This window comes from Numenius arquata, chromosome 17, assembly GCF_964106895.1.
Source record: "Numenius arquata chromosome 17, bNumArq3.hap1.1, whole genome shotgun sequence".
Lineage (NCBI taxonomy): Eukaryota > Metazoa > Chordata > Aves > Charadriiformes > Scolopacidae > Numenius > Numenius arquata.
Genome location: NC_133592.1, coordinates 8039560 through 8175096, shown reverse-complemented (window position 1 = coordinate 8175096; position 135537 = coordinate 8039560). Strand labels below are relative to the sequence as shown.

Genomic DNA, 135537 nt, shown 5'->3' with positions numbered 1-135537 from the left:
GTTGGTCCAGCTGAGTTAGCTTTAGTTTAGCTGTGTGTTGATGCATTGCCACCTTTTTCTGTCACATCTTCTGCTCGGAGTATAACAGCAGCAGGGAGAATATTCTCCTCAGCATCTAGCCATGGTCAAGCTGGGACTCCTGAGCTATTCATGTGCCACATGTCCTAACAGAGAGACAAGTTATAGCTTGTTTTCCAGGATGCTAAAGGAAGTAGTTCCAGAAAGAAATACATGGATGGGAAGCTGAGAGCTGCTACCTCATGTAATGGGATGCTGCTGTGTATCAGAGTGTGGTTCTTGGTTCTGTGCAGAGCAGCAGCTCCAGCTCTCTAGCAGGCTGGAGAGGTGGAGAACTGGATGTTCAGGGGGCACAGGGACCTGAGGAAGCACAGGCTGCTAGCTGATGTTTGGAGAGGGTTAGGGGAGCCCATTAGGAGCAGGGGAAGGGGGAAGCTTTACAGCTGCCTCCAGGCTTAACTGCAGTTCCTGCTTGGAAATTTCTGCTAGTTCTAAATGAACTCAAGCTAGGATGTCTCTGCTTCTTGCCACATCTCCTCTAGCCATTGCCTTGTGCCCTCTCCACTTGCAAGCTCAGCACGCTCAGAGCTTCTTGGGCCTTGATTCTCTCTCCTTGGCCAAAGAGGTGGTCTGAGGTTTTTGTGTGGTGTTTTTTTTTTTTTTTTTCCCTTGGAGAAACCAAATGTTTCCCATGTCCTTCCCAGAATGGTGGTGTCAGCACTGTTGTTTCAAAGTCTTGACATGTTGTTATGCAGTAGGCATCTGTGGTAGGAGCTGATTCAAAAGGTAGCGTAGGATTTTTTAAATTTTTATATTGGTCATATAACAAAATGTGGCCATATCCATGACACACAACCCGTTTCCTTTTTAATTGTGGCTGTTTGTCCCATCAGCTATAGAGGGATCCTGCTGTGTAAAGACAGCTTGAGGAAAAATGCCTCTCTGCAGCATGTTTTCAATTTATTAAAGCTTGAAGTCAGTGTAATTGTAACAGACCTGGTAACTTGGGCTGACGTGTAGTACTTCAGAGCTGTGTATGAGATGACCCACAATCCAAGTATTGTAAGTCTTTTTCTCCCCATCTGCAGCCAGGCCTTAGGGACCATCTACTGCCAGATGCTCCCTGCTCTCTGCCAGTGCTGTTCTCATGCAGAAGCAGCTGTCACTTGCTCCAAAAGCCAGGCCTGGCCCAACATGGGGCACTTACACAGCACAGAGCTGTTCCAGGTGGGATGGCTTTGCTCAGGTTCTTAGGAAGGTTCTATGGGCTGTGCAGTTCATTTCAAGGACCAGTAAATTGCTGCTGCCATGAGGGGAAGCTTTTCTTTGCCTTGAAAAGTGGGTTTGAAATGATGTGGAATGAGGTGTCTTGCTAAATACAACCTCCTTAGCAGGGGAAGGAAGTTAGATTCTGCCTTTCCTCTGTGATCTCCACTCCATTTGTGGCCTTGGAGGGACTCCTGCCTGCTCTCCTGTGTAGCTGTCTGTGGCTGCTCTGTGTTAATATCTGCTTTGTTCTCAAAGGGATGGTGGTCTCTAACCTGTCTTTTTGCACTTTGCATTTCTTTTTCTCTCTCCTCCCTCCCCTTTTCTCTCTGCTCTGCCTAATCTTTGTAGTTCTTGGGGACACATACAATATTCCTTTAGATCCCAGAGGTAAGCAGACTTACCCACATGTACCTGTTCATATTGCCTTGGGCTCTGGTGATGTATGTTAATTCTTTATCCCTCAGGAGTGGTAAATAAATTAACACATAGTTGAAAAGGGGAAAAAGGGGAGGGTAAGTAACTCACGCCAGTGGGCTGGAGAGAATAGGGAGGGCTTGTCACCAGCAGACAATGGGGGATGCCATATGAGCTGAAACAGGCTAAAGACGCTCTCATGGCACTGAATCTCTTTGGCATGGGCAGCAAGTTGGCCCAGCTGGTATCATGCTTTATCCCGTGTGCACTCAGCTCCTTATTGTCCAACTCCCAGCAACAGGAGCCTCGAGGCCTTTCCCATGGGGTGCCTGTGAACTCGGACCCCCCCGAGCTAGGCCCAGCTGCCAAACTCTGGTGGGGGGAGGAGGAGATAGCTACCCCACGTGTCCTGTGGGACCCATGCCCATGAGGCCTCGAGGGCAGAAAGCCATCTCTCTTGTGCATAGACAGAGGAATATGTGCCAGCCCAGAGTCATTGCTTGCAAGGCAGGCTCCCGTGCTGGAGCAGTCCCTCATACAGAGCCAAGTGGGTCCTCTCAGCAACCATGGGGATGGCTGAAACTTTCCAGAGCCTTTCTGCTGCTTTTAATTACTGTTGTGTGCCTGCTGGTAACAGCTTCAGCTCATTTGTTCTCTGATTGCAAATTTCTAGTGCTTACAAACCCTTTTCGGGTGGTGGGGGAAGGATGGGGAGAATGTTTTTAATGACTCAATATCTGGTCAAGTGGATGTCCTCAGCACTAGGAAGGAAAGGAGAGATTTCTGCCAGGGTGCTCAGCACTTGATGCAGATAAAATGATTGCGGGGTGCAGAGCTTTTCTACTCTCACCCTGGATAAGCTGCTGACTATCGGCACTGAAGCAGGGAGCTAATTTCACTGTCGATGGGAGCTCCGCACTAATTCCATAGCAACGGGGATGAGGCTTGTTTGAATAGAGGCAGGCTGACCACACATACCCCCCCCTTCCCCGTGGCTTGTTAACTGGCCTAAGATTCTTTTCTTTTCAGAGACCAGCTCTTCGGCTAGTAGTTACAGTTCGGAGTTCAGCAGGCGGCTGCTGAGCACCTACATCTGTGAGTACTCTGTGCGCCTTCCCCTTGCTGCCCCACCAGCTGTCCTTCACTTGGCTCGTTCTTAGGTGAAGAGCGCAGGTTGTGTCTTTTACTCCATGTGATCTTTCCACGTTTGAGCTGGAGTCTGATGGGAGGGATAGATAAAAGGGTCAAACTGGGAATTTGGCTGTTGCACTTGGACAAGACAAAGCACAGTGCAGCAGGTCGCTGTGCTGCAGAGCTTTTGCCATCAGCTGCCTTGAACTGTTCTCACCCAGTGCTCTGCACCTTCAGCCCCATGAAGACTTTCAGCTGCAAAAGGGGCTCCGTAAAATCTTGAGGCTGCATTTACCAGTTGGACAGTGAGATGAGTTCATGGAACTACCTTGTGATGGTCTCTTACAATGGGGATCAGGTCCACCAGCTTCTTTCAGATCTGAGGCGGTGTCATGGTCAGGAGTTCTTGGTGACTTTCTGAGGAAAGGCCTGCCAAAAGCTTGTAGGATTAAGTACACATGGTTGTACCCTTGTCTGTACGTGCAGTTGGGGCTGTGCTGTTCACTTTGCTGTGGGCCCACAAAGACAGTACAGAACGCTCAGTTTGGACTGTCAATAATGAGACGTTTCAGTGCAAAACTTTTTGTCCTCTGTTTTTCCTTCTTTAAGGCAAAGTGCTGGGCAACTTGCAGCTTAACCTTCTTAGTAAATCCAAGGTTTATGAAGACCCAGCTTTGAGTGCCATTTTTCTGCACAACAACTACAACTACATTCTGAAATCTCTGGAGAAGTAAGTGTGTATCTGGGTAGATCTCCCTGAAGTCCAGGCTGATTCTAAGCACGGTTTCGGAGCAGGGCTCTGTATCGAGTGCATTTACCTGCCAGCCTGTCTCATCTCTGCTCGCTCTTCCATTCTTCAAACTGCCCCTTTGAAACCTTTGCACTGTTATAAACATCGCATTACATGGCAGTGGAAGATAAAAGCATCAGAGATGCCTTAGGTTGTAGAGAACCCTTTGATCTTTAGAGGATGGAGAATATGGCTTTGGAGAGTAACTTGGAGTAGCTTCTGTCTCCCTATTTGGGCATTTCAGGGTCCCTTCTATTGTAAAGGGCATAAAAGACCTTGTTGATAGGGGCTTGAAATGTTGCCATCCTGCTGGCAGCCCTGAGAGCAGCTGTTGCATGTGTTTCCTTGGGTTTTCCGCTCTTCCAGGTCTGAGCTGATCCAGTTGGTAGCTGTGACACAGAAGACAGCCGAGAGGTCTTACCGGGAGCTCATTGAACAGCAGATCCAGACCTACCAGCGCAGGTCGGGTGACATCCTCTGCTCTTCCCTTAGTTTTGTCATGGTTTGAGGACTCCTTGAGAGATTTGTGGCCAATGGTCTATGGTTTGGTCTAAAACCACAACCAACTATTTTGTTGGTTTAAGTGATCGATCTGACTTGAAGCAGTCACTGTAGAAAGTTTGGGGGTGTGTATTGTCTGGGGTGGCCTTTGGATCACAGGTGAGGACATAAATGTTCTGGTGAGACGTGAGTAACTCCTTCCCTTTGCCTCTTTCCCATGTCATTTCAAATGCAGCTGGCTGAAGGTGACAGATTACATCCTGGAGAGAAACCTGCCTGTCTTTCAACCAGGAGTGAAGGTGAGAGGATGGTTGAGGATAGTTTTAAGATGATAGAAATTGCTGGAAACATCATTTCCCTTGTCATATTCAAAAATTCTCAGAAACTTTCTTTATATCTTGTGCTGCTATTGCTCTGCAGAGTGAATCTGTGGCTGGGACAAGATGGAGAGCAGCACTGCCTCTAATCTCCTCTGCCCCAGATTCCTACAAGTCTTTTAATTTCTGCCTCTGTTCTTATATTTTGCACCTGAGCAGATGCTTCTATTTTGGATTTGAAAAAAAACCCGAGACCTTCCATTAGAAAGGGCTAGAAGCATAAAGAAGTCTATTTTTATGTCTGTTCTGGCTGAAAATTACCCTTGTTAAATCTACTTCAGATGAAAGCCAATTGCTCAATGTAGGGCGTGCTGCTCACCGCAGCTTTCTCTTCGTCCTGCTGTAGGAGAGAGAATTCAAGCCAAGTCGGTGGGATATTACTCAGGTTGGATGGGGAGCTGTGGGCAAACACTGATGTTGGAAATTTTAGTTCTGGATGTGAAATAAAATCCTTTCCCTCCTTGTTGCAGCTCAAGGATAAGGAGAGGCAGATGATAAAGGAGCGCTTTAAGGTAAGGAGTTGTTAGATGGCATAAGAACATCCCTTAGTTGATTGGGACAGACAGGCCAAATACCTGCCTAAGGAGGAGATCTGGATGTTGATGATCAGCAGTGGAGGGGAAAACATCAGACTCGGTGTAGAGAGGTGATTGCAAACAGGACGCTCACCGAGTTTTACTTTGGACAGGGTTTTAATGACGGGCTGGAAGAGCTGTGTAAGATCCAGAAGGCCTGGGCAATCCCAGACATGGAGCAACGTGACAAAATCCGTCGGGCACAGAAAACCATTGTGAAAGAGACCTATGGTGCCTTCTTGAACAGGTGACAACCTCTTGCGACATTGTCCTCTCTTTTTTTGGATTTACTGAGGTCTTTGGGGGCTGGATTTGCCCAAGCTGAGGCAATTTTCTACTCTCTTGTCTTAGCTTCTCTACCTTACAGCCTAAAATATCCCCAAGCTTGAACTCTACTAGTTGTGAACTAGTTAGAAGCTAGTTCTGCTGTCACCCTGATTCCTTGGTCAGGATGGGTGCAGGCGTTCTAGCCAGAACAAAGCTCTGGGCCACCCTGGGCTATTCATGTAAACCTCAGGAGACCAGTTGTAACTAGGTTACTTGCTCCCTGTCAGGTTCGAGTGGGACCTGCTGGAGTGGAGCTGATTTGTGGCAGAGGAGAGGCCAGGGGGTCTCTTTGCTGTATTCCAGTTATTTGTCACCTGGGGGTTGTCTTCCTTTGCAGATATGGCAATGTGCCCTTCACCAAGAACCCTGAGAAGTACATCAAATACCAGGTCGACCAGGTGGGAGAGATGATTGAGAAGCTGTTTGACACATCAGCGTAAATCTCCAGCTGTTGTGTGCTCTCCAGCTGCCAAGTACAAGTCAGCACTTGCTCAGCAACCCTTGGGACTCCCTTCCCTTCTCCTCTGCCCCATTGTGGTGGGCAGGGTGTTATACTTGTATTTATCAGATTTATAAACCTGTGGAAACACTCCCTCCTGGCTGTCTTTGCCTTATTCCGTGGATTTGGAGCAAAGGGCCACCGTGCTGCTGTGTGGGATCTGGTGTTTGTGCATCTTCAGGCCTGGGTGTAAATGTTTGTGTTTTGATGCACAACAGACATGGTGAGTGCGTAAACGAAACCTTGTCCGTGCTGTCCTTCTGTTGAGGGCAGGAGGCTGTAAGTGCCAAATGGTGCTGCCTGCTTCCCTGATGGGTTTTGGGTATCTCAGTTCTGTAAGTTCCCAAAGGATTTTCCCATTGTTACTCTTAACTGTCGTCTACTTCAGTGATGGGGCGAGATGATGATTCTGGGGTATGGTGGTGCCTGGCAGTGACAGGGGATGTTTTACCCCACAGCTTCATGAGCTCTCTGTCCTCCATGAGGCCGTGGCAGAAAGGGTGATGGCAGACTGGAGTTGTCATGGGGCAGTGACAACCAGAGGGAGCTCTATGGCCTCGTGACTGGTTGCTGCTCTCTTGACCAGAGGCAGGTTACGTGTAGAAGCATTCCCATACTGATCTCTGCAGAGCACCTTCTGCGCACCCCTATTGTAGTTTGTCTTCTCTCTTGTAAAATCTGATAGATCTCTTTCCTGCAAGCAGCCAGGTCACTTCCCTTCATTTTAACCCGTGGGCATCACGTGAGAAGCACTATTCCATGTGCTTTGGAGTGACGCTGTCAGGCTTTGCTATGGGAGATGGGCTCGGCCATCTTCATGTGAAGGCCTTTCAGAGCTTTGCAGCACATATGTGTTTCTGTGGGGTTTTTTTGGCCAGGCACCTCCTGCTCTCACCTCACTCACTCCTGCTGCTTGCTCTACTTATGTGGTCTTCTCTGTTATTTGCGCGTGGTAACACTTGAAATACAGGGTTTCCATAGAGCTGGGAGTGCTCACAATAGCTGCTCCTTCACAATTTGGAGCAAATCCATTGTTCCCGCCTTTACAGGAGTGAGTGTGCGCTGGTGTCTAATTAACCCAGGAGCGGATGAGCTGTTGTGTCACTGCCTGGGGCTCTGTGAAGGGAGCACGGGGAGGTAGAGAGGACAAGGCAGACCTCAGCACAAAACAGGGAGTGGGAACAGATGGCAGAAAGGTGGAGAGCTGCGTTTTAACCCTTCTGCTGCTGTGCATCCACCAACTCTGCCTTTTTTTTTTTTCCCAGCAGGGTGTGGTGAGTGTCAAGGCTGTGAGGGCTGTTTCTGTGGGGAAGCCAGGGTGGCACATCCTGGGAAGCGTCTCCCACTGGCAGTTACGGTGCCAGTGGATAAGAGAGGCCAAGAGGCAAAGGGCAGAGAGGTGAGGACCTATCTTGTCCCATGTCACACAGGAGCTGGATGTTAGAGCCTGGAGGAGAAGGCAGGTCCTGCAGTGACAGACCCAGCTGCTTGCCTGGGTTGCTGTCCCTGCAGACAGTTGTGTTTCAGGTAGCTCCTGGCCTAAAACCCTCCCCTCTTCTTCAGCCTGGACGTGAGCGTGGTCTGACACACTACCGGCTCTCTGTCGCACAGAAAAGTCTGAAAAACCCAGCAGATTGGGCAGGTTTGGGTGACTGCGCGGGTTCGAATCGTGATCACACCTGTCTGGCTGCGCAGGCTCACGGTGCCGACCCAAGAGCCCTCCCCGCAGGGACCTTCCCTCCTGCTTTCAGATCACAAGTGCTTGAGGAAACCTGCGACTTCAGTGTAGCCGTTCTTTTCCTCTGCCAGCTCCAAGAGCCTCTCAAAGGCTGGCAGGCGCCGGACGGAGTGTTTTTAAGCATAAGCAAAGCGCTGCTGGCTTGCGTTCCGTGTGGTGTCGAGCCTCCTGGATACACACACTGACATTCACCAGAAGGAGCTGGATTCCATCTTTCTGGCTCTGTTTCTGCCACAGCAGGGGTCTGATCTGAATTTCTTTCTCTGTGTGAGTGGGTGGAATTCATTGATGTGCTCAGGCTGGGGCTGTAAAACATGTTTTATTGCAGCTGATCCCAGGGTAAGGAGATTCACCTGGAATGGCTGCGGAGGGGGGAGCTTTGCTTGGAGCCTTTCTGGAGTACCTGGGCTTCAGTGTGGGAACTGGTGTCCTCCCTCTGCTGATGCTGAGAGCCCAGAGAACACGTATGAGATCCCTTAGGGTCTGGGATGGGACCACATCACCTTCTCTGGAGACTTTGGGAATGCCTCTGCATGGCCTACACTGGGCTTTGCTGGCAGCCCCTTCCCCCTGGGAAGCTTTACCAGTCTGGGACTGGTGAGGAGCTGGTCCAGCACAGCTTGGAGGTGGGAAGGTGCAGTCAGAGGATGAGGTGCAAAATGTCCTCCTCCCTCCTGGTCTCTCCATTACCAGCACCAGAAGTTGGCTGGGTTGTTTTCTACCCCAGGGATGCCCTGGCCACATCTGGAGGAAGGAAAAGGGGTGGGAGCCTGGCCTGGGGGCAGCCGTGCAGTGAGGAGGAGCTGGAGGTGGTGAGTATCTGGGGGAAGAGGTGGCTTCTGATTCTCCCAGGTGAATGACTCTTAGGTGGGAGACCGAGACCAAGGCAAAGTGGAGCCACCTGGTCCCGGTTCCCTAAATCCAGCCTCCCGCTTGCCCTTGTTCTAACCCTTCCCACACTGCCTGCCTCTGCCCTGCTCAGGGAATGAGCGTGGGGAGGTGGATGGGCTCCTGCTCCTGCCGAGCAGCAGCCAGACCTGCTTTGGGAGCAGCAGCACGATTCACCCAGAGCCTCCCCCTTCCTTCGGGTGGGAGCTGGGGGAGCCGCTCTCCCCCTTCAGGCTGACCTCAAGTGTCTCCGACGCTGTGCAGCGCTGGGGAACGGCTCCGCATGCTCCTTGGCTTTTTATGGTAAGGAATGTCTTTCCAACATGTTAATTAAGAGCGGTCACGGCAGCCAGCACCCTCCCTGTCACTCTCGCAGCCGAGAACTTCACACCCCCCACAAAGAACTGAGCTCAGAGCCTTCAGCGATGCTCAGACCATGGACCCCATCCGGGGCTGAGCCCCCTCTGCCTCCCCCTTTGCTTCCTCTGAGGCTCCTGCAGGGTTTAACTCCCTCCCCTCGCCTCCTGTTCCGCTCTGGCTGCCAGTGGATCCCCTGACACAGATGGGGACATGCTGGGGGATGTGTCTCTGATTCCCGGGGTTTTGGGTCTGGAGCCCCATTTTTCTGTGTTCTTGCTGTGGTGGGCCAGGGGAGGGGGGAGATACCATGGTCTGGGTGTGCAACCTGCTCTCGTGGTGTCCTTGGCACTGACTGTTATTTTGGGGGAGAAAAAGGGGTTTATCAAATCCTGTTGGGATGGGGACCAGCTCTGGGGTCCCTGCAGCCACTGCAGCTGGGAGCTGTGCATGGGACAGATGAGGGTGGGAGGCTCCAAAGCCTTTGGATGCCTTTGTGGTACTGGGGAGCAAATTTGGCAGAGTAAGTGGTTGAAAACAAAACAAACCACCAACCAAACCAATTTATTCAACCCCAGTGACAAACCTGGGGGCTGGAAAGCTCACACTAACGTGAGGCTTCAGCCAAGTACCCCTCATCTCCCTGCCCACCCTCGGGCTCCATGGGAGCTGAGTTCAGCCTATTTATTTCTCACTTCCAGTTGGATCTGCTTTTATTAAACTTTAACTGGAACATGGGGACTCACAGTGGTGTTCATTTAAGATAAAAACCTCCCAAGAGGACAGCCCAGGAGCCTGTCCCTGCTCAGCTGGGAGGGTGCTGAGCCGTGGTGGGTCATGATGCTCTCGTCTCTTCCAGCTGGGCCTGATACGCTCCATTGTTTGGAGGAAAGTCACTTTTGTGTTGGCAGCAAAACCTTGTGCTTGCCCTCGAAGGGCACAGGCTGGGCAGGAGGGTGATGGTTTCATCCCCAAATGAGCAGGGGCAGTTGCAGATAAGCTGGAGAGGTGCTATTTTATTCCCCCCCGCCCCTTAATTTCTGTAGGATCCTGTAAACGGTGTAATGATCCAGCAGCTGGCACAGACTTCCCTCTCGCTGCCTGCGTACAAGCAAATATCAACCGATGGGTGAGGATCCGTAGGACGAGGAGGGCAGCTTGGATGTGTCACCCCACAGAGACCTGCAAAAGCATGTATGTACACACACACACACTCTCTCATTGATTCCCCGTGTTCAACTGCAGCATCAGAGGGCTGCTTTTGTGTCTCTCCAGCTGAAGACAGTCTCTCCCAAGTCTCTCCTTTGGGGGACCAGCTCTGCCAAGCTTTGGTGAAGGCTTTACTTCATTATCACTTTCCCTCTCACCTTGTCCTTGCTTGAGAAGATGCTGGCAGACCACGGGATATGGTGGTGGACGCACGGCTGGTGTGCTCAGAAGGATGCTCTGGGTGTCACAGAATCACAGAATGGTATGGGGTTGGAAAGGACCTCTGGAGATGATCTAGTCCAACCCCCCTGCCAAAGCAGGTCCACCTACAGCAGGTTGCACAGGAACGTGTCCAGGTGGGTTTTGAATGTCTCCAGAGACAGAGACTCCACCACCTCTCTGGGCAGCCTCTTCCAGGGCTCTGCCACCCTCAAAGTAAAGAAGTTCCTCCTCACGTTTAGATGGAATTTCTTATGTTCAAGTTTGTGCCCATTTCCTCTTGTCCTGTCCCTGGGCACGACTGAAAAAAGACTGGCCCCATCCTCCTGACACCCTCCCTTTAAGTATTTATAGGTGTTGATCAGATCCCCCCTCAGCCTTCTCTAGACTAAAAAGACCCAAGTCCCTCAGCCTTTCCTCATAAGAGAGATGCTCCAGGCTCCTAATCACCTTTGTAGTCCTCTGCTGTACCTTCTCCAGCAGTTCCCTGTCCTTCTTGAACTGGGGAGCCCGGAACTGAACCCAGTGCTCCAGATGGGGCCTCACCAGGGCAGAGCAGAGGGGGAGGATGACCACCCTCAACCTGCTGGTGTCTTCTGGGGTGGTACAGGGGATGGCTTCTGTGTCACTTAGGCCAGGAGGCACCATGGCAAGGCTGTTCCATAGATGCTAGTTTGTTCTTGCAAGCAGTTATTTGTCCTTTGCACCTTCTCCCGGTGTCCAGGCTGCTGCCGTCGGATGCGGGTGACAGACGGGCCATGGGATGCTCCAGCCGTGTTTTACCCGCAGCAATCAGCAGCTTGTTTGCAAAGCTGGCCCTGTGCCCCACAGCCTGCACTCCCACCCCTGGGATTTGCAAAACCTACCTCTTTTCCCATTGATTCTTTTGTATTATTGCTATTTATTCCTAAACCTGTTTCTCCCAGGGCAGAACGTGAGCTGCGTGGTGGGGTGAGAGCGCCCCGTGTACCAGGGCTCTGCTTGCGGCGCTGCTGTTACGGCGGTGTTGGGGCTCCTCAAAAAGAGTCAAAGCTGCAAAACGAGCAGCCCCCCGGGCGAAGCCGAGCTGAGGGGGAGCAGTGATGTTGTTGCACCATGTGTGTGGTTTTGATGAGCTGTTTTGAAGAGGTGGCCCGTCCCCTTTTCTCCTCTGGCTGATAGTCACGGCTCTAAGCTGCTAATGCTATTTTGAGCCTCCTTCCCCGTGCAACGCCAAAACATCCAGAAAACAAACTGAGTTTACAAAGTCCACGGTAACTTAGCACTTTTCTCCTGCTGGTTGTTGTGAGCCTGCTTTCTCCAGGGTGGGATTGTGGGATTAGCTGCCTGTGCAGCTGGAATGCTGTCACCAAGGACCAGCCCCATGGGAGCTGCTGATCAGAGTCATCTCCCTCTTCTTTGGTTGTTTTGTGGTGGCCACAACACTTCCACCAAAGGATCCAATGTGGCTGAGAGACGTGAGTCCCCAGAGCCCCAGCTTTGCTGCTCAGAGTCATCTCCCACCCTGGGAACAGCTTGTGCTGGGGGTTTGAGAGGTTGATGGCCACTCTGTGGCCTGGGCTTTTCCCACTGACAGCTCAGAGGTGGCACCAGGAGCCTCCCCGGGGCTGGGCAAAGGAGTTTTGGGCAGAGCTGCCCCCCCTCTGCCTGGCAGGGTGCTACATGGTGGGTCTCACCGAGCGTCAGTAGCGAGAGCAGCAGCAGCCCCAGTACAGCCCTGGGGGTTGCTCCTCCTCTCGGGTCCTTCCCCGTGACACCCCAGCTCTCACCCCGTGGTGGGATGAGATACCCAGGTACCAGCCCAACACCTTCCCCCCCATCCCCAGGACTCTTTCTGGGTGGACTTTGAGCCCCTCACCAGGGCACAGTGTATGGCCTGAGGTTTGTTGAATGGCTTGTTCTGTGAGCTGGTTATTTTTATTTTCTTGTGAATGCTATAAAAAGATGAACTTAGAAGTGACTCCTGTCCTTTCTGGGAACTCAGCCCTGTGTGAAGGAGAACAACCTGGCTTTGAAAGTGAGTGTAGACTCCATGGGGCTTCCCGCAGTGCACACCACGATGCCCTGCAGCATCTTGGCTTGAGATCTGCGAGTGCAGCCTCGTGTGATGGGAAAATGGGGCGGGGGGGCAGGAAGTAGGGGAGCGGGGTTGATACCTCCTCTGGGATGACATGAAGGGACAGGGAACGTTGCACTCCTAGCACAGGGAGCCTTAGGCAGTGCAGGAGGTGGTGGAACATCTCCATCCCCAAGGCGAGATGATAATCGTGTCCAGGAGAGGGGGTTGAACCCCTCAGTGTGGGGCCGATCCATCGGAGCCAGATCCCATGGCTCTCCCCCAGCAGAGGTGGATGAGGACAGGAGGAAAATAAGGCTTTTAGCTGTGTTTGCGTGGCTGTTTCACTGTTTTCCCTGGCTGGGAAGGGTTGAGCAGGGGAGATAAATGCAAATATAAGTAATGGAGCTGTTTATACACTCGTTCTCTGTGACTTATGCTGTGAGCAGGCCTAGACTAAATATAATGGTTATTGATATGAGGCAGTGGCTGATTTATGGCCCTCTGGGTGGGGACAGGAAGATCTAGTTATAATAACACTCAGAGGGGAAAAGAAATGTTTGACAGCCATAAAGCTTCCTGGGAAGAAAGGCCAAGTGCTGGGGAGGGGTGGGGGACGGCGCGGTGGGGAGCAGTGCTGCCTAGGACCCGGCCAGGGTCCAGATAGAAATAGCCTCCTGCATCACATCCCGGTCCTGCCACGGAGATGTTGTAAGGAGGGAGGAAGGGAGATCTGTGCAGAGATTTATTCCCTCTGTAATGGCAATTTATAGAGAGCTGATCTTCACGAGTGCTTGGTGCCCTGGGCACCGCAGGGATGCTCAGCACAGCCTGTCCCAGCTCCTCTACGCTTTCAACACCTCCTCTGGCTGTGCTCTGCCGCAGCATTTTTCAAAAGAGTTAATTGATCCTATTCTAGCGATGCTCCTCTGGTACAGAAAACCACGGGTCTTTAAACAAAGCTGGTGGTTGCAGAGCTCAGCCGCTCCTGGAGAACTTACAGTGGTCAGAGCAGAGGACGCGTGAGTCACATCAGCCTCTGGTGCGTGGGTACGGCTGCGTAAAGGGGAGTGCAGTGCCGTTCCTTGCACTGCGGTGGTCCACCCCTCAATTAGATGTCCTTGGATGTAACCCACATCTCCACACCCCTCCCCTGCCCACAGCTTCCCTCGGGCCAGCGGGTCCCACCACCCCTCCAGCACCCACCTCCGTTCTGCTGTGGACCATGGGGTGTCCCAAGGGAGCAGGACACGGGATGCGGGACGAGGAGTTTTATTGTGGCTGCCTGGCCTCACACCGTGGCCGCAGGAAGGCAGTACCGGTGCTCTGCTTTGCTCTTCCCTGCAAGCACCTCACCAGGGCTGAGATGCTGAGCCCTGCCCAAGCTGTCTGAAAGCATTAAAATCCTCCCCCAGCCCTGACCCGCTGATGTCCCGCTCCGCTTCCCCTGGCAGCGTCACCTCTCCTGTGGGGCCACAGCTGCGTTCCCCTGGCAAACAGCCTCTCTCCTTGCTGGTCCTTGGTGACCTCCAGATGCTCTGCAGAGCCTCGCACGCACTCAAAGGGCAGAGATGAGCCATGGTCAGGAGAGCAGAGGGGTGCCACGTGTCCTCAGCAGTCCCCTACTTGGGCTATGGCCCTCAGCTCCGTTACGGATGCTGCTGCCAGCTGTGCTCCATCTCCAGGAAACCACCCCCAAGCCATAAGCCCCAAGGAGATAGGGGCTGTGCTCAGCCAGCACAGGCTCCGCTAGGAAGGTTTGTCTCCTGATTTCTGTGCTTTTCTCCTGGATTTTCCTACCTGGGCTGGGTTTGTGCCCATGTGGCTGTAACTAGCATTGCTCTGGGGCACAGCTGAACTGGAACACAAACGAATCGAGACTTCCCAAATACCCCTAAAAGCACATCCTGCTAACTCCAGCCAGGAGCTGTGCTGGTTGGAGGGACCGGAGCTTTCCGTAGCTCCAGGTGTAGATGCAACAGGGTGTAAGTCTCTCCGTGAGAGTTGATTTAGGGGTTTGATCCCTCAGGAAGCGCTCGGTGGAAGCAAATCCTACCCTTGGGATTCTCAGTTTGTCGCTTGGCTGAGTCCATCAGGAGCGTCGCTTCAACAGTTATGACATCTGGATGCACTGGAATGAAAAAGGGTACGATTTAATGCATTTTAACGCAAAACAGTCCATCCACACGGCTGCGATGCTGTGGGAGACTGCAAGAGCCGTGGGTTGGGAAGGAGCTCTGCTAGGTGACGTTGAAGGTGATGAAGGAGCCATCCACTTTCTGTTGATGTCCCACCAGCTCTGCCTCCCCCCACGGCTGGGCTGGGACCTTGCAGTGCCCGGAGGAGCGGCCAGGCAGGGCTTCACTGATGTGGGTGACCTCACTGAGCTCTGCCTCCAGCATGCTGACGGTGTTCATCACTTGGGCCACATGGACCTTGTTGGCTGCCTTCTTGTGCAAGAGGCAGATGAAGATCTTCTTGAAGCCCTTGCGGAAGTGTTTGGAGGCCAGGGCATAGACAATGGGGTTCACGCAGGAGTTGGCATAGGAGAGGAGATGTGAAAGGATGCGGAGCACGTACGTGGCGTGATTGAGGGGGAAGTACCCAAACCAGACGCAGAGGATGACCAGGTGATGGGGCAGCCAACAGAGGCAGAACAGGACGGCTACAATGATGATCATTCTGGTGACCTTCCGCTTGGCCTTCTTGGACTCTGACATGTCTTGGAGAGGGTCCACAGACCTCCACAGGTAGCGAATAGTCCGCACGTAAGTGAGGCTCAGGATCAGCACTGGGATGATGTAGCTGAAGATGAAGGTGCAGATGTCCATGACTTTGCGCTGGGAGATCTCCCAGATGGGGTGGCAGACGGTAAGGTTGGCCAACTGGAACTCTTGGTAGTAGCTGAGGTAAGGGCCTGAGAAGATGAAGGAGAGTCCCCAGATGAAGCAGATGGCTGTGAGCGCATTCTTGGGTGTCCGTAGGTCCCTCGAGTGCAGGGGATATCTTATAGCCAAATACCTGCATGGGAAAGGGAAAAGGACATGATTACAGCCCTGGAAAGGGCATGGAGAGCTGCTCCATGAGCAGGTTGGAGAGAGGGTGAAAGTGGTGCTGGATTTGAGCTTTCCAGGACAACAATTCCTACAACTGATTCCCTGGTGCTTCTAAGGATCCCAGTCGGATGAGGAGGATCCTCTTCCCCTAACCCCCTCCCGTCACCCTCTTAGCTCCCAGCAGTGCCTGGGGGGAAGACAGGGATAGTCCCCTTCTGTCCCTCTCCCTAACCCAGCAGATTCTCACTTGATCATCAATGTCTGGCACAAGCGATAGTGGCAGTGAGGATATGAAGGCAGAAGCAAGTCCCCAGGATCCCCAAACACCGCGTTCCTCACACTGGCACAAGGGAAAGCATGTCACGCATTTTGAGTTCTGCAATTAACTGGTCCCTTAATTACACCCAGATCTAGGAGTTCATGCAAGGCCCTGCTTGCCCGACACCTCCGTTCCTCCCAGCTCTATGGGATGCAGGAGGAGAGGCAGACTCTGGGTCTGGTTTAGCTCCTGGGGGGCGAGGGAGGACTGTCCTGGCAGCCAGCGCGGCGCTGGGAGGGCAGGATCCATCCAGCCCTGCTCTGGGGCTGTCATGGCTCTTCCCAGGGGACTTTCACGGGGACTTTTCACATCCCACTGTCTCAAGGGTTTCGAGCACCGAGTGGAGCAGCGCCAGGAGCTCCCCGTCTCTCGCTTGCTGCGGGTTAGTAACTTACCAGCCCTTGTGGAGCCGGGGGCTGAGCGAGCAGGGGGTGAAGCACAGGCAAGAGCAACAGGCTGCCTTTTACAGAACTCCCCTGCTAAAACCCCCCCTGGGCCAGGCTGGGACAGTCACTGGGACAAGGGACAGCTCTGGGACAGAAAGAGGGGTTTTGCTAATAAAATGGGAGGGTGGGAAAAGCAGCGTCCCAGTTAAAACATTCCAGTGTCTTCTGCTTCGCCGTGGGCTGTTGGGAGGGCAGGGGCTCTCTCCATGCATCCCGGGAACAGCCCTGGCTGTGCAGGGACCCAGTTTTGTTTCTCAATGGTTTTCTATCTCCCCCTTCAGCTGCCAGAGCCTGAGGATAAACCCCAGTCCTACAGCTTTGGGGTCTGAAAGCTTCCTCCAGCTGGGCAGTGGGGACAAGGTCCCAATCCAGCCCTCTCTGCTGGACCCCATCCTGGGTGGTCGCATATCCTTGCACACACAAACTGGGAAATGCTCTTGGATTCCCCTGCAAGCCCTGGGAGGTCACAGGTTTGGCTTCAGGGAATTCTGTCCCCTCTCCTGCCTGGGGAGGAATCCACAGGAGGGGGAGGTGCAGGGAGCCCCCCCATTCTCTTTCCTACCTGTCGAGGGATACGGTGGCCAGGGTGAAGCTGCTGGCATACATGGTGAGGTAGATGAAGAAGTGGACGGCCTTGCACATGAAGGGCCCGAACACCCAGCCCTCCAGGGTGTAGATGGTGGCTTGGAAGGGGACGCAGAAGAGGATGAAGCAGAGGTCGGCCACCCCCAGGTTGAGGATGAAGAGGTTGGTGGTGTTCTTCACCTGGCCGTTGCGCAGCAGCACGGCCAGGACCAGGCAGTTGCCCACTGTGCCCACGAGGAAGATGATGAGGTACACCAGCGGGATGATGACCGACTCGGGCTGCCAGCCCGTCTCGGAGCCCATCGCTGAGCCGTTCATGGCCGGGAGCGCACGGAACGTGCAGCGGGGATGGACAGGGGGGAGAGTGCGCAGAGAATGCACCGGGGAGGTGCACGGAGAGTGCCGGGGGAGATGTATGGGAAAGGGGGGGCCACAGAGAGTGCAGCGGGGGGTATAACAGGGATTACACGGGAAAAGGGGTGCAGGGAGAGCACGCCGGGGAGCGCAGCAGGGATGCAACAGAAAAAGGGGGTGGACAGAGGGTGCAGCCGAGAGCGTAGCAGAGATGCACGGGAAAAGGGGCGCACGGAGAGCTGGCCGGGGTTACACGGGGAGTGCAGGTGGGGATGCAGGGGGAGCCCCGGGGGTGCTGGGGCGGGGGGGATGCTCGGGAGCCGGGTGCCCTTCACCTCCTCCGGGTCGGCTGGGAGCCCGCGGCCGCTCGGTGCGGCTCCGGCGGCGCGGCTCGGCGCTCTCCCTCCCGCCGGTGGAGCGGGGGGAGCTCCGGGGGGGGGAGTGGGAGGGGGCGGCTCCCGCCCGGCCCCGCACATGGCGCCCCCAGCCCGCTCTGTCGCGGCCCCGGGGAGGGGGCAGCCCGGTCCCGCTCTCCGCCGAGACAAACACCGTGCCTCCGAGAGACGGTGGCCGCAGGACCCCCCAACTCCTCCTCGGGTAGAGGGGCTCCCCCCGCAAAGGGACTCCCCCTGCAAAGGGACTTGGTGGGGCAAAACGCCCTTCTGTGCCGGGCTGGGCACCCCAAAGGGAGCTGGACACCCAAAGTGGGGTGTCTGGGTGGCTTTCCTTATTGCTTCTCCCCCGCAGCAGCCACTGGCAGAGGACTCATCTAACCCCAAGGGCTGTAGGGCGTACATTTTTAGGAATGGGGTTTTCTCAGACCGTAAATGTGTCCAAATTGTCCAGCACACAGCTAAATCCTTGTACCAAAACACCCTAGAGGTGAACTCAGTTTTGCAGAAGAATCTTTATTTCTCCCCTGGTGTGGGGGATCAGGGTAATTCACTGCAGTGAGAACAAATCTTTTTCATCTCTCACTACTTTTCCTGCCTGCAAAATTCTCTTTTGTTCCTTCAGAGCTTTCACAGATAGAAGTCTCAGGACTAGCCGGTGCAATCAGCTCTCCAAGGACACTTCATCTGGCCCCAAGGCTGCCTGTGGAGAGAGAAATATTTAATGTAACAATTACTTCTATAACTAACTCACTCTGCAGCTTCTCAGTTGTCTTAATGGACGTTCAGATCTCAGCCTGCTGGCCGTGCTGGGAGGTCAGGGGACAGTCACATCCCTGTGAAACTGCCACCACAGGACACGGAACCCTTTTCACCCTCAGCAGCCCACAAGCAGCCCCACCAAACTGGGTCCTGGTCAGCCACGCAGACAAGGTATGTGGGGAAGCAAATAGACCGCTTTGGTGTGAGGATGCTCTGTTCCTGACATTGTCTTGCTGGGAAAAGCAGGCAATTAGGAGCAGCACAGAGGAAAGCCAGCCATCCCGCAGGGCACAAGGAGGTGCTGAGACACAGCAGCACAGCTCTGCATTCCTCTCCTGATCCCAGACTGGCCACATCCCTCTGGGAGTCACTCCTGCCCTCAGGGAAGGCTGCACCTCATCCCCAGCCTCAGCGTGGAGGTTGCAAGGCTGATGGGGAAAGCCCAGTCCCAGGGAGCTTTCACCCTTCGGGAACTGCCCCAGCTGCCTGTACCCTCAGAGACCCACAGCAGGGCACTGGCATTTGGGTTTACGGACACTGGTGTTGTCTTTGATCTCCCTTGAGTTGCAGTCAGCTCACAGAGAGGCCAGGTCTACCCTCACGCTGCAGTGACTTAAAAAATATGAGAGAAAACACCCAGGTTCTTCCCAAATGCCAGTGCAACTCGCAACCTGCAGCACTGTATGCAAAGATCAATAGCAGGATCCCCCATCCAGAAACCACAAAATAAAATGGCCTGAGATGGAGATGGGTTACTTGGGCAGCGGTGTGGCAGGCTGGGGATCTGGCCTCCAAGGGTGGCCAAAAACAGAAGGAAAAGGCATAGTGTAAGGCCACCAACACTCCCAGGCTGCAGGGGTTGGTGTCACAGGGGTGGTCCATGCATGGTGTGAGTCTCTGGAGGTGATAACCCCAGTGGATTTGTTCTCCGCAGCTCTCCCCGCAACACTGAAGGCAGCTCAGACCCACCACCTTGCTGCGAGGCTCCCACCAGAGGCTCCGCTCGATACGGTGTCACAGGTTTGTGTTGTCCTCTTCTCCCTCTGCCCTGGGGGAGGAGGAGAGCCAGCCCTGCAGCAGGAATCCATGCACCCAGCCAGCAGTTGAAAGTTTTATCCTCCCACTTACAGAATCCAGAAGAGCAGCAAAGCTTTGTGCCAGCATATGAGGAAGGTGGCATGGCAGAAACGTGCCTGTGCTAAACCCGGCGGCCGTTCTGCCACTGAAGCAGGTCCCTTGGTGTGTGATGTGCACGTGTTTGAGGCATCTGAATGCGGGTGCTGCTGCAGCCAGCCTCATCCAAGCCTGTCTGAACCACCACGGCCATGAGAGAGGAGCAGACATTGGTAAAACGTGCTTTGATTGCCATGTCTCTGCGTGGATTGAGTGTCGTTCTGAAACATGGCTCAGTTTCGATAGGGAATGGATCCCTGGGAGGTGCAGTGGAAACCAAAAGCAGACAGAAACCGCTTAAAAGATTTGCAGGGGAAAGCTGCAGCTGGAGGACTTGGGTTTTCTTTTTCCCCTTTGAGCTTTAATGTCCACAAGAAGGAACAGCAGAGGACTACAAAGGTGATTAGGAGCCTGGAGCATCTCACTTATGAGGAGCGGCTGAGGGACTTGGGTCTTTTTAGTCTGGAGAAGAGAAGGCTGAGGGGGGATCTGATCAACACCTATAAATACTGAAAGGATGGGTGTCAGGAAGATGGGGCCAGTCTTTTTTCAGTCGTGCCCAGGGACAGGACAGGAGGAAATGGGCACAAACTTGAACATAAGAAAATCCATCTAAATGTGAGGAGGAACTTCTTTACTTTGAGGGTGGCAGAGCCCTGGAAGAGGCTGCCCAGAGAGGTGGTGGAGTCTCTGTCTCTGGAGACATTCAAAACCCACCTGGACACGTTCCTGTGCAACCTGCTGTAGGTGGACCTGCTTTGGCAGGGGGGTTGGACTAGATCATCTCCAGAGGTCCCTTCCAAGCCCATGTGATTCTGTGAAAGAGAGCTCTGAAGTCACAAATGAGAGGCTCATCGCTGAGCCCTCTGAAAGGGAGAGGAGCAAAAATTGCTGCTTGTTGTAGCAGGGCAGCAGCAAAACCCACACCAGCCCCGCTGGCCCCAAAGGCTGGCCGAGCCCTGGGCTGGCCGGGACGGGTCTGGGGGGGCTCATCCCTGTGGGAGCAGCTCTCGGGGCAGCTTGTAACGCTCAGTGTTAACTGTACACGTATTTAGGGGAGTAGGTATTTGGAAAACAGCTTGGTGTTTGTCCCTAAAGAGGTATCTCTAAGCTTGATTCAAATATTTAAACTCCTCGTGCCAGGAGTGTTACTGCAAACCGGCAGATAAATCTTTCTAAGACTCAATTTAAAGTTTAGAAAGCAGGCGTTCTGTATTGCGGCGCCGGGTGCACAGGGGATCACTCCTCCTATTGTGCACACCGAATACTGTTGTCAAATTAAATTTCTACACAACGGGTATACATATTCAATGTAATTCCAAGAAAACATTAGCATATTCATTACATTTCCAAGAATTCATTTACATATTATAATAAGGTTTGGGGCATGCCTAGTTGCGCCTTCTGGTGGTCCGCATTTTGAGTGAGGGTTGTTTCTTCCTCAATCTTCATCTTCTTCACCTGTCCTTTGGATCACTTTTCATGTTGGCAAAACATTCTAACTGCTTAATTGCTCATTAAAACTAATGATCTCCCTGCTACCACCTGTTTGTCAGACAATGTCCGTATTTATTGCATCCCTGTCTTAGGTCACCACGTTCTCAGGGCCACAGACATCCTTTCTTATCTTACTAAGTCCTTGAAACCATTTGGGATGGTTGCTAAAATAGCTACATTTCTTCTCTAAAAGAAGATTCTCCACAGTTTAACCATTTATAAACTGCGTAAAATCTGCCTCAGGTATCAGGAGGACCTGGTCTTAACTGCTTCCCTTGGGGTTTATACTTTAAATAGCTGCTCCCTGCCACCCTACACGTGCTGGAAGGGGGAGGTTTTGTCTGGGGCTTGGCCGGTGGGAGTTTAAACCCACTGCCCTAAAGTGCTGCCCAGACCAGCACCCGCCATGGTGTCCCAGGAAGGTGCTGAGAGCTGGCTGTGTGACAGAACTCAGAGGGTTGTAATTAATGGAGCAGGGTCAAGTTGGAGGCCTGTAACCAGTGGTGTCCCTCAGGGGTCAATACTCGGCCCAGTCCTGTTCAACATATTCATCAATGACCTGGACGAGGGGACAGAGTGTATCCTCAGCAAGTTTGCTGATGATACCAAACTGGGAGGGCTCCCGACACTCCAGAGGGCTGTGCCGCCATCCAGTGTGACCTGGACAGGCTGGAGAGCTGGGCAGAGAAGAACCTAATGAGGTTCAACAAGGGCAAGTGTAGGGTCCTGCACCTGGGGAGGAAGAACCCCAGGCACCAATATAGGTTAGGGATGGATCTTCTGGAAAGCACTACTGAGGAGAAGGATCTGGGAGTCCTGGTGGATAGCAAGCTTTCCATGAGCCAGCAATGTGCCCTTGTGGCCAAGAGGGCCAATGGGATCCTGGGCTGCATAGGGAAGAGTGTGGCCAGTAGGTCGAGGGAGGTCATTCTCCCCCTCTACTCTGCCCTAGTGAGGCTACAACTGGAATATTGCGTCCAGTTCTGGGCTCCCCAGTTCAAGAGAGACAGGGAACTACTGGAGAGAGTCCAGTGTAGGGCAACTAAGATGATTAAGGGATGGGAGCACCTCCCTTATGAGGAAAGGCTCAAAGAGCTGGGGCTCTTCAGCCTGGAGAAGAGAAGGCTGAGGGGAGACCTTATCTATGTTTACAAGTACCCAAAGGGTGGGTTGAAGGATGATGGAGCCGGACTCTTTTCAGTGGTTCCCAGTGATAGGACAAGGGGCAACGGGCACAAGCTGGAACATGGGAAGTTCCATTCAAATATGAGGAGAAACTTCTTTCGGGTGAGGGTGCCAGAGCCCTGGAACAGGCTGCCCAGGGAGGTCGTGGAGTCCCCTTCTCTGGAGATCTTCAAGACCCACCTTGATGCAGTCCTGAGTGATGTGCTCTAGTCAGTCCTGCTTCATTCAGCAGGGGAGTTGGACGAGATGATCTCTAGAGGTCCCTTCCAACCCCGACACTTCCGTGATTCCGTGAAGGAGAGGCTCCCCCGGGCTGCCCGGCTTGGACGGGGGGGACAGGAGGCTCCGATCCAGCTCGGGGGGGGAGGTGGGGTGTACCTAAACCGTGAATGAGCCCCCCGCCTCCCAGTCCCGGCTGGGGGTTCACAGCCCCCACTGGCCACTCCTGGGGTCCACCTCGGGACCCCCCCGCCGCCCCCCTCGGGTCCTCCCCTATCCCGCCTGCCCCCGCGGCGGCGCTCGCCATGGCCTTGGCGCGTGCTTCTCCTCCCCCGGCCCATGATGCAACGCGGCGGCGGCGGCGGCCCGGGCGGAAGATGGCGGCGGAGCGGCAGGGCTCAGGTGGCGGCCGTGGCGGCGGCGGAGCAGCAGCAGCAGGAGGAGGAGGGGGCGGCGCGGAGGAGAATAAGGAGAACGAGAGGCCGGCGGGACCGCAGCCCGGCGGCCTCGGCGACAGCTTGGGCCTGGAGAGCATCCTGCGCCGCGGCGGGGGGGACGTGGCAGGCCCGGCCCCGTGGGCGGCAGGGGGACGTGGCGGTCGCTGTGGGGAGCGCGGGGGCTGGCAGGCCCCGGGCGGGCGGGCCCAGCCGCCTCTGCTTCCTCGCGGGAGAGGGCCGGTGGAGGGTCCCCCGCATCTGTGCAGAGGCGGCGCTGAGGGCGGCGGGCCCATCCAGGCCGCACTGACCCATGCTTCAGGCGATAGCTGGACTGTGAGCCCTGGGTTCGGAGCCCTGGGGGTCCCGGGCCATGCTGGCCTGAGAGCAGGTTGTGAGCCCTGGGGCCGGGGACCCGGGCGATGCTGATCTGGGAGCAAGCCTGAGAGCAGGTTGTGCACCCTGGTGTCAGGGCCCCGGGGGCCTTGGGTGATGCTGGCCTGAGAGAGTGTCGATGTGATAGCCTGGGCTAACTCGGAGGCACTTGCGCCATCCCTGGCGGCGAGAGTTTCGTTCGGATGAAATCGGGGCACTAGCTTTGCATCTCTGAATCGTGGATTTGTTCTTTACCTTTGTGGTTTCTCCTTCCAAACCGTGTGACAGCTGTCGTCAGCCTTCAAAGCAGAACTCTGCGCTAGGCTGCGTGCAGTAGATAAGAGCAGGCTGTCAGTAATCTGGCGGTAATGTTACTTGAAGCGGGCAGTAGCAGATAGAATAAATCTAACAGGTACACAGAGATGGCAGACTGGCCCTTCTAGATTTAGTACTTCTGAAATCTGATGTGGCATGTAAAGGTCGTGGCATTTTTGAATGTGAAATTTCCATGTGAAACCAATTCAGCTGCACAGCTGTGAGAGAGCTGAGTTTTATCTTCTGGGTGAGAGGGAAACCCGACTGAAATAAGGTTGCAGGTTTACATTTAGCATATGGCAGGTGTTGTAAAGTTGTAGAGTAAGATGGTGACACGGTAGTCATCACAGTAACATTAGGAATACCGAAGTCAGTGAAAAGGTAAATAAAATGGGGGTATGAATTCAGTGAGTAACTGCTCAGGCTGAAAGACAGTCTGAAAAAAGTCTTAGGTAGACAGCGAGGATGAGTGTATGCCCTGAACTGTGTTGGGGCATTACAGTTTGACTTGTTTGTTCCACAGATGCAAACTAATTCAGTGTAATAACTATTGATTTTAATACTTAAACTGAAGAGACTTTTTTAAAGGTGTAATTATAAGAAAACACTTTGGTAGAGATCTGCTATTTTAGACTTTAAAAGTCTGGTGGTTTCTTTTTTCTCTAGCTGTAGTAATGGTGTTTCTTTTGATGGGGCCATTGCATAATCTGGCTTTGTTTCTACTTTTTTAAGGCTTCTTGGTAAAGCTTAAAAGGGAATTTTTGGGATATAAATACATACAGCACAGAGATTTCTTGTTTATGACGGAGATTTTATTTCACAAAATAATCTGCCTTGTAAACTGAATGAATAACATCAGCAAATTTACCAGAATATGGCATGATTTTGTTTGGTAGCATAACTTAAGTGAATAAAGTAAGCACAGGATGCACAGAATACACAGGACGCAAATATGAAATCATGGAGCGATGCTATCGTAAGTCAGAGGCCAGTACATTGTCATGGAGTACTTGTTACAGTAATATACAGTGAGACTAGAGTAGAAAATAAGCCCCCTGAATTCTTCCCAAAAGCTCTTTTTATGAGGTTCTCTGTATCCAGAAACCATTTTGTTTGTGGAAGCTGTGTCAGAAGGGTAGCAGTCATTCTGCTCGGTGGTACTTCTGTCCTTTCCCTGAGAGATGGGAAGTTTAAGAGCAGGAAAGCTTCTCCCTATTTCAGTTTTGCCAACAAAACTCTCACAAGTGTGACTGGGGGGGTGGCGTAGCGTAGCTAGGGCAGTCAGTTAGATTAGCCTAGATGTGTCTGTTGGCATAGCTTATTGTCCTGAAATGAGCTCTCTTGGTTGTCTGTAAGAGGAGGTGCTTGTGGTACATCTTAGTCCTGGCCTCGATGACAGTTGTAAAGCTCTGAAGGTAAGCAGTGGAGTCATGAGGTTTTTTTAGGGCCATCAGTTCTCTCAGTTGTGCATCTTTAGGAGGTTTTTGGGTGCCTTCTGTTCAAAGCGCATTTGCCTACTGCAACCTGTAGAGTTCCATTATTTTGGGGTAGAATAAAGAACTGGTAACAGACTGTACTGTCAATCTGCCTTAACACCAATCGCAGTCCTTCAGATTGTGAAGGAGTCTCAGCAGCAGCATGGTTTGCGACATGGAGACTTCCAGAGGTACAGGTTAGTAAACTGTGTGGATGTCCTGAGTTACTACTGGGACTTGGCTTACTTTATTTAAAATGTAAACCCACTGTAGCAGGCAACAAAAATGGTCTGCTAAGGAAATATCCATTGACAGATTGCTTCAAATGAAGCAATGTATGTATTTTTTTTTTTATTCATTAGATATAGCGTGCTGCGACTGTTCATTTAGGAGGATACAGACAGGCTCTTGTTTCTCTGTTGCACTTTGAGAGCTTGTTTGTTAACACCTCACTGATAATCACTATACTCTTCCAGAACTGAGTGATCAATAAACGTACATAAAACAATTAGACGGTAAGGAAAACATCATTCTGATTTTCCAAGATCAGGAGTTATTACATGTCTTCTTATCTTTCTTTTATTGTGTTAACTGCTGGTCTACAGGTAGCTTCTGAACTAGCTCTTGTCGAGTGTCACGTATGGAGTTCTTAGTTATTAAAATGTTGCCTGTCACAGCCTTTAGTCGTCTTTTTTTTTCTGGTTTGAGAGAGCGGCAAACAAAGAAAGTTGTTCTTTGGCCAAACTGACTGTGGTTGTCTTTTCCGTAGGGGTTATTGCTCCCGCAGGCTAAGGCGGCTCCGAAAAACGCTCAACTTCAAGATGGGAAACAGGCACAAGTTCACGGGGAAGAAAGTAACTGAAGAGATTCTCTCAGACAACAGGTACAGTCGCTGGATGGAATTGAGCGTTCAGTGTATTAGTGAATAATTACTTTCATTTCAGTAATTTATTTCCATGTGGACATGGTGGAAAGCTGTTCTGTACAATATATTCAGAAATGTTTCTTTTCAGACGTGTGTTGTTGATGCTAATAAAAGATGAAAGTCGAGGCTGCAGTGCAGGGGGAAGAGGTGCTGCTTAGATCCTGCTTCATCATGTGGACAAGTGGGAAAAGAAGGAGCAGCAACAGCCAGTTCCTTCTCTCACCTCAGAGTTGCTAAAGCAGCTTCTTTTCATAATCAGTAAATTACTTTGATATTAAGGAGGAAATCCTTATTCAGATCAGTTGCACCCTATCATGTGAACACTGATAACGTAAATGGTGTAGCCAGCAAGGTTGTGGTTGGAGACATAATCCTTTCCCCTTGAACAGAAATATTGGATTGCTAGTTTTAGATTTTCAAGATTCAGCAGGATGCTGGTCTGATAGAATATGTGGAAAACAGCCAGGATTTTGGGCTTGTTTCCCATCTTTTAGAAACACTTGAAATGTCTGCTGTTTTGTCTTTTCTTGTGGGGAAAAGAAAACATGATACTGTCTTCACCTGGCTTATTAAGGAGCCAGATGCATTCTAGCATTAATTATTCTAGTATTAGCTGGTGGGAAAACAGACACGTTTGCTCATATTGAACCAGTTCAAAGAGTGACCTAAAATCATAAATTCTTTTGTCTTTTCAATGTCTGTGGTGCTCCAGAATGATACCAAATTCTCTACCTCAGTTGGGTAATCACGTTTCTGTAGTAAGAAGTACAGTAGAAAAGAGTTAGGAATAATATGCTTTTGTGTGTTTAGAATGTTAAGAAATAAAAGCATCTACCTCTTATTATTAACCAAGCTAAACTTTTGTTACAAAACTTTACAGCTCGCGTGGAAGAGAACTAGTGGTGATGTGGTAATACTTGTTTGAATGTCATTATTTTTTCATCAATCTTCCTCTGCCCCTTAGGTATTTGCTGTTGATTCTGATGGATGCAGAGAGAGCCTGGAGTTACGCCATGCAGCTGAAGCAGGAAGCAAACACGGAGCCTCGCAAACGATTCCACTTGCTGTCTCGCCTGCGCAAAGCTGTGAAACACGCTGAGGAGCTGGAGCGACTGTGTGAAAGTAACAGAGTGGATGCTAAAACCAAGCTGGAAGCTCAGGTAAACACTGACTCTTTGATCCTGTTTTACAGCAAAAGCTGAACAAGAAACCTTTGCATTTTGGGTGAAGAGATTAATCTCATCTAGCAGTAGATAGTCAAAACTGAGCAATTCTCAAATTGGATGATGTTTCCCATTGAATAACTTGGACTCGTTGTTAATGCAACTGCTGGAATTGCAGAAATAACCAGTGGCACCAGCCAAGACAAGGGCCTGGCATATAGAAGTTTTATAAGTGTATCAAGTGATTGTCCTTCCTTTAAAGGGCAGTACGTTAATAAAAGTAAAAAGAATTGAGAGAGACTAAGATGATGCAACACAGCCTAAGAATCTATGCTTATCTGTTGAGTTATCTATTTTTTTAATGTCTTAAAATAGCCACCTAGAACACAAGCCTGTGGGTCCAGGTCCTGGAATGCGGAAAGCAGTTGTGTTGTGACACCAGCCTCTTTGAACAAGGGGCTGCAGTGGTACTCAGTTAATTAAAACTGCCACTTTGTAGCTTATTGCTGGGGGAAAATAAGGGGTTTGTGACATCAGCGGGCCACTCTGCTACATTTCGAATCAGACGAAAGCAAAGATGTTTCTTGCTTGTCATGCAATCAATGTCAGTTAAAAGGAAAAAAGGTGGGTAGCTGGTAACCCATGATTCAAATCAGTTTTCTGTGGGAAGACTAAATGAAAAGGTCAAGGCTTAATTAGTTATTGCAGGCATCGCAACAGCATTCCTTCCAAAGGTTGTACAAACTGGCTGGTGGGCTTAGGGAAATTAACTTGCCGTTCTGCTGTCTGCAGGCGTACATGGCTTACCTCACAGGGATGCTTCGTTTTGAACACCAGGAGTGGAAGGCAGCGATGGAGGCTTTCAACAAATGCAAGTGAGTGTCCCCACTTCCCCAGCTTCATTTAGTAAATAGCATTGGATCAGTCTAGTATGTTTATATATTCTCTACATACAGAAACTCTGTGGGTTGTTAAGTGTGCACTTAACTGGGAAGTACTACTGAAGAAATAGCATCCTCCAGAGTAGACAGACAAACTCTTCCCTTAAGATAGCATCTCACAGACCAGCACATACTGCAATGTTAATATGTATTCTTTACTGTAGGACTATATATGAAAAACTGGCCAATGCTTTCACAGAAGAACAAGCTGTACTGTATAACCAGCGCGTGGAAGAGATCTCGCCCAACATTCGCTACTGTGCCTATAATATTGGTAAGGAAGCGGGGGTACCTCATCTCCAACAAAGAGCAAGGCTTGTTCACAGGAAAGGAATACTGACTTGGTGGTTAAATACTGTTCTGAGTGACACTGGAGTGAGTTCATAATATTTTGGGCAAATTCTGCACATGTTCTGGGGCAGTTTAGCAGTGGAGAAATACACTTATTTTGCAACAGTGCATGTGGTTTTATGTAAAAAGACAAAATTCCCCTTTTGGATTAGTCTGCTTATGAAGTCGAATGAAATTGCAAATTTATCCTCTTTGTCCCTAAATTGCCAGTATAAAATCTATTGATTAGCTTTTCTATATTACAGTAACTTGTGAACTGGGATGGAAATGTGATCTTGATTTGTTAATTCTCTCAGGTGACCAATCTGCCATGAATGAGTTGATGCAGATGAGACTGAGGTCTGGTGGCACTGAAGGTCTTCTTGCAGAAAAACTGGAGGTAACTTATTTGAATGCTTCACATTGAAACATTCATTATCACTCTGTTGAGCATAAATGTTGCTGCAGCATAGTATTCAAAACCTTAACCATATTAGAAAAGAATAAGCAAGCCTGGGCTCTGTGGGAAACCACGCTTCCCTAAAAAGCCCTTTGGTTTCAAAATAGTCAAGTCTAATGTGAATTTGAAAGGTTCAGGTTTGGATACCGAACTTTGGAAAGTTCAAGCTCATAAGTTCAGTCTGTTCTCTGCAGGCGCTGATTACCCAGACTCGAGCAAAGCAGGCGGCCACGATGAGTGAGGTGGAGTGGAGAGGAAGAACCGTTCCAGTGAAGATAGACAAAGTGAGGATCTTCTTGCTGGGGCTGGCTGACAACGAAGCAGCGATTGCTCAGGTAACCCAGAAGCCATCTCCGGTGCTGATGTTCTAACTGTTCCCTTTCCTTCGAAGTGCAAGATAATACACGATACCTGGACTAAAAGCTTTTGAATAATACTTTTTCTCAAACTTGAGGTTGGAAGGCTAAAAGTAAAAGTAGGAATATTGACCATAATGCGAAGTGTCAGTTGGGGATAGTTCCCACAGTCTCCTAAGTGGTAGTTTGGCAGATCTGCTCTGACTATTACTGCTCTTTTGAACACTTTGTTCTGCCCAGAAGTGCTACCTCTCGGGGCAGGGTGATGACCATTATTATTTGTAAGTCACTTGTAAGTGAGGGTTACAATTTTAAGAGTAATTGGTTTGGAATTACTGTTCTCATTTCTTTAAATATCTTGCTCAAATGATCCAACTTCAGAGCAACCAAAAGAAAAAAGATATGCGTCGATCACCTCTTTTTTCAGCAACAAAAAGCAATTTTCTAGGTGAAGCAGGTGCTATGAGTTTTAAAGTATTCTCTTCTTGACTTATGCAAATCCTCAAAAGGGGTAGAGGGTTACTGAATGTCAGGATGTAAATTAATTTCAAATGTAACAGTTCTGAAACACTTGCAGTGGCACACACTCTGCATGTCTTTAGTATTGCAGCCAAGTTTTCCACATGGAGTTTTTCCTTGGAAATGGTGCCCAGGTGTTGTATTCTGATTCCTAGTGGCAGGGAAAGGATCTTTAGTAACAGTTGTTGCCACTAAGGATGTGCTTTTTTGCATCATCAAAAAAACATTTATCACCAGGAGAAGAATGAGTATAAAAAGCAATTTAAATGATAATATTAGAACCTTGCAAAGGTATAAGGCAAGCAGCAGGAGATAGTGTCAGGGAGATACTGCGAGTAGGATAAACAGGATATGGCTGGGTAGGAAATGTTAATGTTAACCAGTCTTGTTATGAATTGTATGTTGCCAAATACGTTTTTTTTTTTGTAGGTAGTACATGAGTATGGCCAGCAGGTGGAAGTGCAGCTTAGAGTTCAGTGTTCCCTCATTTAATTTCCGTCCTGCCAGGCTAGCAGTAGGACCTTTTCGGTTTGGTCGCCCCCCATAAAGCTGTGGCAGAACAGTGATCTGAAGTTATTTTCATCTTGCTTTGTGTTCCTTGGAAGCTCTGACTAAACAGAGGAGTTTTGTGGTACCGGATCACAGCTAGTACTGGTGAGAGCTGAGTGTGCAGCAGCATTTACATTCCCAGAGGGCTAAAACTTGGCCTTTTGAAAGCAATTCTGCAGTTGCTGTGTCAGCTGTGATGGGCAGTCCAGCTTCAGCTAAATGCGTTGTGGTTCCTGGCATCTTTGGCACCTTTCTGCTCGTCTTCACTAAGTTGAAACCCCAGCATGAGTAGTGCTCTTCAGGGTTTGATTAGAGGCAAATACAAATGTGTGTTTTGTGTAAAAACGGGGATTCTCACCAGTTACATTGTTGCCTTCAGTGTCTTATTGGTAATGGGAGAAACAGAACAAATAAGCCAAACTGAAATACGAATCCAAGCTTAAAATTCCTGATGTCAGCCCTTTTGTAGGCTTGAATACGTGACTTCAAGGGCCCATTGACTCTAACCAGGTAGAAGTGAGAAGGCTAAAGGAAGAGCGACAAAGTGTTTTTCTATCTGGTAATAACTTTCAGAGATGATACACTGTGTTCTAGAACAAAGGAAAAATTAGAAGTGAGCGCTCCTAGACTTTCAGAAGTGGGTTCAGTTCCCTAGATGCCTTTAAGATGAACCTGTGCTCTTCTATCAGGGCACTTGAATCACCAGCCGTAGCACTTGTATCTCAGTTTTATGATCTGCTATCTCCCAAATCAGAACATATGTATATTTACACATAGAATTGGTTTAACCTTAGCAGTTTTTGCTTAGAAGGGAAAGCCTTTGTTTCACTGCACAGCCCAGCCCTTTCCCTGTTTGTGCTTGACTGATGATCTGGCTATGTCTGTTTTCATTTTAGTGCATACAGTGAAATTGCTGCGCTCCTCTGGGCGAGGTTGAGAATGCTGTCAGACTTGTCTCTGGTTATTCTCAGTAGTTAGTCCCACCTTAAAAATTCTTGCAGCAAATCTGAAGAAAAAAAAAACCCAACCCCAAAAAAACGCCTTCATCTTGGGTCAAGATACCTGAGGTTTTGTGAGGGAGTAAAAATAACATTCCTTAATGGGTTTGCAAAGCTGAAAACAGGAGAAGCAGAGGCTGCAGAGCTCTGCTGAAGAGAAACAGATGAGCATGGTTTTAGACAGCTTTTTATTCATTTGGACGATTGTGAATTTGTTGCAGCAAAGTTCATCTTCTGCTGTTACATGACATGGAAGTGGTGTAACACAGTGCTGATACACCTTAATCCCTCATTTGATTGCTAAGGTTGACAGGGAATCGGTAAGAATCGTGTGATCCCCATCTAGTTACCTCCTCAGTCACCTGAATGGAAGTTGAGTTTGGTTTTGGGTGCGTTGTTTAATTTGGTACACGATATGCTAGTCCATTAGGCGGAGATCAGGCTTCAACTTGATTTTTAAAAGGTGTTTTCAAATTTTGTTTTTGTGGCAGAAGGCCAAAAGCTGCTTCATTTTTTTGACCAAACTTGTGGTGACAGTAGAAAAGCACTCGGTCAATCCTGCTACTAAAATACAGGGTTACTTTAAAAAAATGCTTCAAACAAGCAAATTATTGCCACTGTGAGCATTACTAGAGTGGGAGTGTAGAAGAGATAATCATCTACGTGTTCTTACCACATGAGAAAAGTTAAATCAGCATAACAAGAGCAGTCTGCGTTGGTAGTTTGCCAGTTCAGTAATGCTCAGCTCTTCTTCTCTTCCTGGGCCTTTCCCACAGTGCAGTCCAACCTCAGCTGTTCCCAGAGCAATGTGGGTGCCGTCCTGGAAGGGAAGGGAGTTGCTGGGAGGGCCGCTGGTGCAGGGATGAGGCGATAAGCTCTGTGTGCGTTAGGCCTTCAGTGCTGCTCAGTTCTCAGCTCTGACCACGTTCCCCACAATTTCCGACAGTTTGTCCCCTAAAACATATTACAGACAGGTACAGATTGGAGTTTTAGCCACCCATAATTGGGGAGAAACTTTTCTTTAATCTTCTCAGTTAATTCTTGCACCGTGGGATGCAGAATACAAAAATTTCTAATAGATATCTGTCTTAACTTCCCTTTGCTCTTAGGCAGAAAATGAGGAGACAAAGGAGCGTTTGTTTGAATCTTTACTCAGTGAGTGTAGAGATGCCATTCAGGCTGTTCGGGAAGATCTGAAACCAGACCAGGTAAGCGGCACACATCAGTGTTTCTGCTTTTCACCACACAGTGTTTTTCTTTGGGACTGTTTTGTTATTGTTAAACTTGTTTAACAGTAAAAGTGGCTGGGATTTCTTTAATAAAAAGCTGCAAAAGTGGCTGTCACCTTTGATTTTATTCTTTCCAGAACTGGAGAGGGTGAAGAGCGATGTAGAAGCCTTCATTCTTTTGCCTGGAAGTCTGTTATAACTTCCCTGTTTTATCCAAACCTTGAGTTGTTTCTGATGTTTTCTTCCCTCGGCTGCCAGTTTTAAGTAAATCATGCAGTGTTTTGTCCCCACTTTCCGCAGAAGCAGCGGGAACACTCTCTGGAAAATGATTCTGGGAAGGTGTCCAACATCCAGTACTTACACAGGTAATAGGCAAACATTGCTACCTGTACTAGTGTGAAGAAATCGTGCTCTCATGTCAAGATTTTTATTTTTTGTTTGTTTTTGGTTTATGGGGGTTTTGTTCTGGGCCTCTCAGATCTCGAAGGATGACTGTACAGAAAAGGATCTGATTCATGCAGCTTTGAAAACGTTTTACTTAAGACTCTCATGTTGACCTTTCAGATGTTTTTTCCCCTACTGGTATCATCTTAGACTGGGGGGAGGAGTGTTTTTCAGAACAAAGAGTAATGTCTGAGTAGTTCTGACAGCCTGCTAATGGTATTTTATCTTTTATATCCTAGTTATTTGACTTACATCAAGCTGTCAACAGCCATCAAGCGCAACGAAAGCATGGCGAAGTCTCTGCAAAAGGCACTGCTGCAGCAGCAGCGGTCGGAAGAGGATGGCAAGCGCACGCCGCGGCCTCAGGACCTGATCCGTCTGTACGATATCATTTTGCAGGTAATGCTGGGAAAACAAAACTAATTATACTCACTGGAGAGCTTCCGTACAAAAAGTTATTGTAGAAAATGTAACAGTGCAAGTGAACTGCCCGTGAAGTCTGAAGAGCAACTGAGTGCCTACAATAACCTTGTTGAAGATGTTCAACGTCTACATAAAACACAAAAACCCCCTTCTAGTTGTGAACAGGAAATGGGTGCTCTTGGTTATACACTCTAATGCAGTTTTAAAATAGGTTTCCTGACTATTTTATGCAGCACTGGTAGCTGCCTTAGTTTCTGCTTGCCAGAGAAAGTAGCAGCTAAAAATACTTCAAATGTACTTGTTCTCCATAAGCAGTTTCTCAATTTCTCACATAAATTTTCAATTAACTGTGGGAGCCTGTGGCTGATGCAGTTGTAAATGGGAAAGGGAAATGCCTTATGAAAGAATTACTTCATGTGAAATCTGAAGAGTCTTTGTCCTAATTCCTGTTTGTGTCAGGAAATCTGTCCCGAAGGCAAACTTGCACAAGTTTCAATGAGTGGCCTTCACAAGGTTAGCATACTAATAATTAGAAAACGGGAAGCTATTTCCATGGGAGTGTACTGTTGACTTGCTAAAAGGGGCAGCTTTCTCTTAGTGTAGCAGATTCCAGGCGAAAACACCGCCTGAATTTGTTCCTCTGACACTGTTTTGCACAGAACCTGGTGGAACTGACACAGCTTCCTGGCCTAGAAGAGGACAAGAACTTCCAGAAAGAGATTGGGTTGAAGACACTTGTGTACAAAGCTTACAGGTGACTGAGAAACAGCCAGGTTTTCTTTAGTGGGTGTTACATCTTCAGAGGTCACTATTCCAAAGCTCTATGTGCTGTACAGGGCTTTGGTGCAGATTCCTCTGCCCTTTTGTGAAATGAAGACTGGATGCTAAGGGGAAACTGGCCAGTTCTTAATAATATCTCCTCTTATCCGTCATTTGAGTTGGCAAAAGGTATGGATGATGTACATGTCAATGAGCCACTTTTCACCATTGCAGGTGTTTCTTCATTGCCCAGTCCTATGTCCTGGTAAAGAAATGGAGTGAAGCTCTTGTTTTATATGAAAGAGTGCTGAAATACGCCCGTGAAGTTCAGTCAGGAGCTGGAGCTTATAGGAACAGCTTGAAGGTAGGAACCCAATCCCCTGTGTAAAAGGGAGTTGAACTTTATGATAAAGCTCTGTCCCAGTATTTATTGTCAATTAGGCACCAGAGCATTAAAATTCAGGACTGATCTTTAAGCAGGGAGTGTGACTGCTTGACACATAATAACAGAGACTTTCTAGTGGTGTGAAAATGCGTCAGCTGGCCTTTTGCTTGCCGGTTGTAACTTGCTGTAACGACTCCATAGCAATTTATCCCACTTCCTCACATCTGCACTTTGTGTCATACTACTCCTATAGTGCCTGAAGGACTGGACTGTAGCTTTTCCTCTTCTGGGAAGACTTAGCAGCACTGGGACTTAATTTCTTAGTTCTTACTTTGCAAGATTTTACCTTTGCCCTAACTCTTAAACTGTGTCACGTTTCAGGCTCTCAAATAATTTTCTTTAATCACCTAGGAGCTGCCCGATGTTCAGGATCTGATCACTCAAGTCAATGCGGAGAAATACTCCTTGCAAGCAGCAGCTATATTAGGTGAGTTGCACAATGATACTAGAGCTCTAAAGTCTCTTGAATGATGCCCCTGCAGTTATTTCATTCCTTTTATTTAATTTCTGAAGTTCCAAGTGTTTTTCCGCTTCACTCTGATCTATGTAGGCTCTGGAAAATGTGCGGTTTTTTTCCCACTGGAAAGCTGTGATGGCTCTAAATAAATATATGTGATCCTCTTAGTCTATAAAGCAGCTGCTTCTGCTGAAGATATTGTCTTACGTATCCCAGAAAGTGAGGTTCATAGCTCAGTGTCAAGAGCAACTGACTCCTGAGACAGTCTTGCTTTATGCCAAGATCTAGCCTGTTGTTCTTACCACTTTTTCTTCAATTTTGCAGATGCAAATGATACTCATGAGACTGAGTCTCCGTCTCAGGTCAAGGATGGCAAGGTAATAATGGAGAGATCATGCAAATTCCAGTAATGTTCTTAATGAATATTACTGTTAACCTGTTACCTGAGTGTCTCTTAAAACTTGAGAAATGTCATGCTGATTGGAGTTTGGTTGTGGCTAGTGTATTTAAGAGATTTTTATTAGGTTTGCTTTCCTTCTGCAAGTCCTTAGAGTGGCCAACAGGCTGGGGTTCCTTGGGTAGGGGCTAAGCAGCTGATGGCAGCTTCTAGTGGGGCATCTTAATTTTTTTTTAAATTTAGCTTTCTCCCTGCACGTAGGAAGGTTTCGCAGAGGTCCTGCAGCGATGCTCTGCCAGGGGTTTGAATAATTTTCAAGGGCCCAAGATATCCCTCGAGGGAACTTCAGCTTCCGTTGTCTCAGTTGCCACTTAATCCTCTTTGCTTGTTTGACCTTTGTCAGCTTTGATTTGATGTGTGTTTAATTTGTGTTTCTGTATTGGTTTCTTTCAGCCCCTCTCGGAACGGTTTGAGACTTTCTGTCTGGATCCTTCTCTGGTCAGCAAACAAGTCAGCCTCGTGCACTTCCCTCCAGGCTTCCAGCCCATTCCGTGCAAACCCTTGTTCTTTGACCTGGCCCTTAATCATGTTGCTTTCCCACCTCTGGAGGACAAGGTGGAGCAGAAGGCCAAGAGTGGCCTCACGGGATATATAAAGGGCATTTTTGGATTCAAAAGTTAACCAGGACCCCCAGAGGAACAGGTTTTATCCTGTATTGAAGGGAAAGCTCCAAGAGGTTCTAGAACACAAATATCTGCACCTGAAACCAACAGAGGGAGGTCTTACCACCTTCTTCCCTGTGTTCTGTGTATATGTCTGTGCACTTACATTCTCTCCCAGTATATTAAAGACAAAACAATCTATTTGGAAACACGTACACTATAAATAGCTGAAAATAACCTGGACCACAGGAAAATCCCATTCTGTTTGGGGAAGTTGGAGCTTGCTTTGTCACCAGTGGCCTGCTCAGGGCCAGTGCACACCTCCTTAGCATGGACCAGGGAACAGGTATAATTTGATTCCTCCCTTCGCCCTGTTATTTGACACTGTAATTTGGTATTTTGGTCTAGAAATCTGGATGTGATGGGGAAACGGAGGCAAAAGTAGATGCAGAACTAAACCAGCAAGGTGAGGCTGCCTACCCGAAGGCTATGAAACTCTAGCAAAGGGGGCTAACTTCCCTTTCCACTCCCAGTCCCCTCTGAGAAATGTTATATATAGTTATGTAAAGAGAAGTCTCTGTATTTTTGAAAAACGTGATATTCAGAAATGACAAAATCGAGCCTCTTTTCTTATTGATGAGGATGGCAAAAGCCTTTCACAAATGTTAATGGTTACCCCAGTTGTGGTGGAGTATAATGTGAGTTTGTCCTCTGGGCCAATTGATTCTTCTTTATTGATACACGTTTTGTTAAATATCTAAATGCAGTATAGAACCCATTCCTAAAAGGCTTTTCCTGGGAAACTTGCTTCACGGGTGGCTTTAGAAATAGCTACTTGCTCTTCATGGGAAAGTTGGGTCTCTCGGTGTTCATATTGTCTCTGATCTAAACCTTGCCTGAAAACAAGATGATCTTTTTCTGGAGTTCATCTGTTGCTTTTTCTTCATCCTCGGTCAGTAGGTAGGTCTGAAACGAGGAGTAAGCAACAAGAGCCCGGTAGGTTCTCGAGTGATAGATCTTCTCTGTCATGCCAGCCAGCTTTTTTTATAAAGCGCCCAGGTGCTATGGTGATAGGGACTTGCAAAATGCAGGCGATTTCGTAATCATCATCATTCAAACAGGAAAAAAACCCAACACACAGCACATGGGCACAACTGTTCCAAATAAAGTATTTGGAAGTTTCTACCAGCAACGTTTGGGTTTTCTCTCACTCTGTAGCTGGACGGTGACACAGCAGTTTGTTCTTGCTGCCTTATCTCTTCTGCACCGGTTGTCTTGACTTGGCGTTGTTTCGCCATTTTTAGGGATCGGAGTTAACAGGGGTGGAAACAGAAGAATTGGTTAAAATGGTTGGATTGTTGCTGTGGGGAATTTTCCGTGCAAGGTGCATGTCGGATGGATGGGGGGAGTTAACGTTTAGACAAGGGAAGGTCGTGCAATGACCGGCGCAGGCATGAGCTGGTTGATCTGCTTCGTGGTACCTCTTTCTGTGTACATTAATCTGAGCTTCTCTCCCCTTTTCGGCTTTTATATCAAATCACTTTGAGAACTGTTCTCCTGTTTGGTTTGCAAACCAGACTCCTTTCTGCTTTCCTACCACAAATCTACGTGGGGCCTGGATTGATTCCAGTGAAACTTGTGCTGCTGCCACTTTCTAATCGGTTACTGTTTCAAAGAGCTAAGAGCAATTGGCCTTTTTATGTTAAACATCTTTTTGACAGATAACTGATTAGTTGAACGCAGATAAGAAATCTGAAAACAATAAAGTTTTATTCCTGACCTCTCAGGCGTGTAGTTTATGTTGAGCTTTGAGAACACCGAGCGCTCTTTGCTTCCCAAGCGTTCAGAGGATTGAGGTCACGCCATCACCTTGGGGCTACTGAACCCCTGGAATGGCCACTTAGTTCTGGAGGAGGATCCTCTGCCCGAAGGCTCAGATAACAACACGCGCTGTTCTCAGAGGCAACTTGGCGCATTTGTTTTGATGTGATGTTAATAGTGAGTAGAGTGGGGTTTCTAAGCCCAGTTGTGAGTTAAATAATGTGGAAGGCACTGATGAGGCACTAGGAAAAAAAGTAAAAAAAAAAAAAAATAATGGAGGGAGAAAGCAATACTGTTATTCAAGTCACCTGTATGATGAAAAGCTCACAAAGTTTATTGAGGCTCTTGGTCTTGGAATGGGAGAGGTGAGGCTTAGACAGCAGCAGTTAGGAAAGTGAAGTGTCTGATGTGACACAACAAACCCGTTGCCCTGGAACCGGCGAGTGTCGGTTGTGCCTGAAACAGGCGGAGTGATGCAGAGCGCAGGTTTATGGTGCTTGGAAACCTGCTTCCTTGCTGCTCTGGTCTTTCATTAGGCTGCGCTGTTTAAAGTGTTTGCTCTCTTTCCATTAATTAATTGGCAAGTAGGCCATATGATTGCCCTCAAACAGGATGCTCCAGGAGAATGGTCAAGATTATTGCTTTCAATCAGCTTTTCCTATGGAGTGTCTTTGGGCTTAGTGCTGGAATTTTAATTACAGGCTGAGCTACCCATGTCTGGTACCATTGCATCAATTAAAACAGGAATGAGATGTACGTCGTGGCCCTCGGCCCCACCATCAGAGATACACATGTGTCTTGGGCAGTGTTCACTTCTGGTCGGGCGCTCCGGGGGGGGTTTAGTGACAATGGATAGGTCTTGAGGGACTGATGGGACGTATGAGAAATGATTAGCATGAGACAAACCAGGCAGTTTAAAGAGAAATGAGAGGTGACACCTGGGATAGTAATAACCTGGCCTGAGAGCTCCTAAATAACAGTCTCTGCCTCCTTTAAAACAAGGAGTTGGGGGTGTTTTTAACTGAAGGTGTTACTGGGGAAAGTCATTGCTGTCTAATCCAAGGTGTTTTGGGTAGAAAGCATCCTGGGTGAGCACCTGCAGGGAGTTCTCCGAGGCCTTGGTGGCTACGTTATCCAGATGCTCTGGTTGCAGGTTCTGCCGGTGTCGGATGCACCTGGCAGTAATGGGCTAAAGGATGTGGGAAGCCCTTGTCCACCTGCAGTGGGAGTGAGTAGAACTGGTTCTTGGGAGAAGGTTCATCTGCCCAGAGATGTCTGTCCTCCCACATAGCTCTTGTCACCTGCCCCGTTAGAGCTACAAACACAAATACCCCACGGTGCTCAGCTCGGGGTGTAAATTGGGAGTTTCCTCGCTTAAAGGAGTGATTTGATGCGATCTGGATTGTATATATGGCTGCTCCTCTTCTTCCTCAGGACTGGATTGCTATTTTCAAGCATAAGAACAGCGGGAGGTCGATTTCCCTGCCAAAGAGGAGCCCTTTGATCCAGGTGGGAGGAGTGCACGGTGGGTGCCCCCGGTGCATAATAGGAAGCTGCAAGAGGAAGGATAGAGCAGAATAGGAAGCGGATGATGATCCTGAAAGCTGCTCGGCGGCGGTGGGCTCACAGCAGCCCGTGTGCTCTGAGCTTTCCTGGGGTTGGGGCAGGAGCAGCAGCAGCAGCTCTGGGTGCATGCTTTGCCTTCTCCTCCCTCCTCTGCTCTGGATTGAGGAAGCGCCGGGCAGCGCTGCAGAAACCTGGGTCACTTCTCATGTCCCTCTTCCTGGGCACTGCCCCGGCCACCCCTCTGGCCCTGGCTCTGGGAGGGTTTGGTGTGGAGTGACGCCGTGCTCTGGGAGCTGATCTCACAGCAGTTCCGTGGAACGCACCTACACAAAGCTTCGTGCTGGGCTCTCACCGCTTGGGCTCACCCAAACCGCGCCAAGGGTGAACAGGTTTGTGAAATGCAGCCGTTCCCTGAGCCTCTCCCCTTGGGTGAGGTCTCTTCGCCCTGATGTGCTGTTTTGTGTCCGAGGAGGAGAGGCTCTGTCCTTTGCTGTCCTGCTGCAAAGCCACCTCAGCTGCTGGTTGGGTAACTGCTGCTCTGGCTGCAAAAATCTTGTCTCTTGTGGAAATGGATTGTGGTGGGATTTGGGTGGGGACAGAGCTCAGGGGTCTTTGCTCCAGAGCATCCATCCCAAACACCTGGAGTGTCATAAGAATCAGAGTGGTTTGAGTTGGAAGGGACCTTAAAGATCATCCGGTTCCAACCCCCCTGCCCTGGGCAGGGACACCTCCCACCAGACCAGGTTGGTAAAAGCCCCATCCAGCCTGGCCTTGAACCCCTCCAGGGATGGGGCAGCCACAGCTTCTCTGGGCAACCTGGGCCAGGGTCTCACCACCCTCACAGCAAAGAATTTCTTCCCCATATCTACTCTAAATCTCCCCTCTTTCAGTTTAGAACTCTTCCCCTTCATCCTATGGCTCCCCTCCCTAATCAAGAGTCCCTCCCCAGCTTTCCTGGAGCCCCTTTAGGGACCGGAAGGGGCTCTAAGGTCTCCCTGGAGCCACCTTCTTTCCAGGCTGAACCCCCCCCAACTCTCTCAGCCTGTCCTCACAGTAGAGGGGCTCCAGCCCTCCCAGCATCTCCGTGGCCTCCTCTGGCCTCGCTCTTTGTTTTTGTTTGTGTTGGGGATTTACCTTTTGCACGGAGCAGTGAATGATGAGCACCAGATCACGCTGTTTGGGTTAGAGCTAAGCCCAAGTGCACATTCCTGCGTGGGAGGGAGGTGACTGTGTCCGTCGTCCCCGCCGCGTCCCCAGCCCTTCTCTGGGCTGCTGCGAGTAACCTGGGGTGAAAACCTTCCCACCTCTGGCCTAAAAATCAGTAATGTCTCAGAGGGGGAGGTTAAAATCCACTTTCAAAGGGTGCATTTTGCATGTCTGTTGTGCGCACGTGGCCTTGGGCGCAGCTTTCATGTGCTCCAGTGCCATCAAATTCAAATCCAGACCCAGGTCCTGGAGTGTACTTAGCATTTCCAGGCGCTGCCCTACTGTGATCTTTGGCAAACTCTTCCACTGCTGGGCACCCGTGGTGTTGGGGTTATTATTAAAGTTAAAATTCTTGCTCTGGAAATAGCCTTCTTGCCCCTCCCCTGCTGAGCTGGGGGACGGTGGTGTCCCTGCACAGACAGGGCAGTTTGCCCCGGGCTCACACGCTGTGCATGAGGATTAGTGACTCTCATCCCCAGCCCGTGGTCAGTCCGGGGAGCGATGCCTTGGCTGTGGTGCCCGAATGACTAAAGAGCAGCATCAAAGCCTGTAAATTACCTCCAGTGCTTGCCTTTTTCCACAGAAGCGGGGGAACCGTCTAATTTTCTCAGAGCACCAAATTAAGTTGGGGAAGGCGAAGCCTGGCTGTGCGGAATTAGCTGTGGCAGACAGATTCATCCCGCTCTGGTCCCCGCCAGTGGCACAGAAACGCTGGCCACTGAATTGGGCAAAAGCAGCTCAAAAACAGAGCTTTGCAGGAGATTCATGCCTGGTTTGAAAAGCACTCGGGAGGGGGGGTCTGGGCTGGCAGGCTGCGGCGGGAGGTGTGAGCCACCCCGGCTCAGCGATGCTCCTGGCTGCAGCACCCTCTGTCCCCCAAGATGGGCTGGGGACCAGCGCTGCCCTCCCGCCTGGGGGGATGTCACCGCTCTGCTCCCTGCCTTGGTGGCCCAGGAGGGGTTTATCTCCTCTCCCCACCAGCCCTGTGCTGCAGGCAGAGCCCTTCCATGGGCTTGGTTTGGTTTTTCCTATCTGGTGCGTGAGCATCCCCTCCTAACGCCCCTCAGGTCTCGCCAGATGGGGTGCTCCAGCCTGGACCCCTCTCTTCTGCACAACTTCTCCTTTATTCTGCTGTCTGTATCAGGACCAGGAGTTTTTCCTCCGGAGCAGGTGTGCCTTTGAGCTGTTTCAGATTTCAGCTGGCCACCACCTACAAAATAACATCCTGCAGGTGTTTTTGCACATTACAGGGCCCTTGTCTCACACTTGAGCGTGGAGGCAGAGAGGAGAGAGCAAACCTGTCCTCACATTTAACTTTCCATCACCCTGCCGTGGGCCGATTGCCTGGTGCTTCAGCCCAGTGTTCGTAGGGGACGGTCCCTTCTCCAGGGCGCTGCTGTTGGAGCAAAGCAGCTTTTTTGGGGGGAGACATAAAAGAAATCTACCCCAAAAGCTCTGATCTCCCACCCTGATTTCATGGGGTGCTTCTCCACCCTGTGCTGTGTGTGCAAAGGTTGCTTTTCCAGGCAGGTGTTTAATTACCTCTCATTGCCTGGTTAATGATCTAGGACATGTCTTGTTCAGATCCAATCAGGGTGTTTGGGGAGCAGCTCCCTTCAGCGGTGTCAATGGGTAATAAAACCAAATTTGCAGGCTGCATCCTGTAAGTTGTAAACAAGTTTTCCAGACAAAGTGTCTTGAGAATCTGCCATTAGTGAATTTATTTAGGGCTATTACAGCCTTGCTAATCTTCTGGGGAGAGGAAAATTAGGCTAACGCATTACCTGCTGTAGGGAATTGCCGTGATGTCCTGCTCCTTAGCTCTAGGGCTTAAACTCAGAAGAAGGTGCGGGGATGCTGTAACGAGCCAGGAGAGGCGATGGGGAGGGAAGCGGGCAGGTCCTTTTGATGTCTGAAGGGTCTAGGGATGAGTAGTCCTTAAAAGCCTTGGGACTGAGCTGTTAACACGATGCCGCGGTGCAAACGTCCTCTGTACTTAGAGAGATACAAAGGAGCAGGACTGGGATTTCCAATTCGTGCCGGAGGAGCTGCGCTGGATTTGGCCTCCTCTCATCATCTGGAGAAGGTCACCTGGTGCTGAGCCGGCTCTGAAGCCAGATCCCACTTTCCTCTGCTGACTCTGGCAGGGCGCTGAGCCCAGCCCCAGCCTGGGAAGCTTCTAAATGGGCATTAATCAGACCTGCAGGGAGAAGCGTGGGGGGGTCTTTGCACTTCCTCTTCACTTATCAATTGGTAAAGGTAAAGCAAAGCAAAACAAGGTTTGAGGACTCAGTAATTTTAAACTTAGGAAAATCAAGTGTTCTATTTTTCCCAGTGGGGTGGCAATTTTTTAAAATCAGCAAGTTATTCTGAGGCTCTGGAGTTTCACTTCAGCTTGGATGAAAACTGCTCCATGAGGAGGAAAAAGGGCTGGGACAAAAATGATACAAAAAGATGCCATACCTGGTGTCTGTGAGGAAAAAAGCAGACTGACTTGTGCACGGTGGGAACAGGCTCTGACACCTCCCACCGTGATGACCGTCCGGGGCCTGTGGCTCCTGACTCCCACGGCTGTTCTTCATGCCCTGATGTTCTCCGTGGCTTTGGAGACTCTTAGGAGGGTTTCCCCTCCTTTTTGCAAAGGCCTTTGCAAGAAGTCTTGATCCGGGCTGGCTGTAGATGCCGGTCCTGTTGCCAAACAAGCAGCATCTCCGCATAGCGAAGCATCTGTCACTGTCACAGAAGGCTCCTGCCTCGGTGCAGCCTCATGTGTCTCTCTCAAGCTGTTGATGTACTTTAAACTTCGGAACAAGACATTAGAAATGAAAATCAGATGCTGAGCACAGGCAGGAGCGGCTGTGACTCGCCTCTGCTTTTTCATGGGGGTGAAGGTGAGAGAGCAGGGGACCTTTCTCCAGCTGCTGGGCGCTGCCTGTCTGACCACCCAGCCGTGAAATTCTTCCCAACTTTGTCTGTGGGGATGTGGTGGTGGGTCCTGCTGGAGATGGACCCTTGCTTTTACTTGGTGTAAATGTGGGTGATTGTTAGGGGGGGCTTTATAGGGGTGAGGAGATGCATTAACTGCTCTTCCATAGGTGGTGTTTTATTACGGTTGGACTAGATGATCTTAAAAGTCCCTTCCAACCTAGACAATTCAATGATTAACAAATCAAGGCGGTTTCCAGGTGTACTGAAGACTAAACCCCAACCACCCTCCTGCATCTGTGCTCACTGATGGTTCCTGCTTTTCTCCTCCCAACTGTTTAATTTATCGTAAAGGTCCTTCTGTTGCTCCGACGTAGGCACCCACCACTTCTACAGGGTCATTTAAGACCTTAACTTTGGAGTTTTCCCTGTGGTGTCTGGCCAGCAGCAGCTCTTGGTGGTGTCAAGTGGGAGGCTTGACAGCGTAAGGGCTCTGCTCGCTGCTTTGATTTCAGCCCAGCGCTTCCCAGGAGAATGATTTCAAGAATGAAGAAATGGAAAAGCAAGGAGGTGAAGTGGGAAGAACACTCAGCCAGAGGATTGGTGTGCAGAGGGTGGTGAGGAGAGGCACGGGGCGGGGGCAAATATGTTGTCATCCGGAAGGGCAAATGGTCTTTACAGGTAGTAGTAAATCATTTATGGGTCCATATTAAGCTGTCATCTCTTCTGTGAAAACTTGTGAGATGCCTGCCTGATAACGAAGGCACGCCATCCTCTAGACTCCTCCTCTGCCAGATCAGTCCAGGATTGTTCCTGAAGTCTTCATTCCCTGAAATGTTACCTGCTCACCAAGGTCCTCTATGCAGCTGTGCCTGCTATCTGTCCCTGCAGGCGACCTACTCATCCGTGTGAGCAGCATCTGGTTATGTGACTGCTCTGTGAAACCAGGCATCTGCATCCTGGCACGGCTCCAGATCCTGCTCTGGAAAGCGAACACAATGATTACGATGTGACTTCCCAGCCCGTCTCCTGTTGTGTCTGGAGCCCTGCCAGAGCAGCTGGCCCCAGGTCTATACCCCCTGGAGATACGTCTCAGCCCCCAAAGTGAGCTGTAGCCGAGCTGGGGACCTGCCTGGGCAAGACACAACCTCCTCTTGGCTTGGCTCTGTCTGTAGATCAACGGCAGCGTTTCAAGGCTGGTCCACCTGGAATGAAAGGAAGGCTTCCCAGCCCTGACCCGTCTTCCCGTGGATGATCTCGCCTGGGTGAGGCAGCTCTGGCAGCGGGGAGCTTAGTCCTTGTTGCAATGCAGAGAGATCCCATTGGGAATATGGCTGGGAGGTGGGGAGGCCCTTGCTGTAATGCCATTTTGGATGGCCTTCTTGGAGACCTGAGCTTGGGCTTCCAGCTTCAGAGGAGCGAGTATGTGGTGGGGCAGTCTTGCCCAGGGTTTTGGGGCTCGGGTCCAAGTGCCAGGCACGGCTGTGTGGGTGGCTGCGGTGGAGAACTGGTTGAACTGGTCCCCTTGCCTGTTGCTTCTTGCAGGGCCTGGGTTAACCATCGTACTCTGCCCTGGCACGACTGGGGCTGGTCTGAACACAACCCGCTGCGGATCTGGAAGTGAGCTGGGCTGAAGCAAGCGGTGCCCGTCCCAAGTGTTCCCCCGAGGATTCTTGCAGTGACGGTCCCCTTCACCTGCGCAGCTCGGGGTGGCCACGGCAGCGTGGGGGAGGCTGGGCTGGCGGCAGGCAGAGCATTCCTCCCCTCGCAGCAGCCATTGGGCTGCAGCACAAACTGATTCTGGGCTGGATGTGGTGACGGGGGCACTGGGCTGGCGAGACCTGCACCCCGGAGCCATCCTTGGCTCTGCCTATGGCTTTCCCCTGCCACTCTTGTTTCCTGGGGCTGGGATGGTGACAGACCCCTTGGGGCTTTGCTCTGGCAGGTGAGCAGGCAGCAAAGAGGAAGACGTCAGGCTGGATGCTCGGCATCGCTCCTGGACCAGGGTTCAAAACCAGGCAGGATCTGGCCCGGCTCTGCAGCTGGTGTCTGTGAGCGACGGGTGCTACTCTGCCAAACACGCTGCTGCTTCTCGTGTCAGCGCTGAGATTAGCCCTGTGTTTATCCGTCCCGTCTGCGTAGGGCACGGAGGAGCCTGCCAGAGCGTGTGTCTGTGTTTGCACAGGGGTGAGATCAAAGAATATCAGCTTTGAAAACGCTCTGTCTTTCCATGGGATCCTTGCCAGCTGGGGACTTGGCCGGGGGAAGGATCACACCTCTGTCTTGTTAAACAGAGGAGAGGAAGGTGCTGTTTTGAAGCTTTCCAGGTGAGGAGCTCCAGCCCTGGGCTGCAGGTGATGGATGGCTGGGGAAGCAGGTTGTCTGGGGCGGGGGGGTGTTGCTATGTGCCTAGTTTGCTTTTTGTGCTAATTCTTAGAACTCCCTCCACGTGTGAGCACGCTGTCTTCCTGGAGATTACAGGCAGTTGATCTTGCTCAATTTAGTTTCCTCTGAATTCGCAGGGGACTGATCCCCTCCTGCCTCGTGCCAACAGCCCTGCAGAGAACGGCTTGTCCCGTGCAGCCACGGGCTCCTGTGTTGCTCCTGCTTTGCGTGGGTACAAACTGAGGTCTATTTGGCCTTAAATGCTCTCAACTCTTGTCCCTGGCAAGGCTTCGGCTTGATTTAAGCCTTTGAATGCAAATGCAGCAGGGTCTGGTCCTGTGGGCTACAGGTTCCTCCTCCCTGGGGCCCTCCAGCAGCTCCAGCCAAAGAGCATCTCAAAGAGCATCATGGCTGCTATTGGGCAGCTGGATGTTAATGGCAAAGGCGTGATCTCTCAGCAACAGCTTCCCATCCTGTCTGTAGACCTCCACACAGCAAAGACAGGCCCTGAAGCAGATCTCTGTTAACTCCATCCCCCTTGGAGGAGAGGTCACCCCCCTCCTAAGGTCCACGCCAGCTGCCTCCCACTGCTTTGAGCTGGGATAACCTCCTCTCTTCACGCTTCTGAGATCTTGATGTGAGAAGCAGGGCCCAAGCTATGACACCACCATGAAAAGGTAGGGCTTTGCAACTCGTGGTGAAGCAAAACCATAGCAGAAAGCAAATCCCTTGCAATGGAGCATTGTCCCACACGTGTCTTTCCCTCTCTCCTGGGACAAGTATGATTTGTTTTGTGCCAATTTAAAGAGGACAAAGAGGTCACCCAGGAAGTGACGATAGACCCTAGGCCTTTGCCTGGGTTGTCCTTGGGCCACATGAAATGGGGAAGAACAGCCACAAACCTGCGTTGACATCACGGGTGGCTGGTGCTTATGTGGGGGCTGTGGTCCCCATCCACTCCTGTCCACTTCCTCCTCCATCCTCTGCCCTCCCTCCCTGGTCCTGCACTGGATAAGGATCCCATGTGGCTGCGGGATCCATCCTGGATCAGCCTGAAACGCAGGGTTCCTGGTTTGTGGGAAACTTTGAACTTTGCTTTATCTTCAACCAAGAGGATGTAGACAACAGCCAGCCCTTGCTGTGGTTTAGGAGAGCTGTGGGGCTGGGCATCCCCACCATGCAGCACAGCCTGGACGGGCATCCCCCAGGAGCCACGGAGATGCCAGGGTGTTGTTGGGCTGAACTGGAAACCAGTTGTACTGGAAACCAGCTGGGATTCCGAACCTTTTCTCCGCAGGGGAAAGAATGCCCAGAGGTAAAGCCTGCTCTAAGGTCTTGTGTAGACAGAGTGTCTAGGTAGAGCCTCAGACCCAGATCTTTGGGGCTTTGGTACCCAGGTTTGAGCCAGAGCCTGAATCCCACTGGCCGATGCTCCTGTGATGCTCTGCTGGAGCCGCTGACCTTAGTTCTCTATGTTTTGCCATGAGCCAGGGCCACCTTGTGCTGAGCCTGGGCCAAAAGTTTACTGAACTGCAAAATAACATCATGTTCTGCGAACTGTTGGTTCCCAAACTGCCACTGCTGCCTTGGAAACCTCTTGGTTGGCTTCATCCAGAGAGCTTCTGCTACTTCTCTAGCATTTTTATCAGCTTATGCTAGAAGATGCTTTAAAATGTGTTTCAGCAGTGGCAGTGCGCTCCCTCGAAGTCACCTTTGCAGACTTTTCCTCCCTGCAAAGGCCGTGCTCTCTGCCCCTCCGCTGGGAAACTGCTGCTCGGTTGCGGCTGTGTGTGCCAAAACACTCTCCAAGCCAGGGCGAGGTCTCCCGTTCTCCCTCTGGGGCTCTGCTCCTTCCACCCTAAACTGGTTTTTCGAGTCATTTTTTCATATGTGCCTCCATCTCTGCTGCTGCTGCTCACCTGCCTTTGGGGAGGAGCCTCCCAGAAACTGCTCTTTAGCGCGCCGCCGTCCTTCCCTCGCTGAGTCTTGTCATTCCATCCCGACAGACCGGAGCAGAGAGCCAGCGCCCACGACGACTTTGCAGACTCCAAGAGACCAACTAGGACCTTGCCAACATGTTCAAGGGGGTGGGCAAAGGCTCCCCAAGCAGAAGTTCCCCCAACAGAGGTTCACCTGTCAAGCCTAGCAAGTAAGTGTGACTCCTCTCCTGTCTCTAAGCTGTCCTGCGGACCCTGGGGGAAGATGAGGAAAGAGAGCTCAATGTCTCCTAAGAACCTCTTTGTGGAGCAGCCAGAAAGTTGGGGCTTGCTGGGAGAAGATGCCAAAACGTGCTGCCCCAGCAATTCTCCTTGTCTTTGGTGGGCTTTGTGCTCCAGCCCAGCAGTATCTGTGCAGCCCCTGGGGCATGCAGTGCCTGAAGATGTGCTCCGAGCTGTGTTAATTGGGCAGGGAGGTGCAAAGCCCCTTTTGGGCAGGTAGGGAGTAGGGAGAATAGAGGCAGCCTCTTTGCTCAGGTGGAGCAGGCTCTGCTTGATGGTGAAGCAGATACCAGCCTGGAGGTCCCTTCCAATTCTGACAATTCCGTGATCCCCAGACTCACTGGTTGTGTGGGGTTGGTGTGATGCTGCCTTGAGAACTGGGATCTCTGGAGAACTCGGATGCTCAGTTTGGTGGAGATGGGTGAGGAGTGGGTTTGCTGGTGACTGCTCTATTCCATCCTGGCCACAGGCTGGGTCTCTGCAGGTCAGAAACCTGAGGTTGCCTCTTTTAGGCCTCTCTGAGGCAGCACCAAAAGGATCTGACAGCCATGTCCCCCCTGAAGAGATTCCCTAAGTTTTGGGGAGCGAGATGTGTGATGGGACCAGGATGTTTCCCTGGGAGCAGGGTGTCCCCTGGGACGGGGGTGCTCTGCAGAGAGAGCACTCATCCCTCCCTTCAGCTGCAGTTGCTGACTCAGGGTTATTTTCCACCTTCCTCAGCAATTTTGCATTTCCTAGTGTTAGTGGACTGATTCTGCGGGATTCCCTGTCCCTGGGGACAAGGGAGAAGGGGGTGCTGGCCCCATCACTTGGGACCACCAAGGGCAGCAGCCTGGGGTGGTGTGGACACAGCTCGGTGCTGGCTCCCAAGTGCGCCGTTTATGGGGGCCAAACCCAACGTTGGCAAACAGCCTCTGAGGAGGGTGGTGGCCCTGCTGGGCAGGGCAGCAGGACCTGGGGAGAAGGGGGCTCCCAGCAAAGGCTGAGGCTTCCCCGTGTGGATGTTGGGAGCTGATCTCCTGCCCTGCTTTAGGAAGCTTATGCCTCGGTGGAGCTGAGCACTGACAAACTCATCTTGAAGACTGATTTGGGGCTTCTCTGAGCGCCAAGCTTTTGTCAGGGCCTGACTGCAGTGAGACACCTCCCCAGAAGACCCGGAGCTGTGTCAGCCTCTGGTTTTAGTCCTGCTAATGGAATCTATCCACCTCCCCAGCCTTTGCTGCATGCTGCCTTCCAAACCTGGCTGGGGATTTCACATGAGGCTTCCTGGGACATCTCGCTGCACCCCCCCATGGCTCTGGAGGGAGGTTTGGGCCAGGTTCTCCTCCACCGTGAGCCTTTCGGGATAACTGGAGTCACATTCCAGCAAGACCTCACTCCTCTTCCCTGCAGGATGGAGGCTGGAGCCAGAAGCAGGGCAATTACCGAGCTAGTTGTGCTTGTTTTAAGAGGCACCAACCAGCAGACAAAGGCTAATTCATTTGGCCATGGCCTGGGGCTTGGTCAGCACCCATAATAGCTGAGAAAATGAAGGCTGGCCCCAAGAAAATGTTGGTGGCCCATAGCTGTTCCTGGTGACCCCAAGGCCAGAACATCAGCAGCAGTAGAGGTTCCCTGTCTCCGGGGTTCCCTGATTAGTGGGTGTTGCTCCTGGCACAGACCCCTAGAGAGGTACCTCCTCTTGGTCCTTGGGACCATGATGTTGAGCATCTCATCTCCCAGGTCTGCGCTTGGTGGATGGATCCCAAGGAGGTGGTAATAAGTGCAGGTTTGTCCCAGAGGAACATCCTGGCTGTGGCCTGCTCTAGGAGGAGGCACAATGCGGGGCTGAAAGGGAAAACTCATGAGAAGGTGGAATTGAATCAGATCTGGCTGGACTGGCTGCCCGGGTGTGATCTTGACAAAAGCCGTGGGTGGTTTTGGAGGTGGATGGCAAGTCATCTCCTGGTTTAATTGTCTCCAGGGATTGCTGCTTCTGCCACTGCCTCCCTCTGCTTCTCCCTGGTCAGTCTAGAGCAGTGTGGTCCCCAGGGGGGACAGGTACAGGCTGAGGGGACTAACCCAGCACTGGTGGGGGATTGTTGGTGGCACGCTGTGAGTGGCTCAGGCCAGCAGACCAGAGCGTGCAAGGACTTCTGCGTGTCGGGGAGAACAGGCCCAGCTTTGAGGTCTACTTTGCAGCCATAAAGCAAAGTCCCCTGGAAGGAAGGGATGGAGGGGGTCAGGATCTGAAGGGGGTGGGTGCTGTGGTGCTGCCCAAACGTGCTCAGGCAGGAGTGACCGGGAGGGGGGGACGGTCCTGCTCCTGCGAAGAGACGCCGTCCCTTGTGTGCAGCTGGACTGTCTAGGAGGCAGAAAGTGGTATGAGAAATGAACCAATTAATAATGATAATAATAGTGCTCTGCCTCTTCTAGGCATGAGATAGCCCTGGGGAGGAGGCCTGCCCTGGCCCTTGAGGAGGAGGAGCAGGAGGAGCTCTGCCATCTTGGGGCAGCAGCTGTAACACATGCACCGTGAGCGGGGTCGGACCAGAGCCCCCGGGAGGCCGAGGGATGCCCAACGTGAGCACGGGTGAGCCTGTGGCTCCTCGAACCCCGTCCGATGCCAGGCTGCCTCTCTGCAGCCCGAGTGCCAGCATCTTCACCCTGAAACATGGGGCCCGGCTGTGCTCAGCTCTTGTTGAGTGAGGGCTTCTCCCAGGGGCAACGGGGATGGGGCAGGAGGGACAAACCCGAGGAAGGACACTGATACATCCCTGTCACTGCAGGCTGTGTGGACGGGTGTTGTCATGGACAGGAGAACCTTGCACTCCCCTTGACGTGGTCTGTGGTTGGGATAGGAGGATCTGTGGTGGTCTGGGCACTTCTCTAAGTGTGCAAGGACCAAGCGGGTTCCTCAGCATCACTCCCACCTCGCCTGAGGAGCATGGTGAGGGTGGGAGATTCAGCTGAGGGTAGATGGCTTCTCCATTGTGCACCAGGCATTATGTCTCTGTCCCCCAGAACAGTGTATAGCCACCCCTCTCCTCCCAGGACATCCCCTATTTGGCTTCAGTGCTTCTTGGGCATCCAGACTACTCTTTCACAGAATCTGAAGTGGTTCCTCTGCTTGCAGGGCTGGAGAGCCACCTCCAGCCTGGTTGCTGGCTACAGGGTCTCAGTCTCCTCCTCTGCCAGGCTTCCTCCCTCGGCCAGCACAGACACCTCCTGGCTCTCCACTGCAGAACACGCAGGGGAGATCCCCTCTGCTCCTGAGAAGATGTTCTCCAGGAAACATCACTTCTTTCCTGAAGATCAAGTTGTTTGCAACAGCATCCTCATTTCTAACCTTGGGTGCCCCATGCAGTGGAGATGCAGTGCAGGCTGGGGGTGGGGGGGGCAAGGCTGAGCTCCTGTCACTGGGAAGTTGTTGAGGTCTTTTCAGTCCATGGTTTTGTTGTGGCTTGGCCTAAACAGAGCTAATTCATGTGTCCAGCCTTGTGAACCAAGAGATGGGGTGTCCCACTCTTTCCTTCGGCCAGGAAGGGGGTGCCACCAGGAATAAGCAGGATTTTATTTGCGATCTACCCTCCCTGGGAAGGACGGATCCTCATTCTGCCCTCTTGGAGCTGCACAGATGTATCTGTGGTCACATCACAACGGGGCTCAAACTGGACACTCCATTCATGATCTTCCCAGGTGGGAGCTGAATTCAGCCAGACCTCTCGGGGCGAACAGGCCCCCCCTGGTGCATGGGGAGAGGTGTCCATCCCCTGGGATGGCAGCCAGCCCGTGACTCACTCTCTCCTCCCTGCACAGAGAGCAGGAAATTTGGGTGGTGCTCAAGTATTTGCTCATGGGACACCACCTCATTCCAGGCGTGTCGGGGATGAGTGGGAGATTGTGTAACCTCCTGGGGAGGGGGGATGTCCTAGGGCTTCCTGCCTGCTGCACGCTCAGGTTCATGGGGACCGAGTCCCGGCTCTGCGCTACTCCCACCCACCCTGTTGTGCTGGGACCTGGGGCCACCCTCCATCTCCCTGAGCTCTGCAATTTACCCCAGGAAAAGCATCCATGGGGCACAGAAGGGATAGGAGGGATGTTTAGTGGGGTATAAGAGAGAGGTTGTAGCAGATGGTGATGCTTTGATGATGATGATGGTGATGATGAATGCCCTGCTTGGGCTCTTTGGCTCCATGATCCCTGGAATGATGATGGCTGATCCTGGAATGATGATCCGCTGTAGAAGAGGGCACTGCCAGAGCGCAGCAATCCCTGGTTGACTTCACCAACGTGCGTTTTGCAGGCAGGGAAGCTGAGGAGACGCTGCCAACCCAAAGCTCCCGAGGGAGATGGGAGCTGCTGCATCGCAGGCCCACGCTGCCCTCTTGGGAAATCAAAACCGAGGGAGGAGTCAGAGAAAGGGGACAGGAGGATGCTGTGGGCAGGAGCGCTGAGGCTGTGCCTCTGGAGCTGCACGGACTCAGCCATGGTCAGCGTGGGCTGAGCTGGCTTGAAACATGGGCTCCATCTGTGGCATCCAAGAGCCTGGCTTGGCGTGACCCGTAACACTCACTGGCACTTAACAGTCACTTGGGGCTGTAATAAATGAACATTCCAGCATCTGCTCTAGGCTTTGGTATGAACCATGGAATAGCTGGAGCCATGACGAGGAGCTGAGGCAATGACAGAGCCATTAAGGAAACCACTTCCCCTGTTCTTTGCTGCATTCAGGGGCTAGGAAGGAAACCACATGGCTGGAGGGCAGATGTGGATGGCTCTGCTGCAGAACATCACCTTTCTCCTACCTTCCTCCACCAAAGGCGCAGGGCAGGTTGTGCCAGCTGGCCCCCATGCAATGTGCCATTGTCGCTGCTCAAACTCTTTCCTTCTGCTCTCAGACCCCAGAGGCAGCATGAAGCCAAGCTGAACCTCTTCTGAACTTTGTTGCACCAGCAGTCATCCAAGGGCTCGACTCCCTGGATGATGCTATCGATCCACACGCTCCTGCCTCTGCTTGCCCACATCCTGGCAGCGCTGCACTCTCCCTGCCTGGAGGGTAGGGTCAGCACCATCCTCAAGGTCAGATGCTATTTAGAAACAACAGGACACGAGGACAAAGGTGGCACCAAGGCTTGTGCTTCCTTGTCTGCAGGAAACTTTGGGAACCATCCCGTGCCTTGCTGCGGGCTCTGGATCCAGCTGTTTCAGTAGGGCTCTTGGCACTCATTCCCGGTAGCGGTGATGGAATAAGGGCCGTGATGGTGCCATTGGTTGTGTGATGGCACCGAGGTGAGAGATGACAGGGAATGGTCTGCTGGGGAACTTCAGTGAATCTTCACTGTGGCGAGGAGGGCTCGTAGTTGTGCTATGGCCTTGGGAAATTTGTCCCCAAGGCCTGAAAGCAGCACAACTGCAACAGCCTACATAGTGCCCAGAGGGGCTTGTAGTCTGTGTAGCAAGTCCTTGTCTGCTGCAGCCTGGGTCTGGGGTGGCACTGGGCTCTCCAGCATCTCAATGGGCTGACCTGCAGAGCACTTTGCATTAAACAGGACCACAGGATGGCAGTTCTGGGTCAGGCTGAGGGGCCATCTCACCCACCTCTACCAGCTGCCAAGGGTAGACACCCAGGAAACCACCTCCAAACAGGGCAAGCATGTTGTGCTGCCTCTGCAGGGTGCTCTCCTGGCCTCCAGCTGTCTGTGGCTTTGGGTCTTCCTAACCCAGATGTGGTGTCAGTGCATTTGTGAGCCCTACAGCAATTCTTTTGTTGTTTTTGTTTGTTTGTTTGTTTGTTTGTTTGCTTGTTTTTGGGAGAGGTTGGTTTGGGATTTTTTGGTTTTTTGGTTTTTTTGGAAGGGATGGGTCCTCCACTGCTTTTTGAATCCACACGAACTTTTGAGCATCTGCAGTGTCCTGCGGCAAGGAGTTGTGCAGATGAGCTGCGTGGTGTGCAAAAAGCCACCTCACACTCGCTCTGAACACACTACCTCTGACTTTCACTTGGCTGAAGGTGACAACCAGACACCAACCACTTGTGTCCATCTGCGCCCTTGGCCACAGCTTAGGCTTCCTTTGGAGACCAGGAGGTCATGGGGGAAAGGCCTGAAGAACGACACCTTTGTCAGGTCCTGGGCAGTGATGAAGGGAGTGAGAATTGCCTTTGTTCACCCCATCTGCTTTGCTGCTCCCTCTCTCAGGTCCTCAACAAATGAGCTGGCCGTACTCATCTCCCGCATGCAGACAAATGCCGACCAGGTGGAAAAGGACATCCTGGAGACACAGTCCAGACTCAAGCAGGTGAGTTGCGGCAGAGGGTGGTGGGAAGGTGAAAAGCTTTGCCTAGAAATGCAGGTGGGTGGGAAGGTGAACGGCTCTGCCTGGAAATGCAGTGTCTAGGATAACAGGTCAGGTGTCTGCTCTGTGCATCCTGCTGGTGCAGGTTTGGGGGCTGACTCGAGGCTGGGGAGGAACAGAGCACCCTGCGGAGCCTCCCAGCCCCTGGGGTAGCATACTGGGGCCTCCCAAATTCTAGCCTCTGTGCCTTCTACTCAGTGCCTCATGCTTCCCACAGCCAAGGCTGTCTCACCTCCAGCAGCACAGCCCTGTGCCTCCCAGCAACACCAGAGGCAGTCAGCCAGCCTGACCCACGCTGGTCCCCTGGGCAGGAGAGATGCTGAAGCGTACGCTCCCCAGCTGCACCCTGGCACCAGGGTTCCTCTGTGGTCAGTGTGTTGAGCATCGAGACCCTCTGCATTGGCCAAGAAGAATGTTGTGAGGTCTGTGTGGTCCAACCAGGCTTATTTCTCTGTCTTCCCTGGTCTCCAGGATGCCAGCAATCACCAGAAGAACAAGGCCTTTGAGTTCCAGCAGGAGAATGCCAGGAACCTGAAGGAAGCAGAGACCCTGCTGAAGGACCTCTTTCTGGACGTGGACCGTGCCAAGCGGCTGAAACATCCTCAGGCTCCTGAGATAGAGAAAGAGTGAGTACAGCTGTGGGAACTGGTGTGATGGGGACACCGAGCAATTGGGAACCCTCCTAGGATCTAGGCTGAGCTGCGGTTGTTGCCTTGGGAGGTAGAGTTTCACCCTTCTTCCCATAGACTTTAGCCTTAAAATCAGGATTTCTGCCAATACGTTGTAAAGATAGTGGTGTGCAGGGTAGCTGCCAGAGTGACCACCCAAGAGTCCCCAGCCTTATTTGGGAGCTCTTGTAAAAGGTACCAGAAAAATGCAGAGCTAAAATGTAGCCCCACTCCCAGAGCAAATCCCCCTTTCCTCTGCCTTTCCTAAAGTGAATGCCTTTGTTCAGGCAAGCAATTGGATGTTCAGATGGGAGAAGAGCTTCAGTTGGCCTCTGGTGCTTTGCTGCCCTTTGCTCTCCAGCCTTTGCAGATGGAAATCAGGAGGGAAGAGTTGTTTTCTAGCTGGGAAGGGATAGTCCTGATCTCCCTGCAGCTTCCTCTTGGGTTATAATTCCTGAGACATCCCTGGAGATGGAGAGAACCAGGACAAGTGCCTCCACTACTGAAGGCGGCTATGTCACAAAGGGACAACAAAGTAGCCCGAGTCTTATGGGTGAAATCTAGGCTCTACAAACCCCTCCATGGTTCTTCCCCCTTGCAAATTGACACAGAGACATGTGCCTTTTCACCTTGGCAGCATCCAGCAGCTCCACGACCGTGTGACACAGCTGTGTGCAGAGTACCGGGCCCTCTACGAACAACTGAACATCCCTGACGTGGGGCCCAGGGTAGACTGGGCCAGAATCTTGGACCAAAAGATGGTAACAGCAGCTGGTTTTAGATGTATCTCTCAATTCCTACAAGGCCAGATAATGTCCACTATTGCCTGTAGGGCTCTGCCGACCATTGTGTGGTCAGCATCATGCAGGGATATTGGGGGTGGTGGAAGTAACTCAGTTGCTCTGAGCAGGAGAAGGACTCTCCTCCCACCTTTTAAAACCCTCTGGAAGACCATCTTGATTGACCCCTTCAGATTAAGAGCTACGGGAGGGTGATCAAATAGAGATGCCTTGCTGTGGGATGAAAGGATGGAGAAGGTGATGTCTTCAAGGACATTACAGCCCTACATCCCAGGGTTTCATGCTGCAGGGTCTTGGGTATGTGTAGTGCCCAGTTTGGAGTCAACTTGGATTCCCTTGAAGGTTGGATGGTAACTACACCCATCCACTGCATGGCACCGTGGGAAGGGTGCCTGGTTCAGATAAGGGTGGTATACCAGGGTTTTATGGCCTGGTTATCTTTGCCCCTGTGTGCGGCTGGTAAATCATGGTAAACAACAAAATCCCTTCCCTTCCTCCTGGACTGGTGTCAGATACCAGATCTTTTCATGCCCTGCCAGCACTCATTGGGGTTTTTCCCTGAAATGAAGTCTTTTCTTTAGTCTCTGCCTAACTCCTTTTGCACAGAAACAAGTCAACGCAGGACAGTACGGCCCTGGCATGTCAGAGCTGGAAAAGCAAATAGCTGAGCACAACATCCTCCAGAAAGAGATTGAAGCCTATGGCCTCCAGATCAAGAACCTCTGCTCCGGGGTAAGGCACCCTCCATCCCCTCCTTGTTCCCATCTGTTCTGCTCAGGACCGTGCGGGCTCTGCTCGCTATCTGTCCATGTGTCCCGTCCTCTTCTCCGCACGGTGAATATCCACCCTTGTTCTGCAGAGGGCATGGGGAGACCTGACCTTGGAGGGAGAGAGAGAGCCGTACAGGGTCCAGGGAGGTGGTTCCTGCAAGGTTTCTAAAACACCTTCCATAAATCAGCTCATCAGCATCTACCACATGTTTTGGTAACGGCTTTTTTCTCTCTCTTTTTTTCTCCCCTTGGTCTTGTCCGTGTTGTAACCCAGGATGTGGCAGATTTAAAGAGTCAGTACAAGGACTTGCTGGTAAGCTTCTCGGTGGTTTTCTGGGCAGATGGGGTCATACAACAGAGTAACACCTTCCCTGACGGACAGGGAACGGCCAGCTCAGGGCAGGAGCTACCTCTGGTCTTGCACAGCGAAGCTGTGTCTCTCATTTTCTTACCCCATTTCCTTCCCACCTTAGAACATGTGTTAATTGAGAGCACGCTCTCTGCCCTCAGGGGAATGCTATGGGCGAGATCTGTGGCTCTCCTCTTCATGGATCATTGATCTGGAGTTGCACGTGTGTCCGTGAGCGTGGGGTTATGGACGTGAGAGCAGGAAACCCAGTCCCAGCCCACGGGCTGTTCCAAATCAGGATTGCAAATGCTGAAGCTTGCACTGATCCCTAACAAGAGCTCCAGAGAGGAAATGAGCAGCTGGAGCAAAGGACGTGGCCAGGAGGAAGGTCCTGGGTTTAGCCAGCTGGGCCCGTAAAGGTTAATGCCGAGGAATGGCATTTGTGAGAAATATAGCAGAGTTGGGCCAGCTCTCAGGCTGCCCGAGGCATCAGCCCACACCTGAGATTCTGGTTAGACAAACATATCCTGTCTGTGAAGGAGGGAAAGGGAAAGGCAGCCCCATCAGATAAGAGCAAGCGGCGGCAGATGTCTTACCAAGGTCTCTGGGAATCTCCTGGAGGATGTTCAGGGGGCTGGAGCACCTCTCCTATGAGGACAGGCTGAGAGAGCTGGGGTTGTTCAGCCTGGAGAAGGCTCCTGGGAGACCTTATTGCAGCCCTCTAGTACCTAAAGGGGACTTACAAGAAAGATGACAAACATTTTAGCAGGGCTTGTTGCGATAGGATGCAGGGTATGGTTCTAAGCTCAAAGAGGGTGGATTTAGACTAAATATAAGGAAGTGTTTTATGCTGAGAGTGGTGAAACACTGGCCTAGGTTGCCCAGAAATGTGGTACATGCCCCATCCCTGGAGACATTCCAGGCCAGGTTGGACGGGGCTCTGAGCAACCTGAGCAACCTGATCTAGTTGAAGATGTTCCTGCTCCTGGCAAGGGGCAGTTGGACTAGATGGCCTTTAAAGGTCCCTTCCAACCGAAACTATTCTATGATTCTATGTGTAACACAAGTGGGGTCCTGGGCAGGAGGAGGAGGGGTAAAGGGCTCCTCAACTTGAGCACTAACACTGTCTCTCTCCTATGTGTGTGGGCAGAAAGCCTCCATCTGGCGAGGACAGAGCCTGGGAAGCCTCTACCACCACCTCCAGGGCTGCACCAAGGAGCTGGGCTACCTGACAGACCAGCAGACCAGGATCCTGAAGCAGGACTGGAGTGACCAAATGATGGATGTCCAGAGCGTGCGTCGGGAGTACGAGGTGAGCTCTTGGGGATGGTGGCATGTCCGGCCATTGGTGCAGGAGATTTGCAGGGTGGAACCCAGCCTCCTACACACCCACCACCAGCCCTGAGCCTGGTGCTTTCCCAGGGCAGCTGGGAAGCGCCAGGCACAGAGGCGGAAGAGATGCTCTGGGTCCATGCTGGAGTTAAGGATGAGCTGCTCTGTGTGTCCCCTCCTGTCCCCTGAGCTGGCACATGGGATCGTATATTACAGAGCTGTCAGTGAGGCTCAGTGGTCAGAGGGGAGGGAAGGGCTCAGTGTCATGTCAGCCTCAACGTCCGAAGCACAACACCCAGTGACTGCTGTGTGCTGGGACCAGGAAGAAGAGAGGGATAATTGCTTAGGAAAATGCTCTTTGAACGAACGCCCTGATGCTTTCTGAGGCCCAAGTGTGTTTAATTTGTTTTAGCTTTGCCTAGCCCCTTCCTTTTTTAAAAACAAACATGTCCACGCTTTGGGAGCCTTTTCTCTGCTACACAGGGTTTGGTGCCCCAGGAGACCACTCTCTGCTCCCACTGTCATGAAGTTTCTCTTCCCCTTCAGGACTTCAAGTCCAATGAGCTGCTCAACCAGGAGGAGTTTGTGAACCATCTTCAGGACGATGGGGATAGGATGATTGAGCTAAAGCACCCAGCTGTCAAACCTATCCAGGTAGGGAAAGGGGGTCTCCTCCCACACCCTATAAGAGAATGAGAATGCTTTCCATAATCTGTGCATCAAATAATGCCAGGAGACGGGTCGGAAGAGACCTTTTCACCACTTCTGCAGAGCTGCTGTGTTCTCTTTCCTCACACACTCCACCAACTGTACTGCAGCATCTTTCTGCCTGCTCCAGCCCTATGGGAAGGCTCTGGGGGCAGCCCAGGGTCTTCACACCTTCAGAAGATAGTGGCTAAGATCTGTGTGCTGGCACCAGCTCCCGGTCTGGTGCTCAGACAGGAGGTCAATGCAGTCATGTTCATACTGCTGTGAAACTCCAGTTATGACATGACATGACCTCTCCCAGCTGAAACCAGCTCCAAGGTTGTATTTCTAAACCTGCAGATGCAGTGGCAAGCCAAGGTGGGCTCACAGCCACCCACGCCACCAGAGCTGAGACCTCTTGAGAAATAGTGGCTGGTCTGTATGAACCAGGTCCTTGTGGAGCAGAACACTTGCTCAGGCTCAGCATCAGGCAATGCCTGGACATAGCTTTGCCTCTGCTGAAGGGTAAAGTGGTCTTTACCCTTCCTCTGATCTCTAGGACTTCTGGGGAAAGGGGAGTAGTGGTGGGGGAGGCAGGACTAGCTGGAGTCCACTGCGTCATGCTCTGTCCCACCACAGGCTCACCAGGAAGCCTTGAAGAACGAGTGGCAGAATTTCCTCAATCTCTGCATTTGCCAGGAGAGTCAACTGAAAAGCGTGGAGACCTATAAGAAGGTAAAAAGCAATGAGGAGAGCACGTGCCATGGGGCTGCAGGGTCAGGCTGGAGTGGGCAAGCTGGGTTCTGGAAACAGAGGCAGCAAAGGGGTAGGGATGGGAGATTTTGGGTATTTTCAGGGTATTTTGGGGAAACACCTCACTAAACATAGTTCTTTAGTGCTGCAGTGAAGGACTGGATTTCAACTCATCTGATCAGCCCCGTTGCCGGGACCAGTTTGTCAGAGTGCCAGCTTGGAGAAGAGGGGCAGGGGAGGGTTTGCTCGCTGTCATTGCCTGCTGCTTGTCTCTTCATTGGGATTACTTGCCTGTGGCTCAGGAGGTGGAGGGTCCTTGTCCAAGCACATGCTCTGAGGGTGGTCTGTAGAGTTTTGTGAGCCTCCGACAGGTTGTGGGAGAGACAGTGGGAACCGAGAGACCTCACTGAACCTGGAAACAGTAACGTCTTCCCATCCCTGACTGTTTTTCTACCCACACCTCCAGTTCCAGGACGATGCCGAGGCTGTGAGCCGCTCTCTGAAGAAGATGAACTCTGACCTGGACACCAAATACAGCAAGTTTAACAAAGACAGCCCTGGGGTGGTATCAGATCTTCTGCTTCAGCTGGAGGTGAGGTCTTCAGGGCTGGTGGCACTACCACACCTAAGCGGCAGATCAAACATTACAACCTCCCCTGTAAATAGCAGTGGGGAAAGGGAAGAGGTGGGTAAATAACCCGACCAGGGGAGCTCATCCCAGATCTGTGCGAGGGAGGGGGAAGCTCATGGCAATACTGTGCTCTGGGTGCTGAGTCCCTGTAGCCCCAGAATGTCCATGCTGCAAGGTAGCAACCCCTGGGAAGGCACTGGTCCCCATCAGTGACACACAGCCAGGCCCCAGGTCACCATCAGAGTAAAGGAGAAGCTGCATGTTGTCCTAAACATGAGACACTTGGATCAGGGAGCCTGCGGAGAGTGTGAGCTGCTGACATCCAAGCAGCGGGGAAAGGTCCTCCCATCTCCTCAGCGCTCTCATGAGCCAAGGGCGAGGGAGGGAATAAAGAAATCTAACCTCAGGGGCGAGATGCAGATAGGAAGGAATGTTTGCCCAGGAGAGAGGGAGGGGACACGTTCAACGTGGTATCTTTCCATGCATGCAACGCATTTTTATCCCAAGAGGTGCTGAGATCTCGGTACCTTCTGACACTGGAATGTGGCCACCTCTTGGCAGCTGTCTGTTCCTCTTCTGAGAAGAAAAACTTCTCCAGGAGATTTAATATGACAGTGTGGGATCACCTAATGATAACTCAGGCTGTGCCTTCAAGGGCAGATCTGCTGTGAGCGAAGGAAACTGAGGAGAGCGTTGATAATGAAAAGGGGAGGAAGGGACATGGGGAGGTCAAGAATGGAGATACTTCTGACTCCACCCCAGCAGTGACTACACAAGGATGGACAATTGGCCCCAGTGTACCCATTGTAGTGTGACACCCTCCCTCCCTTCCTTCTCATCCAAGTCTGGTCACAACCACTGTCCTCCCTGTTGTGTCTAGAACGAGGAGAAGGCGGTGAAGCAGGCAGAGAAGAGCATCACTGACCTGAAGAAAAGGAGCAAAGAGATCAGCCCACTGAAACTGCGCAGGACACGTCCCTCTCAGACCCTCACCTTGGACACCCTCTGTGACTGGGATGCTGGGGAGGTGAGGGCTTGACTAGCAGTACCCTCAGAAGAGACAGGCAACTGGGTTCTTCTTTGGTTGCTCCAGATCTTGGCTCCGTGGTGGGAGGAACCAGCCTAGTGCCAGAAAGCTAAGCTTTTCACTGGGTTTTGTGTCGTTGTCCCAGGTGCAGCTGACCAGAGGTGACAAGTACACTCTGAAGGACAACAGCAACCCGGAGATGTGGGTGGTGCAGAGCAGCACTGGTGTGGTCCAGGAGGCACCTTCCGCTTGCTTCTCCATCCCTCCACCAGACCCCGAGTCCATGGAAAAGGTCAATAGGTGAGTCTGCAGTGGAGAGCCTGACCCAGAGAGACGTTGTCCCTGGAGAAGGATTGTTCCCTGCACCCAACTATCTTGTCCAGGTTCCTGCCATTCCTCGACAGCCCTGCACACTGTATGGACCTTGCTGTCAAAGAGTTTTCTGGCAGTCAGGCTTGATTTCCTCACCCAAACATGTGACTCGCATAGGTTTGACTAAATTAATTGCAGAATCAGTCTGGAGCTTGGGACTTGCCAAACAGGACGGAGTTATCTGTGCTATCTCCTCTCAGCCAGCCCCAGCTGGAGACTGGGAAATGTTCCTTGAACCACCGTGTAGTCTACTACTGCCTGGTTGCTCATTCAGCTTTTGTGGTTCCCACAGGATGGGGCGGTGGTGCAGGGAGCCTTGGCATTACTTTTTTAATCCTGTCCCCGGGTACTTGGATGAATCAGTGCTGCTCGAGTGCTGGGGAAAAGCCCACAGCCCACATCCAGAGTTACTTGAACATGTCCATAATGGGAGTTTGGTTCCCCCATCACGGTTACTTCATTGTGTTGCTCTTCAGTGCGTATCCCTCTTCACACATCCCAGATTACTCAATCCTTTGGATTTATGGGTTTTGTGTGTGTTTTAAAGCAGAAAAGAAAAAGTTTGCAATGTCCTCCTGGATAACTGCTCTGCAGGTGTTGCCTGGAAAACTCTCGCTCTTTTCAGGCCATGTCTGAGAGCTTGTTTCATTTCCCAGTGTTTGTTTCCCTTCCTACACACAAAATATTTGTCTTTATTTTATTTCCCAGCCTGTTCCACCATTCAGTCCCTCTGCAGAGGGACAGCCCTGGTCTGAGAACAGCCAGGCAAGCTGGGATGTGCTGGTTTTTGCTCAGGTGCTTACCTGGAGCGGGGATGTGAACTAGCCTGGTCCTTCAAAGGCCCCTTCTCCTGGTTCCATCAGTGTTTTCTCACACAGAGATTTTTTTTTGGTCCTTCCAGCTCCTGCTGATCCAAGCTCTAGTTTCATTAGAAGGGAACCATCCTTATAAATGAGACTTGGTGTATCCAGGGCTGCAGCCACAGAAGCAGCCCCTTGTACTCACTTCCTATGAAGTGCTACAATGCCAGGAAATAAATTTCTAGCTTTCTTAGCATCTGGCCGAGAGCTGGGAAACACTGGCCCCATTGGGAGAAACCAGCTGCTGAAACCAACCGGCTGCTCTTGCTGCTGTGCCCTTTTCCTAAGGGACATCTCTGAGCTGCAACAGGCTGGAGGCTCTCAGACTGCTCCTGCCTTTGGGGACACTTTCCCCTGCCTTTGGGGACACTTTCCCCTGCCTTTGGGGACACCTTCCCCAGCAGAGGTACGAAGCTGCTGCTGGGCTGGGCTTTGTGGAGGCTCTCTCAGCGCAGCAGTTTTCCATCCTTCCGGCTGACGATGCTGCTTTCTGCTCACAGGCTGGAAGGGGAACTGAACATGGTGAAGCAGAAGCGAGCGGCGGTTCAGAGCACCCTGAGACGCAACCACAAGGAGCAGATTCAGCCCAGCCAGCAGGGTACGTCAGCTGGTTAGCCAAGCCCCCTCCAAAGCAAGCCCATGCACCTCCCCTGAAGAGCTCCCAGACCTGGCTGGAAGCAGAGCATCCACCCGGGCAGGTGGAGGTACCTGCGGGTCAGTGTGAGGGTGCCTTCTGCTCTATGGAAAAGAGCAGCCGATGGGATAATCAAAGAATCATAGAATGGTTAGAGCTGGAGACACTGGCCCAGGTTTCCCAGAGAAGTTGTGGCTGCCCATCCCTGGAGGGGTTCAAGGCCAGGCTGGATGGGGCTTTGAGCAACCTGGTCTAGTGGGAGGTGTCCCTGCCCAGGGTGGGGGGTGGAACTGGGTGATCTTTAAGGTCCCTTCCAACTCTGATTCGTGGTTCTTCCAACAAATCACCACATGATCTCAGGCAATTCACTTAAAATTCGTTTTGCCCTTGTCAAACCTTTGAGATTGATATCCAGGTCCATCAACAGTTGCATAGTATTTAGGGTTGCAAGGGGATGTGCCCTAATTAATGCCCTAATTAAACCTTTTTTGGAATCTGGGTCCCTTGCAGTTCTCTTCCCTAGCTGGGGCTGTGGATAAGCTGGAAGGTGTTACCCCCACAGCTGTAGTTCATAAGTTCCCAGCAAAGCTGAGCAGGGATGTGTCTGCATGGCAGCACATGGCTGTCTTTGTCCTTCCTTTGGACTTGAGCTCTGCTTGGCCAGGACAGAGCTAAAACCGTTGTCCTAAGCCTTTGCTATGGGTAGACGCACACACGTGTGCATGATGCTCTGCAGATTAGAAACCTGGAGAAGCCTGTGTGCTTCAGAGCTGCAGGACACATGGGGCAGAGCTTTGCAGAAGGGCTGTCATGACAGGACTTGGAGCTTTAGGGACCATGTCTGGGACAGCTGGGGGAAAGGGCCATGCACCGAGACTGGGATGGCAACTGAGAAATGGGGATTAACCTACGCTGTGTCTCACTGCAGCTCTGTCCAGGAGCCCCCCTGTAGCCCAGGATGATCCCCAAGCTGACCAGCTTCTCGGTAGCCTGGATCGTGTTGGCAAGGACCTGGTCCAGGTAGAGAAGGAGGTGTTGAACCGAGTGAGGTCTCCAGTGAACTACAGTGATCCCACAGATGACCTTGCCCGGAGGATCAAACACCAGCAGGTGGGTGTTGGGTGCTGCTGCAGGTGGGTTGGAGCAGGATGAGTTTGGTAGCACCGTGTCCTTGGCCCGAACCAGAACTGACATGGGAATTACACTTCTTAAAGGAAAAGTTGCTGCCCAAGCATTCACACCCCATCCAAGGAGTCGCACACATGGTACCCGAGTCTGTCCCTGCTCGGACCAGGGTCCCTTCACAGCGGGTGACCCCAGGGAGCCCGTGGGTGCCCCTTCCAACTTCTCACACACACGCTTACTCTCGGGCGTGTTCCCTCCTTCTTCAGGCTCGACCCTAGGTTTCCCACAGCAGAGTCTCAGGCATCAGATTTTATAAAAATAAATAACTGAATGGAAAGGCCCAGCAGCTGGGTCAGTTGGGACGGGGCGCCTTCAGAGAGGGGCGTTGCACAAAGAAATCCCTGGGAAACGGTGCCCTCGTGATCCGTACACCCACCCCTCACATGTTCTTTATACATCTTTTAGTCCAATGGTGATTTTTGGTCTGGGATCTTCCAACACCTCCTTGAGTTATTTTTCTGTGCCAGGGCTGGCCGTTGACTGCTCTTACCCTGTTAATTTGCAGTCTCTGCTGACGGTTGTTGCCTCCTTATCTTCTGGTTTATGTTTCTTGCAGACCTGCGCTCGCTGGCAGAGCATGAGAACTGAAAAATCGCAGACTCAGGGAAAAACACTCCCAAAATATCAGTGTGTTATCGACATTTTCCTCATACTAAAGGACTAAACACAGTGCTGTGCCAGCTACTGGGAAAATTACTGAGAAAATTAACTCTATTGTGGCCTAAAGGCTTCAGTGAATATACTTCCTCATGCCCAGTAAAGATAGGCAAACACCACAAATCACACCATATTATAACCCTAATTTATTCCAATTAATGCTTATTATTTAAGCTAAACAACTAATATCTCTCAACACACAGATGACAGATGGTGCTTCAATGGAGAAACCCATGCTGCAGTTTCAGGCCAGCTTGAGCCCTTGAAATGGGACTGGTTAAGCCAAATCCTTGAGAAATGGGGGCTTGTCCCTTGGCTCAGCTCTGTAGCAAGATAGTCCGTTCGTTTCAGAGCTGTGGACCGTCTTGGGGAGTCCTCAGCCTTGTCTTGTGGATGCTGTGACCCTTCACACTCAAGTCTGTAGCATAAAAGATAACAGGATAGAGGGAATTAATCTGAGGACCAGCTTTGGCTCACCCGATGGGGAGCACAGACTGGTAGATGTGATGGGGACAGGAAAAAAAGGCAGCACCCTGGAGTCTCCCTCCTTTTCTCTGGGGTAAGGTGGGGGTCTGTAGTACTTCAGCTTGTTACATCTTCATCTGTGGGTATTTATCCGTCCCTGGCAGAAAGATGGACTCAGGCAGGTTGGTTTCTCCCATCCTTGTCTGTTTTGATCTCTTTCCCACACCCTGCCATCGCCAGACAGCCACAGTCTGGATGGGGCTGTGCCCCAAGGGCCAGCTCCTTATGAGAGGGCTGCCTCACCCTTAGCCCCACAGCAAAATCCGCCCCTGAGGGAGACAAGTTTTCGCAACAGCACTGTTATGACTGTGTTGGGTGACTCCGCTCCCATCTGCCCTGCCAGGAAACAACAAAGAAGCTTGAGAACCTGGGGGCAGCCAAGGATGCCTTGCAGAAGGAGTGTGAGACCTACCTTTCCAAGAAACCCACCAGCACCTCAGCTTCCCAGCTCCCTGTCACGTTAAATGCCCTCCGGAGCAAATACAATGATGTCAACATGCTGTCCAGCCTGTACAATGAGAAGTGAGTGATGATGAGAGGGCCTGATGGGGGTGAGGGGAGGAAGCCCTCACACAGAGGTGTCAACACAAAAGCATGAGAGAAAATGTGTTTGGTCTATGTGGGCATTGGTTGAGGTTCATCTGGCCCAGGGCAGGTTGGAAACCTTCCATCCATCATCAAAGACACCTCTGAAGGAGCTCCTGTATGTAATCTGTGGTCAGATGCCCCCCATTGTGGAAAGTCCACCACAATGGGTGTGTGTCCCAGCTCTGCTGCGTGCACTGAAATGCAATACATCTGGGCAGCATGACAGGGTTGCGAGTGCGTATTGCTTGTTCTCTGCCACACTGTAGAAGCTCTGATATTAAATAAGCTTAGACATGCAAAATCAGAGAGAAAAGGAGAAGAATGAGGTTTTCTGTAGCTAACCTTGTCTTGTTGTTTTTCCTTTCCTCAGGGCTAAGGCTGCCCTGAACCTGGAGACTCAGATTGAGAACACAGACAAGATTGTCAGCACGTTTGAGGCCAAGCTGGCTCAGGACAGCATCATTCCTGCATCCCCCAATGCCCTGCAGGATCGGGCCAATGATCTGCTGGTAGGAGAACATCACGCTCTTTGTTAGAGAAGGGAGATCTCTGAGCTCAGGTAGCAATGGTGGGGAGGTCTGCTTATAAGGTTTGCTTATTTGAGTACTCCAAGGCACCAGCAATGGAGCCTTTCCAAGGACTTGTTCCTTGAAGGCTTTACGTTGGCATTGCAGGCTGACTTGCACTCACCACCTAGCAAAAAGCCCTGGCCCTCCCACGCTACCTTTTGAGTCCCTAAAACATAGAATCACAGAATCATAGAATGGTTTAGGTTGGAAAGGACCTTAAAGATCATCTAGTTCCAACCCCCCTGCCACGGGCAGGGACAGGTTGCTCAGAGCCCCGTCCAGCCTGGCCTTGAACACCTCCAGGGATGGGGCACCCACAGCTTCTCTGGGCAACCTGGGCCAGGCTCTCACCACCCTCACAGCGAAGAATTTCTTCCTGAGATCTCATCTAAATCTCCTTCTTCCCATTTGAAGCCATCACCCTTCGTCCTGTCACCACATACCTTTGTAAAACATCCCTCTCCAGCTGTCTTGTAGCCCCCAGGTGCTGCACAGTTATTAACAGTGGTAAGGAGGGCTTTTCTGGCTGGCGCATCCCCTGGTGCAAACCTGGAAGTGTCTTTTTTCCCCTGCAGAAGATGAAGCGGGACCTGGTGGCCCAAGAGGACTGTGTGCTGAAGCTGAACCGGGCGCTCAAGGATGCCGAGCACAGCTGCAGCGCTGTGCAGAACAACTTCCAGGAGTACTGCCCTGACCTGCCCCGGCAGAAGCGGGAGGTGCAGCTCCTCAATGATCGCTACCACGCTGTTGCGGACCAGCTGGATCAGCGGTGAGGAGCTATGGCATCATTTCTGCTCCTCTTAGCTAACATGGACCAGCGTTAGTCAGAGTCCAAAGAGTATCTTCTTCATTGCAGGACCCTGATCCTGACCACTCTGCTGTAATACTGGGGACCAGGTCTGTCCTGCTGTGCAGTTGCCACCTTCCTATGCACAGCAGAGGCTTTGAGCTTCCAGATCGCTGGGAGAAGGTGGTCTTAAGTAGCTGATGTTGGCCTCTGCCCGACCCAGTGACCCAGCCCAGAGACACCCGGATGCTTAATGCTTCTCACAGGCATTGCTGATGGTTGCCTGCCTTTTTCCTTCTCTCATCTCCTAGGCTGTGTTCAGGCTGTGGTAACAAACCTGATGTGCAGAGAGCTGTGCTCCCCACTCAGGGACCAGTCGTCACCCTCTTGTTTTTGTTATCTCAGTGTTTGTCGTAGTGACATTCTCACCACAGTGTCTTTTCGGGAACTTGCACATGAACCTTTGCCCTTCCCCTTAATGTTCCTGCTCACCTTTGTGCTGTGCAGAGAGAAGACCCTCAGAAATATCAGTCTCGCCTACCAGCAGTTCCAAAACTCCAATGAGAACCTGATGTTCTGGATGAACAACCTACCGAAGCATCAAGTGAAGACCACTGATGGGCCAAGCCAGATCAACTACAAGCTGCAGGCGCAGAAGGTGAGTTCCAGGGCAAGCCTCGTGACATGTAAAGTTACAGGGATGGGGGAATTTGCTTGTGAACACTATGCAAAATAGTACCAACCAGCTCCTGGTTGTGTGCTTCACCCATCACACTGAATGAACTAGAACAAAGAAAATGATGGATTACGGCCCACAGATAACGTATCTTGCCCTGCTGCGTTCACCTACAGCGCTGGTGTCCTCATCTATGGTAGTCACCCCTAGGGTGATATTCTCTCCATGGAGAGGACACAGCCAGATCCTGAAAGATTGCACCTTGTGCTGAGATGTTGCATCTGGGCCCTGCATCTTTCTCTCCTTGAGCAGATCCTAAGCTGATGAATATCTCTGTGTTGGCTGGTATTTGTCTCATGATAAACCAGTGAGGCAGGTCCTGGCCTGGATTTAGAGATCCTCTAAAGCCCAGGAGGCTTTCCTAAATGTCCTCCTCTTCTCACCTTTCCTTCAGTACCAGGCTGAGCTACCGCTCTCGCCTGCAAAAGTATTACTGGATTCCTGTATCTCGATCTGTCCTTAACATCGTGTGTCTCTCCTGCAGAGGCTGGTGGAGGAGATCGAAAGCAAGGAGCCCGAGAAGAACGCAGTGGTCAGACTATCCCGGAACGTGCAGTCCACCCTCAATGTATGGCTGAGTTTTCCCATGTGTCACTCCCCTAGTGTCTCATTCGAGAGATCCACAAATGATTCTTCTGTTTTTGCTCTGAACAGGACTATGAACTCCAAGCAGGCAAATACAGCTCTTCTCTGGACCCTTCCTTGACTGACTTTGCTGCAAAGAGGCTGCGTGTGACCCCCCTACAAGAAAGCATTCAGACCCAGGTAAAGTGTGAAGATGAAGGTGTGGAAACCGTTGTCTAGCTCCTTACCCAAGCCCCATGTGCTCTGCAAGGCATTAATCCACTCTTAGAGCCGCAGCTGATCACGGTCCTCATCCCAAGGACAAATGTCATCAGGGATCTCTTTGGCCATGGGGCAAAGCAGCACGTGAGATCCAGAATTAAGGCTGTGTCTGGTACCTTTGGTTGACGTATTGTGTGTGAAGATAAGACTTACAGAGCAGGTGTGTGGGCCTGCACAGGCACCCCTCGATGTAGGTGAATTTGGTGTTCTCCTCCAAACCCTTTTATTTACAGTTTTTCTGCATTTGGGATCAACAAGATGGTTGTAGATTGTTACTGTTTTGCCAGATCTCCCTTGTGATTTGGGTATGACTTGGTATTTTAACAGGTCTCTGTGTAGAAACAGCTCTACTTCCAGAAGAATCCAACACTTTTTCTAGGAGTGGGTTTAGAGGAGATAATCAAACTTTTGTCTTAGCCCTGCAGAAGCATGGCAAAGGGCGGGCCATTTTCCACCTTTCTGAGTATTACTGCTGAATGGTGTTTGTTGTGTTGTGTCACATTTTCTCCAAATTTGAGGATCTGTTTTAGTAGTGCATTAAAGACTGAGTTCCATCTACCTGGGCAGAAGAGGTGAGCAGATCCTGGGGGCAGGACTGAGCCGGAGGTCCTGTGTGCTCTTCCCAGTTACACCGCAGTTCTCCTGCATCACCTTGGGCTGTTTGCCGCCTGCCATCCATGCGTGGCCCAAGGTGAATTTGGAAGTCCGGATCCTGTGTAGGCTAGCAGGCATCAACAGGCATTCAGACAAAGGGGACAGGATCTCCTACATGATTCCTTAGACTCTGTGTCTCTCTATAAAGTCAGATGTGAAGACACTAATCCCTGGAATAGTGCAGCACACCAAGTGCATTCGGGTGAAAGGAGGGGTGGGAGAGGGTGCCATCCAACAGAGCTGTGTCAGGGTGAGGGGAACGAGGCTCTCACTGCTGTTTCTTTTTCAGGAAAATGATGTAACCAAGCTCTACATGGAGCTGGCAGCAGAAAATAAACAGCAGCTCAGCCGGCTGGAGTTTGCCAAGAAGATTGTTGAGAAGGTACCAGCTAACAGCTCATGGCGAGATCGGGCTACTCTAGTTTGGGGGTTGAAATGATCTTTCCAAAGCTGTTAGCAATAAGCTCAGCCTGGCATCCCCTCACCCCTCCTGGAATCTCCACATCCAGGTGTGAGAAAGGACGGGAATGGAAACCCCTGTGAGAAAAAGACCCTGAGTAACCACAGTTTCACTAACACTGATCTTAGGTTGTGACTTTCATCACCTTTGTGTGCCCTCAACTCTTTACTGAAGCTGTAGTTTATGCTAGGAAAAAAGATTAGGGCTCTTAATTCCTGTTCTCAGCTGTGTCTAATCAATGTTCACAGACTGGGAATTTCAGATTTGTCTGTGGATGTGGCTGGAATTTAGTGCTCACAACCTTCTGGAAACACTTCAAAGCAATATGACTTTCATGCCTTTCTAGGGCTTGATTCACCTATAGGAAAGGTCTCTGGCCTGGATGACTTGCAGTGTGCTCAGGAAGGACAAGAGATTAAACTGGGGCACTCTGTGATGCTACCATGAACCAGCTGGTTGAGGTGGTGGGAATGTGTCCTCGTTTGCCATTTGCAAACAACCTAATTTGGAGTCTCCCTGGGGATTCTGTATGAGTTCTGTCTCCTACCATGCCTCGTCATGGAAAAGGGCTCTGCGCCAGATTCACAGAGTGACTTGATTTCCCTGCCTTTTCTTTTTTTTTTTTTTTTTTTTAAATTCCTTTTTGGTTTTCCCTTGCAGAAGGAAGTGCATGAGGACATTGAATCTGTACATGAGCAAACCCAGCAATCTGAAAACAAAGCCACAAGAAGCAGGGAATCTGAGGGGTTGAAATCGCAGCTGGAGGAGGAAAGGAGGAAAGTGGCCAGGATTGAAGAGGACCTGGAGGAACACAGAAACAAGTTGCTAATATTGAAGACTCAGAAGCCGATTGAAAGAGTGGAAGAAAAGGAGGTGATAGAATATTACAGAGACCCACAGGTGGAGAGCAACCTGTCTAAGATGGCACAGCAGATTGAAGAGGAAGGCAAAAAGAGGCAGAGCCTGCAAGAAAACATTGAAATGATGAGCCAGAAGCTTGCCCAGATGGAGAGCGAGAAGGCCGTTCCTGCCCAACTCCTCACCAAAGAGATCACAAAAATTGAGAAAGATCCAAGCCTGGATAGCCAAGCAGCCAGTCTTCGTCAGGAGATCAAACGTCTTCAGGAGGAAAGCTTGGCCGCTGCTTCCGAACTTGAGCAGCGTAAGAGAGAGCTGCACATGCTGGAGCGAAAGCAGCCTAACATCCGAGAGAAGGTGGTGGTGAAGGAGCTGATCAAACTGGAGAAAAACCCGGAAATGCTGAAGTCCGTTAGGACCCTGCAGCTACAAATTGATGAGGAATCCTTCAAGAGGAAGTCTGCAGAAGAAGCAATAGTGAAGGTGAAGAACAAGATTGAGGAGGTGGAAAGACTAATTGAAACAGCAGAACCCAAAATTATTGTTAAGGAGGTGAAGCAGGTAGAGCAGGACCCAGAGTTATTGCGAGAGTTTTCCAAGCTTAAAACTCTGATCGAAGAAGAGAGGAGCAAGAACTTGGTGCTCACAGGTGAGCTGGGAGAGCTGCAGAGCCAGTACAGTATTGCAGAGAAGCAAAAACCAAGGGTAGAGGTTAAAGAGAGGGTCAATGAGATTTTCCTGGTGGATCCTGAAACGGAGCGGCAAATTGCACACCTGAAAAGGGAACTGCAGGAAGTTACTCTGAAAAGGACAAAGATTGATAGTGAAGTAGAAGAGGCCTTAGCGGAGCTCAATGTCCTCAGGTCACAGAAACCAGTGGTGGAGCTGAAGGAGGTTATAGAGGAGGTGGTGAAACACGAGAAGAATCCAGAGATTCTTAGAGAAATTGACAGGCTGAAACAACAGCTCAATGAACTAGTGAACACCAATGGCAGGACCCAGGAGCAGCTCATTAGGCTGCAGGGTGAGAGGGATGAATGGAAGAGGGAGAGATCCAAGGTGGAAACCAAGCTGGTCAACAAGGAAGTCATCCGGTATGAGAATGACCCACTCTTGGAAAAAGAAGCTGATCGCCTCCGTCAAGAGGTGCGTAGCATGTCTCAAAAGAGGAGAGCTGCCGAGGATGCAATCTATGACTTGCAGAATAAATACATGCTACTGGAGAGGCGAAAGCCAGAGGAAAAGGTAGTTGTTCAAGAGGTGATACTGACTCAAAAGGATCCAAAGCTCCGAGATGAGCATAACAGGCTGAGCCGCAGTCTGGATGAGGAGGTGAGCAACCGGCGTCGTCTGGAACGTGATGTGCAACAGGTGCGTGCACTGGTGGAAGAGCAAGAGAAGTTGCTCAACTTTCAGGAGGATCGAAGCAAGAGGCTTGCACTGGAGAAAGAGATGAGACAAATCACATTGCGAATAAAGGAGCTGGAGGAGAGCCCAGCCCCAGTGCAAGAAAAGATCATTATGGAAGAAGTGGTCAAGTTGGAGAAGGATCCAGTCCTCGAACAGTCTGCCAGCAACCTGCGCTTGGAGCTGGACCGTGAGAAGATGGAGGTGCTGAACCTTCAGAGAGAATGCAAGAACCTGCAGATGCAAGTTGATGTCCTGCAGAAAACAAAATCCCAGGAGAAGACCATCTACAAGGAGGTGATTCGAGTGGAAAAGGACAGAGCACTGGAGAGTGAACGTGCACGCATCTGGGAGCTGCTGAACAGGGAGAGAGGAGCCAAGCAAAAGGCAGAGGAGGAGGTACGGAGGCTCAGGGAGAAGATCGAGAGAGCTGAAGGCATGAAGAGGACATGGGCTCGCGAAGAGACAGAGCTGCAGAAAGCTAGAAACCTGGCCATCCAGGAGAGAGCCAACTTGGAGAGTGAGCTGCGGGAGCTGGAGAGGCAGAAGCAGCAGAAGGTCCTCTTCCTTCGGGAGGAATCCAAGCTGCTCAACCAACGGACTGAGAATGACAGGCAGAAGAAGAAGCAGCTGGAACATGAGTTTTCCCTGCTGGAGGCAGACATCCTTAGAGAGAAGGACCAGATCTACAACAAGGAGAGGTTCATTCGAGATCTCCAGTCAAGGGTCAACCGGGAAGAAATCAATCACGAGACCCAGATGAGAGAGACGAACCTCTCCACGAAGATCTCTATTTTGGACCCTGACACAGGGAAGGATATGTCCCCTTACGAGGCCTATAAGAGAGGTATCATAGACAGAGGCCAGTACATCCAGCTGCAAGAGCTGGAGTGTGACTGGGAGGAAGTTACCACCCTGGGCCCAAATGGGGAAGTCTCACTTCTCCTTGACAAGAAAAGTGGGAAGCAGTACTCCATTGATGATGCATTAAGGCTGAGGAGGATCACAAAGGAGGAGTACCAGCTGTACCGGGATGGCAAGATTCCCATCTCTGAATTTGCCTTGCTGGTGGCTGGGGAATCCAAGCCTCCCCCATCCCTCTCTATTGGCTCTATCATCTCTAAATCCCCGCTCTCATCACCCACCACCCATCAAACCCAAAGCTTCTTCCCCCCAGCCTCGCAGAAAGGCTTCTGTGATGACACATCCCCCATTGCCGGGGTGTATGACACCACCACTGACACCAAGTATAACATCAAGACTGCTGTTGCAAAGAAGCTGCTTGATCCCATGACGGCTCAGAAGCTCCTGGAAGCCCAGGCTGCCACGGGGGGCATCATAGACCTCATTTCTCGGGACCGTTTCTCAGTCCACAAGGCGATCGAGAGGGGGCTGATTGACAGGACCTACACGCAGAGACTGCTCAATGCCCAGAAAGCTTTCACAGGGATTGAGGACCCGGTGACCAAGCGAAGGCTGTCTGTGGGGGAAGCAGTTCAGAAGGGATGGATGACCAGAGACAGCGCTTTCCCCTACCTGGAGGTCCAGCATCTAACTGGAGGGCTCATCGATCCCAAGAAAACTGGTCGCATCCCTGTGCTGGAAGCTGCCCAGACAGGGATGATAACAGGCGACCTGGCCAACAGGCTCCAGGATGAGTCCAACTATGAAAAGGATCTCATCGACCCTGTCACTAAAGAGAAGATAAATTACAAGGAGGCCATGGCCCTCTGCCAGAAGGATTCGCTGAGCAGCCTCCTGCTGCTCCCAGCTGCGTCGGAGGGGTATCAGCGGTACCACCAGGCGAGCCGTTCCCCCAGGCTCTCGCGGTTCAGGCATTGAATGGATTCAGGCGCGTACTGGATCTGGTTCCTTCAGGAGTTCACCCCTTCAAAACACCTCTCCCCGTGGAGGCAGCAGCGATCACAGGAACAGAGCGTCTAGCATTTAGGGCTGCATACTCTTCTGTCTTAGCTATCTGCTTCCCAACGCAGCTTGGCCATGTGGGGGGGGAAAGCGTGATCGTGGAAGGGCCCGACACACCGGGGTCCCCGCAGTCCCCCGGGTGCTGCTGTGACAGCAAAGTGGGGGGTTGATTGCGAGAACTCCACTAGCAGTCGGTTGAACGCGGTTATGCCCAGAAAAGGGGGGAGAGCCAGAGTGTTGGGTCATTCTTCTGCATGCAATAAACATAGAAAGTGTGTCTCTGTGGCTGTGTTGTCTCTGCAGGCTCAGGCTCCAAAGCGGCCAAAGGCAGGACTCGTCCTCCCCCCATGCAATCCTATGCCCTGCAGCCCAATCTACAAAGGGTTTGCAGGCTCTTGCTCCCCCCGATCTCACAGCGCTTAACCCCCCTACATTTCTTTCTACATGAAATCCATATTTTTGCAGATTTTGTTGAATCACCATCCCTGGAGGTATTTAAAAGACAGGTAGATATGGTGCTGAGGGACATAGTTTAGTGGTGGTTTTGGCAGTATTGGGTTAATGGTTGGATTCAATGATCTTAAAGGTCTCTTTCAACCTAGATGATTCTATGATTCTAAAACTGAAAACCAATGGGACTTTGCTCCCTGATCATTTGGACACCTCTGAAAGAGGGACTTGGTTGCCCTACAGCCATTGGCCTTGGCCACAGGAGCCACCCAGCAGCACTGGAAAATCTGCACTTGCTGTTTCATTAGGTGAGCTTTCCCTCCTCTGTGTAACTTCCACTTCTCAGCCCTTGCTGAAATGAGCAAGTCTCATCTCCCAAATGTTCTTCCCTAGTATCTACCCCACTGTGGAGCATCCTCTGGCTTTGCAGGAAAAGAAAAATGACTTTCTATTAATATGAGCTGCTCTTCCTCCTCTCCTGAGGGCTCTTTTAGCTGATGCTGTTTGGGAACTCCAGCAGACCCAAAATAATCCGTAAGGGTAGAAGTTTTCTCCCCTTCCTTCCCCCATCAGAGCAGCAGCGTAGCCTCTATTTCTATACAGCCTAGATGGGATCTGAACCCTAGGCTCCAAGAAGAAATTGTTCCCGTGTTGGCAAGCTCAGCACAATGACAGGTCCCATTATCTTCCTGCTGGTACATAGTGCTCAGCATTAATGTTCTGAGCCCAGCTATAGAAACACCAAGTTTCCAGTCCAAGATCTGCCCAGGCTCTGTCCCCTGCTCTGCAGGGTCTCTGTTTACTGTCAGGCCCTTGGCTGGTGTCTGTGGCCACCTCAGCTGCCATGATCAATACGGGCCAATTTGTTGGTTTGCAATGGGGTGAACTCTTGCATGCACCCCAGAGCATCTGTTCCCAGCCTGTTTCCTCTCGGTAGAGCACTGCTGGCACATGGGGCACTGTGCATCCCCCACCGTCTGGTCTGGACCAGCAGCGAGGGCTGGAGCTGGGCTGTGATGGATCAGAGGATGCATCGGAAGAGGAACCCTGGCCTGGCCTCCTGCCAGCACAAGCCCAACAGCCCTGGGAGCACAGCCAGGTGAGCATCACATCCCAGTGCGACCAAGGAGACCTGGACCAGTGTGGTTCCCAGCAGTCCTTGGGTCCCAGTTTTTCAAAGCTGCAGGGAGCAGCTTTGCTGTGCTTTGGCTTTGCTCCCCTCCGCTGGGTGAAAGCAGGGAGGATCCGTCAGCAACGGGGCTGTTGCCTTTCCTGCAGCTCGGCTCTGCCAGCTGGGTGAGTTTGCCATCAGCCTTCCCCTCTCCCGGCTCCGTGGGGCAGGGTGCTGGGCTCTAGGGCTGCCCTCCTCCTGGCTGCTCCCCATGCAAAGCGGGTAAAACTGTGCTTATTTTTAAAGCACTACGATGTTCACGTGGTAACTCTTTCCTGAAGTGCTGGTTAAACACTGTTTTGGGGAATGCTCTGTAACTAAGGAACCTGGAGTTCTGGTAATTAGTTAATCACTTTGGATAAAGTGCTCCCTAATTGCATGGTGGGAGGTATTTACCTAGGGCTGGGTGAAGGCGTTAAGAGGCGATTAGGTGGCTGATTGGTCTGGCTGGCTGAGCTGTCTCCCTTGAAAGCTCATCTGCTTTTTGTTTCTGGAGAGAAAAGCACTAAAAAATCCTTTTCTTTGCTGTCCAGTGGTCCTCTTGAAAGCAGATCACATTGTGTCCTCTTGAAGTGTCCATCGGAAGCACCACACAGCCATGGGGCTACCTGAGACCTAGCTGTCTGGCAGGGTTGGGAGTTGCTCAGCAGGAGCTCTTCCTCCCTTCTCAGGTGCAGGGCGATGGTGCTGCATCGCAGCTTTCCCAGAGCAGTTACTTCAACACGTTTGTTGTTGGTTCCCTTTGCTGGCAGTGGGGTTGGGTCATATATGTTTGAAATTCAGGCTGTTGCTTCATTTTGTCAGGCTAGATGAGCTGTAGTATTTTTATTCATGTTTCTGGACTTGGATGAATGTCCTGCGTTTTTATTTCTTAATGCAGATCTTTAAAAAAAACCAAACCATAACCCAAACCAACCAACAAACTCTTCTGCAAACAGTTTGTCTGGTACAACACAAGCATTTGTTTGCAGAGGCCGAACAATGGAGCATTGTACAAAATGAATTGACTTAAAACACGTATGCAAAGGCAGGGAAATGATTCCCATAGCAGAACTCACCCATGTCTCAGGTGCCCCTGCGAGCTGGGTGTTGTCATACAGAGACCGTGAGATGCTTCAGGACTTCAATTTTTTTCTGCCACATGGCTCTGGAGGCTGCCGCGTGAGCCCAGCTGCCTGCTCTCCCCTGCTCGACCAGCAAACCAGCCCTCCCGAACACGAGCAGGGCTGCTTTTTCCAGGCAGCCACTCCAGCCTCACTCCTAACAACAGCTTCAGAAGTGAAACAACCCCCACCCACCCCAAAAAACCTGATTTGTTCGAATTGCAGAGGCAAGCGAGCTCCCCAGGTCCCAGCAGCTTCTAAACCTGCAGCCTGGATGGAGGGAGGCAAGCAGCAGGTCCCAGGGTTTCGCTGTTGGGGGTCCGTCAGGACAGACTGTTCTGCATCACTCGCCCCATGGGCCGCGCCAGACAACAAACACCAAGGTCTCTGAACAAATGACATGCCTTTATTTTTTTCTGTATGAAAGAAAAAAAAAATGAAGATGTCAAAACCACACCAAAAAGCTAGTGACAATTCTCCAAACATTTGAACAGCAAAAACATTTCCAAGACAATGAAGTGAAGGAAACAGCAGCGCAGCTGGAGCGCTGATGGAAAGGCAGTGTTTCAGCTGTTACTGTTTCCAGCCAATATTCAACAAGTGCTTTAAGCTACCCGGATCTTTTGGCTTCTTGGTCCCAGCCAAGGCACACATTAAGATACCTGATATTGTTCTTCAGCTTGTGACACAGAAGAACGTCAGGTCTGTTAAATAACTCCAGCCTTTGGTAACAGCAGCGATGGGCTGAGCAGAGAAGCACTCGCTTACCCAAGTGGAGCTCCAGCACACCCTGGTGTCAGAAACTGCCACCAGCACACCTGGGGACGCTCCAGTGCTGGAGAGACAGAAATCACTGTGTGTCACCTTAGTTCACTGACTGACGCAAGGACAACCTTCTGAAAGATACCCTCTCATCTACATTTCAGTGTTTTATGCCGATAAATACCCCACACCCTTTTGCACATGACCTCTTCAAAACAGCTCTGCTGGCTGTAACCCAGACAAACTTTCCCCCAGCAACAGGCTGAGAGTCTCTAAATGCAACAATGTCCCCCTCCAGGCTCCTCAGGAGATGTGAGACCCTGGGTCCCAGCCAACCCCTGCTCGGTGCCCAAAATCAGATCTTCACCGATAGCCGGAGGTGTAAGCGCGTGGGGAGAGCTGAGTCTTCTCATCTGCAGTGTCTCTGCAGTGCATGTTGCTCTTCAGGGCTGCGAGGGCTTCTCCAGACGAAGTACTGGTGACTGAGGGCTGCCTTGGCTGAGATGCGCCTGCTGGGATCGTACAGGAGCAATTGCTGCCAAGAAAAAAACCCAGCAGATTTAGGCTTTTAAAAAACAAACGATCGATTGCACCTGCCCGTGGCTGGGCCCAGATGCAGACATTGGTCCTGCATTTTCTCCTCTCCGGGCTTCAGGAGTAACCCAAGGCTGAAGTTGTCGTGGGGATTACGCTAGAGGAGTTTCTTGACCCTCGATGCAGTGGTTTCCTAGAGGAACCTGCACTGACAGCCCCACTTCATAGCCAGGACTGAGCCCAGTTCAATGATTTGGTGTTTCTGCAATGGCAGAGATGAGCATCAGAGCTGGATTAGCTAATGCACTTCTGGGTAGATCAGTCCCAAATATCCCTATTCTTTGCCCAGTTTGAAAAGGTCCTGTCTGTCCCTGGGTCTTGTTCTGAGCCCTCACTCACCACCAGTAAGTCTCTACCGTCTCGATCCAAGTTGGGAACAATTTCCTTCATCTCCTTCCTTGCCCACCGGGGAAAGTCCCTCTTGTAGTCGGGCAGCTGGGTCACCCCAGGCCAGGTCACCTCGGTGGGAGTGCCCAGGGTGCGAAAGATCCGGAAGAGCTGATCGATCTCAGAGTCCCCTGGAAACAGGGGCTTCCTGGTCACCTGGGGGAAAAAAAAAGAGCCAGTTCCCACCTCTCCATCAGCTGTGTGCCTTATTTCCTGCTGCAAGCAACCCTTTGTCCCAGCAGATGCAAACAACTGCACTGAACGGGTAGTGACAATGCAGCCATTCTGCCTGGCAGTGGTTGGGGAGGTCACGGATGGGTGTCTGCTTGTCTCCCACTCCTCTCCATGGATCTGTGCTCCCCTGAGGCTGCCCCTCTTTCAGCCAGTCCCTTATTCCTCTACATCTCCAGTTTCCTAACACCCACTCTTGCAGGCTTAGCTCCCTCCCCGCCTCCTTGCCCAGGCTCTGCTGATCTGCAGCTCAGGGGCTTTGGGAGCTAAGGATAGTGCTATTACACTGCAGGGATAACAAGAGCTCTTCGAAGTGGAGCATGGACCCCTAGGAGATCCACTCTGCCATGCTATGAAGTGCTAGTTCTCTGCAGCCCACTGCAGGAACATCTGCAAGAAAGTCATCTCCTCCCGCAATCAAAATACTGCAGCAACAAGACTGAAGTTATCCCTTCTGCAAGGACAGGCATCACATTCCATATATCTGGAACTGCAGCAGGACTAGAGAAGCTTCTTTGCCCTCTGCCAGACCCCTGAGGGTGGCAGATTTCCTTTTGAGCCCACAGCTAAGGATCAGCTAACCCTCAGGGTGGACTTTCCGTAATACACACCCCAGCACAGGGTGGGACCACAGTATCACAGATGTTCTGCGTCTTGTCCCTCCTTCCCCACTTCCCATTGCAGCTGCATCCTCCCTGCTCATTAAAGAGACTATTTAAACCCATTCTACCATTTCTGCAAAGATGCAGCCGATGCTCCAGATGTCCACAGCAGTTGAATAGTATTTGCATCCCAGCAGTATTTCAGGGGCTCGGTACCACAGAGTCACCACCTGGTAAGGAACCGACAAACAAGCTTTTTCCAGTTTCCCTGGGTGAAACTAGAGGTGTGAGATCCTCTCTTCTCAGGGGTAATGCAGCCACTGTACAAATCAGAGTGAGCCAAGGCGATGCTCAGTTAATAAACACCTTAGTGACAGCAAGACTGGGATTAACAGATGATTCCTCAAGAGGACACACATGAATAAATAAATATACTCTATGCAGAGAAGGTGGGAACCCAGCTTGCAGGCACGCTAGGGTAGAAGCAGTGAGCACACTTTGGGGGGACATGAGGTAAATCCTTAGCTGTGGGTTAGGTTAAGAGCATGTGCCTGGGCCCAGCTGTGCCGCAGCTATGGACGAGTAACTTGTGATGCTGCTGTTGTTCACTCACTATGGATTTTGTATCCCTCTCTCAGGTAGCAGGGAGTCTCAACAATACCTCGTGAGTGTATGTGCGCAGGGGGACTCCAAAAGCCCTTGCCAGTCCAAAATCAGCCAGCTTGATTGCTCCTGCTTCGTTAATCAGCAAGTTCTGTGGCTTCAGGTCCCTGTGGATGACTCTGTGTGAATGGCAGAAGCTCACACCCTGCAGCAGCTGGAAAAGGTAGTTCTAAGGAGAGAAGAGATTTCAGACAAAGCCACAATGAAACCACTTGGAAGGCTGGACCGTGAGAACCAACACACTTCGGATCATTTATAGGCCTGAATGGGAAAAAAGACCTTGCTATAACGTGACACCAGACTTGTGAGCCACTTGGTGAGATGGGCTGGAGAGCCTGGAAACAGCTGGGAAATAAATGTGCTGAGCAATAGCGCTATGAGGTTTTCCCAGCTGAAACGTTTTTGATCTGAGAGGCTGAATGCCTCCAGCCAAGGATGAATCTCTTCCAGATGCAGCCTGGGTAAGAGCAGCTCAGTGCTGGCTCTGCCCAGCAGAAGGCAGCAAGGAGACACACTCTCTACCCTGCTTGTTGGCACTCCTTCCACACTGTACCTTGACCAAGCTTAAAGGAAGCTCTCCAGTTCGGGGTGAGTCCATGTATTTTTTCAGGTCCTGATTCAGATACTCAAACACCAGATAGAGCTTCTTGTGGCTGTGTACAACATCCAGGAGCCTGCAAAAGAAGTGCAAGCGCTCCCTTTAGTACCTTTCACACCTTCTCCAGACCTTTGCAAATACACAAACATCCATCCTCTCACAGCTGCCCCTGCTCTGTGAGTCCTTTGGGGCAGAGGGGCAGATATAAAAGCAGCATCTAGTATAGGGCGGCAGCAGCAGCTTGGACCAGCTTGTGTTGCTGGTTGCAGTGTTGTGGGCTATTGCTGCAAACCAGGGAAGTACAAGTGATTCCTGCATTTTCCTGTTTATTTTGTTCCCATTTGTGCAGTCAGGGAAGGACAGGAAAACCCCTCTTGCTGCCTGTACCCACAGATCCCCCAGTAGGGCCTCATCAATGAGCTGGTGGGGAGGGTTCATCCAGGTCTTACCTGACTATGTTGGGGTGCTTCAGCTCCTTCAGCAGTGAGATTTCTCGGATCGCGGTGCTGGGGACACCCTCTGTCTCCCTGCAGCAGAGACAGGCTGTATATGGCACCCCATCCCCCAGTGGGATCACACAGCCCAGCAGGGTCCTGTGTCCTTTCTCCCTTCCATTGTACCCCACCACCTTTCCAGGGGAGGGTCTCTCACACCAAGCACCCCGAGTTTGGGATGGAATTGCATGTGGGGTGGGCTGGGGTGAGGCAGGGGGAAATGGTGCCATGGGGAAGGAGAGAGAGAGGGGGTGTGCTAGACTGCAAACTCCGGGACAGAGCTTGTTTGGGCACACCTGAGGGCACATTTGGGGAAGAAACAATGGGGTTTAAATTCCCAAGCCTCGCTTTTTGGAGGCAGGGGGAGATGAAAGCTCTTCACCTCTCGGGCAGCTGCCTCCACCATCTGGAGGGGCCACCATGGGGTGCAGTCCCACCACCATGGCCTCTGGTCCACACTGACACCCCTTACTGTGGAGACAGCCCAGGACCAACCCAGGGGAACCGTAGTAAGCTTTTATCTGCTCAGTCCCCACCCTGGAGGGGTTGACATCAGCCCTGCTGGAAGGCCAAGCCTCACCAGGCCCTACCACCATACACGACCCTGAGGGAGAGGCCACCTCCCAAAATGGTGGCTACTTCCCCCTGCTCTGGGCCATGGCGCCAGGGTCAGGTAGTGTTGGGTCAGGCCTTAGATGCTTTCCCAAGCCAATAGGGACATTTTTTTCCCTCATGTTTTTCCATTTTTTGAGCCTCTTGCATCATTTTGGACACTGGGCTGGGGCGGAGGGTCCTCCTGCTCACTCCCATGGCATGGCTGAGGCACTGCTGGGCTCAGCTGGTGGCCATCTCCCCACAGATGGCACTGCCGGCCCCAGAGGATCCATTCGCCTTCCTCTTCCTCCTTTCATTTCAGCACCCTGTTGCCACTGTGCTGAGGAGGCAGTTGGCCTGGCACCATGGTGGGCTGGGTGGGCACCGAGCTGGGCCGTATCATGGCAGTCCCAGGGCCGGGGCTTTGCCCCACTCACGAGTCCAGGCGGATCTTCTTGAGGGCCACCAGCTGCCCCGTGCGCTTGTTGCGAGCCTTGTACACCACACCGTAGGTTCCCTCCCCGATCTTCTCCAGCTTCTGAAACACCTCCTGGAAGGTGTCCATGGCACTGCCGCGGGCTGGTGATGGCAGCAGGGGTGGCTGGCACCACTTTCTGAGGAGAAAAAAAGAAGGGGAGGGAAAATAAGCCAATATGCGGAAGGTGTTGGCTCTCCCTCTGTGTCCCCTGAGCTGCTTTGAGGGTCTGGGTCCCCCTTTGCTGCTCCCTCAGCACAGGGACCCCCGAACTGGGGCAGCCGCAGGCAGGCAGGGCTGCCTGGGGGCTTTGGGGGTGTCTGGGGGTCTTTGGGCAGACCCAAAGAGCCAAACACACCATGTGCCTGCTGCCCAGGACTGGTTGGTTGTAACCCAGGTTGTGCTGTGTGCTGGCCAAAGCAAAAATCGAGCAAAATGGAGGTAAAGAGGTGCTTTGGGCCTGCAGGAAATGCAGCAGGGAATGCACAGGGCCAAGGGAAGCTCTGCAGCTCTGTTTGTACAGTGCCTGGCGTCAGGGGGATGTGGTGTGTAATTAGGGTTCCCTGGGACACACTCAGGTCAAACACACAGCAGAAATGGCTTTTTTTCTTTTTTTTATTTGTTTTTTTTTTTCCGTCTTGCGCAATTGTCCCTTGAACCTCCCCACCATGGGCTGCGCTGCTTGGTCAGCCTTTTGGAAGATGTCCTTCAGGGGGGTGGGGGGTGGGAATTAATCATTGACTCGACAGCTGACAGAAAACAAGATTAAAAAAAATACTATGCATCGTGGCACCAGGAAAGGTAGAGCCACTTGGACTGTCTTCCGGAAGACTCAGGGGCTCCATGTCTCTGGGTGGGCAGAGAAGGACATGGCAGCCCACCGGCTGCGCAGATCTGTGGTGCAGACCCCAACTTTTAAGCAACCTAAAAAGGACTGATTTAGCCCATTGCTGAGCCACCATCTCAAAATGTTTTTAAAATTATCCTGCGTGGTTGCTCTGTGGCTGAAGAGGGATCCACACAGCCACAGCAAAGTCCTGTGTGGGTTCTCTGGTGGCTTATGAAGGTTGAGTTTGCACTCACGTCTCCATCCGGAGTCATTGCTAAACTTGCTCTCCTCTTCCTGGCTGGTTGGGTTTGTGGGGATTTTCTTCATAACACTTGTAGAAACCTGGTATTCTGGATATTCCCAGTCCTGGTATCTTGGATATTCCCAATTCCCTGGCAAACCTCGCCATTTGGTTAAAATTTAAGCACAGGGAGGAAAGTAGAACAGAGGGGAGATGAGGTATAAACACAAACATATCATGACAGACTCATCGTCTCTTACAAAACCAGGTTAAAATCTGGGCTCTTGAGATCATGTTTTTGGACTTGGGCTGAACAGAGCGTGCACTGAGGCAGGGCTTTTGGATAGCTGTAACTGCATGAAGAAAAACATTAAGCTATGATTAAAGATTATAGCAAGCACTGTAATTACTGAGCCATCTTAGGCCCTTGAATCAAGCCTGCCGGTAACGGGGGACTTTCCCAACACCTGTTGCATTTTGATCTGCTGCTGTGTATTGCATGGCTTCAGTTCTTAATTTCTGAACATTTCACCAGAGAATCTGAGCAAAAAGCAGAAAAGGCTGCAAGTGGCTGGGGGATCCAGGTCCATGAATTCCTATAGCACAGGAGAGGCTTGTCTCTCTTGCACTAACATTTTATTCTCACCTTACATTAGTGATTTTGTTGGTTTAATTCTGCCAGGTGGGCCTGGTACCATGTTCTCAAACCAGAGTGGTACTGATGTAACTTCATCTCCTCCTCTTGCAACTTTTTTAAAAGCCAAGCACTTCCTTACACACCCAGCACTTAGGAAAAAGGGGAACATTGCATATCGCTAAATTTTCTTACATCATCCATGGGGTTTCTGCAGGGCCTAATGCATTTGCCTTAGCAACAAAGAAAGAGGTTTTTAATCAATAAAAGACAGGCTGCCTTCTCTTTTCATCTTTATTTAGGAAAATATCAATCAAAACCTTCAGATGCTTCAAAAAATAGTGGTTTAAGGTCTCCTAAATTCAGTTGTGTCAAAGAAGAAAGTCAAGTGGTGGTTCTCAGTGCACTGCAAATATTTATTTTAGAACTCAAGTCAATCCCTCCCCTCGGACACCAGCTCCTGAAAACCCAAACAGGCAGGTGCTATTGAAAATAGTGACTCTTTGTTCTTCTTGTTTCTTTGTTGGTCAGCCCAGCTATGTGAGTGTTTCGCCAGCAATGCTCCTGTGTGGCAGCTGAGTCACGGTAACCAAACGCATGCACTCATGGACCCGCAGCCGCACAGGGCTAACGAACTTCGCACTAATGCCCTTTACCTCCGATCTGCCCAAAGCCCAGTAGCCCACTGCACTTTGGTAGCGTGCATGGGTGTGAGCTGTTTAACTCGAGCTTTGGAGACTTCTCCTTTTTCTGACGTCTCCAAGCCTTGTGTTACAAAAGGACCATGAAACTCAAGTGCTCCCCTTCTTTCACCACCCTTTTAAGTAAACACCAAACCTGCTTCCCAGAGCTATTTTCAGTGATGACACCTGGCATGAATGGGGCAACCCACAGTCACATACTGACTCACAGTCTTCAAGTGTTTCCCTGCTCAGTGACTTGACTTTGCTTTTGCCTTGGAAAAAAAGCAGTCTGTTGCAAACCCACCTTCTAAATTTACTTTTAACATATTCGTTGCAAATGGCAGTGCAAGGATCAGCCTATTGCTGGTCTCAGAGCTGCTGTCAGGACATGCTGTTTCCCATCCACTTCTGCCTCTCGTTGAAGTACTTCCTCTGCTCCTGTATGGCTTGTTCCAGCAAAGGCACATTCATCCCTTCCACGCAGGTCAATATCCGCGCCTTTACCACGGGACCCTCACCTGGGAATATAAGCAGGAAGCTTCTGTAGAAAGAAAAACACACGGAGCAGCCCAGAGGCAAACAGAAAGGCTCCCTCGGGCAGCATATGGCTCCAGCTGGGCAAATAACCGTAGCCTGAGAATTTGCAGGAGACTGGACTGGCCACATGCCTCCACCAAGGTGAGCAGCAGGCCCGGGAGCAGGTTAATTCAGTGATGCACTTTCCATCTACGCTGTTGGCTACAAAATGCTGGTGACTGACACTGCGCTCTCCTTGCACTGGGGAATGCTGAGCCCAGGACAGGGTGCCGGTGCCTGCCATGCAACGTCTGTCTACTTCGCAGCTGGATGAAGTTTGGTTTTCCCTGTCTAAAAAGCATCAGGGATGGGTCTAAGCTCATTTCTGAATGCTTCTGTGCACACAAGAGGGCAGGACAAAACTGGGCTTAGAAGAGGGTCAATGATGACTATAACCAAGAGCTCGTCGGTGGCATTCAAATGGTAACATGGAGCTGCACAAAAGGGGCCAAACCTCTGTGACTCAGCCACCATCTCAGCCGGCTCCTCTTCCACCCCTGCAAAATGGGGCCAACTCACTCCTAAGCTGTGATGACCAAAATAACTTTCTAAAGGAATTTTGCAGCAGTGGCTTAGCAGGTCACTGACCTGATGCCATGTGCAGGTGGCTTTCCACATGCCACCGAGGATATCAAGGGCATGAATGCGAATGCTTGTTATCAGGTGTGGCCAAGACAACACTTGGGATTTGCTTCACAACCCCACGGCCCAGCCCGGATCAGCTCCCCACGCAAAGCACCGTGCAGCTGGAGTAACACTCAGGGCACCCCAGGAGAGGACAACAGGGTGCCCTGCGTGACAGAGCCTGCATTCCTCATGCCTCGTGTCTGAGGGCAGGGATATAATTAGAGCCTTTCAAGGATGGCAAAGACCAACCCAGCCAGCTTGCAATGAGGTATTGCTGCAATCAGCCACATTTGGAGCGAAGACGACGTGGTGGCTGGCAATGATGCCAGAAGGCTTCAGCACAGGTTTCACAAGCTCAGCGATGCTGCTGAGGAGCTTCCTGTTTGTAACAAAACCCATGCCAGAGCGCCAGATTTTCACCAAGGTAAGGGTGGCTCTTCTCATGGTCAACAGGGAGAGATAGGCTGCTTCTGCCTTCAATCACACGCTCGTGTGACCGGAGGCAGCCATGGGAGATGAGCCTGCTTTGGCCAATGCTAACCTCAGCGACCATGTGTCTCACCATGCGCCCAGGGAGCCACAAAGGAGCTGATGAACCATGAACAGTAGCGAAGGGCACTGGTTCCTGGAGCATTTACCTTCCCTGTGTTCGGCCTCTCCCAGGACCATGTAGCGAGATCCCAGTTGGACTTGGAATGGCTCCACAAACTTGGTGTCGACACAGACCTGGTACTGAGCTGAGCTGTGCTGAGCAGTGAGAATGGCTTTGGACTGGGCCAGGTCGTAGCTGCATAACCTGGGAATGATTGATTTGGGAAGCTCAACAGTTACAAACAAAGGGAGGGGGGTCAGCCAGTGAAGGAAAGGCCTAGCCTGCCTGCAAGGAAAGCGGGGTACCCTTCTCACCTGCCAAACGTCCTCAGCGCCTCCCCCTCTGGGATTGAGCTGTTGATCTCCCATGGGAAGTAATAGACACCAGCACTGGGCAGCATCTCACGCAACCACCACTGGGCCTGCAGTAAAGCAAAAGATCTAAGTCCATGCCACCTCAGTACCTGGCATAAAGAGGGGCGACCTTCTCCCCCTGCAACTCAACATGAACAGCAACAGGCAGCCCACCAGATTCTCCAGGTCACCCCCAGACTATGGATGGGTTGAGAAAGGTGAAGGAAGCGGGAAAAATGCTGATTGAGAAGTTCAGAGAGTGTGAGGGACTGAATTGCAGGAACAGACCCAGCTGCTGGGGTGACAAGGTACCATGCAGCAAGATTTGAGGTATGATCCTGAGCGTGTTCTCATGCTGCAGGATAAATTCTGGCAGTGTCTGATCCAGCAGCTGCAGAACAATTCCTTGGATACGAGCCAGCCGGGTTTCATCAGTATCTAGTACGGTTCAGAAGATAGCGAGGAGAATGATTCACCCCGAGACAAGACTCAAGTGGGACCTCCTGGGAGCTCCAGGGCTGGCACAGGCAGGCCAGCCACAGTGCAATGCAGGCACAAAAGTAGGAATGCAGAGCAGTTTCAGCAAGCTTTTAATTCTACCCAGCCAGTGCTGTAGCCAGGCTGTTGGCTGTGCCACAAAGTGGTTTCTTTTTGGTATCATTTTCCTTCGGATGTGCCTTACAGGGTGTCTGTGTTCAGCAAATTTCCATGCTCCGTTTACTGCTTTTCTCTCTGGTTTCTTGCCCCGCTGGGGAGGACCACCAAGAGCTGTACAATGGCCACAGGCAGAGAGGCCTGTAATTCAGACAAGTGGGGCCACCCCAACAGGTTCGGGGACCCCCAAGACTGATTATGCAGCAGTGGGGATGCACTGAGCTGGAACCCTGTGGCTTTAATGCCTGGTGCCCCTTGTCCACCCCACTCACTGCTCGGGGCTGTGAAACCCCTCTGGCAGCGAAAGAGGTGGAAATGCAGCTCCTTGCACCTCCACCGCACCTCACCCAGGTTCAATTCTGCACCTCCCGAGTGGGGCCAAGGCCGTCCTGCATCCCTCAAGTTGTGCTCCCCAATCACGCTGCGCAGCAGGAGGGCATCGGCTGGGAATGCCAGATGCTCAATGTGCATTTAATGATTTAATGCACTTTTTAACACCATCCCAAGTGCCATGTGCTTATTCTATGCACCATTTAATGCAAGTGCAGCCTCAGCAGCATGTTACCTGCACACTGAATGCACCGTTGGCCCCAAGTACAGTGCATTAAATGCAGTATTTAACGTGTGATGAAACAGCATGCTATATGGGCACTTAATGAACTGTTTATTTACAGAATCACAGAATCGTCATGGTTGGAAAGGACCTCTGAGATCACCGAGTCCAACCATACACAAACAAAAAAAACCCCTACAATCTTGGCCACGAGAACACGCCACTAGAGCATGCCCTGAAGTGCCACATCTACACGTTTCTTAAACACCTCCAGGGATGGTGACTCCACCACCTCCCTGGGCAGGCTGTTCCAGGGCCTGACCACGCTTTCAGTAAAGTCATTCTTCCTAATATCTAACCTAAACCTCCCCTGCCTCAACTTCAGACCATTTCCTCTGGTCTTGTCATTATTCACTTGGGAGAAGAGGCCAACACCCACCTCTCTACACCCTCCTTTCAGGTAGCTGTAGAGGGCAATGAAGTCCCCCCTCAGCCTCCTCTTCTCCAAACTAAACATGCCCAGTTCCCTCAGCCTCTCCTCGTATGACTTGTTCTCTAGACCCCTCACCAGCTTGGTGGCTCTCCTCTGGACACGCTCCAGCAACAAAATGTCCTTCTTGTAGGGAGGGGCCCAGAACTGAACACAGCACTCGAGGTGAGACCTCACCAGGGCCCAGCACAGAGGCACCATCACGTCCCTCCTCCTGCTGGCCACGCTATTCCTGATACAAGCCAGGATGGTGGTGGCCTTCTTGGCCACCTGGGCACACTGCTGGCTCATGTTAAGCCGGCTGTCCACCAACACCCCCAGGTCCTTTTCTGCTGGGCAGCTTTCCAGCCACTCTTCCCCAAGCCTGTAGCGTTGCCTGGGGTTGTTGTGACTGAACTATTAAATGCCTGGCTGCCGATGCAACTTGTCACACGTGCACTCTCAGTGTGGTATTTACAGAATCACAGAATCGCCTAGGTTGGAAGGGACCTTTAAGACCATCTAGTCCAACCTTAAAGAAAAAAAAAACAAACAAAAAAACCACCAACACTAAACCATATTCCTGAGCACCGTGTCAACTCGTCTTTTGAATATCTCCAGGGATGGTGCCTCAACCACTTCCCTGGGCAGCCCAATCCAATGCTTAAAAACCCTTTCTGTGAAGAAATTTTTCCTAATATCCAACCTGAATCTTCCCTGGTGCAACTTGAGGCTGTTTCCTCTTGTCCTATTGCCTGTGACGTGGGAAAAGAGACCGACCTCCCCTGGCTATACCCTCCTTTCAGGGAGTTGTAGAGAGCGAGAAGGTCTCCCCTCAGCCTCCTTTTCTCCAGGCTGAACCCCCCCAGCTCCCTCAGCTGCTCCTCACAAGACTTGTGCTCCAGACCCCTCACCAGCTTCCTTGCCCTTCTCTGGACCCGCTCCAGCACCTCAATGGGGTTTTTCTTGTGGTAAGGGGCCCAAAACTGGACACAGTACTCGAGGTGGGACCTCAGCAGTGCCGAGTACAAGGGGACGATTCAATGCACGGCTAGCCCCAAAGGCAGCCCGTTATCCTAATGCAGGCCCAGCCCCAGCAGCAACACCCTATACGTCTGTTCAGGGGACCGTTTCACGCACCCCATTCACAGGGCACTCGCGGACGGGGCAGGCTCTAGGCCTTTAGCGCGGGATTCAAGGCACCGCTGCCGGTACGGCCCAACGCGCCCTTTAAAGCACAACATCCTGCCCGCCCTCCCACAGCCGCCGCCCGTCGCCCGCACAATTTAAAGCGCCATTTAACACAGGCCGCCGCCCAGCCCCGCTCCTCACCGCCCTCCGGAGGGATGCGGCGGTCACGTGGCCGTGCGTAGCGGCGGCGTCGTGACGTTACGCAGGGGGTGGGCGTGGCTCAGCGGCGGAGCGGAGGCCGGTGACGGGCGGTGTAGGAGCCGCCGCCGGTGAGGAGGAGGAGGATCGCGATGATGAACGCCGACTTGCGGAGGGAGCGGGCCGCCGCCACCTTCCAGACCGAGCTCCTCACGCACATCCTGGATGGCGGCGCCGAGCGCACCCGCCGCCGCAAGGAGATCGGTGAGGAAGGGCCCGGGCGGGCCGCCTCCCCCGCCTCGGCCCGGTGTCCCCCGCTGAGGGCAGTGTGGGGGTCTGTCCGGGTTGGGGGGCTGCGGGGAGAGGGAGAGAGCAAGGGGTGGGGGCTTGGGAGGGCTCTGAGGGAGGAGGAGGTTTTAGGAGAGGGAAGCGGGGGTGTGTGGGGAGAGTCTGCGGGCGGGGGGGGGGGACAGCCAAGAGGGGACGTCCGAGGAGAGGGAGACCGGGGTGGCGGCGGGGGGCAGCCCCGGGGGAGGTGAGGTGAGGGGGAGATGTGGGGAGGGAGGCTGTGGAGAGAGGGTTTGCAGGCTGTAGAGGAGAGAAGGTGCGGGGACCAGCTTTGAGGGAGAGGGGAAAGCTGTGAGGAGAAGGCTTGCAGGTGGATAGGCCTGCATGAAGGAAGGGATTTTTGTCTAATAGGTTAGAGGGGGGCAGGAGTAGTGTTATGTCCCTGATCCTCCTGTACTTCCCTTCCCAGAAAAGATTAGGGGTGACCCAGATCGAGTGATGTGCTTTTTTACCTTTCTCTTTCCCCTTCTTCCAGAGGGTGAGAGGCAGCATCCCATGGGCTTTTCTCTTGGTCACTGTTCCCTCCTTTTTCCTTTCTAGTATGCTCTTGCCCAACAGTACAGATATGACCTGTTTCTCACCTACCACTGCCATACAATGTGAGATTAATGAAATACGTCCATCATCTTTCTTTTCCCAGCCTGTACTGGGGTGGGACTGTCAGAGGCTGGTGTTGTGTAACTTGTGTGCCAAAGGGGACACAGAAAGTCAGTGTGCCTCTGGTTACCTTGGTTTCCAGTCAGCATAGTGGGAATAATAGCTGTGCCCTTCTGCAAGGAGGTGTATGGGGATCAAAGTTCATGGGGCAGTCTGATCCAGCAGTAACGATGGCTATTTGAGGATTTGAGATTGTTATTGAGGGGCCTGCAGGTCTTGCGTCAGTGAATTAATCTCCTGCCAAGTCCATAGTGCTCCAAACTTGTGGTTTATGTGTGGAATGGGAGAGTGCCCTGTTGCTAGAGTCCCTCTCTGAGAGCTTTGACTTCTTTCTGACTTCATTAACTTTTAATTTTGTTTTTAGTTTTCTGGTGTCTCTACCTTGAAGTACAGCAAGTGAAATGCAGAATCGTTTCTCAGTCACTGTCTGATGAGGTTTGTGGAAACTGACTTTGTTTTCCTCTTCTGTTCTGTCCCCAGAGGCCTTAGTTCTTAATGACCCTGACTTCCAGCATGAGGATTTGAACTTCCTGTCCCGTAGCCAACGCTATGAGCAAGCCATCAGGAAGAGCGCTCTGATGGTGATGAAGTTAAGAGAATACGGCATTGCAGATCCAGAGGAGATCTACTGGTTCAAAAGGTACCTAGCTGTAGAGTTTGCTTCTTGTATATACTTTGATGACCACCAGGGACATTGGACTTGTGCTGTTTTTCCTGTGCTTGCTGTCTAAGGGAAGCTAAGGACATGTACGAAAGCCCACTGAAGTCTTGGCTTCCGTGAATTTCGGATGAAATCCTGATTTCGTGAATATTGTGTTTTCTTATATTTTTGAATAGGAATGCACCATTCATAATTATACCCTTTTAATTATATATGGTGCAGAAAGTAAAAAAAAAAAATGGGACTTGTAGTCTGATTATTTTTTTCCCCGCAAAGGGATAAAAAAATATACCCAAGTACTTTGAATCTGAATAGATCTGATGAGGTTTCAGCTTCTAATGAAATCTGGTAAAGCTGATTACTTCACTTTGCACTTAGACCTAATAAGGTTGCATTACAGGCATACTTGAAAATGTTCCAAGATAGCTTATAAGTTCTTGTTTGTAACTATCTGTCTTCTCTCCCTCCTCCAAGCTCCTGGTGCTATAGTGGTTCCCTTTGACTCGAAGGTTTTTTGTTGGATCTGACCTTTTGTTTCTCATAGTATTACCCTTGGGTTAAGTTAATAAAAATAAAACTGTCTTTACATCTGAGTGTCATTCCTTCCAGCTTGCAGGGAGCTTAGTTCCTGACTTGGGATGTTTTCTCCCCTTAGTTATATTAAACTCATTCTTATATAATCAAACAGAAACTGTTTAATGGAGATTGCACAGCTCAACAAATCTGGATGTAATACCATGAATATATCCTCTGGCACATAATTTAACATGCAGTGTTCATTTCATGCACTGGTAGGATCGCAAGCCCCCTCTGACTGGATTTGTAGAAAAGCTGTCATTGGCCTCAGGGCATGAATATTGGGACTAGTTAGTTGAAATCATCTTGTCTGCTGTAGTTTTAATTTCAAAAAAATTGGTCTACACTGACCTGTGTCATGAAAGTTCTAGTGGAAATACTGTAAATGTCCTTCTGAAAATTGGCATTGGTGGACGGTGATAACAAGAAAAAAGTTCAGTGACTGTATTAGATTATTCAGGTACTGCATGACAAAAGTTAATGATTAATTTTTTTCTACACAAGGGTTATTGGAGGTGATAGGGAAGTTTCCTCAAATATCTTTATGGAGAAAATTCAGAGAATACTATCCATTACCTCAGCTGGCAAATTTCAATGAAGGTTGCAATGTACATGCTGTCTTTTGGTAACGTTACTGACAATATTTTATGAAAATAGGACTTTTTTTAAGTAGTCAAATGATAGATTCTAGTTTTGCCTTTCCACAAACTTACTTGGGAGTCAGCAATCCTTAACTTTTAATGGATGAAAGCTTAGTATGTCATATAGATAAAGTGAAAAATAATACATCCATATCGTATGTGATATGAATAGTCAGGTGCGAGTAGTCAGAATTCATGATGCAAAATCAACTGAAACACTGAGGAAGGGTTACTTTTTTTCCAGAGTCAATTCTAATTGCAGACATTCAGGATTTGAAAAGGTGATTGCAGTTACTGTAGACTGACTGTATTTTCCAGTGTCTTCTGTAATAACCTGTGGAAGGATGAAGAGAAGTACATATACTTGCCTGCAGGTGTTTGCTTTAAGAACTGTATACAGGTGATATTCTTGATTTGAATTCTTTAGCACCAAGTCTGGTGCTTGCAGTGGAGGATATTGACTTACTGCTGCTTAACAAATGGAAGAAATGAAAGGGTTATTTTTTTATACTTTGATTTTATTTGCATCTTAACATCTGTCCCCACTTTCACACCTGCTGAGTGTCAAATGTTTTAAACTTAGTGAACTCCACCCAACTTGCAAAATTAAGTTTATTTCTATCTCCTATCCAAACATGCTAGTGGGTGTTAACTAAAAGGGACTTCATTTGTGTAACAGCTGACCAGAGGAAACAGTGTTTGGGTTTATTTGTTTTTCCAAACTGGAAAATTGAATGGATATGGTGTTGTGACATACCTTGAATGAAGTTTATGAAATAGACTGAAGTCCTTGATTCAGATGTCGAGTTGTATTTATTGATTGACCATCATATTTTTACATGTGGAAGCTTAAGATATTTTGCCAATAATCCCTCATGCCTTGTGATTATCCCTGAACAGCAGGGATGGATTTATTTATATTTGCAACTTTTGAGGATTTTCAGCTAGTTGTCTTCCTGCAGCTTTTGTATGCTGCCAGAGCCTCACTATGTAGCTTTCCATCATGAATGACCGACTTTACAGCTTGATTTATGAATAGGTGAGGAGAAATGATTCTTCCTTCAGCTGCCATGGAGATACGCTTAAACAGTTGTTGCTGCTGTGACGTGTCAAACTGAATGGTGGTCCTTCCCGTTTCCACAAAGGCTTTGTTGGACTCCGAAACTTAAAAGGATTTATTAAACATATCTAGTCAATTCTTCCTGTGTCTTAACATGTGTCGACACTGCAGTTGCTGCTGTGACTACAGCTTTTGAAGGCCAGCAGCCTCAAAGTGCCAATATTTAAAATGCCTTTTGCAGCCTAACTGCAGCAAAATGTAAGTCAGCGTGAAAAATGGGAAATTGTTCTGATGTATAATGCTACACAGCTCTTTGAAGAGAGCAGTCTGGTCAGTTTTAATTCACCCTCAAGTTTAAATAACCTTTGCTGAGGAAAATAGGATTAAATGAAGAAGTAAAAAACAAATGAGAGAAACTGGGGCACAGAAGAAGAGAAGATCTGAGAGCTGCAACAGATGATTCCTGTGTTCATAAGCATTGCATGAATGTGCGCTTTCCCCATGAGAATTTGAAGTTGACACTGAAGTTAGGACCTGGAGTAGCTTTCAGCAAATGAAACCAGAAGAACTGTAGTAGAGGCCCTACCAGCCATGGCTAAATTGATTTGGAGTGGATGAGCCTGACTTGGGTTTTTTGATATGATTAGAAAAGGAGTTTACCACCATAGCTTCTGTTACCTCTGAAGCCCAGTAAGCACAGGTCAGACATACCTCCTGCTCCTTCTCCACTGGGGCAACCCTTCATGTGGAAGAGAGTTATGTCAGGAACCACCCAAAATGACCCTATTCTTTGACCCAGTTCTGCAGCCTGAGATTGTCTCTGCAATTGTTCATTTAGCTGTCTTGGAAAACATAGACTTTGCTTCTGTTGTGCTCTGTTCACTGACAGATATGTCATCAAACTCATCTGTCAAATGCAAGTGCCTTTTAATGTGTGGGTGGCATTGGTCGCTGCAAAATCTGGAAAGATCTATATTGCCAAAGTAGTGTATTACTACACATCCTTCTGTAACTGGATTTGGAACTGCAGCCCTCCTCCTGACTCACTGATTGTCGTAGCAAGTTTGACTTCAGACCAACAAGGCGATTGTTGGTTATTGATCAGATGGCTGGTGCTAGATGCAGGTGGCCACCTTCAGTCTTGCTGTAGCAAAATGCTTAAACAGTTACACAATGCAGCCTTTGGTGTACAAACTGTATAGGGTTGGAAATGCCACGTGGGAATGTAGAAACTGGGAGGGAAAGGAACAAGAGTTTGGAGAAAGAAAACCTGTTGTTCCTCCCTTCACAGCTGGTCCCTCTTCAGTTTGCCCTGTGTCATGAGGAAAACAGGATTCTCTCTCATTGTCATTCAAGTTGTTAAAAGGCATGTTAAGAAAATCCTAGACATTCAGTGTGGAGTATGCAGAGGTGAAAAGTTTCTGCTGGAAATCAGCTACCTTTAGTTCTGCTTTCAGCTTTGTTAATGCAAGAAACTGCTAAAAGGCTGCCTGTTTAGCCAGTGAAATTGAATGACCTTGTGACACAGCCATGTTAAAGTATCCGCTTGCAAAATGTCATTCTTCTTACTCCTATCAGAGAAGGTGCTAGTTAAGCATGAAATATCTGGCACTTGTGATTAAACTTACTGATAAGCAGTAAAAGTTGCTGGTGTGACCTTTAAGATGATTTTTTTTTTCTGGAGTATTACCTTCAAAGCAGCAGTGTCTGACCTGATTTTTCTGATAGCAAAGCATGTGCTGTGCCTTTTTCATGAGTTCTTTCAGTGGCTCTTGAAAATACACAAAAGAGCTGTTCAGGCTCTTCCCGAGCAGCCCTGAAACAGTGTATTTCAAAGTCAGCAGTCATTATCTTCCTCTAGGTTTGTCCTTTTTGGGCCCAAGGAACAGATACACGGTAATTGTGCTGTAGGCAGTGAGGAAGTAAAGGGTGCTGCTATTGCCACATGGGTCCTGGACTAAAAGAATAACCCACACAGGAAACCACAAGAATGTTGAAAAATATTGTCTCACTGTCCTTGTAGCATTTTTAGGCGCTCAGTCACCCTGATAACTTTAGCTTTGTTAAGCATGTGCTGCTGTAGGCAATAGTAGGCAATAGAATATTTTCTGGTAAGAGAACTGTCTACCTCTGGACACTGTACCTGCACTCACACCAACTTAAAACACAGTTAGTACATTAATCACCAGCATTAAATTACTTGATTACAATAGTTTTGCTCCTGGAACAATCCGTGGCTCATTCAGTCTTGTCCATTTAAAAACAGTTCCATTTAAAATAAGCGTCTTCAGCATGCAGTGCAGTGGTGCTGAAGAGGCTTTGTCCTGCTTTCTCTCGCCCTAAGGCTGACTTCCACCATTTGTATAGGGATCTGGGTTTGAATTATCAATTATTTACTCTCTGCTCCCGAGCACTCATTCCAGGCATGGTGTAAAATGCCAGTCTCTAATGCTGCTGTAATTTGACAAACTACACGCATAGCATCCCCTAGGTAGTGCAGATCTGTGTTGGCAACAAACTCTTCAGTGTGCTCCCTGGGCAGGTATTAATACCTCGAGATAGAAGGATATATTTTCCTTGTAGGTATCTTGGACAGGTGGGAGAGATCTTGTATGTAGGTATTCGTGCAGAGCGCTCGTTTTTTCCTCCTCCAGCTTAGAGTTTCAGTGGAATAAGCAGTTGTGTACAGTAGATTGAAGGTGAAAAAACTGTTCAGGCTGCAGAATGTTGAAGGGAAGATGCTCTCATTTACCACGTAGCTTTCACACAGTGAAACTTTCTTACGCATTTGTGTTACAGAGCTTGTTTTAATTGGGAATGTACTTTGCCTGCCATTGTGGCTACTAAATTAATAGAGTTTTCTCTCATGAAATAACCTTTGTTTTGATGAAGCACTCCTAAAATGTTTGATTTTCGTTCCATTCCCTCCAGCAGTAGCCTGTAACAGTAATTTTAATTGAAGGTGAGTTCCTGATCTCAGAACTGATAGAAGCAGCTACAGGTAATACAGAGCTTTTCTGAAAAGCACTTGGTCACCTAAGAAGCCTTTTCCTTTTCAGTACGTAGTGCTTCTAGCTAATAGTGGCCTAGTTCTAGGCTACCAGCAGCAGTGGGATTTATTTCCACCAAGCCTAAGAGATGGAGGAGAAAATAATTTGGTTTTCATATCCTCAGTTTTAAGTTCCCTATGAATCTTTATAGGATACTATTTTTTCCAGTTACATAGCAACAGCGGGATTCATGGGGTGAAGAAAATGCCTGAAAGAAACATTTATTTCCCCATTAGCGCTGCTTCTGTTGCCTCTGTATTTGGAGGTTGCTTGTGGAACAAAAAAAGGTTGAAATAGGCAAAGAGATTATTTATCTTATGCTATGGTTGGAGAAAAGCCTTTCAGGATCACAGGAACAGTAAGACTGAGATCCAGATCCCTCTATTTCTCTCCTGTAGAACATGCTTGGGCAATTTTCCTGAACCTCTCGGTCTCCACTTCAGCATGTTTCAAAAAACCTTAGAGACCCAAACGACTGATGCTCAGAAGGAGAAATGGCTGCCTTTGGTCCGTGGAGTCAAGATAATTGGCACCTACGCCCAAACCGAAATGGGACATGGTTAGTTCCCTTCAGGCATCGATGGGTAACCTCTTTTCTGTAACTCCAGTTTGTAAATTGATGATGCTCCCCAGGTAAACCTAAAAGGGGAAAGGTAAAATGGTTTGGTTAAGCGTTGATGTTTCCTGCCCTATAGCCAGGCAGCTGCCTCATTTCCCATCCTAACGATCACGGAGTTAGTTTTGGCCTTTTCCAGAACGCACCTCTTAGCTGATCACTGGCTTTGTAGTTGTTTACCTTTGTTTTAAGATGAGGAGGTTGTTCTAAGCCCTGGGATTCTTGAATTTCACTTGAACTGGTTGGAACATGTCAGTCAACAATACTGTGGTTTTTATTTTTGGCTGAATTTGGGGCATGTGTATCTTTGAGTTCTTGGAGCATGACTGGCCTGTGTAAACAGGTCGGAAGTGTACCTTTTGATGCAATGTAGCATGATGAGGTTGTGCATTTTTGTTTTTGAAAGTAAGGTATGCTTTGCCCCAAGCACTTTTCTTCCAGATGCTACTCCATTGCAGCTGTACAACTTCATGGAAAGATCTTGGTTTCAAAGAAGAAAATCATCTTATTCCTACTATTGTTGAAAACAACTTTCGCTTCTTCAAATGGAAGAATGTTTAATGAATCAGAAAACAGTCTTTTGGCCCAGAACTGTGGCTGTTTAACAAACCAAAAACTAATGCTTGTGCTGGCATCTAAACTGGGAAAGCATGATATGTACAAGTCTGGACAATTGCAAAAGTTAGATGGAAATGCCAGTTGCCTGGCTGTTCAGTTACAGCTACTCCTGGTAGCTGAAAACCTTTGTAGAAGATGCAACGGAGGAAATCCTGTATCTGTTCTGCTTGGGAGAGATGGAGAGAGCAAACCAAGCTCAACACCAGAAGCTGAGACAACCGGATGGCAACAATAAATGCCTGCTGACCTTGTTTGCTTTTTCACACCAACTTCTTTAAATCAGACACACATCCACACCAAAGTGATTTATTTCCCTTGCTATTTCACATCAGATCGTTGCACTTTATTGCCTGGTGATGGTCTGGTTTGCTTATAGTTCTCGTGTTGTTTGATGTGAAAATGAGTGTTTTTACACTTAATAGAACTAATATGGTGATAGTATGGTAAAGCAAATATACTTTCAGCACTGAGTAATTAAAATGCAACCATTTGGCATTCCTGCTGTGAATGCTGAGTATCTAACTACTCCGTTAGTAAAGCTTCTGCAGTAATTGTCGCTGAGCTCTGCTTAATTTAATCCTGATGTTTAGAAACTGGTGATGGATTATTGAATTGAATCCTAGCCTGGCTGGGTACTTACTCAGTTTTATCTTAGTGAGTACCTACTTGATAGCCTGCATTGATTTTTAACCTATTCCATAATGAGTAAGTCTCTCGAAAAAATAAAAGAAAGAAAAAGCACAAGTAGCACAGGGCTGAAAAGGAAACAAAAAGGAGTAATGAAAATGCCGTACTGTTCTTACCTGGTTTATAGCTATAGTAAATAAGGATTTTATTTCAATCTTTGACTTTCAGCTGTGTACTTCTCACTAGTACTGAACTCACTCAATCTGGTATTCCTGATAATCCGTTAGCTCCCTGTTGAGCATGGTCACTGTTCAGCCAAAAAGCTTAGAAAACGTTGCTACTGGATTTATTAGGTGGTTGAATTTATTTGTAAGTGTCTTAGAATATCGAAGAACTGGAGTTCTTAGGAAGCCCTAGGGATAGAGCTAGTTCGTATTAATGTGTGTTTAGAGGTAACACAAGAATGCATTCTTCCCACTTCAATAAGAATGCAAACTGAGTTTGAGCTAAGCTCAGATCAGTGCTCTTTCCATAATGCATATCTCATTTAAATGTATTTATTCCTGTTAAAGACCAGTTATGTTATTTCATACATAAATGTGCCAGATGAACAACCTTTTTACAGAAGGTACTGATCCTCAATCTATATCCCCACTAGTTTAGTACTCAAAACTATCAATATTTGAAGATTTAACAAGCATTTAATTCTTGATATCAAAAGACTTAATGAACCACTTAACTGCCTAACAGTGGTGTTTGACAGAACTTGAAGGAAGAGCAGTTCTAATGAAACGTGTTTAATTGGAGAGACTTTGTGTTGGTGATTTACAGGTTGAAAAATGTTGGCTTTTTTGCCAAGTTGTTTATTTACACAACTTTGACTTACACATGCAGAGCACTGTCCTTTTAAGAGAGCTTTTAAAAATGGCAAAAGTGGAAGGGAGTTGAGTTGGAATGTAATAGTAATATATGCTAGTTGTGTCTGGTCTTTAAAAAAAAAAAAAGTGAAGTAGGTAGTACAGACAGTTAGGACTTTCCTCTTTTTTTAAAGTTTTTTTAAGTTTCATGAAAATGTAGCTCATTCAGCTGGATAAACCAGGACTTCTACCAGGTTCTACCCTCAAACCATGGGGGGGAAAAAAAAAGGACTTTCTATATCTTTAGGTCAAGGCTTTCTTCAGCCAGATCACATTTTCAACAAACTGACATTCTGACTCGGCCCATTTAACTCAGGAATGCTGTGGTTAACAAACCACAGTGAAGCTGGTCTTTCTTTTGGTTTGGATTAATCCTTTATTTATCAATCATGGTTCATCAAAAATACAGGAATGTTGCAAATGCATTTTATGTATAATTATAACGAAATGCATTGCAGCGTGTTTATTTCAGAGTCGGTGTAATTTCTTATTATTCAAGCCTGAGAAAAGGACAGTGCTCTGGCTTTCTAAAATACACTTGCTGAATTCAGATTTACACATGAATCATTTATTTTTTTCTTTTTGTCTCTTCCTGAATCTCCACCATGAATCCTCATGCTTGCTTCCCACCCATAACATTCCCTTCACACTCCCATCCCATGACACTTCTTCGCAGCTTTGTACATCGTGGACGGCCTGAGCCTCTGGATCTTCACCTGGGCATGTTCCTCCCCACCCTTCTCACCCAGGCAACCCCAGAGCAGCAGGATCGCTTCTTCATGCCTGCCTGGAACCTGGAGATCATTGGCACTTATGCCCAGACTGAAATGGGCCATGGTACAGTACATTCACTAAATGCTATTTCTAAGAATGGCTTTGTGTACAAAGGATTCCTCTGCCTGGGAAAAATGGTGTGTGTTTATCCCACAGCCTTTATGTGTGCAGTTGTGGCTATAGGGAAAAGTGGACTGCCTCTGAAATTTTTAATAGATCATTATGCCACAGGCTGCTTTTTTCTCCTATGGGAGAGTTTGATGTCTGTAGTTTTATATATGAGCAACACTAAGTGCTCCTCTTGTGCCATTCAAACCAGTATAGATTATTGCATGTGGCTATGGTGATGTCGATTTGATGACATCGGTTCATTTCTGCACTTACCATTCTTTCCAGTGTGATTTCTGCTTTGCTCTACTTCACATTCAGTGTGAAGACAAAAGGACAGAGCTTTAAAGTCCTAAAAGAGATGCCAAAAAAAGTAAGAGTTGTTTGTCACCTTGGGACTGACCTTGGATCAGACAACGTGTGGATGACTTGGTTCCAATGCTCGTGTTTTGTGGGGAGCTTTATTCCCCCAGTTCTTTAGTTCACTCCCATGTGTTCTTTTTAACTGAACCATGAAATGTCTTTTTTTAATTCTCTGTCTCAAGCAGACTTTGTTCTTTGTTGTTGTTCCTTTGCTTTCAAGCCTTGAAATGGATTTTGGTAACTCCAGCAGTATTGTGATCGCAACACTTTTAATCCAAGTTTCAAAGGGAAGATATTATGCCTTGGGAAACTTTAGTTTTGACATCTGAGAGTTGCAGATGAGAATTATTTTCTGAAAATGAGCAGGACTCACCTCTGTGCTGAAGTGAAATGTAGAGACTGTATGAAGCATAAAGTAACTGCAAGTCTGTGGAGAATCTCTTGCAGCTAGTGAGGTCTGAAGATCCTTTACCAGCAAAGTCAGTCTGTGTTAAGCTGCCTGTGGAAGTCTACCATGAACTCCCCGCTTTGGAAATGTGGTTGTGTCAAGGTGATATCCTTTTTCATGCTGAAGCTCTTGTGTAGAGTCACTATCAGAAGTGTTCACAGCTTCTTTAACTTAAGCAAGTAGGCCCGATGATTTTTATTTTATTTTTTTCACGTATGCAGGGACAATGCCACTGCTGAGACAGGTGCGTGTGAAGTAAAGAGTTGGGGGCAGAAGACAAAGACTGTTCCTGGAATTGTTACCTTCATCTTTTTGCAGTCTCTTCATCCACCTGCATCAGTACCCTAGTATATACATGCCGTTACTTGCTGTCTTGGAGCTATGGATGATCTCATTTGGGAGAAACTTCTCCATCGAGCGTGGAGAATGTAGGCCTGATGAGGGAATGAAGAGATGATGGGAACTACTTATTTCATCTTGTGGCTGAAAAGTATATGATTTTTAGTTTGCAATGTAATCAGATTGCAGTTTTAGTGAAATCCAGGTGAGCGTGTCTTTGTGGACCTTTTTGACTGAGAAAGGGCTTCTGGTGTGTAAGAGCAAAAAGGTGTCAGGTTGGAGGTGCTTGGAAAACTAGTCGTAGACCACTGGGAAAAAAAATCCAGTATGTTTTCTGAGAATTGGCTTCAGGTCCCAGAATATGGTCTGTCTCTCACTTGTTCTTCCCTAATTGGTTAATATTTTGTCCTTTATATAGTGTTAAAGAAAAATTAAAATTTGTACATTACTACTGGAGTTCAACTTTCCATTGCCCAATTCTGTCCTCGTCTCTGTTTTGTGACTGACTTCCCGTGAAAACAATGTGTTTGCTTGTTTTCAGGGACTCATCTTCGAGGTCTGGAAACTACAGCCACTTATGACCCTGCCACCCAGGAATTCATCCTCAACAGCCCCACTGTGACCTCCATTAAGTGGTGGCCAGGTGGACGTAAGTGCATCACCGTGTGTCTAAATCTGGAAGATGTGTGGAAAAACTTAGGGAGGTGATGTCATGTGTGTTGTATCTACAGAATGGTGATTGAAAGTTGATCCCAAGAGCTGGCGGAAAGGCAGTTACTCTTGCACAACAAGTAACAGACTTATCAGAGCCTACTGCAACTTTGGATTATCTGTGTGCTCTGAATTGTTTCTCAGAATCATTCACACTGTATGGATTTGGTGTAATTTTTGATCAGTTGTATTAAAATCTTTATAACTCCCTCAGCTTCCGTGGCACGTTTGGCGAGGACTTGGTATTGTAGGGGCAAGAGAATCGTATTGTGCAACTTTGACTTGAGCAACACCGTTTGTCTAGCTGTAGAATTCGGATGATAACCAGTGTTGTAAATCTGGTTTTCTAACGCATGGTGTGGTTACGGTAATCTCGGATCCTGCTTTAAAGGAAAGAGACTCTGTGTATATAAGTAAGCTGACTGTTTTGTTTGTTGTTTTTTTTTCCTTCTGACTTCCACTCCTTTTGCAGTTGGGAAGACATCGAACCACGCCATTGTCCTGGCTCAGCTTTACACTCAGGGCCAGTGCAAAGGGCTTCATGCCTTCATTGTTCCCATACGGCAGTTGGGCACCCATGAACCTCTGCCAGGTAAAAAACTGATGTTAAAGGTTTACCGCTCATGGAATACATTAGACCTGTTTCTCTCCAGCTGTAAACAGCTGCATGTGACTTGTTAGTGTACGTGGCTTATTTCACTAGCTGGTTTTAGTGAGTTGATAGAAGGTCACAGGGCTTACGGGAATCTTTTTGATGACTGAATTGCCACTAAGTCATCTTGCATGTCGCACTTTCAATGTGAAGGTTATTTCAGGATTTGATTCTGTCCCAGTGTTTCCCAGCTGTGCATTCTGTGAGGCAGCATGTCCTTCTGCTTTCTGAAAGGGAAAGAATACCTTTCATCATTCTCTAGCTAGAAGTGAGCTGCGTGATCTTTAGAGGCAGCTCCCCCAGTGACTGGATAGTAGGACTGCATGTAAATTATGAAGATCCCCATGTTTTGATGTCCACTTTTCCATCAAAGAGATTAAGGCCTCATTAGCTGTTACTCGTAACAACGCTAGGACTTGTTAGAAAACTAAACAGTCTCTATATTGGAGAAGGCTTGAACCTCTCCTGTGGAGTTTAGTTCCTGTTTCTTAATGCAAGCGGCTTTGTCTATGGCAGGTATTACAGTGGGTGACATTGGGCCAAAATTTGGTTATGATGAAATGGATAACGGCTACCTGAAAATGGACAACTTCAGAATTCCTCGGGAGAATATGCTCATGAAATATGCCCAGGTAAAGCAGTGAATTTCAGCATATGCTGTTAGAAATGGACACTTCAAATGCTGTTGAATATTGTACTTCAGTGCACTTCAATGGTTGAATATTGTACCAATAAGATTGTAGGTTGCCTGTAAGTGCTACTTGATGAGTTTACAGCTTGAGAAGTGAACATGTAAAAGGGAGGAAACTAAGAAAACCAACAGGCTGTATTTTTTTTTTTTTGGTAGGTTGAACCGGATGGCACCTATGTGAAACCACTTAGTGACAAGCTAACCTATGGGACCATGGTCTTCATCCGATCTCTCATTGTGGGCGATTCAGCCCGCTCCCTGTCCCGGGCTTGTACCATTGCCATCCGCTATAGTGCAGTGAGACACCAGTCTGAGCTAAAGCCAGGGTAAGTGTAGTGAAATAAGAGAGCAGCCTAAGTGCTAAGAGAAAATTCCCAAATACTGGAGGGAAGAGGGACTGTGGTTGATGTTGTTTGCAGTTTCTCTAATGTTTGCTAGCCACTGTCGTACTAACTCATCTGTATTTTGCTCCAGGGAACCAGAACCCCAGATCTTGGATTATCAGACCCAACAATACAAACTCTTTCCTCTCCTGGCAACAGCATATGCTTTTCACTTTGTGGGAGCCTATATAAAAGACACCTATCGTCGTATTAGCGGAGACATCAATGACGGGGATCTGAGTGAGCTGCCAGAGGTACTGTGTCCTCTTTTGATTTTATGTAAGGTTTCTTTACAGCATGGGAGAAAAGGCTTTCACTCATGGGATGTCTTGTAATTCTTTAGATTCAGAGATCCCAAGCCCAGTATGTGCTGGTGACTTTTATTTCTTTATTTGCACTGTTCATTTAGCATATCTTTACCCCCCCCCCCCCCCCAAAAAAAAAAAAATAGGGAATAATGTACATTGAGAAAGCTAGTATGAATATGTTTTTTATAAAGGTGACTTTCCAGGAATGATGGCATATCGCTTGGGAGTAGGGAGTTAAGACTGGTCTTGTGCTGTAGCTTCTTGATTGTTCTTCCAAGTCACTAGGGTAGAACTGGTGTGTTGATCAAAGGTATCGGTACTATACTGAGGGGTTGGGGTTTGTAAAATGTCAGTTTTCAGTTAGGGGTTCTGTCTGAGAACCCAATGTGACAATAGGCAATTGAAAAACGGTCTTGGACATAATGTGTAGAGACAGAAAGGATGGAGTACTCAAAAGACATCTTTACCTGTATAGATGCTTTCATGTAGTTTGGCTCAGGAAAGAGTCCTTACAAGAAAAACAAGACTCTGTGGGACACTGGAAGGACGGTGTTGACTCTACTTTTTTTTTTTTCTGGGAGCTGCAGCACTTGGCGCGTGTGTGTGCAAGCTAAGAATGGAAAATAAAAAAATCTAAACTGGCTTTGCTTTTGTCCACCAGCTCCATGCACTGACAGCAGGGCTGAAGGCGTTCACGTCCTGGACTGCCAATGCTGGTATTGAGGAATGTCGGATGGCTTGTGGTGGACATGGCTACTCCCGCTGCAGTGGCATTCCTGACATCTATGTCACATTCACCCCATCCTGCACCTATGAGGGAGAAAACACGGTTATGATGCTGCAGACAGCTAGGTATGGTAGCTTCTGTCCACAGCCATTCTTGCCTTGGCATTACGATCTCTGTAGCTGAAGTGATGAGCAGAATAATCCCGTATTACCGTGAAACTGGTCTCACGTTTCTGTTCCTTGCCCTGTTTTTGACAAAGGTGTATGCCTGCAACCATTCTTTGCTAGTCTGACCCTAGGTAAGGTGACTTCTCTCCATTCAAACAACTTATGAGTAAGAGCTGCTATTTGTTGTCTCTGTTTTCAGGTTCCTTGTCAAAAGCTACACCCAAGTTAGTTCTGGGCAGCGGGTTACTGGCATGGTGTCCTACCTTAACGATCTCTCCAGGCAACGCATTCAGCCACAGCACGTGGCTGCCAGAACTGTGACTGTGCGGATCAATGATCCAGTCAGCTTGGTGGAGGCCTACAAAGCACGTGCTGCCCGGTGAGTTCACACTTAGAAGACTGAGCCAAGCACCAATAAAATTTTGTGTCTTGGGAGAGGTGTGATGCCCTGTTAATGTTAGATTCTCAAGATGTGTTTTGCAAAGCTTTGCTCCACGTGTTGCTTTCAAGAAGTGACACACTTTACGAGGTTGGGTCAGTGTTAAACGCTTTGAGGTTACAAGAGGCCACATACAGCCTATGCATCGCCTAGTTACTCTGCTCTGTTCCATTTCGAAATCTTTTTCTTATTTAAACGTAAAGTATATTCGAGCGTACAAATACCAACATTATTCAAACTGCTCAGAGATCTATCTGGAGAGGGGGTTGGACTAAATGATCTCCAGAGGTCCCTTCCAAACCCATATCATTCTGTGATTCTGTGGAGACAAACAATCCTGATATTAAATTCCTGTTGTGAAGGAAGTGTGAGAGTGGAACAGATACCTATATATGAGTAAGTATTCAAGCACCAATACGTGCTGTGAGATGTCGGCTTGCCCCTCTGTAACTGTGCTCTGGCTGCAGCGGTGAGGATGGGGAGGTTTAGAGCCACAACTGCTCACTCCAGGCAATGTATTTGGTCGTAGCACACGACCTCGAAGTTCTTCTCATATGAATTCAGTGTACACAGTCTTGTTAATGTGCATAACCTCTTTTTCTTTCTTTTATGAGATAGACTTGTAGAAGCTGCAGCAAAGAATTTGCAAGCTGAACTGAACCACAGAAAGAGCAAGGAGGATGCCTGGAACAGAACTTCTGTTGATCTTGTGCGAGCATCTGAGGTCAGTGATGTGCCTGATAAAGAAATATGCTGTAAGAGCTTCTCATCTTTTCATGAATCTGATTCACCTTCCTTTCATTTCTTGTAGGCACACTGTCACTATGTGATAGTGAAGCTTTTCACAGCCAAGCTGGCTGAGATCAGTAATGCAGCAGTTCGTGCTGTCCTGACTGAGCTGTGTCTCCTGTACGCGCTGTATGGGATCAGCAAGAACACAGGGGATTTCTTGCAGGTTGGTATCTTTCTCCAACACTTCTAAGTCTCTTGAACCAGAGTCATTGTTTGAAACATGCTTAAAATGCAAAGTTTCACTAATGCTTAGGCATAAGGTCTTGACAGTTGATTTCCAGAAGGCCATTAGCATCGCAGGTCTGGTGGAGGGCTCTTGTCAGATTTCCCTTGTGATCTGCCAGAAGCAGAGTTGGATGATAAATAGGAACGTGGCATCTGTCTAGATTAGCTTAAATGTTTTCCAGTTGATAAGCAGGTGTTGTATGTTAAAAAACAAGGAGTTAATAAAGGAGATTGTTAGAGATGGTCTGAGAGCTGTATGCATTTGTAAATTAGTGCACAAAAGGGGGATATTATACCCCAAATCTTAACCCATCCTTCTGTGAATGGGTTTAAATTGTCAGGCATTCCTTTTCTTCTTTTCATTCTTTCAGTTTGAGAATGTATTTGTGCAGCGGTCTTTTATTTTCTCTTTGGGTAGACGTGGTATGTTTTGTCTTCCCATTTTCCTCTTTCTACCAAAAAATTCCCTGAAACCAGGAAGAATTTAATATACATGTATGCACGTTCTTCAAGAAAACTTGCTGTTGAAGTTAACATACAGGCACTCCAAAGAACGAGTCTCACATCAAAGGTTGAATAGCTAAGCAGTATAGTGGGCTATGCTGGGTCTCCTTCTGCTTGTACGCTGGCAAATTACTATATTGATTACTTAAGGGTTTTTTGGTTTGGTTTGGGTTTTTTTTCCAGTTCTGCATTTCTGTTTGAGGGGGGAGGCTGACTTCTGTTAGACCACAGGGATGGTTCTGTTGATGCATACTCTTCTGATGATCTCTCTTTTCCCCAAGGCGGGTATTCTGACCGATGCCCAAATTACTCAAGTGAACCAGCGTGTGAAAGAGCTCTTGGCTATAATTCGTCGCAATGCAGTAGCACTGGTAGATTCCTTTGACTTTCATGACGTTCATCTTGGATCTGTGCTTGGCCGATACGATGGCAATGTCTATGAGAACATGTTTGAGTGGGCGAAGAAATCCCCCCTGAACAAAACAGAGGTAAAGAAACTATTTTTTTCATATTTGTGTCACGTGTGTCCAGAGGAATAACCCAGTTTAGGGCTTTTTAATTTTGATCCAGTGATCTTGGCATGTAATTGATGAAAGGGGGAGAAGAGTCACTTAAGGTAATGGACCAAAACTAGCAACCTGCTTCTGCTCTTCTGCTCTCGGCATACTTTCCTCAGTTACTCTCCCATGTGTCACATGCATCCCTGTGGGATACTTTTGAGTTTCTCAGTTGAGGAAGGAAATTATACTCTCCTTAGAGAAACAACTGAATAGTCTCATTGAATTTAAAAGAAATTACAAGTTCCTGTTAATTCTGCTTAGTGACAGTAGCTGTGAAAGCCTTACCTGTTTTCTGCCAAATGTTTTGGTGCCTTCAGGCATTAGCAGTGAGTGGAGAAGAAAATAAATTGCTGTCACATAGTATTTAAGTGTCAGGTGTTGCATATTTGCCCTAAAGCTGTAGCTACAGCTGAGCTAATTAAAGAAACTGAGCTGAGAAGAGTCAGTGTTCCTCTTGTGTCAGCCAAAACAGAACTCTCAATCCTGTCTCAGTGGCCTTTACTGCCTGTATTTGATTTGGACAGACCATCTCCTGTGATGAGCTGCCAGAGACTGGGATTGTAGTTATATCCCACCAGAACTTGCTCAATTTTTTTGTGCTTCTGAAGTCAGTAGGGCTTAGGGGCTTTATGACAGTCTCCATAGGAGACCTTTGCCAGTTTTATTTGAATTAAAATGCTGAAGAACTGTCTGTATGGATGTAAGAAGTCTTGCATTCTTTTTTCTTACAAGAAAGGTAGTGGGGAAGCCAAATTGTTTTGGCTTAAATTCTAGTCCTTTGTGTCGCATAGATACTCAAATACAGGACTTAGCTGGCTGTTCCTAAATCCTCAAAGTGCCTCTGATTCAAATTTCCTTAGTATAAAACCACGCTGCAAGACGTAAAGAGCTAAAACTGTTTTAAAACTTAGGCCTGACCTTGTTGTAACTGCCATCTTCTCCTTTTACAGGTTCATGAGTCTTTCCACAAACACCTGAAGCCGATGCAAGCCAAGCTGTGAAGCCTGCTGGGTTTTTTTAAAAAATGCACACTTTTCCTGACCTGAAAACTGGATGTTTGCATCCTTTCATCAGGCACCTAAATCAAACCTTTCAAATCCTGGTAGCTGTAGGACAGTGAATAATTGTAGCCTTTCTTTCCACTTTTGTAAATCGAGGAGGTGTTTGAGGAGAGTGTGTAGGGATTGATGCCTGTTTTTTAAAGTGCAATTATAATGGTAAAATTAACCTTTTAAAAATCTGGGAAAGCTTTATGGATTCGTACAAGGATTGCTTTTTTGAAGCTGCTAACTAGAGAGAAGTTACTGTCAACTGGAAAGGTAGCAGGATTTTACTACTAAGTAGTTAACAGCCCTCAGGCAATAGATTCTAATGAGCAGTTATGTCCTCCCTTCAAAAAGCATCAATGTCTTGATTTATTGTTATTATTTTTAAGATTAGCACCACCTCTCTCCTTGTTTGGTAAATATTTATGCTGTCTAAAGCCTCCTGCATGGTTTTGTGCAGATGAAATCTGCATGTGGTGCTACTCTCCTGATGTAGCTGGGAAGTAAACACCCATCTTCCTCTGGAGCTCTGCTTCATTCATCGTTCCAGAAGACGTATTCATGTTTTCTAGTACATCCTTCTTTCACTGCCCTGCAGAAATGCCTTCTGGCCGTGTGCCAGCTCCAACACTGGCACCTTACTTAATAAGAAATCAAAGGAGAATATAGTGATGCTGCTCTGAGGGAAAAAACAAACCAAGTAGTAATAATCAGCTCGGTGTTGATAATAGATGTTCTGCCCTTCTTTTAACTCTTAGTATTTTCATAGCACTATCTCAAAGCACTTTACAAATGTTAATTATGGTGATTTGATGTGAAAAACCACCTGTAGTGGTAGAAACTGCAAATTTGACCTGGAATGATGAAGCCAGTATTTGAGGGCAGAAGTCAGTTGACCAAGGTCTTTGAGTCTTCAGGTTGTTCTGGGACGTTCTTCTGGTTTTTAAAGGCATTCTTCAAGAAAATGACAATCCCAAGTGAAGTATCCAGATTTTTTTTTTTTTTCTCTACCCATGCATTTCCAAGGAGCTTTCTCTGATGTGCTTAATTTTGTTTTTATATTGACTTGGGACTCGCACAGTGCTGGCTGGATTTAACAGGTGAAAGATTTAGCTTTTAACAGAACCTCCTGATGCCCAGTGAAATCGGTGCAGCTACAGCTAAGCAAAATCATTGTTGTTTTTCAACACCAATAACTGCCCAATAACAATAAAACCTCTTTTCACAAAAAAGAAGAGCAACTTTGAGCTTAAAATGGTAAAAAGCTTCAGCATAAACCCAAATCCTGCAGTTCTGAGGCAACATCTGAGAAGCTGGTTCTCTGACAGCTTTGGTAACTGTTAGTCTCTAATTTTGGATCAGTTTTCATGGATGAGTTTTTCCTGGCACTAACAATGATCAGGCACAACGTTTGGCTCCACATGCAGTAGCTGAACAGAAAGAAATGTTTAATTTTAAATAAAATAATCAAACTTGCCTTTTGGCTTCTGAGTCTTTCAGGTGGAGTGGAACCACCGCTGTTCAGGAAACCAAAGGAGGCAAAGGGCTTTGCCTTCCGTTTATTCAGTAGAGCAGATGGCTGACATGGGGAGGGATGATGGAGGAGCAGGTTAAAAATATGTTAATGAGAACAGTACTAGCTAACAATGTACAGATTTAATAAATTACCAAAATGTGTTTTCAGACAAAATGTCTTTCTTTCATGCATTGCTTTCAGTGGATCCCATTTAAAGTTTGGACTAGATGATCTGAAAGTATTCTGATAAGAAGTTCCACCTAAACATGAGGAGGAACTTCTTTACTTTGAGGGTGGCAGAGCCCTGGAAGAGGCTGCCCAGAGAGGTGGTGGAGTCTTCCTCTCTGGAGACATTCCAAACCTGCCTGGACATGTTCCTGTGCAACCTGCTGTAGGTGGACCTGCTTTGGCAGGGGGCTTGGACTAGATGATCTTCAGAGGTCCCTTCTAACCCCATATCATTCTGTGAGGTAGAATGATGTGTTCAGAAGACCTTAAATCAGTTGGATTTTATTTGTCTTCTTTCTAGTCTGACCTTTCTGGCTTTGCTCTATGGCGTCCCAGGGCAACCAGCCCAGTCCAGCAGCTGCCCTTCCCACTGCTCCTGACCGCAGAAAAAACGGAACTGCCAGAGAGCAGAGCTCTGTTGCAGTTGCCGAGCCTGTGGCATGTTGCTTGGGATTATTGTGGCTGATTGCTGCCGACAGCAAACATTTAACAATAGTATTTGGCAGCAGAAGCTTTAATTCATAGAAGCTGTTTCTTTAAAATTGTTTCCCCCTGGTTTTTTTTTGGAGTAGACGGTGATGTAATGGCAAATGCTGTGCTTCCTTGCCATTGGTGAGGGTGTTGCACACCTGTTCCTCTTGCTGCTGTTGGTGGTAACATCTGAATGCCACAACCTGGATAAGACTTGTGTGTCTCACAGTCAGCAAACAGCGTTTAACCTCTGCCAGGTGGCTCTGCATCCTCGTTAGGACTTGTCTGTCTTTTGACAAAAATGTGGTGGTATCGTTTCCACAGGTGTCGAGCTTCTCCCATGTGAGTATAAGTGATTTCAGCGTCAAGTAATGACGCTTGTAAGCTACGCCGTTCTTCTTGGAGTATTGAAACGAGTGGTCTGTGTCTCCAAAGGGCTGTGATCACTCTTTTATCAATTAAACACCAAGACAGGGCTTTAAAGCCCGGTGGGGCTGATTATTTCTGCCAGAGCCACCCTGCTGTCTTTGAAGGTATGTCTTCAAAGGTGTTGCTTGAGGGAGGTGATTCTGCCCCTGTACTGTGCTCTGCTGAGACTCCCCCTGCAGTGCTGCGTCCAGCTCTGGAGCCCTTGGCCCAGGAAAGTCATGGACCTGTTGGAGCAGGTCCAGAGGAGGCCGTAGAGATGCTACGAGAGCTGGAGACCCTCTGCTGTGAGGACAGGCTCAGAGAGTTGGGGGGGTTCAGCCTGGAGAAGGCTCTAGGGAGACCTTCGAGCCCCTTCCAGTCCCTAAATGGGCTCCAGGAAAGCTGGGGAAGAAGGACTCTTGGTCAGGGAGTGGAGCTCAGGAGAATGAGGGGGAACAGGTTTAAACTGGAAGAGGGGAGATTTAGGTGAGATCTCGGGAAGAAATTCTTTGCTGTGAGGATGGTGAGACCCTGGCTCAGGTTGCCCAGAGAAGCTGTGGCTGCCCCATCCCTGGAGGGGTTCAAGGCCAGGCTGGATGGGGCTTTGAGCAACCTGGTCTGGTGGGAGGTGTCCCTGCCCAGGGTCTTTAAGGTCCCTTCCAACCCAAGCCCTGGGTGTCCTTGGGCACCCGGAGCCTCCCGAGGCCCCGCGGTGAAACAGGACAATCCCGCCGCTGCTCCCAGCCCTCCTGCCCGGGACGGGGGTGCAGGGTGTCCGGGAGGGGGGGGGATGCTGCATCTCGCACCGGGGGGAGCGGAGCCGCCGGGCCCCGCTGCCGGGGGCTGTAGTTCCCGTCCTCCCGCGGGGACTACATTTCCCATCGTCCCGCGAAGGGAAGGGAAGGGCCGGGACTTCCTTGGGGGCGGGGGGAGCCGGGGCCTGCGGCCTCCCCGGCGTGCGGGGGGCGGCGGCGGAACAGGTAGGGGATGGTGGGGCTGGGGGCTGCTGCGGGCGAGGGGCTGGGATGCTGTGAGCAGGGGGACCAGGGCACCACGGACCCGGGCCCGGGATGCTGCGGGCCACCGGGTGCTATGGTAACGGGATGCAAGGAGGTGGAGTCGGGGGGGACCTCGCTGGTGGGAAAGCTGGGGGGCTCCTTTCATCCTAGGAAGTGATTGTGCCCCTGTACTGGGCGCTGGTGAGGCCCCACCTCGAGGGCTGTTGTCCAGTTTTGGGTCCCTCACTACAGGAGGGACATTGAGGTGCTGGAGCGGGTCCAGAGAAGGACAACGGAGCTGGTGAGGGGTCTGGAGCACAAGTCTTGTGAGGAGAGGCTGAGGGAGCTGGGGGTGTTCAGCCTGGAGAAAAGGAGGCTGAGGGGAGACCTTCTCGCTCTCTACAACTCCCTGAAAGGAGGGTGTAGCCGGGGGGGGTCGGTCTCTGATCCCAAGTGACAGACGACAGGGCAAGAGGAAATGGCCTCAAGTTGCACCAGGGGAGGTTTAGGACGGATATTAGGCAAAATTTCTTCACTGAAAGGGTTATCGAACATTGGAACAGGCTTCCCAGGGAAGTGGTGGAATCACCATCCCTGGAGGTATTTAAAAAACGTGTAGATGCGGTGCTGAGGGACGTGGTTTAGTGGTAACTTAGTGTTAGGCTGATAGTTGGGGTCAATGATCTTAAAGGTCCCTTCCAACCTAAATGATTCGGTGCTTCTGTCCTGCTCACACTCCCTCATCTCCAGCACCACTTGGTTTTCTGCATGGCCCCTGCAGCCATCCCACCCATTCAAGATCCCTTGGGTGGTCCCAACCCAAAGAGATGAGGTTTTCTTCTCTCCTTCCCCTCTTCCTTCCCCAGCCCCAGCTCCCCTGGGTGTTTTCCAGGCTTTGGGCAGAGCAGGAGCCACCCCTTGGGCAAACTGGGAAACCCTCCTCTCCCCTGCAGGTAGGAGCTTGGTGTGGATGTGACTGATGGTGTTAGATCCCCCACAACGCAGAGGTGGAGATTGGATGAACCTATAAACGGACTTGCTGGAGCAGGGGAAGGCTGGGATCCTGCAATGGTGAGTGTGATACAGTAGGAAGGCAGGCCTGGGAAATCCAAATTTGGTGTTCTGGCACCTCTGTTTGGAGGCGGAAGTGATCCCAAGGGCTAGAGGCTTCTGCCCAGCTGGCAGTCGGCGGGGACTGTGCTCATTGGTGTCTCAAGTTGTGTATCTCTGTGTTTTCCCTGTGTTTCACATGCCGTTTCCCAAACAGTGTGGGTGGGAGGAGGGCTTTGCTGTTGCTTGTGGGATTCTCTGAGAAACCCACCTCTGGCTTTAGTCTTTTGAGAAAGTCCAGGTCAGACTTGCTTTGTTTTCTAACAAGAGAATTTGTCTTTCTCCATAGGCTACAAAACCCAAGAAAAGTTTAAGAGGTATGTTCGCTCCTCTGCTTGCCTTCTGCTGTCCATAGGTGCTTTGGTCTTCTGGGAACATGTAGGACAAAGGAGAGGGGACACTGGGATCAGGTGGTAATCCTGGCTACTGAAATATTTCATGGTCCTTGTCTGAAAGATGCAGTTGAGTGCATTGTGTCGTTCCCGAACCACAGATACTCACCTGTCTCTCACATCAAATGGATTTGCTTATTGGGGTCCTATACTCCCTTCTTGTGAGCTTTCCCAAATCCAGGGGAGAACATATGCATTTATTTCAGTTCTTCCCCTCACCTACTCCCTAACTGCAGCCCCTGATGCTGAAGCAGTGCTTTTGAGGGTACTCAGGGCCTCTGAGATACTGTGGGGTGAGAGCTCACAGATTAAGTGCTGCTTGTGGCCGGTGACTGACAGAATAGAAGGCAGCTGGTTCACTTGATAAAAGATAGCCCGTTTCTGACTAACTGAAGCCAGATCTTTTATCCACAAAATACTGGAGGATTTCAAAAGAGCAAGCTGTGTTGAAGTTGGGAGCTTTTCTACACCTGCTTGGTGACCTCACCTGCCTCAACACCTTTAATTTGTCTCGTTTCAGGCTCTGTTGATGACGTGCTTGGTGACCTCCTGGGATACGATGGTAAAACAAACCTTCTCTGCAGCTGAAAGGGCAGCATCCTGGTAGTCTTCCTCCCTTCCTGGGAGCAGGAGGTGCTGGTGCCACAGCCATTGGTCTCCAAGGGGCTCCGGTTGTGAGGGGGGATGAAGCAGGGAGCAGAGGGAGAGCAGGGTTTCCCAGAGTCAGAGGCCACTGAATAGGTTGGACATCATTTGGGGGAGGTGAAGTTCTTCTCTAATTAAAAGCCTCTGTGGTCCATGAGAAGACAGCAAAACCCACTTCGGAGTGCCTAGGCCAGGAATATGCCCGTGTCCATCATCCTAATCTCTCTCTCTCTCTTGTTTCCAGATGAAACCCCTGTTAAATCTGCCAGAGCTTCCCAGCCGGCTGGGAGCAGTGGTGGGAGAGCCCGGGGCACCAGCTTGCAGGCCAGCAAGAAGTGAGTGCCTTTCAGACACAGCCTCTCTGTGCTCCCCAAGTCCTTCTGACCTGTTCCGTCCTTGGCTTTTCCACCTCTCTCCCTGCCCCAATAGCAACCACCTGGGAAGGCATTAACTTGATGTCTTTGGGAGCTGGGAGCCCGGAGCCTGAAGATTTCCAGCAAGAGTTGGGTGCCTCCAGCCCTGTACATCTTCTGTAAATCTCCCTTAGAAGAGTTGCTTGATTAAATGTAGCAGTCCCAGCACTACCATCTTTTATCCCGGTGCTATTTTAGCCCCATTTTCTGTGTTGTACAGTATGGCTGCTGCAGTGGCCCATGTGGTCCCCTCTTCCTCCCGCCGCTGCATCTCCCTGCACCCTTGCCGAGCTCACCTGTGGTGCTGCTAACCCCTGGGCTTGTGTCGCAGGTCCTTCCTAGAGGATGATTTCTTCAGCAAACTCCCTGCAGAGGATATCAAAGCTACAGAGGTGAGCCCAAATTTGGGGAGAGAGCTTGGGTGTCCTGAGGGCTGGGGCTGAACCGAGCCAAGCTTGCCCCTGGCGTCACCCCATCCAAGTCAGTGGTGGGATATCAGGGATGAGCTGTGAAGTTTGGCTGAAGAGGTAACCCCTTTCTGGCATCGCTGTGGGGTGGGAAAGATGCGATAAGGGAGTGGGTGGGTGGTGGGAGAAGGGTTCTCAGGTGCCCTGGATGAGATGGAGCAAAGCCAGGGGGGACACATTGTGCTGCAGCCCAGACTTCCTGGGTGTTCTTTGGATAAAGTGTTGTGGGAAGGGACCCTTACCCAAAGCAATGCCCTCGGTATTCCTGACACTTCTCCCAGAGGCAACAGGATCCCAGGAAAGGAATCAAGGCATGGGGGGCTTCCAGTGAGGGGGACACCAGGAGGAGTTGGGCATGGAATTCTTCCATTCCATAAAATGAGGAAAACCAGGGGCTGGCACATGAAAGCAGGGGGTGAGGAGTTTCCAAAGTCTGCTTGTCTCTGATCTCTGCCCTCCTTGGCATTCAGGAATCCAGTGCCTCTGACTCAGACCCGCAAGCTCTGCTGCAGACCCTGAAGGTAAGTGCATAAATATCCTTTATCTCAGCCCCACGTGTGCTGGAGCCACGGCCTCCGGCACCAGCCTCCAAAGGGAGAAGTGGCGCTGAGGCATTTGCAATGCTCACCCTGCTCCTGTCTTCATCCTGTTGCTTTCCAGGACATGGACGATATGGAAGCGGATCTCCTGGGAATATCGAAACCCAGTTCTGGGCCAGGGAAGATGACTGTGAAAGGTCCTGGGAAATGTGACTCCTCTGGAGGAGCAGTGAAAACTGCAGGGAAGCTGTTAGCTCCTGAGAAAGGTAAAGAGATTCTGCTCTTCTTTTCCTAAACTGATTCCAAATGGGCAGGGGGTATTTTCTTCCAGGATAGGGAACAAAAAGTGGATTTGTTCTCTAAAATCCTTTTCCTGGTCCTTTTTGGGGCGTCCCAGACACAGAGTGTTATTCTGGCCATGTGTTCTCCCTTGGGAGATCCCTGGCCTGGCCTTTCGTCATGGTGTGGTAACATGACTAACATCAGCAGCAACAACGGCCACGCTGCTGCCTCCCACCAAAGACCATTTGGTCGTTCCCCGGTGCAGTTCAAAGACCAGGGATCTGCGTGGAAGGAGAGGCAGAGGGGTTGCATTAAAGACATACTAGTTGCCAAACTGCCCTGCTCTTCCCCAGGCCCTTTTCTCCTCCTCTGCCTGCATTCAGACCCTTCCAGAGAGATTCCCACCCCACAGGACTGCGGGGCGACTGTGTGTCCCAATCTGTGCTTTTAGGGAGCTGCCACCAGAAAAGTGACCTTCAGCCAGAGTGGGAGAGGGGCATCTCTGTGGCACCTTATCTCTGAGAGTTGTGGCATTTCTTTCCAGGAGAGTCTGTAGCTCTGATAGAGAAGAAGCCACTCGCATCCCCCCCTGCTGCCCGACAGTACAAGAAATTTAACTTTGAAGGTAGGATGTCGCTTCACTTCAGCACGTAGATGCACGGGGGCAGCTGAGGACTCTGCCCTTGCTCTTTGCCCGTAGCTTGCCTCTTCTGTTAACCGAAGGCTTGGCTGGTTAATGAGATACAGAATCCTTCACCCCTAGGATGCTGGTGCAAATCTAATCTTTTAGAGATGACCAAAGGAAAAAAAAAATTATGGCTGTGTGTTTGAGGCAGAGAGGCTGGGAGACGATTCCTGGGGGCGTTTTCACATGTGCTTTTGTTTTTAATGACTGTCTGTAACACTTGGGAGCCCTTGTGTCAGGGGGGAAATCTGTCCATCTTCCAAACAGGAGGATGGTTTCCTGGCACAGCTGAGACCTGGTTGTCAAAGTCTGTACTTTAACCAAGACTGGCATCTGTTAAAATCACTAAGGTGCTTTAGGTGATTTGGGTGACTGCCTAAACAGTGTTCAAGCATTAAAGAACCCACATTTTGAGTTATTTTCTTCTAGGAGAAAGAAAATGTGGGAAAACTGAACAGAAATGTAACTCCTGAGTGTTTAAAGTGCAGAGGGAGACTTGGGATATCCCGGGTCCCTGCAGAACCTGCATTCATGGGCAGATAATGTCTCCTGTCCCTGTGTGCACGTGGTGGGGGATAGAGCTTGGCTTAGTGCAGAACTGTTCTTCTAGGTAACGTTGGGTTTGTTTGTTTCTATTATTCTCCTTTCCTGCCCCTACGGGGTAATTCCCAGATTTAGATGATCCTTTGGCAGGGCTCTTATCTGATGAGGAGCAGGATGCTCCCAAGAAGCCAGCCCCGACAGGTGCTAAAAGCAGCTCTGAGAAAAAAACAGAACGGAGCAAAGAGAAAGGTAAGCAGGGTTGTTCGGTGTATCCTCTTTGTATTAAGTGAATCAGCAGCCTGGAGGTGTGTTTGTGTGAGGTCAGACTGATTAAATTGAAAGTCACCTGGTCCCATCTCTTATCAACCAGTATGGTCATTTATAGAGCAACTCAGTAACGGGGTTAATCGTGACACAACTCACCAAGTGCTTGGCATTTCCAGTGTGCCCCAGGTTGCAGAACTGACCTTTCCTTTCTGGGAACCAGGGCTCAGATCTTACCTTTCACCTCAGCCAGCCTGTTCTGCACGTTGCCAAAGGAGAACAGGTTTTCTGGCTCAGGATTTGGGTGGCTGAGAGCATCACTGGTCTACGCCAAACCACAGTCGGGGCACCTGTGGGTGGGATCCAGCTGCACTGTGACTGCATTACAGGCACTCATCCCTCTTGTTCCTGCAGCAGGGATGCTAATGGGTCTGATAGTACCCTAAAATCTCCTTGCACCCCAATAAATCCACTCTGGACACAAGTAGCAGATGGTGGGTGGATTAGGGCAAGGACTAAGATGCATTGGTGGAGCAAGGACTTTGGGTGAAGGGGAGCAGGAATTAGCTGATTGGGAACTTGCAAAGCTAAAAAAAGCTCCTGGTGTTAACCAGAGCTGGAAACTCCAGTGTTAGTGACTCTCAGCAATGTCCCATCAGTGGATGCACGGCCACAGACTAGGCAGTAGTGTGTTGTCACTTTGTCATTTGCTGTGAGATTTGGTCACTGAAAAGAGTTATTTAAAAATGACTTTGTAAATGGTCCTGAGAGATAAGAGCTAGGGGGCCTGCTTTTATCTCTTCTTTAAAAAAAAACAACAAGAAAAGCCCTGATCAAACCTCCTGCCACCTGTGATCCCATCCACAGAGCCACCCCCACCCCAGACGCCCCTGCACACTGTGGCCCCAGTCCGGAGGAGAGAGGAGCTCACATTTGAAGATGATGGTGACGACTTGATGGATGCACTGGGATTTGGAAACGGCCCAAAAGGAGATGAGAAGCAGGGAAAGAAGGCAGAAGAGTAAGGGCAATGAAGAGGCAGTGGAGAAAAGGAGTGGGTGGCTTGTGCATTGAGATGGTGCCACTGTGCTGGGTGGGGGATGCTGGAGCTTCTGCCTGTGGGTGCCAGAAAGGGGCAGGAGCAGCCTCATCTTGCAGGGAAGAGCCAGAGCACTCTGGCAAGGCTAGGTGATGAGGAACAGCCCTGCCTCTTGAAGAAACCCATCTGCCACTGTGTTCCCAACAGAGAGGAGCTCCGGCCAGCCCGCTCCAAGCTGGATGAGTTGCTGGGACGAGGCTCCATGGCCAAAATCCTGGAACAGCCAAGCATGGGAGAGCACAGGGAGTTCCAGCTGGATAAGAAGTACCAAAAGCAGCCAGGTGAGCGTAGCCAGGGACGCTGGGAAGGTCTACAGAGGTGGCAGCATTCGCTTGGGAGAGCGAGATTGATTTCTAATGCCCTCACAGGGGAAATACCCTTTCTGTAGCGGTGAGCGGGGCTGCTAACGGGCTCTCGGTCAGTGCAAGGGGGAAGGTGGCTAGTGCAAAAGTGGCGTAGCGTGCCCTCGGGGCAGCCTGGGAGCATTCGCACAGTAGCCATAACTCAGTTCCTTCAGACGTGGGCTGATTCCCAGCAAAGGTGCTGTTCCCAGCCACACTGAGGAGGCACATTGCTCACGGGTTTCCAGGGAAGTTGTTTCCAGCTGTGTTTTCCCAGAGTCAGTGATCCCAGTGGGAATTGCAGGGGAGGAGGAGGAGGAGGGCTGGTGTGTCTTTGTAGCCGGCTGCTCCTCTGGGCGCTGACTCAAGGCTGCTTGTCTGAACAGACAAAGAAGAGGGTTGGGACGAGGAGGATTTTGTCTTTGGAGCATACAAGCCCACGGTGGCCTCCACACCTGAGGGCCGGCCGGCGAGAAGGCAGTCTGTGAGGTATGGTGTGCTCTGTGTGTCTCTTGCTGCAGCCACGCTGGCCCTGTGGTGGAGCAGGCTGGCTCCCCGGGGTCCTCTTGCAGGCAGGTATGCGACTGCCTCTCCTTGCAGCAGGTTTTCAGCTGAGAACATCAGTGAAATGAAACCAGAACCATGTTCCAAACCTCCTCCTGCAGCAAACAGGAGCCCCGCGCGAGGCAGCAGGGCTGGAGGCAACTGGCTGGGTTTGAAGGATGAGGATTTTATGGATTCGGAGCCACCGTCTCCAGCAAAGGCCAGTCCGGCCGTGAGCTACCCCAGCCCTGCCGCAGCTGGGGGGCCCAGCCCCACCAGCCAGGTCCCAGCTGTAGAGGAGGCAGCGGCTAAACCAGGCCTGGTGGAGGAGGAGAACTGGCTGAGCGCTGCCTTGTCCCGCAAGAAAGCCCAGGCAAAGGCCCGGGAGGGAAGTGCTGAGCCCTTGGAGGTCCCAGGCAAAGGGCTGGATCCCTGCTCTCCTGCCAGGTAAAGGCACAGTCGATGGCCACAGTGCTCCCGGCTGCTCCACATCTAGTTGCTCCAGCAGGACTTCTCAGAAACCCTCAGCTCAGTTTTAAGGAGTTAATTTTAAGTACTACCTTGTCTCAGGTTGGGATAATAACACGGTGCTTTCTCCCACTGATCCAGCCCACAGTCCCGTTACACCTCTGGGCTCTCCTCCCAGTTGTGGCCAAGATTGTACACGCTGCCCAGGTCCCACAGAGCTGTCCTGGATCAGCACACCCCCGCGAGCTCTCCCCATGGCCCTCATTCCTGCCTTCACACTCCTTCATTCCTCTTAGTCCTAGGCAAACCACCTTCTCCAGTTGAGTTTACACGGACACGGGTTCAGACTTGTGCTGGGGTGGCTGCTGCCTGGGGGAAGGAGGTGGATGCAGCAGGGAGGAACACCAGTGATGGAGGTTTTGGGGTGCCTCTGCAGCCAAAAGGCTGAATCCTGCCGCAGCTGAGTGGGACAGAGGCTTTCACCTGCGAGGCAGGAACTGGTGTTGGGGGAAAGGATGTTGTCTTTCATCACCTTGGCTCTTCACGTAGGATGTTTTTTGCTTGCAGCCAGGCACCTACCTCCACAGGAGCACCACAGCAAGGAGCTGCCCTGCAGGACAAGGCAGCGAGCACGGATGGCTCCGGGTAAGGCCTCCTTGTGTTTCAGTCGTGCTCCATGGGTGAGATTTCCTGCAGAAAGCAGCTCCATGGGTGAGATTGGGGAATGGGGAGAACTGGTAGCCAGCAGCGATCATTTTGATATGGGATCTCTGTAAGCTGGGAGGGAAGGCAGCTCTGAAGGATCATCAGGCTTATGCCTGTTTGATCACAGTGGAACAGCCAAGCTCCGAACTTAAAGAAATGCCAAGCAGGATGACGTCTATCTGCCTCTCCCTGAGCTGTGACACTGCTGTGTGTCACTCGTGTCTCTGTGCCCGCACAGGCAGCCGGTCCCCTGGCTCAGCACCGTGAAACGAGCCTCAGCTCACCCGTCAGAGGCTGCGAAGGGAGATCCCTCCAAAGACAGCAGCACCCTGGGTGCGTTTCACGTGGTTGCGCAATTTGGGCAAGCATACGTGGAGAGGGTCTCCCTGCCCTGCTGGAGCAGAGCAGGACCCTTCTCCCTCTGCCCAGGAGACACAGGCCCTTGTCCTTCTGGGAGGGGATGGTTCCCATTGCCACATCTAAATCATGGACTTGTTCAATTTTCAGTCCCCACGGCCTTGATCCCAGGAGAGCAGGAGACACAGGGTCCTACACTGCTCGCTCAGGTAGGTCTGCTGGTCCTGTGTCCCCAGGAAATGTGGGGCCGGGGTGGTGATTGCAAGCCCTCCCGTGCCGACTTGCTGGCATCCAATGCTGTCCATGCTCCCTGGGCAGGAGGAAGGATGTGCCCTGCTTTGCATCTCCGTGTTCCTGGAGGCAAAGTGTTTGGAGGACTCCAAGATGCCACAAGTCGTATTTATCAGGGCAAAGCACATGTGCCATGGATGCTTTGTAAATCTTGTGCTTTTACAACCCTGCAGTGCCTGAGCAGCATTTACATAGTTCTCCAGGCATATATCTACTATATTAATTAGACAACAGAGACTCCAGCTGATAAAGGACTTTTTCTTCAGCTGGTTTTCCCCAGTATGGTGGTGAAGATGCTCTGAGATTGTTTCTAGACAACTGAAGGGGAATCAGAGCCTCTGACAGAGACGGCAGCTCTTGCTTGGTCTTTGAAGCCTCAGTTTCTCATCTAGCTGGGCCTCCTCCCCCTGCCCTCATGGCAGGACACACGCTGTCTCCCAGAGGACTCATGGTCTTATCCTTAAGTCCATTCCCAGAGAAGGAAGAGCCCAGCATGATTGTATCTGGGGTGGGGGCTGCTGAGCATCACCTGGGGAGAAGGACCCCAGGCCAGCAATGGGGTTGGGCTGGAGAAGGGTAGAGGAGGGACCGCAGTAGGGTGGGGATGGATTGCTCTTCCCAGGTTAGGAGATGTTCTCCCCAGGGCTTTACCTCCCTGAGAGCATCCTTGTGTCCCCACAGGTTACCACACCCAGGGCACATCTCCAGGCTGCCCCACAGCTGCAGGTGAGGCATGTGCCTTCCTTTGGGGATTGATGGCCACACCAAAAAGCCACTCATCTTGAAGGGCCTTGATCTTCTCTCTCCATCCCCACAGGCAGAGTCCCCAGTCCTGGGCTTGCTGCACGAGAGGAGGCTGGGTACTCCCGCAGCCCAGCTCCACGAGGATGCAACGGGCTGTCGGGCAGCGCTGCTCAGTGCCCAGGCCCGTGTGGCAGAGCTGGAGAGCCAGGTGAGCCCCATCGCCTGCTGGAGGAGGTCCACGGGTGACTCAGGGGGAGGAGAAGGGGCCCTGTCTGCTCCAAATAGCACCAGGGTGACAAGGGACAGGAGAAACCTCCCTGTCCAGAGATGCCTACTGCCACCAAGTGCTGCTGTGGGAGCTCTGTCCCCAGGGCAGCATAAGGACCTTCTCCCCGGATGCCTGGCAGGTCCGTATGCTGGAGCTGGAGCGGACGCAGCACAAACTGTTGCTGGAGAGTCTCCAGCAGCGGCACCAGGAAGATCTGGATCTCCTTGAGAATGCCCACAGGTACGAGGCTCTCACCTGTGTCACATCTTTGCCTACAGCCCTGTCCATCAGCCATGGGGTGGGAGTGCTGGGGCGCTTCCCAAATCCGTCCCTGGGGCGGGCAAGCACAGAGCCATGTCAATAGGGACCTGGTAGGGGCAAAGAGGAGCCCCACAGGTGAGCCAAGGTGGGGTTCCACTCTCACCAACATTGTCCCACAGATGACAAAGGGAAGGAGCCAGTCTAGTTGCCAGCATGTCCCCAACCAGGGCACTGCACTGGGCAGTAGCAGGAGGGTTCAGGGCTCAGACTGTGGAGAGCGAAGCACCCTGTGCCTCGGTTTCCCCACACACACAGCGACATGGATCTGCTCTTAAATCCCCAAGTGCGCTTTGGGTGGAGAGTGCCGGGTATTGCCATGAAAGCAACGCTTCTTCCTTGCTGTGACCTCTGCGGGCAGGAGCCGGGTGAAGGTGGTGGAGGAGACCTACGGGCAGCGGGAGGAGCGGCTGCAGCGGGAGAAGGAGCAGTTGGCAGCTCAGCTGTTGTCGCAGAGCCAGGACGCGGAGCAGGCACGGGCAGAGCTGCTGGCACAGCACCAGCAGCACCTGGCAGCGCTGGAGCAGCAGAGCGCACTGGAGCTGGAGCGGCTGCGAGAGCTGCAGAGGTGAGAGTGGCGCAAGCAGCACGCACGTGGGGCTCGTTCCCCTTCTTTGGCAAAGGGACCAGGGAGCGGGGACACGATGAAAGGAGAAATCAGACTCCAGAAGCACTGGGTTGTGGGCAGGTCAGTGGCTTTTGGAATGGGGATTTGCTTTGTAGGTCGACACAGGGAGATCTGGCTGAAAACATCATTGTTTTCAGAGCGAATGCATTGTAGTATGAAATATGCTGAATCCAGTGTTTCATTGCCCCCAAATCCCTTTTATTCAGGTCAGTGAGTCACTGATGTCCACACAATTTGGGTCAGTGAGGAATCAGCTTTTGGTAGAGAAGCCCGTAACCCCTCAAATGTGGTCCATCCCGAATGTGGATGCCTGTCGGTGGGATGTCCTGTAACAGACCACCATGCGAGCTCAGCTTCTGGCGCCTGGTTCTCAGCTCCACAGCCGAGCCTCTTCCACGATGCCCGTCATGGAGAGCACCAGTTTGTAACAGCCCCTGGTGGGCTCCTTCCCCTGTGTCCTGCAGGGTGTCTGTCCAGGAGATGCGCAAAGACCACGAAGAGCAGCTCCAGCGGCTGAAGCGGCTGAAAGACCAGGAGATCGATGCGGTGACCAGTGCCACTTCGCACACCAGGTACCAATGGCTGACATCATATCCCCGCATTGGTCACTGGCCACGGTATTCCCTGTCCCACAGGGAACCAGTGGGACCACAAGGGGAACAGGGGCCATCCCCTCTCCCACCCGTTGCCTCCAGGGATGCTGAGCTGTTTAATATCCATCAGTTCTCCCCTAAGCAGCAGCTACATCTTCCTACTGCTCTGCTATGACCCAGAGAGGTTTGGGCAGGACCCACCACACATTCCCCTCTCCATCGTGGTGAGACGAAGCATGTCCCACAGGGGTGACCTTCCTCTTGCTCCCTTCCTCAGGTCTCTGAATGGTGTCATCGAGCAGATGGAGAAGTTCTCCAGCGACCTGCATGACCTCTCACACAAGGTGGAGGCCACGCACCACAGCACCTCCCAGGAGCTGGCCATGGGGGCACGGCAGCGGGACAAGCAGCTCAAGGGTACGTCTGCCATTCCCCTGTGCCAGAATGGCTGTGGGGACCCAGCCAGGGCTGGGGACACCCAGAAAACAGGGAGGAAGCTGGGCTCCGAGTCAGCCAGAGGCTGGGAGCCCAGGCTGGCAAAGCCTTGCCTGCCTTGGTCACTGGACATCTCAGGATCTCTGTCTTACAAATTGATGTCCTGGGGATGTTCAGAAAGTGATGAGCACAAATGGGTGCAGCTTTTCCACGAATATGGTGTGGACAGAGCAGGTTTTCCACCTCATGCTGCTCATGACCCTGCTGCTGTCTCTCCCTAGTGCTCCAGGACAGGCTATCGCAGCAGCAGAGGGACATGGAGGAGGAGCGGAGCCGTCTCCAGGAGGTGATTGCCAAAATGGAGGCGAGGCTGGGCGAGCAGACTCGGCTGCTGGAGCAGGTGAGCCCACGCTGTGTCCTCTGCCCAGGTCAGTCCTCCTCTCTGGGTACGGGGCGTATGTCTTACACACTGGAGGTGGAGTAAGTGAATGGCATCTGTCTCTCCTCTGTGTCCCAACTCAGGAGCGATGGAGAGCAACAGCAGAGCAATCCAAAGTGGAATCACTGCAGCACTCGCTGGAGGAGCAGCGGCGAATCATGACCCAGCAGCTCTCCATGGAGCGAGCGGAGCTGGAGAGGGCGAAGGTGAGGTTGGCCGAAATCTCCGGGTGCTTTTCACATGAGTCTGAGTGGGGCTGCACTGCCGTGTGTGGTGGGGAAAGAGCTTAGTGCTTTCTCTCTCCCTCTCTCATGACGCTCTCCAGAGCGCTTTGCTGGAGGAACAGAAGTCGGTGATGCAGAAGTGCTCAGAGGAGCGACGGAAGCTGGCAGCTGAGTGGGCTGAATTTCACACCCGGCAGCAGCTGAGCAAGGAGCGGATGGAGCGTGACATGGACCGAGCCCTGCAGATGGACTCCCAGAGAGAGGGCACCATTATGAGCCTGGCCAAGGTACCACAGCAGAGCCCCTTCCTGTGGCCTCCAGCACTGCCTGGTGGGCTCACGGATGGGTCCTGCCCATGGGGGAGATGTTCAGCCCTGCCTTCAGGTGTTTAAGACAGAGACGTCACTTGGGGTGGTGAGAATCAGGCTGTTCCAGGAACAGCCCCCACCGGCCTGTTCTAGATGTTGACCGAAGCATCAGTTGCCTCTGTCTGTCCCCTTTGCCTGTTAGGAGTTTGGGCAGCCAGACCAGGCGCAGCTGCTTCTGTTGTAAGTCTGGTGAGAGGAAACTTCCATGGTGGGTTAAGGAAAACTTCCCTGTGCCATGGGAGTGTCCAGAGCCAGTTCTGTTCCCCCCCGGGGCTGTCCAGAGGGGATATGTGGCACAGAGAGTGTGGAAGAGCTGCATTTTGAAGGGCTGCCAAGGTGGAAAATTACTATTCAGGCTGGGTATTTCCACTGCTGACAAACAGCTGTGCCTTGAGCGTGTTTTAGGGTGTGCAACATGGTGAGGGGCTCTGTCCTTTCCGGGGAAGGAGCGTGTGTGTGTCTGTACAATCCCAGCTCTGCCAGCCCTGGTCCCCAAGGGGAGTTGAATGAGGGCACTGCTCGAGTACCTGGTGGTGTTGCTCTGTACCCCAAACTGGCACACACGAGAAGCTCAGCAGGGGCAGATCTCTCCCTGGGAGGGATCCTCACCTGGGAAGACATGAGATGGTGTCCAGGACAGGGCAGGTAATGCATTGTTTTCCCCCATGCCCATCCTAGGAGCAGGCAGAGCTGAAGATCCGGGGCCATGAGCTGAAAGCCAAGGAGGAGCAGCTGGCAAGGGACAGGGAGCTGCTGGAGGAGGCCTGGCAGGAGCTGAGGCTGGAGAAGGAGAAGGTGAACGGAGCTGTGTTGCGCATCCGGCAGCGGGAGGAGGAGATTAAAAACATGACCAAGGTAAGCAGAGCGTTGGCGCTGCAATTCACAGCTGTACACAGGCCAGCAGCACAGCTGGGGTTTCACACCCCTCCCAAAGTCGTGAATCCTAATCCGACTGTCCCGGGAGGGGAATAAAGGGATGCACAAAGGAGCCCTGCCCCAGGGCAGCGAGGGTCCCTGTCCCCAGCCTCCCTAGCTGCTCTGCCTTGCAGCTCTCGTCCCAGAAGTACGAGGAAGGGGAGCGAGCCCTGCGGGAGGCGTGCAGGATAGAGTCTGAGCACCAGAGCAGGCTGCGGGTCATGCAGCAGCACCTGGAGCAGCTGAAGCAGCAGGAGCAGCGTCTGCAGCAGGCAAATACCCCCTTGCATTCCCTTTTTGGCCTGGGGCCGCCATGCCAAGGGCCTGAATCTTTACCAACAGCTTCTCTCTCTCCCTTTCTCCTGGGGATGGGGCAGGAGCGGCTGAGCATGGCTCACCAGAGGAGACAGCTCGAGCAGCTACGCGAGGAGCTGCCCAGCAACCCTGTGATGCTGCTGACTGCAGACCAGGACCTCAGTGCTCCTACAAAAGGCCTTTCCAGCACAGTGTGTAAGGCTTCCTGCATGCTGCTGGTGGGAAAGGACGTGCTTGGGCAGGGGGCAGCTGCACTTGTATTACACTTCTCAGGAGGCTTGGGGTGTTCCTGAGGACTTTTTAAGTTCCCCTGTATATAAACCTCAGGTGTGAGTTTGGCTCCTCATCCTCTGAAGGAGCTCAGCGGAGCTCTCTGAGCCAGGGTAGTGCCAGGAGGGGGTGGAGGAGGCAGGAAGAGGGAGATCCAGGTGGGTTAAAGCCCGTTTGCACTGGGAGGATGGGATGGACCCTACTGCAGGGACTTGCTGGCAGCAAAAAAAGGGATGCTCTGTTGTCTTCGTCCACAGTTCCTCTAACAGCAGCAGCACCACACAGTTGGGCTCTCATTCCAGGCTTTCCACCTCCTGTCAGGGTGCTCCCTCAGCACAGCCCGGGGGATAGCAGGGAAACCCTGGCCGTGGCTGGCCCCACCGAACTCTACGCCAAACTGCTGCTGCTGAAGCACAGGGCCCAGCAGGTGAGGTGGTGGGAGACTGGGGCTGGAAAGGGCTTCAAAGCAGCTGGGTGGGAGCAGGGCTGGGTGAAGTCTGATTTGAGCCTGACAGGCACAGGGTAGGGGGTGTCCTAAGATCATTACTGAGCCGGTGGGCTTGCAGAAGCCCTCTAGGGCACCTAGAGGGGTGATACCAGAAGCAAGGATGAGTAGATCCTCACACTTTGTTTCAGGTTCATCCATAACATCCTTGGCTCGATGGGGTTCCCCCTCTCCTCACCCCATCCCTGGGTGGGAGAAGCCAGCTCTGCTGGAGTCCGGTTTCATGATGTCCCCATCCTCTCCCATCAGCTCCCTGCTTTCCTGGTGGGTCCTTCCCAGGCGGGGATGCTCTTGGAGGTCTCACTCAAAATGTGAGGTTATAGGCTCTGAGGGGAGCCCATACACCCCAGGGGGTACCACGGATGGGTACCTGCCCCCACTGCATGAAGGAGGATTTGGGATCCTTCCCTCACTCATGAGAGACGCCCTGGACTGTGACCCCATTTCTGTGGCACTCTCCGATATCCATCCTTTCCATCCTTCCTCTCTTCTCAGGACCGTGATTTCTTAGAGGATGAGCAGTTCTTCCTGGAGACCCTGAAAAAAGCATCCTACAACACTTCGTCTCTGTCAGACTGAGGAGGTGGCATCCTCACACACAACCCAAGGGGACGGCTGTGTCCGTCCTTACAGGAGGCTGCTGTGCCCTCCACATGGGGGAGGAAAACAATAAAGGAACCGTTCTTTTTTTTAAAAAACAGTCTCGAAGTGGTTGGATTGTGAAATCCATTCCCATGGACTCCGAAGCCGCGTTTTGTCTGGCCTCTATCCCTCAGCACCCGAGCTATGGGATGCAGTTCTCCTGGACCAGCAGCTGGCTGGCTGTGGCAACCAAAAGTGTTATGGGGGATCGCAGAGGTCTGGCTGAGGTGCAAGGCAGGGCAAAGCAGAGCTGTCACGGTTGTGCCCTGGGGCTGTGCTGAAGTTCATCAGCACCCTGAGGATGTTCCACGGCTCACAGGCTTTTCCTTTTGGGGCCTCTTTGTGAAGAAACCTGGCTATTGTGCCGGGCTTCACCTCCCTCCCTGCTGCCCCGGGGTGACACCAGGGCCACCCTGCGCCCTTCAGCGGGATCTGCCCTGGGGACAGCGGAGCAATGGCGGAGACGTAGCCCGGGGCGAGGGGGAGAGCCCGTCGCTCTGGGGCGGTGGGGTCATTTCTAGTCAGGCCCTTCAGAGGGCAGCCCCGTTGCTATGGCAGCGGGGGCTTTCCACGCCAGGACCTGCGCGGCGCAGCCCCTGTCGCTATGGTAACGGGGGCCTTCTACTACGGGCGGCGCGCACCATGGCGGCGCCCTTGCTGAGCGCGGCGCTGTGCGGCGTCCGGGGCGGGCGGGCCTTCGGCACGGCTGGTGAGACACGGGCCGGGGAGCCCCGGTTCCCCATGAGTGGGAGCCGTTTGGAGTCGGGGAGGGGGACGGAGGAGGGAGCTGTCGGACGCCTGGGTTCCTCAAGCGTGCCTGGCGGGGCCGGCTCAGGGAGTCGGGGGTGGTTCTGGCCCGGGACGGCGTTCCTCGCTCTTCCCGGGCTCTCTCGGCCTCGTTTCTTGCTCTCTGTGTAAAACGGGAACTCTCTCCGCTTCCAGCTGCGCTCTGCAGGCGGGCAGCCCCGCTGGGGCCGATGCCCAACGAGGATATTGACGTCAGCAACTTGGAAACGCTGGAGAAATACCGCAGTTTCACTCGCTATTTCAAGCTGGCGGAAAAGGAAAGCAGGAAGCCCCGCTGGTGGAAGACGTACCGGCAGCACACCAACCCCCAGCCAGGTACTCGCGGAAGGAGCTGCACCGCACGGTTTTGCTGCTGAGGGTCAGGGGAGCTGTTGTTGGGGCCATGGGTTTGCCCCAAAACCTGCCCTGTGGAGAGCTGATGAGGTGCTTTGGCACAAGGTTGGCCCTTCTCCCATATAGAAGTTTGCAGAGCACAAATGTTTTCAAGGGAATAGATAGCAGTTTTCTGGAAAGAGGGAGGTCAGGACCTGCCAAAAGATATGGAGCGAGTTAGAGAAGTGATTCCTTGACACCCCAATAGCATCAGAGAAAGCAGACCAGGAACCAGAGCTTTAGACCAGCAGCAAATAATAGAGTTTGGCAGCTCTGCTGAGCAGCCACAGAGACCAGGCCTGCTCACCAGCTGGCAAACCTCTGGGCCTGGGGCTGTGCTGAGTTGGGGGAGGAGGAGAGAGCAGAAGCATGGAGGGTGGAGAGGGAAGGCAGAGATGGTAGAACCAAGTGATGTCTTGAGGTTTGCATCTCTTTCACACAGTGTCTAACATTTTGCAGCAGTTTTGTGTTGGGGTATCTTGGGAATTCACATTTTTCACATTGATGATTTTTTCACCCCTCTCTGAAGAGCCAAAGACTGACATCAGCCTGCCACGTGATAAGCTGCTGCGGGCAAACGAAATCAAGGAAAGAAAAAAGATCCTGAGGGAAAACCACCAGAATGCTGAGATGGAAAGAGCAGCACGGCTCCGGACTGGTCTGTACCCTGCCACCTCCCTCCATGCCCCGGCCACTCGGTCCCCAGCTGCCTCCTGCAGCGTTTCTCTCTCCTTGCAGTGCTGATCCCCCTCGATGAAGTCCGAGCTGAGTGGGAGAAGACCAGCGGCCCGTTCCACAAGCAGCGTGTGGCAGAATGTTGCGGGATATTTCGTGATTTGTTCAAGGGGGCCACGTTCACCCCCTGGGTTACCTTGAGGGTGGAGTACAACCAAGAAGACGAGCACTTCGTGCCAGTCTATTATGGGAACATGGTGACTCCATCCGAGGTGTGTGACGGGAGCTGGGAACAACCTCAACCCCATGGGAAGCCTGTGTGTTTTTGTCAGATGCTCCTAATGGGCATTGTCTGTTCTGGGGGGTTTCTTTTACAGGGATATTTCTCCTGTGATGAAGGAAATATGTTTCTTGGGTGTGCTAAGAACAGAGCTTTGAAACAGGATTGTTGTCTGCTGGCAGGCTGATGTTTATTAATGCTCCTGGGGTGCTCTCCAGGTGGAGCTAGGTTAATCGGTGGCATGGCCGTGGCCATGACAAGTTTATATTCTTTCCTTGGAAATCATGACATGGTCTTAATGGAACCTTTTGTCTGACTGATTTATATTCTCGTTATGTTGCTCATTTAGGCTTCCAGTCCTCCTGCAGTGTCATATGAGGCAGGCAAAGGCTCCCTCTGGACTTTGTTGCTGACAAATCCAGGTGAGTAGCAGGTTCTTTAAAAAGAGCTTGTTTAAACTGGGTTGTTTCACTGTGCTTTTGGTTAGCTCCCGTTTCTTTTGGCTGCGCAGTATCTCCTGAATAGAGATGCATTACATATGCAGGAGAGATTGTAGCCTCCCCAAATCTCTAGCAGCTGAGAGATGAGACAGTGATGCAATGGTACCTATGTCACAGCATAGGGGAAGCAATTCCCTGACTCCCGTCTTTTGTTTGCTCCCAAACTCTTCTCTCCCTCAACAATCTGCCAGGGAGGTAGGTTAGCTGACGTTGTTCACCCTGCGAAACCAAGGCACAGTGAAGCAGCTGACCAAGAAATCCTTTTAATCTTGGAATTACATCTGTAGAGTTCTTTGCTCAATCCTATAAGAATGAGTTACTTTTCTGCTAGGAAGGGGGTGCTGGGAGGTCTGGAGCTGCCCCCTCTGTTCAGCGGGGGTCTGGGTGTGCTCACTTTGGGGTTGATGCGAATACCAGGTTGTCACTAAGTCGACTTTCTCCGTTTTGTGCGTTTGCAGATGGACATTTAAGAGACACGGACTCGGAGTACCTCCACTGGCTGGTGTGAGTACTGCATATCAGTGCTGCTTAGCGCAGGGAAAGCCCAGGTGGAGAAGGCGGAAACTCCAGCAGAGCTCGGGAATAAGAACTAAGACAGTTCCGTGACTTTCTCTGGTGCTCCTGCTGCATTACCCCTGTGTTCTGGGTCCTGCTAAAGATGCAGTAGTTCCAGGTGTTGCTGCTGTTGGGCATTCATATGGCTGGGAGTGATTTTTCTTTCAGTGGAAACAGCCTCCTCTAGTCAAACAGGGTATAATCACATTGAAACATAACACAAGGTGACTTGCAATCCTGGGTGAATCTGCTGGTCCCATTGGAGGGAAGTGAGTGGATATATAATAAAGTAAACTTCTTTGCATTCAGGACAAACATCCCAGGCAACGACATCGGGTCGGGTAAAGAGATCTGCCACTACTTGCCCCCCTTCCCTGCCATGGGAACTGGCTACCATCGCTTCATCTTCCTCCTCTTCAAGCAAGACCGCTCCATAGATTTCAGCGAGGATGTTCGGCCAGTGCCATGGTAATTCAGGCTTTCACACGGCAGTTTCACACTCGCTTGGTGAGGCTGTTATTGCTTGTTATGATGACGTGTTTATTACTGCTGTAGGAGAGCAGTTCCTTTTAATCTGCAGGGCTGTTTGGAGTTTGTGTGTCATCTGAAGCCAAAATCCCAGCCCTGCAGCAACACGGAGTCCTATTGCTTTAAAGCAGGTTGTTAAGAAAGTGTTTTTTCCTGCCTGGGGCAGAAATGTGCATGGAGCTGGAGAAGCTGGAAGATCTTTTTTAGCGACTTCCTCTTCCACCTCTTTTTTATAGACTCTGAGGTGATGTGGGGAAATAGTTGCCTACCAGAGTGCTGCAGGAAAAGAGAACCACTTCAGCTCTTGTGCTTGTGTCTCGTTTCCAGCCACAGCCTCAAGATGCGAACCTTCAGCACGTTTGACTTCTACAGAAAGCACGAGGATGCAATGACCCCGGCGGGGCTGGCGTTCTTCCAGTGTCAGTGGGACAGCTCCGTTACCTCGGTCTTCCATCAGCTTCTCAGTAAGAAATGCAGCATGTGGGGGTACTGGAGGGGGGCCCGTCTGTGGGGTAGGACGTGGCCCTGCGGGTAACACACAGGGTCAGGGAGTGAGCTTGGTCCTGGCACTTGTCCAGGATCTGTTACAGCACAGACCGGGTACTCAGGGAGCCATCCTCCACCAAACTAACAGCAGTCTGAGGAAACAACCTTTAAAAGGCCATTTTGAATGAACATTTTAAAATATCACCAAGAGAGCCTTTACCACGTGTGCGCAGGGGGGGCCTTGCTGGTGAAGGAGGGGGCCTGGGGTTTGGATCCGAGCCGTATCGCTAACATTCTGTATTGCCCCTTTACAGATATGAGAGAGCCTGTGTTTGAATTTGTGCGGCCGCCTGTTTACCATCCTCCACAGTTAAAGTTCCCGCGTCATCAGCCTCTGAGGTACCTGGACAGATACCGAGACACCCACGAGCCCACCTACGGCATTTATTAGGGGACTGGCCTCCTCTCGAGGCACTCTGGTGTACGCTGGGGTGCCAGCCAGGCGGACGGGGCTGCCAGCTTCCCCACATTCACAAAGTCTCAGCCCCTCGGCTGCCAGTTTCCCCTGTGCAAGGAAATGTGCAGCTGGGGGTAGCAGGGATTTCACGGTGCTGGCAGCTGTGTGGTCAAAGGGTACTTAAAAAGGAGGTTTGTAGATGAAAGCAAATCTCTGGCCAGGCTGAAATCTTGCTACTGATTGTGTAGCAGAGCTGGTCAGTCAGGGTGGCAGGGCAGAGTCCCCCAGAGATGCCCTGCCTTGTTTCTCTCAAAGGATCGTGTTCTTTTTTTGCCTGTTTATGGAACAAACAGAGCCAGGCCAGCCTGGATTTCCTCCCCTTACAGCGCTGTGATTCAGGGCTGCGTTGGCTTTCATTTGTACAGTCCTCTTAAAGGGATGGGTCTGATTAAACACACTCGGAGCAATGCTGGTGGCACTGCCTTGTCTTTATTGGGAAGAGCTCAGTACCCCAGCCAGCTGGCGCAGAACTGGGGAGCTTGAGCAGAGGAGAAGGGCAGCCCTTCCCCTGGCTGATGTCTTCTTCCCCTGGCTGATGTCTCCTTCCCCCCTTAGATGTTGTAGGGCAGGAAGAGTGCAGCTACGCAGGTGGTAAACCTGTGGAGCTGGCTTCTCCCAACAGCTACACAAGCATGTGGACCTCAGTCTTCTTCCCCTCCCTCCCCGGAGAGCATGTAGCTCCTGGTGTGGATGGTTGGAGCAAAAGTAGATCTGGGGTTTGGGCAGATGCACAGTTGTGTCCTGGTCCCCAGGCTGTGGAGAGACTCCACTTTTTGCTCTGTGGGGCACTTTGTGTATCCCCATTGACATGTTTAAACCCCCAAATACCATTGTGTTCCTGCCATGGCAGCTGCCGTAGCAGCTCTGGTTCCCAGTAAATTTTTATCTGAGGTTCCCCCCTTCCTCAGGAAGTAAGAGCCTCCAGCAAACAATGGAGATTGTGCTGAAATGCCAATGCTGAAATGAAATGCTGAAATGTTACAAGCTACGCCTGAGCTCCTTGAACTCTCCTCCCACCCCGAAGGGTTCTGGGGTCTGGTTTAAGCCTGGAACAGGTTGCCCAGAGAAGCTGTGGATGCCCCATCCTTGGAGGTGTTCAAGGCCAGGCTGGATGGGGCTTTGAGCAACCTGGTCTAGTGGAGGTGTCCCTGCATATGGCAGAGAGTTGGAACTAGATGATCTTTAAGGTCCCTTCCAACCCAAACGATTTTATGATTCTATGAATTAACTGGTGAGGTGGCCACAGTGGGAGTGCAGGTGTCCTGCGGTTCCAGGCAGACACAGGTTGTGTTATGCCTCTCTCTGAGCTCTGAATATTTGGTCAGAATTTGCAGATTCAGCCCAAAGAAACGTTTTAGGGGCTGACCCTATGCTGGGCCACACGGGGAGTTGTGATAGATCCCAAGTCACCTCCTGGGTCCCAGGGACACTCTGGGGGGTGGCTCCGAGGCGCCTGTGATACAGAAACTGCTCTGAACCCCCCTGCAGCCTGCTGGCAAGCCCCTGGCTGCAGCACAGGCCTGCTCCCTGCTTGCCCTCGCAGGTGGAAGCAGAGCCGCAGGTGTGGGGAGGCTGTGGAACCATAAACTGGTTCCATAAACTCTGGAACCCTAAACTGAGGCCAGGAGCCTGTGCGCAAGCGATAGCACGTCTGCATGGGCAAGGAGATAAGGTTTGGACTGGAAGGTTGGGAGCTTTTTCTCCTGAAACTGAACTGTATGAAGACAAGGTGAAAGTGGCACCACAATCGCCTCGGGGCAGAAGCCTCTGCCTGCCACCTGAGCAGGGACTGATTGTCCGGATAAGGCCCTTACTGTGTTTTTTAGCACAAGGTGTCCGCAAGGAACTTAGCAGGAAAAGGAGCGGTGGAGTGTGCGAACAGCACACGGCCGTGCGAACGGCAGGACCTGTAGTTTAAAATGGAAAGACAAGAGGGCAGGATGCGGCCCTGGCCGGCTGCTGGCATGTGTCACAGCTCTTATCACTGCAGAGGGAGGTGACAAGTGGCTGCAGCAGCAGTGGGTGCCCCTCTCTGCTGGTTCCCAGGCTGGCCGAGGCTGGCAGCGCTGTACTGAGGTCTCTCTGCCAGGGGGGACCGCCATGCTCTGCTCAGGGACACGGCCCTGGCCAGAGGTGAGGATGCCAGGAAGTTCCTTCAAAGGGCA

The 135537-nt window shown here is 50.6% G+C and overlaps 9 protein-coding genes across 22 annotated transcripts in view; 6 read left to right on the top strand and 3 right to left on the bottom strand.

The window, feature by feature from the left end:
• The window catches only part of EXOC7 (exocyst complex component 7), a 22428-nt gene extending 16431 nt beyond the window's left edge, over positions 1 to 5997 (top strand). For 6 of the 10 annotated variants that reach the window (XM_074159968.1, XM_074159972.1, XM_074159970.1 and 3 more), the window contains 7 exons: positions 2731 to 2796; positions 3442 to 3562; positions 3989 to 4084; positions 4359 to 4422; positions 4971 to 5012; positions 5189 to 5322; positions 5740 to 5997. In XM_074159968.1, coding sequence (XP_074016069.1) covers positions 2731 to 2796; positions 3442 to 3562; positions 3989 to 4084; positions 4359 to 4422; positions 4971 to 5012; positions 5189 to 5322; positions 5740 to 5842 — 626 coding nt within the window. In that variant the 3' untranslated portion in view covers positions 5843 to 5997. Of the gene's footprint in view, positions 1 to 1635; positions 1675 to 2730; positions 2797 to 3441; positions 3563 to 3988; positions 4085 to 4358; positions 4423 to 4970; positions 5013 to 5188; positions 5323 to 5739 lie in introns of all 10 variants that reach the window. The other 4 variants (XM_074159962.1, XM_074159971.1, XM_074159966.1 and 1 more) reach the window with 1 other exon arrangement.
• Positions 5998 to 14608: 8611 nt separating this feature from the next.
• Positions 14609 to 17308, bottom strand: GALR2 (galanin receptor 2). The gene is made up of 2 exons (XM_074160281.1): positions 16752 to 17308; positions 14609 to 15389 (listed from the first exon to the last, which is right to left on the bottom strand). The coding sequence occupies exons 1-2, from the start codon at positions 17090 to 17092 to the stop codon at positions 14609 to 14611; spliced, it is 1122 nt and encodes a 373-aa protein (XP_074016382.1). The 5' UTR covers positions 17093 to 17308.
• A 5405-nt stretch (positions 17309 to 22713) lies between these two features.
• Positions 22714 to 37791, top strand: SRP68 (signal recognition particle 68). Of its 2 annotated transcripts, XM_074160011.1 has the most exons (17): positions 22734 to 22752; positions 22798 to 22887; positions 25086 to 25152; positions 25725 to 25838; positions 26845 to 27040; positions 27836 to 27918; positions 28149 to 28258; positions 28632 to 28714; positions 28969 to 29109; positions 32306 to 32404; positions 32726 to 32790; positions 33109 to 33268; positions 33952 to 34046; positions 34286 to 34415; positions 34848 to 34923; positions 35278 to 35330; positions 35804 to 37791. In XM_074160011.1, the coding sequence occupies exons 1-17, from the start codon at positions 22734 to 22736 to the stop codon at positions 36029 to 36031; spliced, it is 1809 nt and encodes a 602-aa protein (XP_074016112.1). In that variant the 3' UTR covers positions 36032 to 37791. The 2 variants fall into 2 exon arrangements, with proteins under 2 accessions (XP_074016111.1, XP_074016112.1); XM_074160010.1 differs by having other exon boundaries at positions 22714 to 22887.
• A 10199-nt stretch (positions 37792 to 47990) lies between these two features.
• Positions 47991 to 74467, top strand: EVPL (envoplakin). The gene is made up of 22 exons (XM_074160082.1): positions 47991 to 48064; positions 54314 to 54413; positions 54942 to 55096; positions 55776 to 55899; positions 56545 to 56670; positions 56983 to 57021; positions 58208 to 58369; positions 58936 to 59043; positions 59716 to 59811; positions 60296 to 60421; positions 61341 to 61487; positions 61633 to 61787; positions 63220 to 63317; positions 64282 to 64463; positions 66064 to 66242; positions 66679 to 66817; positions 67453 to 67646; positions 68172 to 68322; positions 68885 to 68968; positions 69055 to 69165; positions 70190 to 70282; positions 71021 to 74467. The coding sequence occupies exons 1-22, from the start codon at positions 47991 to 47993 to the stop codon at positions 74465 to 74467; spliced, it is 6090 nt and encodes a 2029-aa protein (XP_074016183.1).
• Positions 74468 to 78446: 3979 nt separating this feature from the next.
• On the bottom strand, positions 78447 to 85388 carry CDK3 (cyclin dependent kinase 3). Its single transcript, XM_074160181.1, is given in 10 exon segments — positions 78447 to 78572; positions 78971 to 79174; positions 79980 to 80081; positions 80513 to 80683; positions 81068 to 81188; positions 81562 to 81639; positions 82638 to 82814; positions 84351 to 84502; positions 84504 to 84531; positions 85363 to 85388. Coding segments are annotated over 10 exon segments (1185 nt in total).
• Positions 84669 to 87272, bottom strand: TEN1 (TEN1 subunit of CST complex). Its single transcript, XM_074160182.1, has 3 exons — positions 87172 to 87272; positions 86904 to 87061; positions 84669 to 85580 (listed from the first exon to the last, which is right to left on the bottom strand). Exons 1-3 carry the CDS (start codon positions 87255 to 87257, stop codon positions 85444 to 85446), a joined length of 381 nt encoding a protein of 126 aa, XP_074016283.1. The 5' UTR covers positions 87258 to 87272; the 3' UTR covers positions 84669 to 85443.
• A 3020-nt stretch (positions 87273 to 90292) lies between these two features.
• Positions 90293 to 110909, top strand: ACOX1 (acyl-CoA oxidase 1). 2 transcript variants are annotated; one of them, XM_074160179.1, is made up of 14 exons: positions 90293 to 90479; positions 91701 to 91860; positions 100663 to 100823; positions 102560 to 102667; positions 103202 to 103321; positions 103898 to 104013; positions 104229 to 104398; positions 104547 to 104709; positions 105425 to 105615; positions 105857 to 106036; positions 106715 to 106820; positions 106908 to 107051; positions 107899 to 108105; positions 109128 to 110909. In XM_074160179.1, exons 1-14 carry the CDS (start codon positions 90368 to 90370, stop codon positions 109176 to 109178), a joined length of 1989 nt encoding a protein of 662 aa, XP_074016280.1. In that variant the 5' UTR covers positions 90293 to 90367; the 3' UTR covers positions 109179 to 110909. The 2 variants fall into 2 exon arrangements, with proteins under 2 accessions (XP_074016280.1, XP_074016281.1); XM_074160180.1 differs by lacking the exon at positions 100663 to 100823 and adding an exon at positions 97607 to 97767 and having other exon boundaries at positions 90318 to 90479.
• Positions 110910 to 112771: 1862 nt separating this feature from the next.
• Positions 112772 to 128702, top strand: FBF1 (Fas binding factor 1). 2 transcript variants are annotated; one of them, XM_074160412.1, is made up of 31 exons: positions 112791 to 112826; positions 113798 to 113915; positions 114244 to 114271; positions 114867 to 114908; positions 115236 to 115326; positions 115736 to 115796; positions 116342 to 116392; positions 116532 to 116676; positions 117237 to 117317; positions 118050 to 118169; positions 119052 to 119205; positions 119431 to 119564; positions 120011 to 120113; positions 120225 to 120614; positions 121203 to 121280; positions 121579 to 121673; positions 121848 to 121906; positions 122670 to 122714; positions 122806 to 122940; positions 123140 to 123240; positions 123680 to 123886; positions 124411 to 124518; positions 124817 to 124956; positions 125256 to 125374; positions 125497 to 125619; positions 125739 to 125924; positions 126684 to 126860; positions 127055 to 127192; positions 127298 to 127430; positions 127808 to 127932; positions 128506 to 128702. In XM_074160412.1, the coding sequence occupies exons 2-31, from the start codon at positions 113913 to 113915 to the stop codon at positions 128587 to 128589; spliced, it is 3456 nt and encodes a 1151-aa protein (XP_074016513.1). In that variant the 5' UTR covers positions 112791 to 112826; positions 113798 to 113912; the 3' UTR covers positions 128590 to 128702. The 2 variants fall into 2 exon arrangements, with proteins under 2 accessions (XP_074016512.1, XP_074016513.1); XM_074160411.1 differs by lacking the exon at positions 122670 to 122714 and having other exon boundaries at positions 112772 to 112826; positions 127763 to 127932.
• A 582-nt stretch (positions 128703 to 129284) lies between these two features.
• Positions 129285 to 133779, top strand: MRPL38 (mitochondrial ribosomal protein L38). 2 transcript variants are annotated; one of them, XM_074160110.1, is made up of 9 exons: positions 129285 to 129361; positions 129595 to 129774; positions 130361 to 130489; positions 130570 to 130778; positions 131136 to 131208; positions 131745 to 131790; positions 132151 to 132309; positions 132697 to 132833; positions 133170 to 133779. In XM_074160110.1, exons 1-9 carry the CDS (start codon positions 129295 to 129297, stop codon positions 133304 to 133306), a joined length of 1137 nt encoding a protein of 378 aa, XP_074016211.1. In that variant the 5' UTR covers positions 129285 to 129294; the 3' UTR covers positions 133307 to 133779. The 2 variants fall into 2 exon arrangements, with proteins under 2 accessions (XP_074016211.1, XP_074016212.1); XM_074160111.1 differs by lacking the exon at positions 129285 to 129361 and adding an exon at positions 130234 to 130239 and having other exon boundaries at positions 129624 to 129774.
• The last annotated feature ends 1758 nt before the right edge of the window (positions 133780 to 135537 follow it).

What these genes read in the sequence shown, in the direction of transcription:
- GALR2 (XM_074160281.1), bottom strand. Translation starts at nt 17,092, where the DNA reads ATGAACGGCTCAGCGATGGGCTCCGAGACGGGCTGGCAGCCCGAGTCG. An exon ending in GCCACCGTATCCCTCGACAG is followed by an intron (nt 15,390 to 16,751) that starts GTAGGAAAGAGA and finishes TTTCCCATGCAG; the next exon opens with GTATTTGGCTATAAGATATC.
- SRP68 (XM_074160010.1), top strand. Translation starts at nt 22,734, where the DNA reads ATGGCGGCGGAGCGGCAGGGCTCAGGTGGCGGCCGTGGCGGCGGCGGA. An exon ending in GAGGCTTTCAACAAATGCAA is followed by an intron (nt 27,919 to 28,148) that starts GTGAGTGTCCCC and finishes TCTTTACTGTAG; the next exon opens with GACTATATATGAAAAACTGG. An exon ending in AAGATCTGAAACCAGACCAG is followed by an intron (nt 32,405 to 32,725) that starts GTAAGCGGCACA and finishes CACTTTCCGCAG; the next exon opens with AAGCAGCGGGAACACTCTCT.
- EVPL (XM_074160082.1), top strand. Translation starts at nt 47,991, where the DNA reads ATGTTCAAGGGGGTGGGCAAAGGCTCCCCAAGCAGAAGTTCCCCCAAC. An exon ending in CACAGTCCAGACTCAAGCAG is followed by an intron (nt 54,414 to 54,941) that starts GTGAGTTGCGGC and finishes CCTGGTCTCCAG; the next exon opens with GATGCCAGCAATCACCAGAA. An exon ending in GCGTGCGTCGGGAGTACGAG is followed by an intron (nt 58,370 to 58,935) that starts GTGAGCTCTTGG and finishes CTTCCCCTTCAG; the next exon opens with GACTTCAAGTCCAATGAGCT.
- TEN1 (XM_074160182.1), bottom strand. Translation starts at nt 87,257, where the DNA reads ATGCTGCCCAGTGCTGGTGTCTATTACTTCCCATGGGAGATCAACAGC. An exon ending in GCGCTGAGGACGTTTGGCAG is followed by an intron (nt 87,062 to 87,171) that starts GTGAGAAGGGTA and finishes AATCATTCCCAG; the next exon opens with GTTATGCAGCTACGACCTGG. An exon ending in AGAGGCCGAACACAGGGAAG is followed by an intron (nt 85,581 to 86,903) that starts GTAAATGCTCCA and finishes TTATATTCCCAG; the next exon opens with GTGAGGGTCCCGTGGTAAAG.
- ACOX1 (XM_074160179.1), top strand. Translation starts at nt 90,368, where the DNA reads ATGATGAACGCCGACTTGCGGAGGGAGCGGGCCGCCGCCACCTTCCAG. An exon ending in CACCCATGAACCTCTGCCAG is followed by an intron (nt 103,322 to 103,897) that starts GTAAAAAACTGA and finishes TGTCTATGGCAG; the next exon opens with GTATTACAGTGGGTGACATT. An exon ending in TGCTCATGAAATATGCCCAG is followed by an intron (nt 104,014 to 104,228) that starts GTAAAGCAGTGA and finishes TTTTTTTGGTAG; the next exon opens with GTTGAACCGGATGGCACCTA.
- FBF1 (XM_074160411.1), top strand. An exon ending in CAAGAAATTTAACTTTGAAG is followed by an intron (nt 117,318 to 118,049) that starts GTAGGATGTCGC and finishes GGTAATTCCCAG; the next exon opens with ATTTAGATGATCCTTTGGCA. An exon ending in CGGCTGCGAGAGCTGCAGAG is followed by an intron (nt 123,887 to 124,410) that starts GTGAGAGTGGCG and finishes TGTGTCCTGCAG; the next exon opens with GGTGTCTGTCCAGGAGATGC.
- MRPL38 (XM_074160110.1), top strand. Translation starts at nt 129,295, where the DNA reads ATGGCGGCGCCCTTGCTGAGCGCGGCGCTGTGCGGCGTCCGGGGCGGG. An exon ending in GCACACCAACCCCCAGCCAG is followed by an intron (nt 129,775 to 130,360) that starts GTACTCGCGGAA and finishes CCCTCTCTGAAG; the next exon opens with AGCCAAAGACTGACATCAGC. An exon ending in AGCAGCACGGCTCCGGACTG is followed by an intron (nt 130,490 to 130,569) that starts GTCTGTACCCTG and finishes CTCTCCTTGCAG; the next exon opens with TGCTGATCCCCCTCGATGAA.